Source organism: Mchenga conophoros, linkage group LG16 (genome assembly GCF_057382185.1).
Source record: "Mchenga conophoros isolate Kocher_MC1m ecotype Shallow Benthic linkage group LG16, M_conophoros_male_GT1.1, whole genome shotgun sequence".
NCBI classification, from domain to species: Eukaryota; Metazoa; Chordata; class Actinopteri; order Cichliformes; family Cichlidae; genus Mchenga; species Mchenga conophoros.
Window position 1 is genome coordinate 21,140,364 of NC_140541.1, and position 132,400 is coordinate 21,272,763.

The 132,400-nt window shown below is 40.2% G+C and overlaps 5 protein-coding genes and 1 long non-coding RNA gene across 18 annotated transcripts in view; 3 read left to right on the forward strand and 3 right to left on the reverse strand.

Annotated features, from left to right (window-relative positions):
- Positions 1 to 4,770, reverse strand: part of LOC146556705 (immunoglobulin superfamily member 3-like) — an 8,535-nt gene extending 3,765 nt beyond the window's left edge. Inside the window, exons 1-6 of one of the 2 annotated variants that reach the window (XM_085249426.1) lie at positions 4,596 to 4,767; positions 3,586 to 3,960; positions 3,052 to 3,468; positions 2,518 to 2,925; positions 1,195 to 1,560; positions 16 to 381 (exon numbers count right to left, since the gene is read on the reverse strand). In XM_085249426.1, the coding sequence (XP_085105552.1) occupies positions 16 to 381; positions 1,195 to 1,560; positions 2,518 to 2,925; positions 3,052 to 3,468; positions 3,586 to 3,960; positions 4,596 to 4,662 (1,999 nt within the window). In that variant the 5' untranslated portion in view covers positions 4,663 to 4,767. Of the gene's footprint in view, positions 1 to 15; positions 382 to 1,194; positions 1,561 to 2,517; positions 2,926 to 3,051; positions 3,469 to 3,585; positions 3,961 to 4,595 lie in introns of both variants that reach the window. The other variant, XM_085249427.1, reaches the window with a different exon arrangement.
- Positions 4,771 to 9,578: 4,808 nt separating this feature from the next.
- Positions 9,579 to 16,809, reverse strand: LOC146556706 (immunoglobulin superfamily member 3-like). 3 transcript variants are annotated; one of them, XM_085249428.1, is made up of 11 exons: positions 16,547 to 16,809; positions 16,091 to 16,293; positions 14,549 to 14,923; positions 14,015 to 14,431; positions 13,470 to 13,877; positions 12,914 to 13,279; positions 12,051 to 12,422; positions 11,566 to 11,949; positions 11,027 to 11,440; positions 9,868 to 10,260; positions 9,579 to 9,778 (listed from the first exon to the last, which is right to left on the reverse strand). In XM_085249428.1, the coding sequence occupies exons 2-11, from the start codon at positions 16,161 to 16,163 to the stop codon at positions 9,579 to 9,581; spliced, it is 3,402 nt and encodes a 1,133-aa protein (XP_085105554.1). In that variant the 5' UTR covers positions 16,164 to 16,293; positions 16,547 to 16,809. The 3 variants fall into 3 exon arrangements, with proteins under 3 accessions (XP_085105554.1, XP_085105556.1, XP_085105555.1); XM_085249430.1 differs by lacking the exon at positions 16,091 to 16,293; XM_085249429.1 differs by lacking the exon at positions 16,547 to 16,809 and having other exon boundaries at positions 16,091 to 16,523.
- A 3,047-nt stretch (positions 16,810 to 19,856) lies between these two features.
- On the forward strand, positions 19,857 to 26,329 carry klhl6 (kelch-like family member 6). Its single transcript, XM_085250005.1, has 7 exons — positions 19,857 to 20,385; positions 20,466 to 20,631; positions 22,085 to 22,534; positions 22,629 to 22,866; positions 23,279 to 23,481; positions 25,085 to 25,298; positions 25,517 to 26,329. The coding sequence occupies exons 1-7, from the start codon at positions 20,129 to 20,131 to the stop codon at positions 25,813 to 25,815; spliced, it is 1,827 nt and encodes a 608-aa protein (XP_085106131.1). The 5' UTR covers positions 19,857 to 20,128; the 3' UTR covers positions 25,816 to 26,329.
- A 337-nt stretch (positions 26,330 to 26,666) lies between these two features.
- LOC146556708 (uncharacterized) lies at positions 26,667 to 51,237 on the forward strand. 10 transcript variants are annotated; one of them, XM_085249462.1, is made up of 19 exons: positions 26,667 to 26,852; positions 28,487 to 28,777; positions 29,789 to 30,052; positions 30,549 to 30,647; positions 31,009 to 31,059; positions 31,658 to 31,795; positions 33,468 to 33,626; positions 34,287 to 34,499; positions 40,194 to 40,409; positions 40,653 to 40,766; positions 42,588 to 42,629; positions 42,754 to 42,795; positions 42,920 to 42,961; positions 43,086 to 43,127; positions 43,534 to 43,689; positions 45,305 to 45,511; positions 45,764 to 45,877; positions 47,700 to 47,741; positions 49,316 to 51,237. In XM_085249462.1, the coding sequence occupies exons 1-19, from the start codon at positions 26,804 to 26,806 to the stop codon at positions 49,342 to 49,344; spliced, it is 2,310 nt and encodes a 769-aa protein (XP_085105588.1). In that variant the 5' UTR covers positions 26,667 to 26,803; the 3' UTR covers positions 49,345 to 51,237. The 10 variants fall into 10 exon arrangements, with proteins under 10 accessions (XP_085105588.1, XP_085105589.1, XP_085105594.1 ...); XM_085249463.1 differs by having other exon boundaries at positions 40,194 to 40,400; positions 45,305 to 45,520; XM_085249461.1 differs by having other exon boundaries at positions 26,668 to 26,852; positions 45,305 to 45,520.
- A 6,768-nt stretch (positions 51,238 to 58,005) lies between these two features.
- LOC146556709 (uncharacterized) lies at positions 58,006 to 77,059 on the forward strand. Its single transcript, XR_014888945.1, has 3 exons — positions 58,006 to 58,143; positions 70,996 to 71,058; positions 73,433 to 77,059. It is a non-coding gene; the product is annotated as an uncharacterized LOC146556709 (long non-coding RNA).
- Positions 77,060 to 80,700: 3,641 nt separating this feature from the next.
- anos1 (anosmin 1) lies at positions 80,701 to 121,600 on the reverse strand. Its single transcript, XM_085249383.1, has 14 exons — positions 121,298 to 121,600; positions 115,733 to 115,780; positions 100,406 to 100,468; positions 99,884 to 100,106; positions 94,278 to 94,462; positions 93,836 to 93,965; positions 91,601 to 91,806; positions 90,087 to 90,231; positions 88,103 to 88,249; positions 85,594 to 85,682; positions 84,308 to 84,479; positions 83,815 to 84,035; positions 83,044 to 83,185; positions 80,701 to 81,913 (listed from the first exon to the last, which is right to left on the reverse strand). Exons 1-14 carry the CDS (start codon positions 121,487 to 121,489, stop codon positions 81,855 to 81,857), a joined length of 2,022 nt encoding a protein of 673 aa, XP_085105509.1. The 5' UTR covers positions 121,490 to 121,600; the 3' UTR covers positions 80,701 to 81,854.
- Positions 121,601 to 132,400: the final 10,800 nt, after the last annotated feature.

Below are 132,400 nucleotides of genomic sequence, written 5' to 3' on the forward strand. Positions count from 1 at the left end.
ACAGACACATCTTACCTATAGAAATCACTGTCACAGTGGTAGTTTGTGTCTGGTTGTGAGTGTTGCCATTAGGTTTGCGCTCAGACACAGCACACTGGTACACTCCTGAATCAGACAGTGTGACCTCATCAAGCGCTAGGGTGAAGTTGTCAGTAGATGGACGCATCACCTTCACTTTGCGACTCATGAACTCCTCTGCTATCTCTGTAACACCCTCCTCATTTATACTGATGATGTCGGTGAACGAGACCGTTGGTGTTGATTTGAGTTGCCAGGTGACAGAGAGCTGACCTTGAACCCCATCCACTTTACAGGAGAGATGCAGCCCGCCCCCTTCGGCCACATTTACAGCCTGCTGCATTTTGACTGTCAGCCTGTTTTCTGTGAGGAGATGAGGCAACAGACAGATAGTACTGCTGTGTTTGAGAAGACAAAATAATTTCCCTAACAGTAAAAAAAAAAAAACAGAAACAAAAATATGCAACCTAACACTTTGTTTAAGCCTTAATACCAACAGATTCAAATCAACAATGTAAAAAGGAAAGTGAAATAAACCCTGAATAACTGAGTGTGTGTGTTCACTATGACAAACCCTGAGGCTGAAATGCTACAACAAATAATATTCAGTCAAACATTCTGAAGACAGTTTTGTTTTCTGAAAGTCGCACTCACAATTCAGCTAAGAAACACACAAAACAAAACAACTTTTGCTTTTTGTTAATAACTGTGCAATCTGATTGTTGAGTGTTGAGATGTGGAAACCTAAAATTTTGACTCATGACAATGCAAAGAGTAAATCCACTAAACAACATGATTTTGCTTTGCAGATGTATTCCATCTAGATTTCCTGTGGGGAAATGTAACGTTTGATTTAATGTTGTTCAGTAAACAAAAGAAGGGTTCCCAAAGGATTACATTAAGACTCTCAATATCAGTATGTTTTGGATATTTGTCTGCCATTTTCTTGTAATATGTCACTACGGATTAAAGTGTTTAATGAATATATCTGCAAGTAAACAGCTAATTACTCAAACTGACCAAAATCCATATATTTACTTTGTTATTCCTTCTGTAATATTTGAAGTGTAGTTTAACAAAGAAGTGTTAGAATTTATGATAGAAACACCTGTTACAATGAAGGTAATATCATATCTTACATAGTTTGTACTACACAAACACACAGACACATCTTACCTATAGAAATCACTGTCACAGTGGTAGTTTGTGCCTGGTTGTGAGTCTTGCCGTTAGGTTTGCGCTCAGACACAGCACACCGGTACACTCCTGAATCAGACAGTGTGACCTCATCAAGCTCTAAGGTGAAGTTGTGAGTAGCTGGACGCATCACCCTCACTTTGCGACTCATGAACTCCTCTGCTATCTCTGTAACACCCTCCTGACTTATACTGATGATCTCGGTGAACGAGGCCATTCGTGCTGATTTGAGTTGCCAGGTGACAGACAGTTGACCTTGAACCCCATCCACTTTACAGGAGAGATGCAGCCCGCCCCCTTCGGTGACATTTCCTGCCTGCTGCATTTTGATTGACAGCCTGTTTTCTGTGAGGAGATGAGGCAACAGAAAGAGTTAATAACGTTCGATAAAATTAACCTAGTGTATGGGAACTTACAGGTTCCTGGTGCTGAGGTAACAAAAGGCTGTGCACCAGGTGTGGTAGGCCTTTGTCTTGTTCAGTGAACGGGGTTGATTAAATACCGGCCTTATCTTTGTGCAGTAAATGTACTATCAGCTAGATGAGTCACTTTAGCCGATTAATTACTAACCTGGGGCTGGATGTTTCTTTTAGAGCTATGTCATAAACTTAAAAAACAAACAAAAAACAGTGTGTTAGTGAAGTACCTCTTGACCCATTTTGTTATTTTATTGATGCAAATTTATGTTAAAGCCCTTCCTCAGAACCTTAACCTGTAGCTGTGGGGATTTACATGTTTAATTATTGAGCATATTTGTAGCAATGCAGTCGTGTATGATGTGTTAATGCTATGCGTGATTCTAATTATTCCTTGCTTCTGTTTCGAATTCCAGTCATGTGCCAATTATTATCCACTGGAGTTTTTAAATGGTTCCTATTTAAAAAAATTTGTTTTAGATATTGTGTTAGTGATTTTAACCCTGGTCCTGCTGCTATATTTAAGGTTTCCTGGTAGCAGCCGGTGTATTCACTGGAAGTGGTCGGGTGTTAGGTCGGACCTGGTGAGGTGATGGAATTGAGTGTAGTGGGTTTTGGAGTGTGATAACTGAGTTAATAAGTAATAATTTTAATAGTGCTTCACACTGTGCCACAACCTCTGTGTGTGCCCGTGTCCAGTGAATTTTAGTAGGACCAGTGGATGTAGTCAATGAAGCTACTTATAACAACAGCTGAAGTGGATATTTTGACTGCAGTGTTTGTCACAACTTCTTCACTCCTCTCTTTGGGAGCAGACAAACAATGTAAAGGTACAGTGACTTAAACCCCTGAATAACTGAGTGTATATGTGTTCACTTTGACACACCTGTGGCTGAGACGCTGACCCGCTGTGGGCTGGAGTCTTTGGGTTCTCCCTCAATAAAAGTATCATCTTGGCCTCTCTCTTGAGGCCAGACTGTACAGATATACTCTCCCTGGTCCTCAGTTCTCACAGGCTTTAAGATGAGACGGTAATTTCTGTTCCCAGTTCGGGCGGCTCTGAGCTCTCCATTTTTCTGTCGAACACTGTACTCCGGTGCCACAGTGAGAACGCCTGTGGGACCAATGCGGGCCAGCTCCACACTTCCCTTGAGCCATGCTACAGAGAAGAATCTTTTCTCCACGTCCTGTGTGTTTATATTACAGGACAGCATCAGCTCCTGCCCCTCCTGCAGCGCTGCCGGCTGTGCTGAGATTTCCACTGCCAGAGACGGAGACGATGGCTCCACCACCTCTACTCAAGACAAAAAATGAAAACAGTGAGACATTCACACAGGTGTCTATAGGATAAGTAAACATTAATGTGCTGACCAATATCAAGATGTGTTATAAATGTAGCACGACTGAGTAAAATTCCAACCTGTGGCTTTAACTGTCAGGGTCATTTCTTCTGCATTCTTCTGTATGATGATGTACCAGGAGCCATCAGGATCTTGGATCCACTCCTGAGCCTGGCAGTAGATCCTACCTTGGTCTGATGGCTCAACCTCAGCCATCTTTAGGCTGTACGAGGCTTCTCCCCATTTATCTAAGCGTATGAGACCTGCTTGGTAACGCCTTTCAAACCCCTGGCCTGGGCTCAGTGTAAAATCTCTATTCAGAGAAATGATAGGCTGAGCGTCCTCCTGTCCATCTTTATGGAGATACCAGGCAACAGACAGATGGGTGTGCTGGCTGGTGCTGCTAGAGGCCAGGCATGTTAAAGTCAGAGCTTCACCCTCGTTTAAGCTCAGTGGTGTGGAAGCAGATGATGAGACACTCAGGGAGTCTTCAATCACTATGAAACCACATCAGAGAAATCAAAAGTCATGAATGCTCTGACATCATCTGTACCATACCTACATGAAGACACATTCAAGCGTTATGACTGAAAATCAGGATGGTGATTGATTACCTTTAACGACTGTCTTATCAGAATACTCTCCATCATAAGCACCTTCTAAGTTGACTGCAGTACATTCATATTCCCCTTCATCAGTTTTCTGCAGGCTTTTTATCTCGAAGCGGACTGAGTTTGGTGAGAGACGTTTCAAAGCAATTTCATTTTTTCTCACACGGGTTAGGTGAGAAGAATATCCAAAAGTATCTTCATGTGAACTGATGATTTGGATCTCAAAGTCTGGGTTTGAAGGCTTCGTCATACGGAATTCAAAATGTTTGTCAGTGTTTTCATTTCTGAAGCCACTCACACTGCAGGTGATGTAGAGGGGAGAGCCTAACACACGATACAGAGGCCCAGCTTGTACTTCAGTTTTCACTCTGGCCTCTCCTGAGTAAAGCAGAGACAAAACACAAATGAAGTCATCTGAATCCTGCAACTTCAAAGTGCCACTTGTGTATTTACAAGTATATTTATAAGTATCTAACATATACTGTAGGTTATGGCACACTGCATGAATTGTGCATAGAACATCCATTGATATACAGGTGCACACAATGTTTTCAGAAAGATTTTGACATTTTTTATTTTTTGAGGTCTTATTTCCCTGTGGAAATATGTTTGTATGACATTTATGATTAAAAGAAAATGTTTGCAAGTTTTGTCAGATATCACCTGTAACGGTGTGTGCTGTTGGCTCGATTGGCTTTATTTATTTCATGCAGGAATATATATTTTTCCCCACAGAAAGCAAACATTACTACTTTGTCATAAAAGTGATTCGTGAAAAGTGAAAATAATTTGGAGGAGCTAATTTTCTGTAGCAACTAAACTGATATTAAACTATGGAGACCAAAAAAGAATTAACATTTATCAATCAGTGAGTTTACTCTGAGGTTTCTGCTAAATATAATTTCATAAAATGTGAAAAAAAACATTTACAGACAACACAAACAACATCTTGGGTTTATCTGAGACATTAAAATTAATATTATGGAACTACAGGAATTCACTGTACTACTTACCACAATATAAAAGTTGACCCAAGCAGAGAATCACACCCGCCCTCCAAAGAGAGAGCACGAAACTCATCGTGTGCCTTCAACTTCAGGCTCAACACTGTACGTCCTCGGCTGCGATCAAGCCCTTGGTTAATGTGTACTGTGTGATCTCTCTGTGCCTTTTCATGCCTTGATTTGCCTGCGCTTCAGGTACGTTACGAACCTCTTTGAAACCTTTCACGCCGTAAATGGGAACATAATGACGTGCAATTTCTTGGAAATGTTATTGCGCGTCCCGCTGAGGGAGACGGCTACTATTGTGATTGGCCTGTTCAGACTGCTCCTGTGCATTTCCGGTGTTCTGACAAAACGTCCTACTTTGGCAAAACGTCCTACCGCAAGTAGTTTATGCACATTTCTGCTGTCACAGATTCATTCCAGCACAAATGTAAGTAGGTATAACGGTTTGCCACTTAACTTTGCCCATCAGAGTATGCTTGTAGCTCATAATTATAAAGCCAGGACGGTTTGCCACTTCATTTTAGCCGTTAAAGTATGCTTGTAGGTCACATTCACAAAGGTAGCATGATTTGACACGTAATTTACCTGTCAGAGTATGTGTCTAGCTGTTATTAACAAAGGTAAGATGATTTTCCACTGAATTCTAGCTGTAAAATGATGCTTCTAGCTCATATTCACAAAGGTAGGATTGTTCGCCACTTAATTTTAGCTGTTAAAGTATGCTTGTACGTCACATTTACAAAGGTAGGACGGTTTAGCACTTAATTTTACCCATCAGAGTATGTTCGTAGCTTATATTCACATAGGTAGGATTGTCCGCCACTGAAATTCGTGTTGTGCGCATGCGTAGAAACAACGGGTAGGATGGATTCCCAGAACACCTGGCCTCGTACATGTCAGTGAATTCCTGTCGGGAAATTGCCAAACAGTGTACGAAGAAGTGGAAAAACTGGAACGACAACTGGGCTTCTTTTTTTTTTCTTGCTTCCCCAAAACAAGTGGGGAGAGAGAAGGGCAAAACTGACCACCGCTAGACATTACAAATACATGTCTTAAAAATAAAACCTGCTAGACAGCAAGTCGCTTCCACCTCTGAATTCGTGCAAACGAAACTCATGTCTTTGCGCGTTCCCAGCAGGTAATGCACGTTTTTGACATTGACATTTACATCCTTGATCAGATTCTTGCATAGGCAGCTTGAGAGAAAGTAGTTAATTATGCTGCTTAGGACCACCCCATCTAAATTCGGCCACTTACTGCAAACTTTGCAAGCTTGAATGTGGTTGTTTGAATGATGCTGTATATTAATGAGGCAATAGTACCACCTAGTGGAGAACATAAAGACGTACAGTTTATCCAGTCATATTCAAATCGGCATTTTAATTTGCAGACTACTTAAAAATAGTGGGGGACTTTATTTTTAAATGTTCATAAAATTAACAAAATAACGTTTTATGTGTTTGTCATTCTCTACCCTGATGCCATAAAAAATATTCTTAGGTATGTTCAAAAAAGGCATAAAGAGCTTCACAGCAGCAGTTTCTACTCTTAAAAACCTTGGCACTGTTGCAGACTGGTGGCCTGTCCAGGGTACACCTCGCCCTGTGGTGGCTGGGAAAGGCTCCAGCCCCTCCAGGACCCTGAATTGGGCATGCAGATGAGAATGAATGGATGTATTCAACAGAAATGCTAAGAAAGTATTTTAGGTAGGAGACTGTATTAGTCCTTTGTGAGACAAATACAGAAAGTAGTATGGGGAAAAAACATTTTATGAAGTGAGTATCAATCAGAAAACATCCATCTATCCTTATTACCGTATTCACCATATTAAATTCTGGTTAAGAGAAAAGAGACTTGAAATGATGAAAGAAAATGTATTCTAGTGTAAACTGTTCAGGACATGTGTTTAAGAATAAAAATATTAGAAATTCACTCTGAATGAGACAGAATAGAAACTGCAAACAAACCAGAAATGCTCTGTAGGCTAAACCGTGAAGCTTCTACAGGCCACATGCCAATCAGTGATGTTTTTAATTAGCAGCAAAAAAAGAAAACCAGCTAGAGATGCAAAGTGTTTTTACCTTTCCCTGCACTGCCATGCTTCGTCCCTGTTTGAATCAGCATGGATTATAATCATAACAGAAACTAGGGATCTATAGAAGTAATATATGGCACAGATTCCCAATTTATTCACACCTCCTATGGAACAATACATAAATAACACCAGGAGTTTTTTTCCAGTTCAAGTTGGCACATAATTAAGCAGAAGCCTGCTAATAATGGGTGAATTGCATGTAGTATCATGTATCACGAAACGTTTTCTTAGCTTCATTAGGACTTTGAGTCTTCTTTTGAGCTATAGACTGAACAATATGATATTCCTACATCTCAATTAGATCATGTCTTTGTCCTAAAGTCCTATTTTGAGACTTACAGTGTTTCACAGACCTGCATGTTTCATTGTCACATCAAGCTGCTGCTCAAAATGCAGGTGAAAGACACACTTACAGAAACATTGAAAGAAATAAGGGTTAAGTTTTCCAGAATTATAGATTTGATTAACCTCTTAAGCCCCAACGCCCCCTGATACGGGGGCAAAAGGCAGGAGATCAGGTAGGCTTGGGGTTTAAGAGGTTAAAGAAAATTGGGGGGGATGGAGATCTTGGCTGTGAACCAGAGGCTATGGAATCAGTTTGGAGCCACCCATAAGGACCAGCGGGTTTCCCCGGACATCTTCTGTTCCTTCAGGAAACTGCAGTCACCTTCTATGAGTGCTCACACGCTGTTGTTTTAGCAGACTTAATGTTTAACATGTTTGCAGTCTAAATGTTGGGGAATATTGCTGACATTTATATTTTGGACTAATTGGAATTTCTTTTCTTGCAGTTTTAGGATCTTGAACACTGGAATTTTGAGCTGATGATGGTTCTGGACTCAATATCGAAGGACCACAAAACTCAGTAGCTGTACTGAAGTTAACAACCATCAGATCGTCTTTATTATTATTGCCAACACGATGGAAAAGAAATATTGCATCCTGTTGTTGGAGCTAGATGGAAACCTAGGGGTTCGTCAACGTTATCTAGACATTTCACCCAAAAAATGTCCTCATGGTGGTGCTAGAGGTGAGGCCACGGGATCCACAACATTACAAGTGGCACTAATATTCTTCCTGGCACTTTGCCATTTAAGTGTGCTAAACAACCAGACAGGCAGCATGCACAACTGACATATGAAATTACTCATTGTTTGTGTATGCAGGTACGGACAAACAGAGTCATTGTTTTTGTAAAAGCAGTGTTCTTTCAGTGTCATTTCCCACGAAAAGAAGGGGAAATGTGTAAGCCTACTGCTTTAATATCACTGACCTCTATCATATAAAATTATATAAAATCATATCCGTCAATGCAACATTTGTGCAGTGATTTGCCTCCCAAATTTTTTGGGGTTTTTTGTTTACCCCGACAGTCATTGCCATGGCAACACAAGCAAGTGAAATTACAGTAACGTTTAGGGGGAGGCTGTACCAAGGAGCCGAGTCCACCACTTTGTAAAATTCAACAAATTCAAAACAGCACATCTCTCTGAGGCCGAGAGAACTACAGTCTGCCATAAAGTGCTCTTTTAGTCTCTCACATCTTTCAGAGCGACACTGCAAGTTTTACCTCAACTTGTATACAAACACCACACAAAAGCCTTCCTTTTCTTTCAGCTGTTCACTGAAAAGGAAAGGCAACAAGTTGATTCAATTCTAGTCTTTTGCACAGATGGACTTTTAAAGATTCATAGAGGGTGATGCAGGAAACATTGAGTGAAATAGAGAAAGAATGACAGAGTGTGAGACAGCACACATATATAGTACATTGCATCCTATGAGCCCCTACATAGCCACACACTATTATTATTTATGTCTTTTTATATATTTTTTATTTTGACACATTGACACGTCAAAGTGCTGACTTTATTTTTCACTTTGAAAGCACTCACATCAACATAAAAGCAGTCCTTCAGGGGCAGTAGACCTGCCCAAGCCTATAACTTTTGAAAAAATAAAATTTATAGAGAAATACAATCCATAAAAAGTAACACTCAACTTAACAGCCAGTGGGACAAATGCAAGATGAATAACCATGAATTAAAATGCTTTAAATGGCTGACCAATACCTATGTCCACCATATGTGTGCAGTTCATTTTTACAATCCATTGATATTCAGTATCTTATCTAATGATGAACTGTCAAGGTCTATTCTTTAGATGCCTTTTATCTTCAGTTAAAAAATTAAATCAGAATTATTGTTTCAAGCCACAGCAATGAAAAAAATGTAATACTAGATTGCATGTGACAAACATAAAATAAATGAAACACACACACATATATAACACTGTGCATCATGGCTCAGATGCAAATGAGAAATACTGTCATCACCAAACAATTTTTGTAAGCTTTAGCAAAACAATTTTGTAACAATAGCAAAAAAGGGAAAAGTTTCATTAGTAAGTATCTCGTGAAAATTCTTAAGAACATTGTGGCAATCAGTATCTAACATTTAAATGTCTGCCACATAGACAACTCAGCAGGATTTCAAGACCACACAGTCATTCTGAGCATTACCACAGCACTTCCCGGTTGAGTAATTGCTGAACTAGTTAGACATTCACCACAATTTATGCTTATAACTGCATGGAAACATGCTACATTGCAACGTCTTCGCAGATGTGAAGCCACAGACTCACCACAGTTCAGCTGCTTGTGCATTCGGGCCTTAAAAATGAGCAGAAGTATCTATAAAATGAGAATTGCCTTTCTAAATGTAGTTTCATTAACTCCTAAAGAAAAAAAATCTTCCTACCTGTACTAAAAGTAAATCAGCAGAGCTACTTCATGGAATGTTATAAACAAATGAATGGACACAATTATTTAAATGGAAAATTTTACATATTTTTGCATCATATCTAAAAGACACCAAAAAAAATGTCTTTGCTGTTCAATCGTCTCCACTGGGTTTGTTGTTCATAGGTACTGATTCAGCCCAGAGAGATGAAGATGAGTTTTTTCCTTGTGAGCCTTTACTTCTGCACACCTTGAACATCAGTAATAATATAACCACCACCACCATAATGATGAGAACTGCAATAACGATTGTATAGGTTGTTGTATTGCATTCAGATACGGCATTAGCATCACCTGCAAAGAAGAAGACAAAGAAAGGTATTTTCAGATGATCTTGTGATATTTACTGAGAGAAATGACTAAGTGTGTTAAGACATGCCTACCTTCTGTGAGAACACTGACATTGAAATGCCCTGACTTTTCCACTGCAACTTTTCTCCACCCATGAGACAGAGAAGGCAGCCACTCCTCTACCTCACAGAAATACAGGCCACTATTATCAGGACCAGGGTTCAAGAAGGTGAGGCTGAATTGGCTGGGGTCAGGGTGGTCGTATCTCAGGCGAACATTCTCCCCAAACCTGTGTTGCAGAATGGAGTTTCTGTAGACTGTAAATATGGGACGCTGTTTCGTTTCTATTTCTTTCTGCCAAAACCATGTGACCTGGAACTTGGATTCATTGCTGGATTGTTTGTTGATGTTACAGGGGAAAGTAAAATCCTGGTTTCTGCTTATATTCATCGCTGTATCTTTCTTTGAAACAGAGAGATTGTTTTCTGTGAAAAAGGACAAGAGCAAACCTTTAGTTTATTAAGGTAACCAGTGAGACCTAATGAAATTCAGTTATACTGACACACAAGGGAGAGCTTGAAGAGATGAAACAATCAACAGCAAAACAAGAGAGGTGCCCAGAAGACAACTGAGAAGAGTGGAACATTTTGTCAAGGTTTTGGGAATTACATTTGATTCCTTTTTTATAGAGTTAAATTAGATGATAACACTAAATTATATATGGCTGATACAAAGTTACAGCAAGAAGATTAAAGATAGTCTCTTGTTCATTTCTAGCTCCATCTTCATTCAGTGAGGGGACTAGAAAAACCTTTGCATGCTTCACAGTGCAAACACATCTTGATTTGAGTCATATTTGGCTGCCCACTGAAGTTCATCTAGTTCCATTAAAGGTCTCCAGTCACAAGTGTGGATGGTTGGGGCTGCTTTACTCACATCCAAAGCTGTGTGCTCTCATATGGCTGTTCTGGGGATGTCAACTCTCTATGACTTTGTACAGACCCAGAATTAGAAAAGGCCTGAAGCACGAGCTTTTGACTTGAATTTAAGATTGAAACTTAAGTCTTGTTTGATGTCATCCACCACTATTAGGGTCAGATGGATTGACACAGAACTTGTAACTAAGGGAAACACATCACCCGCTTCTTAATTGGTTTAAAATGTGCTTACAAGTATCCTTAATTCATACACCTCACAAAATAGCTAGACTATTAGGAGCCCAACAGAACACTTCTAAAACTGTGATCATACCTGTTACTTTTACACTGACTTTGATAGCACCACCACTGTCTGAGGCCTTCAGCTGCCAGTGAGCTTCATTATCCAGCTGGTATTGATCCACTTGGCACCAGTAGGTTCCACTATCCTCTTCATGGGCTTTCTGAATACTTAGGTAAAAGCTTTTCTCAGTGGGTCTGGACAGGCGTAGTCGCTCCTGCAGGCCTCTGATGTCTTTGTTCTCTGGGTAACTCACCAGGCCGGTGTGATCAAGCTCCACCAGGGAGGCTTTCTTCAAAGAAGAACTGTGTGCAGCATAATGCCAAATGACTCGATAGAAAACCGAAGAACCAGAAGCTCCTGAGGTGATGCTACAGTTGAGCTTGACTTCCTCTCCTTCTTTGGCAGTCAGCTGCTGCTCTTTCTTATCTAAACGAAGGTCGTTGGCTAGAGAATGGAAAAAAATTAATATGAAGTTATATATTTTTAAATGGTCTGTTTAATTTATTTTTGTGCCAACTGTATATGGCATGTGAACATGTTTCTGAAGTATGAAAAATAAATGTATTCACCAGGCTCAGTAATTGTTAGCACTGTGCTTTTGGACACTGTTGAGAGCAGATACCATTCACCACGAGGATCTTGAAGCCACTCGCCCACTTTGCATGTATATAAACCTTTATCTGAGATTCGAGCTTGCCGAATAATCAGTTCAAAAGTGGGTCCTTTGCTGCGCCTCATGCTGATTCGCTGACGCAGGTCCACCTGGGATTCCGTTACTATGGAATTCCGGTCCAAGCTTACAATGGTCTTATTTCCTGCATTTTCCTCATGCAGCCAGGTGATAGAATAGAGTGATGATTCAGACGTTTTTTTGACGATGGAGCATGTTATTGTTATGTCAGTGTTCATGTTTGTTGTCAACGCAGGAATAGGTGACACATCAAGCCTGCTTACTAGAAAAGGAGACAACATTTTCATTATTTTCTGAGGAAACAGGGACAAAAATGACTCTTTCTATTTAATGATGCCCCAAAATGGCTGCAGCTGGCAGTACCTGGGTTGTTTACTATCACAGAAAGCTGATTGGATGCTTTCAACTCCTTGTGCACATTCTTCAGTAAGACAGACACATTACACTGGTAGCTTCCTCCTTCTCTGTGGCTGGTACCAATGACCAGCAGATAGTACATGACTTCAGTTTTTCTGCTTTCTACTCGTAGCTGGTAGTGGTTCTGATCTGCAGACCAACTGATGGTGCCATCAGGGGAAAGTGTCAGGATGGTGTCTGGTGTTTTAGCCTCACGTTGCACGCTCCAAGTCACTGTTACCGGCATGTGTGGACCTTTGACCCGGCACATCAACTCCAATTTTTCTCCAACAGTCACCCGAGTCTTGCGACTGCTTAGAGACACTCCCATCAGCGTGTCTAACACAAAAATCCAAAATAGTCAGTGACAGCAAGTAAGAAAGGAGAAGCTGGTGATCAAGCAATCATTAGTGTTGAAAGCATGAAAGGAGATGTGAATACATGGCTACAAAACCACAACTGGCTTCTCGGTCTACACAATATGGCTATTGTTATGTCACTCTTCATTTCTTACGTAAAAGCAAAGAACATTGCTTGTAAATGTAAAGTTTGGTTTAATTGCAGGGGTACAGTAAACAAAGGAAGGATTCCCAATGGTGACAAGATCTCAATATCAGGTTTTGGATATTTGTCTAGCATTTTCTTGTGATATATCACTATGAGCTAAAGTGTTCAATGGACATATCTGCAAATAAACAGATCAATAGCCAAGCAGATCAAAATCCACATATTTACTTTGCTAATTTATTATTAAACAAATCAAAACACTCAATAAGAAGAAAAACCTGTTGTAATGTAGGTAACTACACAAACACACAGACACACCTTACCTATAGAAATCACTGTCACAGTGGTAGTTTGTGTCTGGGTGTGAGTCTTGCCATTAGTTATGCGCTCAGACACAGCACACCGGTACACTCCTGAATCAGACAGTGTGACCTCATCAAGCACTAAGGTGAAGTTGTCAGTAGATGGACGCATCACCCTCACTTTGCGACTCACAAACTCCTCTGCTATCTCTGTAACACCCTCCTGACTTATACTGATGATCTCAGTGAACAGGGCCGTTGGTGTTGATTTGAGTTGCCAGGTGACAGAGAGCTGACCTTGAACCCCATCCACTTTACAGAAGAGATGCAGCCCGCCCCCTTCGGCCACATTTACAGCCTGCTGCATTTTGACTGTCAGCCTGTTTTCTGTGAGGAGATGAGGCAACAGACAAATAGTACTGCTGTGTTTGAGACGTTAATAATAAAATAATTAAATTTCACTAACAGTAAAAACAAATAAGAAAAATCACCTTGTGTAATCCTTAATAACTACAGATAAAATGAACAATGAAAAAGGGAAAAGAGTTAAACCCGGAATGTGTTCACTTTGACACACCTGTGGCTGAGACGCTGACCCGCTGTGGGCTGGAGTCTTTGGGTTCTCCTTCAATAAAAGCATCATCTTGGCCTCTCTCTTGAGGCCAGACTGTACAGATATACTCTCCCTGGTCCTCAGTTCTCACAGGCTTTAAGATGAGACGGTAATCTCTGTTCCCGCTTCGGGCGGCTCTGAGCTCTCCATTTTTCTGTCGAACACTGTACTCCGGTGCCACAGTGAGAACGCCTGTGGGACCAATGCGGGCCAGCTCCACACTTCCCTTGAGCCATGCTACAGAGAAGAATCTTTTCTCCACGTCCTGTGTGTTTATATTACAGGACAGCATCAGCTCCTGCCCCTCCTGCAGCGCTGCCGGCTGTGCTGAGATTTCCACTGCCAGAGACGGAGACGATGGCTCTACCACCTCTAATCAAGATAAAAAATTAAAACGGTGAGACATCCACACATTAAATCATGAAGGCAGTTGTCTAACATTAATGTGCTGATCAATACATGTAATTTAATATAGCATGGCTAAGCAAAATCAATGAAATGCTTCCAACCTGTGGCTTTAACTGTCAGGGTCATTTCTTCTGCATTCTTCTGTATGATGATGTACCAGGAGCCATCAGGATCTTGGATCCACTCCTGAGCCTGGCAGTAGATCCTACCTTGGTCTGATGGCTCAACCTCAGCCATCTTTAGGCTGTACGAGGCTTCTCCCCATTTATCTAAGCGTATGAGACCTGCTTGGTAACGCCTTTCAAACCCCTGGCCTGGGCTCAGTGTAAAATCTCTATTCAGAGAAATGATAGGCTGAGCGTCCTCCTGTCCATCTTTATGGAGATACCAGGCAACAGACAGATGGGTGTGCTGGCTGGTGCTGCTAGAGGCCAGGCATGTTAAAGTCAGAGCTTCACCCTCGTTTAAGCTCAGTGGTGTGGAAGCAGATGATGAGACACTCAGGGAGTCTTCAATCACTATGAAACCACATCAGAGAAATCAAAAGTCATGAATGCTTTGACATCATCTGTACCATACCTACATGAAGACACATTCAAGCGTTATGACTGAAAATCAGGATGGTGATTGATTACCTTTAACGACTGTCTTATCAGAATACTCTCCATCATAAGCACCTTCTAAGTTGACTGCAGTACATTCATATTCCCCTTCATCAGTTTTCTGCAGGCTTTTTATCTCGAAGCGGACTGAGTTTGGTGAGAGACGTTTCAAAGCAATTTCATTTTTTCTCACACGGGTTAGGTGAGAAGAATATCCAAAAGTATCTTCATGTGAACTGATGATTTGGATCTCAAAGTCTGGGTTTGAAGGCTTCGTCATACGGAATTCAAAATGTTTGTCAGTGTTTTCATTTCTGAAGCCACTCACACTGCAGGTGATGTAGAGGGGAGAGCCTAACACACGATACAGAGGCCCAGCTTGTACTTCAGTTTTCACTCTGGCCTCTCCTGAGTAAAGCAGAGACAAAACGCAAATGAAGTCATCTGAATCCTGCAACTTCAAAGTGCCACTTGTGTATTTATAAGTATTAAAGTATCTAACATATATGTTGCAGGCATGTTACAAATGAATGATAGAATGAATACACAATATTTTCAGAAAGATTTATGTATTTTTTTATTTGTTAAGTTATTTTCTGCAAAAATATGGTTTTTATGACATTTCGGATAAAAAAAGAAAAAATGTTTGCAAGTTTTGAAAAAAGATATATTCACCCTCCAGGTGATGGCCACAATCAGCCATGTGACTGTGTTTTTTGTTAGTTCCTTTTTAAGGAAACTGTGGGTTCCTGTCACAAACTGTCTGAGGTAGTCTTACAAGTCTAGACGAAGATTACGAGGATAGGAGTGCTATTCAGACCGTGATAGAAATCTAATTAAATCAAATAATGTGTACAATCGTCTTCTTTTCATCCAAGTAAAAACTGCTTGTTTTCTTGAGTCACTTTATTTTCCTTCATGTAGGAAATATTTTTTCCCCAGAGAAAGCAAACATTTTGTCAAGATCTGCAGCCTGCAGATGATGTGAAACTGAATGAGGACCCCAATGCAGGAGACACTGACAGGCAGGAACAAGTTAATATAAAGTGAGCTTTCTATTAACACTGATCGTAAAGGTATAAAATAAGAGAAACCAAAATTGAACAAATTAAACTGGGAAATACGAGGAAACATGGAATCTAAACGACAGGAGGGCAGCTGAGGAAACACTCAGACTACAAGGGGGATAATATATAATAATATAGCCTATACACAAGGGGAATATTGAACACTTTAAATTCCACACTTTAAAAACAAAACACTGGGTCAAAATCCAGATCCATGAAACATTTATTGCTACCTATTTCATGATGCAAATGATGCATGAAAATAATTCGGAGCTAATTTGCTTTCGCAAACAACACAGACAATATTTTAGCTTTACCAAAGACAATGAGCTTAACATGCAAATGTACTGATGGTAATTCTATATTTTTATTCTATTCAAAATGGACATACAGTGTGTTCTTACCAACAGCTTACTTTAACACAGTTAATATTCTGACATCTCCAGTGAATCCTCGAGGTCACTGACTAGAATCCACTCCAGCTAAAGGAAGCCAGTGTACCACTTACCACAACGCAAAAGCTGACCCAGGCAGAGAATCAAACTGGACCTCCAAACCGAGAGCAGGAAACAACTCATCATGAACCTTCAGCTTCAGTCTCAGCACTTTACGTCCTCGGCATAGCCTCTGTCATCAAGTTCTTAGTCTGTGTGAAAATCTGCCTGTGTCTTTTCACACTTGTTAAAGTGGTTTATGTTTCCTGTCGGTGACCTAGAGCAAGAGGAAGTCTGAGATATTTCCTGCATACTGCACATTATTCATGACTTTTGTGTATGTGTAGAGGTGGATTGGTGGAGATCAGTAACATCGCTCGTTTTTTTTCCGTCCTCGATCGAAACATTGGATAGTTACACGCGTGGTTAGACAACCATAAGCCGAGCGGGCTCATAAGTGGGTCACCAACCCGTTCATTCTGTTCATTTCTATGTAGCGTTTTCAGAGGGAGAAACGTTTTGTCACTCACCCAAGCGATTTCTTCAGTCTCAACTTTTGCATAATGACTGAAACTTGGTGCTAGTTTCAGTCATTGTGCAGAGCTATACTGTTTACAAGGTTGGGGGGAAACCTGCAGTCAGCTGCGACTGAGATGAGACTTCCAGATGGACGGAATGAACTTTTTGGGAAAACATATGTAACTTTTCGATTATTCATCGACTTCCTTTAAAATATATTTTCATAGCATGATCATATTGTTGCATAGGCGACTTGTGAGATAACGTGGTTGCGGTCAAGTTGCGTTGCTTAGAAACGACCCTTTAACGGTCCCCATCTGAGTTTGACCCAGTTTTTGCAAACAGTGAATGCGTCTGTTTGAACATTCCTGTAGATTAATGACGCAATATTGCCATCTGGTGGAGACCAGAAAGACGTACAGTTCTACACAGTCAAATCAGCGTTTCAACATTTAGACCGTTTAAACATGGTGGAAAACTTTTGATATAATAGAGACAAGCTAAGAAAGAGAAGGGGTAAACATTTTATCAAGTTCATACAAACAAGAAAATTTAATGATGTATGCAGAAGAAATACAGGATTTAAGAAGCCCATAAGTGATATTTCAATCCAGAATGACTATTGTGAATTCAAAAACAGTGGGGGAAAATGATGCCATGATGTAGCTTATTAATAACTAATAAAGTATTTTGTTATAATCTACACTCATCCATCACTTTGTTAGGTGCATTACTGTGCATACGTTTTAAAACACCCCTCATTTCTTTAACAACATCCCAAAGTGGCCAATATTATGCTGATGGTTGTTGTGGTATATACTGGAAAATGACAGATAGGTGCAGGAAGGTATTCATGTGCAAAGATAAATGGTAATATTGTATTTAAGGTCATAAATAGAGTTCTGCCTTTTTCTCCATTCTGTATCAAGATGATCCCTGCTTTAGTAATGTACAGGTCTGGGCTTTGGGGAGGCCAGTCCATGACTTTTACTGCATTGACAGTGAACTTTTTGTTCATAATTCCATCAATTTTAACAATTTTAGATTCCCAACACCACTGGCTGAAATTCAGCCCCAAAACCTCCACAGTGTTTTACAGATGTGTGTAATGACACATGTATAACACTTACTGTTTTACAGCTTTTAACCAAAAATTTCAAATTTGGAGTCATCACTCTATATGACATGTTGCAACTGATTTTCAGTTCAGTTCTTGTGTAATTTGAAATATCTCAGCCTTTTCTCCCTGTTTCCTTTCCTTAAGAATGGCTTCTTGACATCCACCCTTCAAAGATACCATTTCTGATGGTGTTTCAATGAACAGTAGATGACTAGGTGAAGGGCCAGATGCATTTTTCAGGTTTTGTGGCAGGTCCTCCAGGTCCTCACCCCTGGACTTTTTTCTTGTTAAGATATGATCTTCAAATAAGGTTCATTTGTGTCGCAAGTTTTAGTCTTGTCCTGTTTTCCCTAAAGGTTTTAAAGACATACTACACAATATGGTGAGATATGGAATATGGTATATGATATGGTATATGATATCTCTTTTAGAATCACTTTGTTGGTGCAAAAACAAAATTTTATGCCTGTTAAAAGATGTTGTCTTCAACTAAAGCAAATGGGGACAAATAAAGCATTGTTGTGTAGACACAACACTGATTGAAGTTCCTTTTTTTAATGCTTCAGTGATTCATTGAAGTCAAGTGGCTCAACAAACTTGTCAGAAATGCTCTGAAAATGGTCAGATACAAAGACTGGGCTAAAAATGAGTGGAAAAACATCAACATGTCGAAAAAAAAAAGGAGAAAAAAACTTTTAAAGAGCTGAAGAAGGACTATATAACCATTGCTTAAAAATACTTGAACAAACAAACAAACTATGAACAAACCAAACAAATCAGAATGAGAAAAAATATTATCTGAGTAACTTTGAACATGGTTATAGTGTTTCAGAAACTGCTAATCTGTTGGGATTTTGTCACAAAATCATCTCTAGCATTTACAAAGAATGGTCAGAAAACGAGAAGAGATCCAGTGAGACATCAACCACACATTTTTTGTATGTGAAAATGTATTTTTTGATGGCAGGGGTCAGAGGAGAATGTCAGACCTGCTTTGAAATGACAGGAACAATTCGTTACAACCAAAATAGGCATAAGAGCAACTTGAACGCATAACATATCAAACGTGTCAAGGTTCCACTTCTGTCAGTGAAGAACAGGAAACTGAGTCTAGAGTTTACAAAGACTGAAGATGGGGAAAAAAATGCTGTCTGGTCTGATGAGTCTGCTGGTAGGGTTAGAATCTGGCATAAACAACATGAAAAGATGGGTTTATCCTACCTTGTATCAACGGTTTACACTGCTGGAGGTGTGATGATGCAGGAGAGATTTTCTTGGGACAGTTTGGCCCCTTTACTACCAAATGAAAATCATTTAAATGTTGTAGCCTACCTGAGTATTGCTGCTGAACATGTCCATACCTTCATGACCACAATGTGACCATCTTGTGATAGCTGCTTCTAACAGGATAGTGCCATCATGTCAGTATGAACCAAAATTTCTGATGAATGTTTCCAACACCTTGTTGAATCTACAGGAAGAATCAAGGCAGTTATGAAGGCAGAGAGGAGGTCCAACCCAGAATGAGCAAAATGCATCTTACTCAGTTACCAGTGAGTTTATCTTACTACTTTGCATTTGAATGACTGCACAATACCAATACATAAAATGTATATTGGAGGGCAGAGTGCTGCCTTTTTGTTGTCAATAGTAATTAAGGACAAAAACATAAAACAATGTGGAGTTTTTTGTTTTGTTTTTCGGCTTTTTGCTGTGTTTACCAAGACACTTTTACCGTCTCAGGCTTCTAAATCTGGTAAAATGTCACAATCTAAGGCTCCTCTTCTGATGAATCACAAACTTACGCAACCACGGAGTTCTTTAGACTGGCATACGTCAAAATGGTCGTGAATGAATGCCTCTAGGGGTTTGAGGGACTTTCTCACGTATGGGAAGACAAGCACGTCATCTTTCATGTTTCCCAGCATGATACAACCTGCTGGTTTAGACATAAAAAGGTAGCCTTCTAGTTAAACTTGGACTTATGGCGCCAGTGTGATGGCGTGATGCAAGAAAACTCAAGATGAGGAGTTCACAGGAGCGTTCCGCTTATGTTTGAGATGAAATACTTTTATCCCACCTAAGTTAAGCTGCTGAGCAGACTTCTTTCTCTTTTTTCTTTTTTTTTTTTTGCACTCATCTTTTTCATAGAAGAGACCTGCCATCATTGTCTGTGAAAAAAACAAAACAAAGAAAGGCAAAAAAAACTGTCTAGCTTAGAGAGAAATTTACTCAGCTGAAGACGAAGGGGAAGTGTTATGCATACGCATGTCCCTTACAGAACAGGAATAGGAAGTATGAAGAAGACAGGAAAAAACACAAATCCACTTCTCAAAGCAAAAGAACTGCTGCAAGCGTAAACCACACATGTTTGTTCACTTTCTATTTAGGCTGCGTGTGCAGGTGTTTCTGAAGGTGGCTGCATGCTGCTCTTCTGCAGAAAGGGAGTTTTGAAGCTCTGCTGGTTTGAAAGATGAGTGACACACTGGAGAGGACTACAGACTGTCCTTTGCCGCTTCTCGCTGAGGAGTCCAACGTGAACGAGGAGAAAGGGAATGTAACAGGACCAAGTGAGTTACGTTGGGAAGATGGAGGTCTGCCCATGGAGCTCCAGAAAGGGATGGAAACCCTACGAGTGAACAGAGAATTGACTGATGTGACACTGCGCGTTCAGGGTCATGACTTCGCTTGCCATAGAGCGATTCTGGCGGCTGCAAGTCACTACTTCAGGTAAATCATCATCTGGTCTTAACTGTGTCGTGATCTCGGGCCTACTTGTTTTACTCACAAATTATGGCCGGTCTCTACAGGGCAATGTTTTGCAGCGGTCTCAAGGAGAGTCATGAGGAACGTGTGGAAATGAAAGGTTTGGACAGCGGGACGATGCACTGTCTCTTGGAGTATACCTACACCAGCCGAGCTCTCCTCACACACTCGAATGTCCAGAGAATACTCGAGGCTGCCAGTCAGTTTCAGGTAAAGCAGCTTAACTGATCTTTGTTGCTCAATCAGGGTTTTTGTTTTGCAAAATCATTGTCTGATGCCAGGTCATTGACATTTTTAACACCAATGTAAAGATGTAGTGAAATCAAACAGCGGAGGCAAAAAAGTTCTACAAATCGAGGTGTGAATTTAGACTTTAAAGACCAAGTGAACCATTTTTTACAAAGACATTTGACCTTAACATGTTTTTCACATAAAGGCAGCACAGCTTGAATTTAAGTCCATAAAATAAATCAACCATAAAATTTATAATTAATCTGACTGAAAGTTGTTTTAGTCGAGTTTAACTTGAAAAAGGCTTTTGGCAGCAAACGATCTCTTTCAATGAATTTTTAAACCATCAACACCATCGGTTCATACAAACTTTTTTATATCTCTTACATTTTAACCACCTGCATGTAAAGTCAGTTGGAACAAATAGGCCATCAAAGGAATGAAGACGCCTCGTGCTGAGTTAGCAGCAGAAAGCAAACCATTTATTTCTAATCGGGATGATGGATTTGGTGTTGTGATGTGGAACTGTAATTAAATTTTTGAAACTGCTATCAGCTTCTTACTTCAGTTTTTTCCTTGCGTAAAGGGAACAAACACATGATTGAATGAGAAATTGGTTTTGCTAAGAGGGAAGTGAAAGTTGGTCAGTTGTTTACACTCAGGATCATTTTTCCATAAGGGCTTAAATTAACTACACAGCTGTGCCACACTGCAGAGGAGGCAGGTGTTTGTGTTTGTGTGCTTCTATTTTTGCAAAAACGCTTTGGGTGTTAAATTTTGATGATAATTTCTTCAGGCACTCTTGCTGGATTGTCAGCGTAACTAAGAAGCAAGGTTAAGATCACGTTAAGAGTTAGGGTTAAGATTATCGTATGAGGCTAAATTTTATTTTATTTTATATCCTTAAAAAAACTAATCAGGTATCTCATTTTATACTGGCTTTGTGAAAGAGCTTTGTGAATGCTTTTGCTGCAAGTGATAGATAAAAATATCCACAGCGAATCTGTTGAATTTCAAACGCAGGTTTTCAAAAGCTTATATAAATTCAGGCTATGGCAATTAGATAAGCAAAGTGGGCACTGGGGAAAACTGTGGGCCTCTTTAGTCCAAAATTCTATTACTGTCCACTGTTGGATTGTTTTCTTGCTGCAAATAAGAAAACAGTTGTTTGGTCTGACGCTGACAGACGTCTGAGGACTCACTGCATACAAATGTTTGACTGTGTTATACTTTAGAAGGCATTTTTTTGCAGAAAAAGTCCCCCATCGCTTACAAAGGAAGTGCACTGGGACAGAATTGATTTACAGCCAGTTTACCAACAAGAAAATTCTAAGCCCTTAAAATCCAACTATAGCTGTAATTGCCAATTTGGAGCAGCTTAATCAGCTACAAATAGCTTTAACCGATGCCTTTGTTCTTTTTGTCTCTTTAGTTCCTTCGTGTGGTAGATGCATGCTCTAGCTTTCTCAGCAAGTCTATGCAGCTAGACACCTGTATTGGCATCTTAAATCTGGCTGACAGACATGCCCTGTCAGCCCTGCGCGCCAGAGCTCAGGACTATATTACTACTCAATTCTCTCAAGTGGTCCAGCAGCAGGACTTCCTGGAGCTGCCAGTGGAATCTCTGGAGACTATCCTGCAGAGGGATGACCTGGATGTGAAATGTGAGGAGTGTGTTTTTGAAGCACTCATGCACTGGGTGAGAGCCCGGCAGGATGAACGCTATCCCTCACTGGCCAGGTTGCTTACGCACGTACGGTTGCCGCTGCTGGAGCCGGCATACTTTGTTGAGAAAGTGGAGTCAGATGAGCTGATACGACGGTGCAGCGAAGCTTTTCCTTTGTTGCAAGAGTCCCGCATTTATCATCTCTCTGGCAGGGAGGTCAGTATAAACCGCTGGGCATATTGTGTTTTATTGTTGTTAATCACTGTTTGTCTCATGTCCAAGTTTCATATATGTTTGACCTTTTTAACAGGTGGTCTCAGAACGAACCAAACCACGTGTGCAGCACTTTCTGTCAGAAGTATTCTTGATCATTGGAGGCTGCACCAAAGACGAACGCTTCATTTCCACTGTCACATGTTTGGACCCTCTCAGACGCAGCCGCCTGGAGGTCGCCAGGATGCCAATGACAGAGTTAGAGGACGAGTCCCAAAATAGAAAATGGGTGGAATTTGCTTGTGTCACTTTCCACAATGAAGTATACATATCTGGTGAGTGAACATATTCTTTTTTTCATAGAAAGGCTTCACTTGTGAAATTGTGACGATTGCTCCTTGTTGTTATTACCCGTGAAGTGTGCACTTCACTGGTATTCAAATGTAATGAGAATTTAGGAATTTATAGTATGAACAAAACAAAACAACAGGAAGTCGTGACATTATTTCTGCTCTAACAGTTGCTGTGGTTTTAGGTGTTTCCCAACGCAGGAACTGACAGTTCTAGTTAAGTGGAACACGCAGACTGTAAATGCTATGACTAGCACGCAGGATTTCTCCATCTTTAAACAGCATGATAACTTATGCAGAGTTATTACTAAAGACTTGGTGATATGTCAGTATTTTGGAATGAATGCAATATTTGTACAGATAATCACAGTTGTCTCTAATGGTCTTGTTGCTGTAGGAGGTAAGGAGACACAGCATGATGTCTGGAAATACAATGGTGCCCTGGACAAGTGGATCCAAATCGAGCCCCTGTCGACTGGGCGCTGGAGACACAAGATGGCAGTTCATTGTGGGAAAGTGTACGCACTGGGAGGGTTTGATGGAGTTCAGAGGCTTTCTAGTGTTGAGGCCTATGATCCCTTTCATAATCGCTGGATGCAGGTAAACACAATATATGTACTGTATATATGTGAAGGGTATAGTTTGTAGTTCCTAATAAAAAGTAAGCAAAAAGGAATTACCAACAACTTCAACCTGCGCAGCATTTTAATGCATTTTAAAAGCATTTTAATTCATGTTTTCAAATCTGTTTTATTTGGACAGTCTTGTTTTTATCATGTACTCTGGGTGTTGCTCCCAGTTTTCTGCACCACCATCTTCGATGAGCGATTTCTCATCTAATATATTCTTCTTTAACCTAGTGCAGTATATACAACTCCAGTTCCCCTCAAAAGTTGGGAAGGTGTGGAAAACATACATAAAAACAGAATTTGATTTTTTGCAACTCTCATAATAACACGTTTTATTCACAATAGAACACATAAAACATATTGCATGTTTAAACTTATGACATGTAAGATCTTGAGATAAAAATAAAATTATTTGGAATTTCACAAAAGCAACATATTTGATGAAAGCAACGTGTTTTTAAAAAGTTGGGGCAAGGAGATTTGTGATTGTGTAGCATCTCCTCTTCTCTTTACATCAGTCTGTAAATGTCTGGGAACTGAGGACACCAGTGTTGGGATGTTAAGGAAAAAATTTTCCTCCACGCTTCTCTGATAGAGGGTTAAAGCTGCTAAACAGTGTAGGGTCTTCTTTGTCGTAATTTTCATTTCATAATCTGACAAATGTTTGCAGTTGCTAAAAGGTCTGGACTGCATTCAGGCCAGTTCAGCACACTGACTCTTCTACTGTGAAGCCATGCTGCTGTAGGCTGCAGTTTAGCATTGTCTTGCTGAAATATGCAATAATTTCTGTGAAAAAAGGCTATCTGGAAGAGACACTTTGCTCTAAAACATGTGTCAATCTGTGTAAGCTGCCATTTCCATAGCCACTATTGCCCCCAGCATACCATCAGAGATGAAGGCTTTTGAACAGAGTGCTGATAAGTCAGAGGTCACAGCGCCCATATGTTCTAAAAAGAATTTCAAATTGGAATTTGTCTCTTCTATTTTCCATTTTGTTGCAAAATCTTCTTTCAGATTTACATTTTACAGCATTTGTGGACTTTTTAGATAACTGTTGCTCAAACTTAAAATAAACAAATATTTTTTGACAAAATAGTAAAATCTCTCAGTTTAAACATTAAAATATGGGTTTGTGCTATTTGTAAATCATTGCAATGCGTTTTTTTATTTACAATTTACATAGTGGCCCAGTTTTTTTAGAACTTAGGTTTTACTATACCTCACGTGTCACATAAGTTACTTATGTTACTTTCGAGAGTTCGGCTTTTCTGCTATTATCTGCATTTGTATTCTATGTGTTTTCTTTTCCTGTTCAGAAATTCCATCCCATTTAACTTTTGATCCTATGCCTGTTTCTTTCCTATTTTATTTACCTCAATAACTGACTTATGTGTGATCTCCAGCCTGAAAGTAAAGTTTTCAGTTTTGGACTTTCACCTGCCTGTGGTGTTCTATCATCAGTTGCAGCTAACATAATTTTTAAGTTAGCGTCTTTTGTTTAGATCTTTTAGCTTTTTAAATTGCCTTACTGTTTTGATTCAGACATACTTATATACGCCTCTTATTTACTGCAGGTGACACCTCTTGCAGTAGGTGTGAGCTCATTTGCTGCTGCAAGCTTTGACAGATGGATCTATGTGATTGGTGGTGGGCCGAATGGAAAGCTGGCCACCGATAGGGTCCAATGCTGGGAGCCAGGGACAGGCGGCTGGGAACTGAAAGCACCCATACCCATTGAAACTAAATGCACTAATGCTGTTACATTCAAGAACTGCATCTATGTAGTTGGTAAGCTGTCAAATCCCACTAAGTACATTTACTTACTTAATGTTAATGGTATTTATATGTAACTTTTAGAATATTGCAGTAACATTGACATGAGCCTTTTCCATCACGACTGCTTTTGGTTTTGATATATTTAATGTATTTTCAGACTTTTATTATGATTCTGCGTACTGATATAGTATATTAATTTGATATCTGTCCAATTCTCTTTGTGGTCTCAGGCGGTGCCATGCATGCCATGTACTGCTACTCTCCTCTATCTGATTCCTGGACCCTTGTGACTCGTCTGGGGGAGAGGGCAAGCTGTGCTATCGCTGCCTGTAACAACAAACTTTTCATCACTGGAGGAAGAGATAACAAAAACCAAGTCATCTCCACAGTGATGTGCTGGGATGTCGCCCGAGGGGTTTTGACAGAGGAGTGCGTTTTACCAATGGGAGTCTCGCACCATGGCAGTGTGACCCTCATGAAGTCCTACACACATATACACAGAATAACACCTGCCTCAGAGAGCCAATGACACAGGCGTCTGTGAACAGGACTTATTTTGGTGCTAAGAGTGGTTGTAGGATTATGCATGAAGAGTAAAAACATGTTCAAAGATAAGAAATATGTTTGGGGTTTTTTGCATGCATTACAATGTTTACTTTATCTTTGTTACCGTTTTGTAATATATTAATGACTATGATGTTTTGAAAACATTGCGTTTGTAGTTAAGCTTTCTCAGAAAAGTGTGGATTACAACGTCACAACAGGTCAAAATAAGTCTACAAACACAAAAACGAAAATTAAACATTTGCTAAATCATTATCTTATAAGTTTCTTATTAACTGCCAGAGAAATTTAAAGTTGCAAATGAAGGAAAGAGCAATGCAAAAGCAATTAAATTAACTTTTGGATTTTCCTTTTATGTTTTCAATTAGCAAACTAACTCTGAACTCTACACTTTAATGCTGATTTATTAAATGCAATGGTATTTGAACGGAACACAGGTTACCTGCGTATTAACAAATAAACTGACATGTCAAACAGAACCTGTAATCCATTTCCTTGTGAGTGCTGCCATCAAGTGGTGAAAAGTACTCATGTCGTTATTAAGAGTTTCACACTTTTTGTGAAAGTCAAAACAATGCGACTGTTAAGACACGAAAACAGTCAAAGACATATATTTTTAAGGACGAACCATTGGCCGTATTTATTTCCTGGTTCTTCTGAAAACCACCTGCGTTTCATTGTCACCGTTGTCGCGCCAAGGTACCGGAAACATTTAGATGGGGTGGAGCTTGTCCTACCTGTACTCTGCACCTGCGTGTTGTTTTTATGGGACTTGGCAGCCAGTCCAACTGCAGGTTTCGGTTTAGATGCAGGTGCTGTGAAGAGATTGGTAGGCTGTGGGCCAACACAGACTTGTTCGGTGAGAAGAGACTGATTTAGCTTGGAGAAGAAAGTGAAAGTATCCCTAAATAAGGGACGGAGGCGACATTACTGCCTTTTCAGACGGTTTAGAAATGATTTATTGTTATTTCCTCGCCGTTTGGATCCTTACCTCCTCGGCAGGTGAGTTTGAATAGCCGGAACTTGATAGGTTCGATACTTTTCTGTGTGAATGTGTAGTGCACAAGGTCACACAGGTCCGACTGAGGACACCAGGCAGAGATTAAGGTGTGCCACAACGACTCAGTATTTTCTCACCAACTTGTAAACTGTAAGTTATTGTAATTCACAGTTTAACATAGTTTATATCGTGGAAAAAAAAGCTTCACAGGAATGTTGCTTACATTAATGTGTAGTTAAACACATTAACACAAAGGCCAGCTGCTTGCAAGCTGTAAAAGCAGCCTGGCACTAAAGCAGAGCAGTTAAACGCGAAGAAAATGTTTAACGTTTAGTATGCGCACACTGATTTGTTCATACTTTATGTGTTCAACGCCCATGACCCAAACTTATTGAGAAAGGCGAGACTCGGGTATGACTGCTATTTCCTACTGATTTTTTGAATGTTTAATTCCTGCCCAGGTAATTTTTTTAAAGCTTGGCTAGTCTGCAGGTATGAAACATTTTGTGCATAGAGATAACAGACCTGGGATAGGCTCCAGCGCCCCCCGCGACCCTGAAAAGGATAAGCGGAAGCGAATGGATGGATGGATGGATGGAGATAACAGACGTCTGTGGAGTGACTGTGATTTGTGTACCGTAGCTATAATTTGCCCCCCCCTGTTTCTGACCTTCTTAAGTGGAAAATACACCAATACATTCATCACTGTGGAAATAGAAAGGGATTCTTCTTAGTATTTATTATGTTTATTACAGTACATTGATTGATGGATTGAGAATACTCAGAGAGCTCCTTACAAACCTGTACTTCTGTGTTAAGCTTAACAACCTCTCCTACCCCAATGAATGCTTCACTGCTATTTCAATTTGGATGTCATCACATTTCCTGCATCTCAATTCTGAAAAAAACTGAGGTTTTTGTGTTTGGCCCTGACAGCTTCTCTGTGAAGCTCAGTCTTTAAATCAGTCCTTGGTATTGTTTTTGACCAGGATTTTAATTTTCAGTCTCACATATGAAAGCTCATTCAGCCTAATTTTTTTCATTTAAGAAACATTAGACTTTATTAGACATTAAGCATTCCAGTGTTAGTCTTTTTAATATTCCTGATTTCTGAGGTAAAATATTTTTGGTCTTCCATTATTTTCTCATGTGGTAGGTTTTTCTGGTTTCATTTACATTTGTAGCGCAATCCTCATGGCACATAACATGTCCTTACATCTGATTTTTAGATATGTCCATTTCAGTTAGCTACCTTTCACTGTAAAATGTTTAGAAGTCAGCATGTAAACTTTGTAAAGTTTACATGCTGACTTGTCTTTAATCATATTTTAAAAAAAATCTTGTTAACTCTTTTAACAATTTATCTTTTGAACTTCAGCATTGACAGATATTTCTAGTAAGTACTATTTAAAAACTTTCATTGAAAGTATTAAATAAAATATTTCAACTAATAAAATGAGATTCAATTATATATGGATCATATAAAATCATATAAAATTGTATTACACTGTACTAGCATCTTGGTGTTTATTGCTGAAGTCTTGACACTGAGCTGTCACCATGCCTGTACTGGTCATACTAGTCTAAATTATTTGTATTTTGCATCTTTCTTCACTTTTCTGTTTTCTGTTTCTAGTTTCTGGGCAATCAACACAATATGTACTCCTGGGTGAGACAGTCACCTTCAGGACAAATTTCACAGACCCCCCTGATGACATTCTGTGGAAACACAATGGGAATAAAGTGGTACAATTTGATGGCAATGAGCAAACTGAATACAACCCATTTCAAAAGAGGATCACTCTCGACTGGCACTCTGCAGACCTGGAAATCAACCAACTGACACACAGTGATAGTGGACAATATCAACTGGATGCAGCAAAGAAAGATGGTTTGAATCGTCTTAACTTTGAATTGAAGGTCTTAGGTAAGTTCATTTTATATTACCTTTTTAACAACTAACAGTGGCATCCAAGGTCAGTGCAGTTTTTTGATTTGTTGAACAGAAGAAACAGATCACTGATGAATATATATTTTATTATTGTATGTAATATTTAAAATTTTAACTTCAAAAGTTTTTTATAAAAGTAATTTCAACAGTAATTTATAAAAGTAATTTATAAAAGAAAAAAACTTGAGTCAATTTATAAAACAAAGCATCAGTGGTGTGGAGTTTCTAGACTGTACTGATTGTACATCACTGATTTCAAATTAAACTATTTAGCTGTTTTTCTTTTACCTATTCTGGCAATTTATTCGTTCTATTTATAACTACATTACATTTCCAGCTGAACACCAATTTGTTAACTCTGCTTCTGACTTTCATAACTGTAAAAAATACGACACATATGCTTTTATTCTGAAGGATTATGAATGCAAAGCTTGTATTTGGTGAATGTTTTTTGTACTGTTGCACTGTACCTTAAGCATAAAAGCTCTTGGTGCTTCCACCAAAACGTCCCACAACTCATCATGATAACAACAGCTTATCTCTTAATTAGTCACTTATCATGCATTTTATTATCCTCATATTTGGTTCAGAGAGACTCTGCCCTTTAGAAAGCTTTAGTTATTTGCTAAACAGCCTAACACAGTATATACTTGATTTACATTGGATTATAAGTCCAACTATTAATGTTGAGGTAGTGTCGTATACAAGCTGCTATTATGCATTTTCAAACCAGTCCAGCCTTAACTTCCTCAGCCTCAAACCAAATACTGATAGATGAGTTTACATTTCAAACTCAGCGCCATTATTAAACAAACATCAGCTTGAAATGACTTAGCCCTTTTCACACTTGGATAATTGACAGTAACACGATGATTGTATTAATTCATGAATGCAATATAGTTAATGCAATATATATATTGTTGGATGATTTGTTTTTAATATATTTTAATTTCAGATTTGCTTTTTTGTATTTATGTATGTATATAGATAGAGTAACCAAGCCCACCATAACCTGTAACATGAGCGATGGCAGCAGCTCTGACAAATCTAGAAGTGAAGCCACACTGAAGTGCTCTGCAAAAACATCACAATCCTTAAACTACGAGTGGAGCCAACCTGGAAAAATTCAGCCTGGCCAGATATTAATGATATCACTAGGGACAGAACATGATGATAAAGTATACAGCTGTACTGCGAGCAACCAATTGTCCAAAGAAATAGCTACATTCACTGCAAAGGATTGCTACCCTGGTAAGGTTTTACTAATTAGCTCCACTATATGTTTATAATTAATGTGATGGAATAGGGCATTTAACCGGATTATTTTCTGAAACTATTTTATACAAACTGCTTTAATCAGTGTGTTACGACCCTTGGTCGGGTTTATCCCACCAAAGGCCACTGGTTTGAAACAACACCTACACTACTGCACTGATAATAGCAGTAACTTTAATTTCAAAGAATGCAGTTTTCTGTTAACTTTACTGTAATATAAATAACAATAAAACTGGACAATGATGTGCACAGGGCACATCCTACTGTGTTATCAATTTTATTAATGGAAAAATACATATTTTATTAATTGCATTTTAAAAAATTTATATACATATCCATTTGGTCATTGATAAGGGAGACTGTAGAGTTCATGTTGTCTAAAATCTCTGGTTTTATGGAAATATAACTGCATTGGAACTGTGTATGGCTGTTAGAGAAGTTCTTCTATTTGGATTTCTGTGTTTCTGTGCAGTTGGAGCCTCAGCTGGACTCATTACTGGACTGGTTATTGGCGGGATAGTAATACTCTTGTGTGTTTTGGGCGCAGTGTTCTGTGCAGTAAAGCATAAAGGTAAAATAAAGCAACAACAAGCAATGAAAACTTATTGAGAGAATGGGTCCAAAAATATTAACTTATCATGACATGGAGAAAACCAAGTGATACACAGGATATATGTTAGATTCAGAGAATATACTGTGTATTCTGTGTTTAACCTAAGGTTAACAGACTTGACTTGATAGTGTAATACATTCTCTGGGACCGATGTTATTTTTTTATTTGGAGATCAAAATACTAATTGGATGTTTAAAAATATATTTATATGGAGTACTGTTGAAAAGCTCCACATTTTAGTGACTTAAACCTTCATAGTTCACCATAAGAAATAAATCATTCCTTGTTTATTATTATTTCTCTTCTTTCTTGATTCCAGCATGCTTTGCAAAAAAGGAGAAAACAGACGTGGAACAACAGCCACATAGTAGTAAGGACAAATGTCTAATCTTGAGTGTGTGTGTGATTTTTTTTTTTTTTTTTTTTTTTTTTTAGCTCTGCATATTTTTGACATCATGAATTTAATGATTACTTCTACAATTCATTGACATGGGACAGTTAAGCAGTGTGCAGCATGCTGTGGTGTTCTGAGCAACAAACAGACCTAAAACCTGTTATCACTTCAATATCACCTATTATCTTTGATTTTAGAGGAATTTATTAATAACATACATTTTACTTGAACTAACCCAGAAAAAAAGTAAAAAAAAAAAAAAAAATTCTTTTTATAAATAAATATAAATTTATAAAGGAAATTAGGAAATGATAAATTAAACTTTCTATCACTAGACTAATGGGGATACTCACCTGATTATTTCAGTATTGTTGAGATAAAATTAAAGAAGTTACCTGGAAGAAAATTATTATTTTTCCTTTTTAATTTTGGTTTTGTGTTAACTGTTAATTAACATTATACACAAAAGGTCTTTATTCTGGGATGCATTTCTTTCTTATCAGTAAGTTACTTTTTAAAAAATGTTCATCTATTTCAAATTATACATCTAATCATGCATCTGATCAACCATCAGAGCCTCTTCTTCAAAGAGAAGAAACAATACCCTCTTCCCAACCGCTTCGCCGTTTGGCAGAAATTGTAAAGAATCACAATTTTGATCACAATGATGAAAAACAAAACGAGCTGGACCTGGGCACGACAGAAAGTAAAGGTAAAGGTTCGTCACTGTTGTTCCAGTTCTCTGATTTTGAATGTTTTATACACCTATTTTGGGCTGTAAGCAGACTTGTCTACTAGTTTTTTTTACTGTTGCTATTAGATTTAGAAAGTGTTCTTAAATGCTGTAACAAAGGCAAAATCTTATATAGGTACACTCAACAAAAATATAAACGCAACACCTTTGTTACTGCTCCCATTCCCCATGGGATGGACGTAGAGACCTAAAATTCATTCCAGATACACAATATAACCATCCCTCCCAAACAGTGGTCACAAATCAGTCCAAATGTGTGGTAGTGGGCACATCTGCCATATTGAGATAATCCATCCCACCTCACAGGTGTGCCACATCAGGATGCTGATCTGACATCATGAGTAGTGCACAGGTGTACCTCAGACTGCCCACAACAAAAGGCCACCCTGGAATGTGCAGTTTTTTGCGCTATTGGGGGTCTGGGGACCCAGAACCGGTCAGTATCTGGTGTGACCACCATTTGCCTCATGCAGTGCAACACATCGTCGCATGGAGTCTATCAGATTGTCAATTGTGGCCTGTGGAATGTTGGTCCACTCCACTTCAATGGCTGTGCGAGGTTGTTGGATATTCGTGGGAACTGGTACACGCTGTCGTATACACCGGTCAAGCACATCCCGAACATGCTCAATGGGTGACATGTCCGGTGAGTATGCTGGCCATGCAAGAACTGGGACATTCTCAGCTGCCATCTGCCCTGAACAATGTGAACCATGATTCATCCGTGAAGCGCACACCTCTCCAACGTGCCAGACGCCATCGAATGTGAGCATTTGCCCACACAAGTCTGTTACGGCGACGAGCTGGAGTCAGGTCAAGACCCCGATGAGGACGACGGGCATGCAGTTGAGCGTCCCTGAGACGGTTTCTGACAGTTTGTGCAGAAATTGTTTGGTTGTGCAAACCAATTGTTCCAGCAGCTGTCTGGGTGGCTGGTCTCAGACGATCTTGGAGGTGAACCTGCTGGATGTGGAGGTCCTGGGCTGGTGTGGTTACACGAGGTCTGCGGTTGTGAGGCCGGTTGGATGTGCTGCCATATTCTCTGAAACGCCTGTGGAGACGGCTTATGGTTGAGAAATGAACATTCAATGCACGGGCGACAGATCTGGTTGACATTCCTGCTGTCAGCATGCCAGTTGCACGCTCCCTCATTGCTTGTGGCATCTGTGGCATTTTGCTGTGAGACAAAACTGCACATTCCAGGGTGGCCTTTTGTTGTGGGCAGTCTGAGGTACACCTGTGCACTACTCATGATGTCAGATCAGCATCCTGATGTGGCACACCTGTGAGGTGGGATGGATTATCTCAATATGGCAGATGTGCCCACTACCACACATTTGGACTGATTTGTGACCACTGTTTGGGAGGGATGGTTATATTGTGTATCTGGAATGAATTTTAGGTCTCTACGTCCATCCCATGGGGAATGGGAGCAGTAACAAAGGTGTTGCGTTTATATTTTTGTTCAGTGTAATAAACAACTTTTTTGGAAAAACAACTTGTTTTACTCTCTCTCACTCTCTCTCTGGTTTAGAATAACCCACGTTTCCCTCCAAACTATTTAATCCTACGACCATCTTTTAACAGACTAGTACATTTTTTTAAAACTTTTTTTCCCCATTTGTTTCAGTGTCAGAGGGACAAGAATATGAGGAAGCAAAGAATTTTATTAATTATGGTGATGGTGCTTCTGCAGCCCAGCCAAGTTCTCCTTTGATCAACAAGGAAGCTGTTGTTGGGAAAGATGTCAACTCTGGAAAAAAGAAAGAAAATGAATCAAGTGGCTCAGGTGAAAAAAAAGTGTTGTCCACCATTTCTAAACAGATAACTTCAGAAAATAGTAGTAATAACGTGTATTTCTCCCTGCTATATGAAGAATCACTTCTTAAAAAAGATACCCGAAAAGTTATGAGCAAATTTTAAAGTTTCTAAAAATAACAGTAGATAAGATAATGAGATTTGTCACAGGAAAAAAAAGTTTTAATTACACTAAGAATTTAATGCTTCAGAAATTCCTTTGTGTATTTTCAGTTATTATATCGAAAACGTTGATATTATCGCTGTATCATATTTTTGTCAGTTTATATATTTGTCTCGGTAAAATAGCTTGTATATTGTTTGGCTGACACTGGAGATCTTTTTGTTATCAAAAAATTTGAAATACCTACCAGCATTGAAAAGAGTTTGTTACTCTTTGAACCAGTCATTATCCTTTGATGATTACAATAGCGTTTCCAAGTTTAGATGGGAAAAGGTTTACTTGGTTTATTTTAATATATTTATTTGGAAATGGCTTCATTGTTTTCTTGACCCATTTTTAGACCTTATTGGATAAAGACTGGTTTAGAATAAACCAAGTTACCTTCCAAATTTAATTTATTTAATCCTATTGCCATCTTTTAACAGACCAATCCAGTTTTTAAACTTTTTTTTTTTTCATTTGTTTCAGAGTCGGAGGAAGATACATTTGTAACTGCACCGGAGTATCCTAATAATGCGGATGGTGCTTCTACTAACCAGCCAAGTTTACCTTTGCGCAACAAGACAGTTGTTGTTGGGGAAGATCTCAACTCAGATCAGGTCACTGGAGAAAAAAAAGAAGAAAATGAATCAGATGACACGATAAAAAAGAAAGAACCACCGACCATTCCTGAAAAAACAGGTGCAGAAACCACACTAATAACCTACTTTTTGGTTTTTCCTATTACAGAAAGTGTCACAGTTTGAAAATGACTTCTTGAAAATAATCAGCCACCATGTATCTAAAGATAACAGTGAATAGGATGGTGTATATGTCCAGGAAGACACAGAAAAGGGAAACTGCCTTTATATAGTTGTCTGTAGCCTTGGAGCGCCATAATGTCAAAACCTTTCAATACTCTTCTGAAACTATACATACAGTCCCTCATACAAAAGATGAGGACAGAATAGGCAAATCGCCAGACAGACAGACAGACAGCAGCATAGAAGAGGCAGACGAACATGAATTTCTTGACATTAAATCCAGTGAAGCATAGACAATATAAAATGAGGTCTTTAATAGGATTAAACAGGATTTAATAGGATTGAACAGAGTAAATAAACTGTACATTTTAGAAAATGACATCAGACAGTATTTGTATTAAATCATCAACAAATCTGTCACAATTTCTAGACCACCTAAAGACAGCGCTGCTTTTATCAAGGAATTCTCAGAATTTTTAACAAACATACACTCAAAATATAATATGATAATTTTAACCGGTGATTTTAACCTGCACATAGATAATCCTTCTGACCCTGCATCAAAAGAATTCTTAAACATTCTTCACTGTTTGGATTTTACCCAGCACGTCACGCAGCCAACTCACAACAGAGGACACACTCTGGACCTGGTCATCACCCATGGGCTGTCCACCAGTGTGTCCTCTGTTGTTGACTTGGCTGTCTCTGACCACTACTGTGTGTTTTTTAACATCACCGGTTTTATTCAGCGGGAGACCTCGGTGCGAACTGTGAGGAGGCGCTATCTAACCTCTGAAGTGGCTGCAAATTTTACCAGGGTTTTAGATGAATGCCCCCCTGTGATTCTATTTTTAATCATTTTAACAGCAAACTGAAGAAAACCCTTAACTCCGTTGCTCCACTCACCACCAAAAAGATTAACGTAAAACATGCATCACCCTGGAGAAACGAAGAAGTCAAAAAACTCAAAAGAAATTGCAAGGCAGCAGAAAGGAGATGGAGGAAAAATAAAAATACTATCAACCATCAAATATTTTGCAAGCAACTTAAAATCTACAATAATACATTAAGGAACTCAAGAAATTCATACTTCGCCAAAATAATCAGTAATAACAAAAATAATCCCAAGGTCCTCTTTTCCACCATAGATCATTTATTTAACCCTGATTTGAACAGCAAAGAACCCCCACAGACTCACTCTGTGAGCAGTTTGCAGACCACTTCAGGGGAAAAATCAGCGCCATTAGATCTGATATTTTATCTAATCGCGATATGTTTGTAAACACATCTGAGGGCTCGATTGTATCTGAGGAGACACTGGACAGCTTTGTCCTGGTTAATGCTGAGAACCTTAAGAAAGTTTTCTCCACAGTGAGACCCACCACATGTCTTTTAGATCCAATCCCCTCTTTACTTTTTAAAACATTGTATGGATTTTTTGAAGCTGAGCTTTTATACATGATGAATTGCTCTCTTCAGTTGGGTGTCTTCCCTGCTGCCTTTAAAACGGCGGTGGTGAGGCCCCTTCTGAAGAAGAGCAATTTGGATTGTAATGATTTTAATAACTACAGACGTGTATCCAACTTACCATTTTTAAGTAAAATCTTAGAAAAACTTGTTTTTACTCAGATTAATGACTTTTTGAATGATAGACAGATCCTGGAGATATTCCAGTCTGGATTTAGGGGGAAACCACAGCACAGAGACGGCTCTCCTAAAGGTTTTAAATGATCTTAGATGTAACTGGGACTCCCAAAAGCTCTCAGTCCTGGTGCTACTGGATCTAAGCGCAGCCTTTGATACAGTAGACCACGCTATTCTTTTAAACAGACTGAAACATATGGTGGGCCTCACTGGTGCTGTACACAACTGGTTCACTTCCTATCTCTCAGACAGAACTTTTATGGTGAGTATGGATACATGCTCCTCTAAGATCCATAAAATGACATGTGGTGTGCCTCAAGGGTCGATTTTAGGCCCTAACTTTTTAATTTGTATATGCTCCCTCTTGGCTGTGTCATCAGGAGGCATGGAATGAACTTCCACAGTTACACCGGTTCTGACATAAACGGTAGTAACCAGACCGAAAAGCAGCGCACATTTTGGTGCTTTATTTCGGTGCTTTTTTTTCCTGAGCTGTGATACACTTTAGATTCTAGCCAATCATTTTACGTTTCCGAGGATAGTAGGCGGACCCACGTACGTATGTTCTGTTAGAGCAGAGCTACAGATTAAAAATGTCCAAGGTGAAGCGGTCAAAAGTCTGGCTGTACTTCACAGCAAAATATGCAAACTCAGCAGCCTGCAACAAGTACTTAAAGCTGATACTGTGATACTGTCAAAGGAGGTAACACCTCAAATCCGATGAAACACCTGGCGACGCATAGCGTTTTTTTAAAAGCCGAGAAATGCACCGTATTTGATAGCTTGCTGCGAGACCTCACACCGAGCACATCTACTGCGGGTGTGGTGCCTGTTATCTGACCCGGAGTTAGCAACATCCCCCAAAAACCCGAAGAGGAGAGTCCTGGCCCCTAGCCCTGCCAGTGTAGCAGAAATGATGACGGATGATGATGCAGCAGCAGCAGCCGTTCTTCTCTGCGTGAGTAGCTTAATGTTGTTCGTGTGTAATTTACGTTGAGTAGGCTAACCACGTTATTACATTAATGCATAATAAGGTGAACTATCAAACACCGTCGTAGTTACATGCAGTTGTCTTCTTGTTTGATGGCAGATACTCCCTTCACCCTGGCCAAAAAGGCTAAAATGACCAAAGAAAAAGTGGAAAACAGCTAAACATGAGAGGTTTTTGGACAAAGTAATGTGTTTTTTCCATTGTTTAATCAGAATCAGAATCAGAATCAGAAACTTTATTGTCATTGTCACGAGAACAACGAAACAATGACAATAAAGTTTCTGATTCTGATCTAAGCACTGCTTCCAGCCAAGAGTCATACCATATATGCCCTATAGCTGCAGAAAAGGCTAACATTGTTATCTTTTTACAAAAAAAACAGCTGAACATGAGAGGTTTTTGGACCAATTTTGTGTTCTCCATTCTTTAAGCACCGGCACCGTTTCAAAAGTACCGGTTTGGCACCGGTATCGGATAAAAGCTAAATGATACCCATCCCTACTCAGCTGTACATCTCTGTGTCTCCTGATGACACCAGACCAATGGATGCCCTTTTTAACTGTATTTTAGATATAAGATCTTGGATGGCAGAAAACTTTTTACAGCTTAACCAGGACAAAACTGAAGTTTTAATCATCGGTCCCGATCGAGGCTCAGAGAGAGAAACTCTTGTCTAAATTAGAGGCATTTTCACTATGTCCTTTGCTACAAGTGAAAAACCTGGGTGTTATTTTTGACTCTGAGCTTGGTTTTATCCCACATATTAAACATGTAACCAAAATTGGATTTTATCATCTAAAAAATATAGCCAGAGTTCGCCCTATTCTCTCTCGGGCCAACACGGAGATGCTGATGCATGCTTTTATTACCAGTCGCATTGATTACTGTAATGCCCTGCTCTCTGGTCTCCCCAAAAATAATATTTCACCTTTACAACTTTTACAAACCTCGGCAGCTCGTGTGCTGACGAAGACCAGAGGGCAGGCCCACATTACACCGGTTTTAGAATCGCTGCATTGGCTCCCCGTGTGTTTCAGGATCGATTTTAAAGTTCTTTTATTGGTTTTTAAATGTCTTAATGGTCTTGGGCCTTCTTATCTCTCAGATCTGCTTTTACCATATGAACCCTCAAGGACCCTGAGGTCCTCTGGTACTGGCCTTTTAATTGTCCCTAAAGTCAGGACACATACTCACGGAGAGGCAGCTTTTCAGTGGTATGGTCCTCGTCTGTGGAACAGCCTGCCGGAGGAGCTCAGGGCCGCAGAGAACGTACACGTTTTTAATTTAGCTTTTACTTAACGTTTATTTATTTTATGCTTATTTATTCTATCCTGTTATTCTATTTATTAATTTAGGTTTTACCTAATATTTATTGATTTTACTCTTATTCGTTTTTTATCTTCTTACTCTATTTATATTTATATTTATATTGTATCCCGTTCTTATTTATTTTATCTTTTTACCCTGTATATATCCTATTGTGTCATATCTCCAGTGTTTCCTCGGAGGGCGCTCTCTGCACCGGGGCTGTGATCGACCGTGGCTGCTGGGGCTCTGGGGGTCCTCTCAGCCTGGCTGGGGGGCTTCTTTGACTCCCTCCTGCTGTGAGCCCAGCCCGGAGGCTGCGGTGTGTGACCGGCTCCCGGTGCAGACGGCTCCCCGTGATATTGTTTCCTCATTTGGATCATGCGTACCCAGCCCAATTTTACGCTTTAGGTGTGCGTGTCTGTGTGTGTGTGTGTGTGTGAGGGGGGGATGTGTGTATTCATGATCGTTTATGTTAATGAGAGTGTGGGGAGTGAGTTGGAGGGCGGGGTGGAGTGGGCTGCTTTTAACCATGTAAAGCACTTTGTGCTACATTTTTTGTATGAAAAATGCTTGTTTAGTACACATGGTATTTTAGCTTAATTGTGGCCTCTATCACTTGCATCATCATCATCATCATCATCATCATCATCTCTTTAAGCCTCATATTGAGAGTTTCAATGAAACGAAACCAAATACAAATTCAAGGCTTAGAATTCCAGAGCTTGTATCTGTGTCATGCAATAGCAAGCTGACCTCACCTGGCCATGAAACTGCTTGTCAGTAAGTTTTCCAGGTACTTTGAGCCTCTGAAAAATCAGGGACTTGTGGACCTGGCTGTTATTGATCAGACTAGTGAAAGACAGTAATCCTCAGATGTTTGGGATAACTATGGCAAATGGGTGGTTTCCTTAATTAATCTTCTTCTTTCAGCTACTCTATTTAGGAGTCGCCTTCATGTATGATCTGTTCACTTACTACAAATTCCTATTTTCATAACTTTTTTTAGAGTACAACATTTTGCTTTTAGTTTGAATCTTTTTCTTTTTCTTTTCCAAAAGTGAATTTAAATAATAATCAGTTCATTAAATTAATTGAAGTATTTTTATACATAAACTAAGCCGCTAACCAAACAAACTTAACAATACTACTAGCTACTAACGTCCAACCTCCAAGGTAGCTTCCATATGGTCTAATTTTGTAAAGAATTTTTTTTTTTGTTTTTGTGTCAGATTTAGAAAACGACAAAGATAAGCCCAAGAAAATTTAGCCCTCCATTCTGTTTTTCTGATGCAAAAAGTGCAACAGCAACATTTTTATTTCACAATAAAAAAAAGCAATTTTTGAACCAGTGGTCTTGCTTTAATAACAAAATTTACATTGTTTAGTTTCAATAGTCAGAACTAAAATTACAAGCACATGTCACATTTGAAAAAGTGCTTTTCTTTCAGTTACATTTATTTCTTATTCTAATACTGTCCATCCTTTCTTGGCGAATGCTTTCTTGACACATTTTTAAACATTAGTAGAGTAAGACAGGTTCAGTTTAAACCAGTACACTCGCCAAATCATTCGATTTTCTGCTATTTTTAAACAGACTCATGCACTTTTATGAATGTATTTATATTCTCTTTAAATGTATTTTTTGAACCAGTGGTACTCTTTTTTCTTTTTTCTTTTACGTTTTTTCAGAGTCAGAGAAAATGGAGAATGAAGAAGCAAAGTTTGCTGATGAAAGTTCGACCCAGATCATACCGCACAAGCCACCTGCTGAAGAACAAAAGCAAGATGTAATCTCAGATCAGGACACTGAAAAAACTATAGAGGAAACTGAAAAGGAAAAAGAAGCAAAGAAATCAGATGGCATGAGAGAAAAAGGAGAGCTACCAACAAGTTCTGGTCAGACAGGTGCAGAAACACCATCAATGAACTAAATTGCACTTCTTTTTTCTTACATGAAAATATCAGGAATTTTAAATGTGTAGTTGAACTTCTTTACACTGACAGAACTTGGAGTTTCACTGGTCTGGCACACTTAAGATCAAAGTGGCCTGCATATGGCCCATGATGTAAAATGAGTTTGACATCCCTAAAAACATCCAAAGCAGACCAGACTAGTGTAGTTTTTAAACTTTTTACTGTTTGTTTCAGGCTCAGAGCAAGAGACAAATGAGGAAGCACATCCTGACACTAAAACTAGTATTTTTCCTTCCCCTGATGACGTGAGAGAAGAGGACGAGTCTCCCACCACTCCTGCACAGACAGGTATAGAAGAAAAAAACAATAACCTTTTCCCCTCCAGGCACAGAAAGACTACAATTTGGAAAAGACACCATAAAAATAATGAGCAACTTTTTTCCAAAAACAAAAATGATTGAGATGGCGTAGGTGACCTTACATATTTATATATTTAAAGATTCAATAATTTCTTTCATAGGCATGTTAGCAATGCCTTTTTAAGCATTTCAATACAATAAATCAGAGTATTTATATTTAAAAAAGCTTTTGAAAAGCAGCAAAGGTATGCCTAATACAAATAAGCCTGCTGTGCCTCAAAAGCCATCTAAAAAGACAACTGATGTAAATCCACTAGGAGAAGACAAAGTCTCTGAATGTGGTCATTTGAAAGAACACAGTGGGGCTACAGAGTCGAATCTTCAATCATCCCCTGCTTCTGAAAAGCCAGGTTTGAAATTATACCATGTCAGCTAGATTTAGAATAGTCACAGGAATAAACAGTAAGCAAGACAAAGCCAGATGAGCTTTTGAACTTCATCTTTTGAAACATGAGCATATATATTCGTACATGTACATTTTTACTGTCATATGTTTGCTAATTAGTCCTAAATAAAAAATAAGCATAATCACCTCCTTCTTACTTAAAGCAGCCACATATGCATTATTCATTAACTTATAAAAGTTTAAGCTAATTGTTGTAAAGATTCAGACTGTTTAGTTCTGGTGCAAAGGTCAGCATTTTAATATCAGTGTGTGTGGGGACTGACTTGTATTTGAAGTCACCCTCAACTGGCAGTTTAAGGAACTGCAGTTTTTGGCACCTGGTTTCAATTATTTAATACTGGTAGTTTCCTTCTACTAACTGGGGAATGGAAGAAGGAAACTTCTAAAGGGCTTTTCTGCTCTATCTGAGCACTCAAAGCACATTACACATCTTAGCTTATTAACAAATTTACACAAGCACTTTTTAGTCTGCTGTTTCTATGTAAGTGCTTTTATCTAACATTCACACACAGAAGCAGCATTTGGTGACAGTTAAAATGAACTTTGTATAAACTTGTAAAAGCTGCATTTTCAGCTCCTTGTCTGGGTGCTGTGTCTTCCCTTCCCCATGTTGGTTCCTGTGGTTCAGTGCGAGGTGCAGATCTGTGAGGTCTCTCCTTCCCCCTTTCGTCCTCTCTTTTATGCCCTGGCTAGCTGGCCTCCATGGTTCAGGACAGGGGTCCTCCCTGCATCCCTGCGTCTGGCTCTCTGAGGCCCATGCTGCCTGGGTGGGACTGGGATGTGCTCACTGCCTTCATTTTGGGTCTCTGTTGTGTTCCTTAGCAAACTGGTATTCACTGTGGCTTGGTCTTCACTTTTGGTTGTGGCCTTTAAAGGTTTTTGAGTCATGTAGATTCTCACCACTGCTCTCATCACTGTCTTCTTTCATGTAGGTAAAAAAAGCGAAAAAACAAAAAAACTCTCACGTCTATACTGCAGTTTAAAATGAAAAAAATAACCCTATGACTATCAACCTAAGCTTTTGTTTGGTTCTCATTAGCAATGAAAAGTTATGATAGCAAACATGTAAAGGATTACACATTAAAAACAAACACATGTTAGCAATGCCTCTGTACACCACCACAGTGAATTTCAAATCTAATATATGACTGAAGTGCAGACGTTTGATTTAAATTGAGTGGATTCGATAAAGTATTCTGTTAACTATAAGTATTAATAATTATTCTATCAACTGTCTATTAACTTACAGCCATTTTTATACATAGTGATGCTATTTATAATCACTGATGGATGGTTTAATGTTGCTACAAGTGTATTTTTCTCTTTCCAATTCATTTCTTACAGTGGGTGTTAAGGAGCATGTTAAAAACATTCAGCAACAAGCAGGTAATCTTTGTTTTTTTCCTCTTACACTAATTAAAAACCACTGAAATAAAATCATCCTCAAATACTTTAAACAGATAAACTTTTAGCAAAGTGTATTTTTCTCTTTGCAATTCATTTCTTACAGTTAAGGATAAAGTTAAGAATTTTGAGGAAAAGCAACAAGCAGGTAATCTTTGTTTTTTTCCTCTTACACTAATTAAAAACCACTGAAATAAAATCATCCTCAAATACTTTAAACAGATAAACTTTTAGCAAAGTGTATTTTTCTCTTTGCAATTCATTTCTTACAGTTAAGGATAAAGTTAAGAATTTTGAGGAAAAGCAACAAGCAGGTAATCTTTGTTTTTTTCCTCTTACACTAATTAAAAACCACTGAAATAAAATCATCCTCAAATACTTTAAACAGATAAACTTTTAGCAAAGTGTATTTTTCTCTTTGCAATTCATTTCTTACAGTTAAGGATAAAGTTAAGAATTTTGAGGAAAAGCAACAAGCAGGTAATCTTTGTTTTTTTCCTCTTACACTAATTAAAAACCACTGAAATAAAATCATCCTCAAATACTTTAAACAGATAAACTTTTAGCAAATGCATTGTTTATTTAATTAACACCTGTGACATTAACACATTTTCATTAATGGCTGTTGCTTTTACTTGAAACTATCATTAATTTTAATTTGTTGGTACGTCACAGCTTTTTTTTTCTTCAAAGTTATATTAAATAGTAACCAATTTATAACATGAAAACAAGCATTTACATGAATAAAATAAGTTAAAAACCAAACTAAGTTTTCAGCAGTCCTTGTTAAAAATTTGTTTCTGAATCCCAATCCAGGTTTTTATGTTGTTTAATCTCCAGAAAGAAATTCTTATCTTTGTTTCATTCTTTTGTTTTTCCACTTTAGAAAAAAACAAAGATGGACCTCATGTGGTCACAAGAAATCCTTCTTTTTTAAACAATAAAGGACAACTGGATAAGAAAGTCAAGAGTGGTCAATTGGAAGAACATACTGAGGCCACACAGTCTGATCTGCAAACACAGATTCCTTCTAAAGGACCAGGTTTGAAAATTAAACTATGCCAGTTAGATTCAGAATAACTTTGCACATGAATTTTTCCGACTCATTTCTGAATGTGCAATAACATAATTCAGTTTAGGGATTATTTGCCAAATGAATGTCTTTTTCTTTTACCTTATTATATTACATTACATTGCCTGAGTTATTACTTGTATATATATATATTTTGATTTTGTGTATTTTTAATAATCTTAAAAGAAATTTTATGTAAATTCTATCATCCAGGTATCATATTTGTTATCAGTTTATGTATTTAACTTGTTAAAATAGTGTTGCATATTGCTCGGGCTTGGAAAAACTACTTTTACTCTCAAAATAAGAATTTACACCAAATTGAGCAACACCAGGTGCTCAGTTGAGTACAGTGCCAGGAAGAATCACTTGAACTCTTACAAATGTTTAGGTGTTGGTGAGCTCACCAGCGCATGTCTACATTTTAAGGTCGTTGATTTGATGATTCCTAAAAATGTTTGTTGACTTTCTGATAGATTTGCTTTGGTATTTTAGCTTAATTGTGGCCTCTATCACTTGCATCATCATCATCATCATCATCATCATCTCTTTAAGCCTCATATTGAGAGTTTCAATGAAACGAAACCAAATACAAATTCAAGGCTTAGAATTCCAGAGCTTGTATCTGTGTCATGCAATAGCAAGCTGACCTCACCTGGCCATGAAACTGCTTGTCAGTAAGTTTTCCAGGTACTTTGAGCCTCTGAAAAATCAGGGACTTGTGGACCTGGCTGTTATTGGTCAGACTAGTGAAAGACAGTAATCCTCAGATGTTTGGGATAACTATGGCAAATGGGTGGTTTCCTTAATTAATCTTCTTCTTTCAGCTACTCTATTTAGGAGTCGCCTTCATGTATGATCTGTTCACTTACTACAAATTCCTATTTTCATTAATAACTTTTTGTAGAGTACAACATTTTGCTTTTAGTTTGAATCTTTTTCTTTTCCAAAAGTGAATTTAAATAATAATCAGTTCATTAAATTAATTGAAGTATTTTTATACATAAACTAAGCCGTTAACCAAACGAACTTAACAATACTACTAGCTACTAACGTCCAACCTCCAAGGTAGCTTCCATATGGTCTAATTTTGTAAAGAAATTTTTTTTTTGTTTTTGTGTCAGATTTAGAAAACGACAAAGATAAGCCCAAGAAAATTTAGCCCTCCATTCTGTTTTTCTGATGCAAAAAGTGCAACAGCAACATTTTTATTTCACAATAAAAAAAAAGCAATTTTTGAACCAGTGGTCTTGCTTTAATAACAAAATTTACATTGTTTAGTTTCAATAGTCAGAACTAAAATTACAAGCACATGTCACATTTGAAAAAGTGCTTTTCTTTCAGTTACATTTATTTCTTATTCTAATACTGTCCATCCTTTCTTGGCGAATGCTTTCTTGACACATTTTTAAACATTAGTAGAGTAAGACAGGTTCAGTTTAAACCAGTACACTCGCCAAATCATTCGATTTTCTGCTATTTTTAAACAGACTCATGCACTTTTATGAATGTATTTATATTCTCTTTAAATGTATTTTTTGAACCAGTGGTACTCTTTTTTCTTTTTTCTTTTACGTTTTTTCAGAGTCAGAGAAAATGGAGACTGAAGAAGCAAAGTTTGCTGATGAAAGTTCGACCCAGATCATACCGCACAAGCCACCTGCTGAAGAGCAAAAGCAAGATGTAATCTCAGATCAGGACACTGAAAAAACTATAGAGGAAACTGAAAAGGAAAAAGAAGCAAAGAAATCAGATGGCATGAGAGAAAAAGGAGAGCTACCAACAAGTTCTGGTCAGACAGGTGCAGAAACACCATCAATGAACTAAATTGCACTTCTTTTTTCTTACATGAAAATATCAGGAATTTTAAATGTGTAGTTGAACTTCTTTACACTGACAGAACTTGGAGTTTCACTGGTCTGGCACACTTAAGATCAAAGTGGCCTGCATATGGCCCATGATGTAAAATGAGTTTGACATCCCTAAAAACATCCAAAGCAGACCAGACTAGTGTAGTTTTTAAACTTTTTACTGTTTGTTTCAGGCTCAGAGCAAGAGACAAATGAGGAAGCACATCCTGACACTAAAACTAGTATTTTTCCTTCCCCTGATGACGTGAGAGAAGAGGACGAGTCTCCCACCACTCCTGCACAGACAGGTATAGAAGAAAAAAACAATAACCTTTTCCCCTCCAGGCACAGAAAGACTACAATTTGGAAAAGACACCATAAAAATAATGAGCAACTTTTTTCCAAAAACAAAAATGATTGAGATGGCGTAGGTGACCTTACATATTTATATATTTAAAGATTCAATAATTTCTTTCATAGGCATGTTAGCAATGCCTTTGTAAGCATTTCAATACAATAAATCAGAGTATTTATATTTAAAAAAGCTTTTGAAAAGCAGCAAAGGTATGCCTAATACAAATAAGCCTGCTGTGCCTCAAAAGCCATCTAAAAAGACAACTGATGTAAAATCCACTAGGAGAAGACAAAGTCTCTGAATGTGGTCATTTGAAAGAACACAGTGGGGCTACAGAGTCGAATCTTCAATCATCCCCTGCTTCTGAAAAGCCAGGTTTGAAATTATACCATGTCAGCTAGATTTAGAATAGTCACAGGAATAAACAGTAAGCAAGACAAAGCCAGATGAGCTTTTGAACTTCATCTTTTGAAACATGAGCATATATATTCGTACATGTACATTTTTACTGTCATATGTTTGCTAATTAGTCCTAAATAAAAAATAAGCATAATCACCTCCTTCTTACTTAAAGCAGCCACATATGCATTATTCATTAACTTATAAAAGTTTAAGCTAATTGTTGTAAAGATTCAGACTGTTTAGTTCTGGTGCAAAGGTCAGCATTTTAATATCAGTGTGTGTGGGGACTGACTTGTATTTGAAGTCACCCTCAACTGGAAGTTTAAGGAACTGCAGTTTTTGGCACCTGGTTTCAATTATTTAATACTGGTAGTTTCCTTCTACTAACTGGGGAATGGAAGAAGGAAACTTCTAAAGGGCTTTTCTGCTCTATCTGAGCACTCAAAGCACATTACACATCTTAGCTTATTAACAAATTTACACAAGCACTTTTTAGTCTGCTGTTTCTATGTAAGTGCTTTTATCTAACATTCACACACAGAAGCAGCATTTGGTGACAGTTAAAATGAACTTTGTATAAACTTGTAAAAGCTGCATTTTCAGCTCCTTGTCTGGGTGCTGTGTCTTCCCTTCCCCATGTTGGTTCCTGTGGTTCAGTGCGAGGTGCAGATCTGTGAGGTCTCTCCTTCCCCCTTTCGTCCTCTCTTTTATGCCCTGGCTAGCTGGCCTCCATGGTTCAGGACAGGGGTCCTCCCTGCATCCCTGCGTCTGGCTCTCTGAGGCCCATGCTGCCTGGGTGGGACTGGGATGTGCTCACTGCCTTCATTTTGGGTCTCTGTTGTGTTCCTTAGCAAACTGGTATTCACTGTGGCTTGGTCTTCACTTTTGGTTGTGGCCTTTAAAGGTTTTTGAGTCATGTAGATTCTCACCACTGCTCTCATCACTCTCTTCTTTCATGTAGGTAAAAAAAGCGAAAAAACAAAAAAACTCTCACGTCTATACTGCAGTTTAAAATGAAAAAAATAACCCTATGACTATCAACCTAAGCTTTTGTTTGGTTCTCATTAGCAATGAAAAGTTATGATAGCAAACATGTAAAGGATTACACATTAAAAACAAACACATGTTAGCAATGCCTCTGTACACCACCACAGTGAATTTCAAATCTAATATATGACTGAAGTGCAGACGTTTGATTTAAATTGAGTGGATTCGATAAAGTATTCTGTTAACTATAAGTATTAATAATTATTCTATCAACTGCCTATTAACCTACAGCCATTTTTATACATAGTGATGCTATTTATAATCACTGATGGATGGTTTAATGTTGCTACAAGTGTATTTTTCTCTTTGCAATTCATTTCTTACAGTTAAGGATAAAGTTAAGAATTTTGAGGAAAAGCAACAAGCAGGTAATCTTTGTTTTTTTCCTCTTACACTAATCAAATATTCCTCAAATACTTTAGACAGATAAGCTTTTAGGAAATGGATTGCTTATTTAATTAACGCCTGTGACATTAACACATTTTCATTAACGACTGTTGCTTTGACTTGCAACCATCATTAATTTTAATTTCTACATAGTGATGCTATTTATAATCATTGATGGATGGTATAATGTTGCTACAAGTGTATTTTTCTCTTTGCCATTCATTCAGGTATTATGTTTGTTGTCATCTTATGTATTTAATCTGTTAAAATAGTTGGCCTGGATATTGCTCGGCCCTGGAAAATTTATGACTCATTGCAGTTAGATTGTAAGTAATAAATGTGTAAAATAACAGGAAAATTTCTGGAAGCTCATTGCCCAGACTGTCCAGTTTTTTGTTGTTGTTTTGTTCTTTTTAACTGTAGTAATAAAAAAAAAAAAAACAGACATTTATTTATAGTAGAAAGTTACAAAGCCATTTGTAGCACAACGTAGGCTTTCTTGCCAGAGGTCATTTTTGGGAACAACAACAAATAAAACAACTGACCTATTTCAAGATTTATCATGTCTAATGTTTTTTATGTGCTTCTGAGTATGGCTGATCACGGTAGTATAATAACTTGCACAAAAATGAACAAGCTTAAAAACAAACAAAGAAACAAACAAAAACAGGGCTGTCAGTATTAAGGCTGCAAAATTAATGTCAGCTGTCAGATTTATGCTGAGGTTCTTTCAGGCTTTCTCTGTGAATTCTTGTACTGTTAAACACTTATTTTAAACACTTTCACTTCATTAGAGCAACACCATACAAAGTGAATCAATGCAAGTAACTAATGGGAGGAGCATTTATAGTTAACCTGTAAAATATATCCTGACCTGTAGAGTTTGTCTGTTTATGGTTTAGTGTAGGGAGAGTGTAACACCATTAGATGAAACACTCAAATTTGTATTATGTGTGCTTAGCGTTGTGATGCAAAGTACAAAGTGTGTGGCAGTAGGGCTGTCCTTTATTGTTTGTACTTAACCCTCAGGTATTTCCTCATAATTGCAGTAGAGAAACACTAGCATAGACCCAAGCAATTGGTTATATATTTTACATATAATAATATTTTCTAGTTTTATAACTGGATTAATACACAAGTTAAAAATTGGAAGAGAGCAAAATTTTGTTGACTTTTATTTTGATTATCCATTTTAATGCAGTCTGAGGCTTTCTTGAAAACATTTTTTTTTTTTTTTGGCTGTGACCATTTTGATTAAATGTCTACTTAGTAGGACTAGTTTATTTTAACTGCAAAATATTCTTCCCCTGTTAAAGATTTATTTTTATGACAGGACAGTAGATCAGAGAGGAAAGGAGGGTCAGAGTGCTGAGAGACTGACAAATGTCCCAGGTCAGAATCAAAGCCAGGCCCCTGCAGTAGCTTTTTGGCATATGGGTCACCTGCTCAACAAACTGAGCTATACTGGTGTCTTTGACTACAAGTTATTAACAGACTAGTGCACTTTCATTGCTAATTGTTTTTTCCTCTTTCTACTGGTTTTTTTTTTTTTCAGACTTGGACGAAAAAAGAGAAAAAAATTAGTGTCTGCTCCTGAAAATGGGCCTCTCCATTTGCTGCAGAGCCGCTTTCAACTTTTGACCCCAGCCAAGGAGGGCATCTAACAATGATGCTGGGGAACATGTGGATGACTCCAACTCAAAAAAGGCTATGGGACAACCTAATGAGGAAAATGTTGGGAAATCATCAGGCTCAGGGGAAGGAAATTAATTGAATGTCATAAACGAGAAAAAATAGTAATCTATCATTCCTGAACAGAAAACTGCAGAAACATGAGGACAAAAAGAAATAGAAGACAATCAGCAAGAAAAGGACGAACACGTTTCTGATCCTATCAGGTGGTAGAGGTGATGAAAGCAAAGAATCCTGCCTCGGGACAAGGCAATAGTAACTGTAACCCTGTAGCAACAGAGCCCGATCCTCAAAAAAAGGCTAAACTAACGAACGCCTTTCTAAAGCTTCTGATGCAGCACGTGCAGTCCTAGTAGCATTGTGTCATTTACATACCATTTTCTCAAAGAACTGTCTTTTCACAAACTTTAGCCTTTCTCTCTCTCAGTTCAGTTGACCTTTCAGACAGACTGAACTTGCAATGCTACATTCACCCCACATACATGTAAAAAGAGCAAAAAATTATTTTACTCATTCAAGTGAGTGCTTCCATTTGCTTATAAGAGATCCCTTTACAGTGATTGAGTGTGTACCCACTAAATGTTATTAGTTTGGTGCTTGATTCAAATCATTCATCCACAGGGTACACGCACATGTAATCCAGGCATAAAACACACAGGTGAGGCAGATAAAGGTGAAACTACAAAGGATAATAGTAAAGTCCACCGTGAGGCGTAGAAGAAGAAAAAACCAGGGCGGAAAAGCCTTAGTGGAGATAAAGGCTTTCAAAAGAAAAGTGAACCTGTTGATTGCAATCCAGAAGGAAACAGATCTCAAAACTGAAATTGTAAGATATTTATAAAGATCTAGTCTACAGTTGAAAAGAGTGTAGAAGTCCTTCAGTCTGAGTCAGAACAAAGGCAAACAATTATTTGCTCAGAGAGGCCAGAAAAACAGACAGATTAACGGTAGGAGACACTGAAAACAAAAACAGACAATTATATCAGAGACTTTAGATCGGAGGTCACCATTCATTTTATTCTTTCAAAGTAGATAAGATATCAAAGACCTCCTATGAATCAGCAAATACTATTATGCTAACAAAACAGCTTCTAAAAATACCACAGAGTTAGTCATCTTACAGACCACTGCAGAGGGCTGGTCTGAAATTATGCAACAGAAATTACATGAAATAATGTATTCTTGTGTATCTTGGCACTTCTAGTTGGTGAATGTGTTTGTTTGACAACTACATGTAAATATATTCTTTTGTAAATGATGATAAAAATGATGATGATGATGATGATGATACAGTATGTTCAATAGTATTTTAAAAGCTCTAGTTTTATGTATATGTGTTAGGGGAAAATTTCATTCAATAAAAAGATGCACTATCACAATCTTATACAGTACAGTTTTACTGTGACAAGATTAAAATAAATTAATGAAAGAAAAAGGGTATTTGTTATGCATATCTGTAAGAAAATAAAGTCATAATGGCAATTTGTCTGCATATCTACGTTTAAAAGGTTCTTTAGAGTATTTTTATGCAATTTTTTAAAACACTTTTGCAATAACAACTGAAATTTCTATTAACTTATGATATAATTGCTATCGTTCATTAATTAATTGTAAATTAAGTTAGAATGGTGCTGTGGCATTTTGGTTTTCTTGTTCTGCTCTTTTTGTATTAACTTTGTTACGTTTCTTTCAGTTTTTCACAAAAAGATACTACAGCAGTATCTGACTTTGATGTAAATGTGCTGTACACACCTACTTGAGTGAAGTAAACTTAAAAAAAACAAATCCTTCCGTGTTTGTCGAGTTAAGACTGCAGATATATAATCTACCCTCATGTATTGCATCAGTTGATATAAATTGTAAAACTATTGTTCTGTCAATAGGTGGCAGTGTTTATCAGCTGTTACATTAAGCCATCAGCTGATTTTTTCTGAGAAATTATTCTTTTTTAGACTTCAGTATTGAGATGGTTGAAGGACATTTGTTTCTCTAAAGGCAGGAAAACATAAACTGAGAAACATACAACGATGAAATATTGATTTTCAGAAATGTATTTAATGTCATTTTTTAAACATTCAAACATTCAGATGTGTGGTTGAGTTCAGGGTAGTGTACCTGTGAAGTGTTGCATAAATGCATTGTGAAGATCTGCATGAATCCAGACTGATGTTGAAAGGATGTCTTTCACAGCTTATCAGTGAAATAGACAGTTTCATCACTCCATGGAAATAAAGGACTGCATAGCTAACGGTGAATTCAGCGAGGAGCAGGTCAGTGACACGAGAAGCATAACCATCAGGCCATCTAAACCGCTCAGTGATGCAAATACATGAAAGGCAGGTTCGACCCACCGCTGGATGACAAGCTGGTGTAGATTTCTAAGGGCACTGCGTGGGCCATGTGAGAAAGTCATTCATGATTAGTTTAACCTCTGAGTCACACAGAAGTCTGTGATCTGCTACCATGTGACCCGTGGGTTCATGGCACAAGCGGAGAATGAACGCTATCATATTTCTACGGCTATAACAAAAAGCAGGGGAATATTAGAGGTTTGAATTATTTGTTGGCGCTGGTCTCTGCCTCTCCGAACGAGTTCAACTGAGATGCTGTGTCGATGGCAGCAGAAACACGGACTCTCGCATCCTACCTTATAATCTTCTAGAGGAGTTGCTTTGTTTTTTTTCACATTAACAGTCTTTGTTTGTAGGAATTGATTCTCAGTATTGATTGTTACAGCAGAAGGGCATTTTAAGGTTTTCCTGTATTTTGAAAAATGGTTTGTCAACCTATTATATTGTACAACTGGCCGAGGCATGCCCTTTATTGTAAGAAGAAGTCGTTCTCTGTGTCACTTCATATAGCGAGATTACGCTGGAGTGTGATAGTGCCTGTATAGACACTGGCCCAATTACACTTTCCCCTTGGATTGTTTATGTCCTTTTGGCCTTGTTGCAGTAAGAGAGAGTGAGAAAAAAAGAAGAATGGGCTACCCTCCAGAACTGCTTTTTATACCAGGTTGATTAGCATGCTGGGTTGTTTAAATTGCCTCCTGGAGGGCTGACGTGAAATCGAACAATATCCTCTGGCTTTAGAGACTAGCCCCAGAGCTTCTCATTTATTTTTATGCAGAGTTAGGACAGAGCCTTGGCACTGCTCCACTGAGGAGGCTGAGCCCAGGGAGGCCAGGCCTGGGTAGATCAGGACAAATCAATTAATATCAGCTCAGTAAAAGTTCTTGGCTCTCTCTCTGGGCCATACTTTACTGTGACACTGCAACCTGGGCGCCACTGTAATGATGTGGCTAAATTGTTAAGTGAAGCTGAGACATAATAATGAAATAATATCCTGTTCTTGCCTATCTCTATAAAAGGCCTCTGTTAAGGCTTGATTTGTCTTCAGACCCTCCGCTGTTCCAGCATTAATACCAAAGCCAAAGCATTGTTTTTCACTGTTATTATTATACTTCATCATACAGGCTTTTCCTCTTGGGTGAGGATGTTTATGACTATACTTGGCAGAATTCAGCCTCTATGCTTTACTAACATTTGGTCATCATGTAAAATTCAAGCGTGCCCAAGGCAAAAGGATTATTATACCCACGGTAGTAAGCACACAGTGGAAACACTCATTAATATCCTACTTACATACCTATAAGGGCTACAAATGGGATAGATAAAATAAGTGCAAGGTAGAAGAATGAAACTTGTTTGGTTGTCCTCCCTGAACCAAAAATGATCTCAGTAGTAAGGAATAATTCCCATAGCTTTATCTTGGTGTCTCTTAATGAATGAGGCCTTGCTGTGTGATTGGGTGTGGGTGTGTGTGTGTGTGGGGGGGGGGGGGGGATTGGACATACAGATCATAGAGATTTGTGAAGGTTTAACGTTGTCATTATGCCGCTAATAAAGAATTTAATTTAACAGTGCTATCTACTGTTTGCTTTTCTCTGAACAGCACAAACAGATTATTGATGTATTACTGTTGACTTTAATAATCAAAATAAATTGCTGTTAGACCTGCAGGGTCAGTGAAGGTGTGCATGGTAGCAGCGTCACGGTGGATTCCTTCACACATCTGTTACACTTAAAAATAAGAAAAAAAATTCTTAGAGCAAGTCCTTATGGTCTGGCTAGACTTTGAAGCATTTTTTGTACATGCACACTTTCACTGTCATAGATCTTCCCAATTATTTGCCTTCTGATGCATCCATCCATCTGTTTTCTTCTTTGCTTATCCAGTTCAGGGGTGTGGGAAGCTGGAACCGAGTTCCAAATCTATAGTGAAATCAGATAGTATTTTCTTCAATGCTTTTTTTATGGTTCCTTTGGATAATTTGCTTTAGAAACATGTCTCATTTATATGGTATGAAGAGTATGTCTTTTGTCAACCATTTCAAAGCATTAATTTAAATAGCAGTTTTGGTTTGGGTGAAGAAATCACAAACTGCATGTGACAGTTTGACTGAACCATCGTGACTTTTCATCTGTTACACAGGTACCCAAAAATTAGACCTAAATGAAGATCAAAATATTAGCACACACACAAAAACTGGAGCACAGACTTCCTGGATGGTCTGTTTGTGTAGTTATCACACAGCAGGTCTTATTACTTGCAAGAAAATTACATTAAAAATGCTCCAACGACACAAACAAGGTCAAAGGGTGAGTTGTGGCAGACAGCTGGAAGCAAAGTTAGCACCTACCTGTCACATAAAGCAGGAAAACATAAAATAATGCATAACTTCAAGCCTTATTAAAATGTAAAACTATAGCTACAAAGGACAGTAGCTTTTGGCTAGGTCAGTATTTTAGCATCAGCGTTTATGAGGACTGGCTTGTTCTGAAGTCACCATCAAGTGGTAGATTAAAGAAATCGGCACACACTGATTTGATTTAGTATAAACTTTCAGCTGCACTTCTATACTATTGTTTAAAAGTTCCTTAAAAAACATATTACCACCAGCCTAAGCTTCGCGTTTGGTCCTGATCACCAGATGAATATTTATAGTGGTGAAGATGGGAAACATGAGGCGTTCAAAACAAAGGCGTGTTAGCATTGTCGTTGTGAGCATGTAAGCATTTCAAAGTGACAAATGCGCTGCAAAGCATTAACAGCCCTTGAAAGAGAAAAATAAAATTGATGACTATCACATTTGCACTTTGATTTACATGCTGTACGCATCAGATTTCACACAGTTTCAAACAATCACCACTGTTTGTCAAACATAAGGTCCATCCAAGCTTACTTTGCAAAGCAAAAACCATTTTTCAAACTCTCCAGCAGCCATTGCTAATTAACTGAGGAGGGAAACAGCAATTAGAAATGTATAAAAGCATGAATTCAGCACCATGGACAGACAGTTTCTGAGAAGCAGCAAAGGGAATCGCTTTAATTTTGTTTCTCAACAGCAGAGGTGCTAAGCTCCAGTTCTTTATTTGAACAAGCTGCCTGTCAGAGTGCCACGCTGACGTATCTTTGCTTGTGCACTTGCAAAACCTGACACAATTCTCTCGTGGCAAAATGGAAAACACTTGCAGCACAATGCCTGCTTCATATCGTCTGATGGGAAGATTAAAGCCAAGCCAAACAAAATTCGCTGTCTTCGGCTTGGAGTCGGTCGATGGCGAGACCACCAGAGGGGAACGACTCACTCAACTGCATATGTCATCAGATCACATTATCATTGATCTTTGTTTCCCAATCTCGTCCTCTGTCTGTCTTTACCTTCTCCAGTCTGCCCTGTGTGTTTTCCGTAACATTTCCCATGGCTCAGTGGTGCCTCTTGTCTCAGTGTGTGCGATAGTGTGATAAGAAACTGCAATGACTTCACCAGAAGAACATCCGGATTGAAGTGTGTAGAGATGCACTTCTTACATCAGTCCATTTTCTAACATTTTCTCAGCTGCTTATCCAATTCAGGGTTTGATAAGCAGTTGTGATTGGACAAAACAGGGCTGAGATACACTATTGCTAGAAAATAATGATACATATGTTTGGCTTTATACGACTGTTATTATACAGTAATACTAATAGTCATATACTGTACTCTTGCTGATAACCTCTCTTATTAGAAATAATGTGCTAGGGGCTATAGCGCTGGGTAAGCACTGCTAGTCTGATGTTGTACTTTTCTACTTTAATACTGTTTTAGCTTTCATTTCATACCATGCTGTTTGCTACAATACCAGAGCCCCTCTAATGAAGTCCTCACATAAAGGAGCATCGTTCGGAGCAATCATTCAACAAATTCAGTGCTACAGTAAACAAAAATGTAACAGATGCTTTGACTGTAGCATCATGTGAAGTAAAGCTGTAGGTCTGATCTATCAGTTAACTTCAAACAAAGGACAGCGAAAGCAAATAATGAAATAAATATTTTGCCTGTTTGCCCTTTGCCTTTAATACACCACCGGTTCTCCATGATGCACTTTGCTTTAAAATTACTTGGCAGGTAAGTTGTTCCAAGAACTTGCCTCAGTTCTCCTGTGGATTCAGGCTGTCTCGCTTGCTTTTCTCTCTTCGTGTAATCCCAGACTGACTTAATGAAGCTGAGATCAGGCCTCTGCGGAATCCATACTATTTGATGCTGAACTCCTTGTCCTTTATATCACTGATAATAGATATTTATGACTCTCTCTGTGTATTTTTCATGCTACAAGGGTGAATTTAGGGCCAAAAAACGTCTCCCATGCTGTATTACATGATGGATAAGAATCTAAACATCTAAAGGTCTTGAAAATCAAGATTTTTACAGTACAGCAGATAAAAAGCTAAAGAGATGACTGGCATATAAACCCTGTATTGGGCAATTGATTTTTTTTCTTTCTCCCTCACAGAAAAAAGGAGCTTTACTGAAAAACCCAGCTCTGATTCAAATTGCTGTCATTATGAATGCTAAAGGCAATCATCAATGATACGCCTTTCAGTCAAAATTCGTGTATATGTCAAGTCAAAACTGATTTTAAACTTAAAAAAAAAATTGAAAACAGTAAATTAATCATAAGCTTCTTTTGGTTAAAAGAATTTTGGGAACAATTGCGGCCATTTAAGTTTTTGAAATTAGTTGTTACGAAAACAAGATGTACAACACTCTTCCTGTCTCTGCTGTGGTCGCCAGGGAATCTGAATATCTCCAAATGCTCTCCATATGTCTGGCAACTTCAGTGATCCCTTTTATTTTGGTGTGCCAGGGTAGATGAGTTACATTCTCATCCGATGTGTAGCAAAGATGTTTTACTCAAGCAAATTACTGCACTAAAAATTCCAGGAAAAACCGAACAAAGAGGTAGATCTACGACTGTAGCGTGTCTAAATTTGGATTAGAAGAAGCTTGCCACTCGTTCAATCATTACCGCCAGCAGAGGAGCTTTAAAGTAAGCTATAATGATGCATAGGTGTGCAGAACAAAAAAAAAACAACAACCTCCTGTTGTTGAAAATCACTCTCTGATACAGGGTGTTGCTGTATGTGAAAGTGAGCGCTACATGTTATAATTGTTTATTTGTCTCTGTTCAGCTTGATGGCAGCGTGTCACGTCTATTTCCTGGATCTGTCTGTGAGGGAGTGATTCATGTGGACAGCAGCACAGATTGCGCTGGTGGCTGGTGATTACTCAAAATAGCTCTGCCACATTGTGCAAGTTCCCGTAGGCGTGCACGCGTAGAAGAGCGCTTGCATGAATGCCCTTAAATGTTTGTCCCCGTGTCTGTGCGCTAACAAAAAATGTCTGCTTGTATGTGTACATTCCTACCTTCATGTGCATACAGTCTGGGATCTGGCGAGTTTCTCTCCACCCACCCATGGTGGGCCTCTCTCAGCCAGATGGATGGTCTCAGCCAGTGTCAGCGAGGTGACAGCTGGCTGGCCTGGCCTCTCCTGGCCAAGGATCTGGATTCTATCCTCTGACAGCTCCTGATGGGTGACACGTTCCCCCCCCCCCCCCCCCCCCCCACACACACCCCAAACCCACCCATGTGCTTGCTTCATGGAAACTCACGGTTTACTGGAGAAATCGGTGACGTCTCGCAGCATGCTTTAATGAAATGTAAATGATATGAACCACACCCCGGTGAGACGACGCCTGAACTCTTAAGTGCTCTTAAGGAAGTAGCCACCCTACTGATGATTGACTAATTAGGGCTTTTTCAGCGGCAGTAAAACAAGTTTTACACAGGAAAAGAGTAATAGCTGTTCCACTCCAAACTGAAGTTAAGACAACAGGTCAGACTTCAGACTGCAAAGCAATAAGAACTTATGTACCGTGTCAAAAACCTCATTAGGTAAGCTGCGCACATCATCGCAAAATCTCATGAAAGTCATAATTTAGACTAATCCAGTGCTACTCTTTTTACTTCACACAACACCCGGCTCTCCCTCCTGCCTCTTCTGTTCTCTCACTCTCAGCCTTAAGTGGCCTCAGTATCACAGTCCTCTCGTTTGAGAGGCTGGCAGTGTAAGCTGCAACGACCGGAGGAGTGCTGCTGTAACCGGGGAGGGTGTGCAGGATCTTTATAATGTGAGTGTGTGTGTCTGTGTGTGAGTCATTACATTCAGCTTCCATTCGGCAGGCTGCAGGCTTCAGCAGGACAGAGATGGCTACGCTAAACCAAGCCTGTGTTAATGAGACAGCTCTGCAGGGATGAGAAGAACACACACAGAGCAAGTTTGAAGACGTCTTCTGGCCTCCCAAAGGTAATTCCCTTAAATGAAAAGCAGACTGCATGCGAGTCATTGTTGCACCGAGGGGGTGAGGATGAATGGTGACAGGGTTGTATTTCAACACACCTCCCCACGGTCTTATGTCGGGCCTGAGATGAGTGGAGGCAGAGGTACCTTGTTCAGACACACCCTGCCGATGCTCTCCTTACCCAATTATCCTTGACTAGAATGACTTGTGTAACACTGGCTGTGTCACGCAGCTTTAGAATGGATTCTTTATCCTATCAAGGCCTTTTCATTTTTCAGATTAGGAGGCGCTCTTGCTTCCAACCAAGGACGCCAACAGGACTGAAGTACTCCACATCTGGGAGACATTAGGAACACATGGAAGAGGCTCATTTAAGGCTCTTGTTAGCTCACCTGGTGCTTTAAGTAGGACCATTAATATTGAGCTACTTAAAATATGAACAACCCTCTCTTCTCATGTCTGTTCGATGAGAAATTCTCAGTGTCCCTCAGTGTGCACCAGCATGTCCATTCCAGGCTTGCATCTCACTATCAAAGTGGCTGAAGCTGTGATTTGGAGCTAATGGGCTTTCCAGATGTTCTCCCTTGTATTTCATTGAATCCAACACCTCTACAGGCCACTGTCCAGCCATAAATCACAGGGTGCATGCTGCATGAGAAGAATGAGAGGATGTGGCTTGATGCATAAGTTACATGCTCGATTCATGAGCTCATTGCGAATATCTTCAGAACCCGAGCAGAACAATTAGCTGTTACCTTAACCCCAGAGGCCACAAAGTCTCTTAAAGGGCTTTGCTATCCCCTTTATAAGCTCTGAAGGCCCAGCTCAAAGCCGCAGGGACAGCAGAGCTTTATATGAATGATTTGGTTTTATGTGGTATTCTTGGATGACAGTCCACCACGAGTCACTGTTCAGTGTTAGCAACAATTCACGGCTTTATTTGGTTCTGCGAGGGAGCTTCAGGTCCAAGTGTCTCCGATTGGTTGGGTTGAACAGATGTCTGATAAAATGTTCTTCTCCCATCTATCCAGTGTAAATGTGCGGTGGTGGTTGTTATTAATCTCTGTAAAGCATCAGGCAATGTTTTCATTCCAACCACTGAGCCAGAGCGAGGTTCCAGCAAGAATTACATCCATATCAATATTCAAAATGCTGGCTGAATTGAGCATTTAATCGCAAACACTCATGCATCCATTGTCCAGGTAATTAAATTATCTAATGGGCTATTTTTTTTGTCCTCCGTAGCCAACATTATCCAATGAGAATCTCAACCCTGAGCTACGCTGAGGTTTTATTGCACAGACCCCTCGCTGATCCGAACTTTTCTGAATCCATACACAGAACAAATCACACAAATCTATGATGGTTATATTTCACTCCGAGTTTTCTCTCCAAGTGAGATTTGGTTACTGAGGCCTTTGGGAAATCATGCCATTTTAAATCTTTCTCCTTCCTGAAAGAATGTCACCTCCAACCCACTTTTTAAGCTTTTATAAATGACCACTGGCACGTCTAAAGTCTTTTAATATGCAATCCATCTGTTTTTTGCCTCATATACGGGAAATGAGCCGATCCATAATCTGTACCTGCGCTGGCGAGGTCATCCGACGCGGTGACGAGAATGACTGATCTGGTGTTAAGGTTTATCTTTCTATGAGATTTTCGCTTGGCTTTGATAGCCGAGAGGAATGATTCAATCAATGGAAAAAAAAGGTGGGGGAGGAAAGAGATGTTTGTTTCCACTGATCCACTTCTCACATGGTATTAGACATTTCCCAAATAGCTCCCCACCCATCATATGTAATGGTGTGTGAATGTCAAGTCTTGTTTAACTGAGTGAGCATTTTCACACGTATGTTTTAACCTCTGTACGGTAAAAGAACCTCTAAATCATATTGGGTTTTTTTTACTATCAACTCTTATTAATAACAATTCTGTATATAAATTTCTTTTTGGCAAAACCTGCGATGATATAGTGATGTGTGAGCTCCATCCACTAAGCACTTAAGCTGTAATGAGTATCAAAAGCAGCTCCAGGTCTCCATAGTGACACCTCGAAGCTTGGCACTGTTGTCCCCAGAGAGCTGTGTGCCAATAATAAAGCCCAGAGCGGCTGCGCTGACTGTCAAAAGATCATCCTGTTATTTATTCTGTACAAATTACTTGCATATGTTCACCACCGCCTTGCCCTCAAGGTTAAAGCTCTCATCCGAGCCCAAGGAGGGATGAGAGAGCACAGTTGGCAGAGTGATAGATCTACTCTCAGCTGCAGCCGCTAAATGTTATTTCTCGTTTCCCATCCACACCTCGAAGCAAAGTCCAGGCACCGGCATAAATGAGTTCCACAGATATCCCTGTGAAATTTTGGCTCATTCTCGGCCTGTTTGCGATCACACCTTTAGATTCCGATTAAAGTCAGATCAGAAGTAACTCGAGAGAACACCTTCACACGGCAAATAATTACCGTCAATGTCATTTGCCTCAGTGTGATAGGAAGTGGGGGAAGTGACGAACTCTGGTTTTTCAATATCAAAGGAGAGGTTTTGGTTATGGGGATCACTGTGTGTGATGAGGGAGGGGGTGGCTGATAAATTAGGAAACTAAGTGGAGGAAGTAGTCCTGTGGTTCTACAAGGCAGCTGGAGATGGAAATCTGGATGCCATGTCCCCAGGTTTGCACAGGTCAGGCTGCTTTGTGGTTGGTACAGACACTAGACAGACTAACATTAGGCCCTTCTCAGCAGAAGACAAAAGTTGCAACAGCCATTCACATTCATCACAGGCCTCATAAATGTCAGCAAAGGAACTGCTGCAGACATGGCATGCAAAGGTGAATATAAACAAAAATAGGTCATAACCTGGATTCCATTACAGTACATAGTGTGGCGTCCTGCCCCAGCTTCCATTCGGGCTCTGCTGTTGCTCCACTTGCGTAACGTTGGCTAAAATGGAAGATCTATTTGTAACAGCCCTTTAATATATTATGCAAAGGTCATATGTAGGAAATAAATCAAAATCTTAGCTTTGCTTTGGCACCAGTTCAGGTAACGAAGTCAAAGACACCTTTGAACAACAGCACAGACTCTGAATCAGCAATAGCAAACACAGTTTTATTTCACTTCCGAGTTGTGTTCCAGGAAATTTTATGGCATTTCAGGTCACTGGCACTGTTTGTTAGAGAACTTTTCATATTTAATAAAAATATATTGATAGCAAAAGCCATTAATAAAAAAAATGGAGCACATTCGTCTCTTAAAGTCTGGGCGGTTCCACTGGGAATAGTATATCCACGTGTTCCTTTCCTTGACATTCTCCCTCACTTTTTAACAAGCTGGCAGCAGCACGTAAAGCCCTCCTCGTCTAGAACAAGGTTAATGCAACTCTTCTGATCAAATTCTCAGAGGAATTCTCCTGATCCAAACGTAAATCCGACTGCAAGAAAAGTAAATTAAAAAGTAATCTTCATATCATGTATGGAGGCTTCAATTCCTAAAACCAGTCTGGATACAGACTAATCAGTTATACTTGTTTTTATATGAGCCAGTTATCCTCTAAATGGATCCTAATTCATATTCCACTGTATCAGGTGTCAGAAAATCCTTACTTTTCTTTTGTTCTTTCATGTTTCAAAACTCATTTCCTCATTGTAACACGATTGCTTTCCTGACTAGGACGTACCGATTAAAATAAACACTTTGATGGGTTGCTTTTGTTTTGAAATATGGATCTATTACAAATGGGCTCCTGACAAATAAACACATGCCTGGCTTCCCTAGAGGCTGAGAGGGGCTCAGATGGAAAACAATGCCATAGCGATCATAAAAGAGAATAGAAAATCCTCTGCATGTCATGCGCTCTTACCATATCCATCAGCTTGAACGAGCTGTTTTAGAAAGGGTGGACAAAATATACACATCCCTGGATTTGACAAGGAATTATTCTAACCTCCACTGGAGAATAAATCCACCCTCTCCTAATCCTGTGGTAACTGCTGCTCACATGACATACCTCATACCCGCTGAAGTATTTTACAGATTCTTTCTTGTTTTGCAACATGTCATGCTTTGAAAATCTGTGTCCATATAATTTCATTGTAAAGTCAACAGATTGTGGTTTTAATCCCAACATTCCACAGCATTGTGGTGCTGTCTCCCTCTCTGTTTTAAGCGATGAAGGAGGAGATGGCACGGTAGTTGTTTTATTAGTATCATGGATGGATGACCAAACAGGCATACGTCTGTTTGAAGTGGCACTTGAAGCTTCTTGTTGGAAAGTCAATCAAATGAAGACAAACAAGGGAAAAACATGGAAAATGACCAAAAAAGAGAATGGAACAAAGACATGAAAAATTGCCACAATAGCAGCAAAACAATAATGCTGCTATTTATAAAATATAGTTCAGCATTGCCAAGAACTGGGGCTTACAATTTAAATTTTCCTACCCTTTTGCTAATTTTACAAATATACTCTTTTCTAGAACCTTGCTTCAGTCTGGGGACCCTGATTGAAAATGTTCTACCTGTCACTGGTCTCCTTTAGAAAAACATGTGTTTGGTGCTGTTTTAAGCGGTGATTGCATGCAGCTTGATGTCCAGAATCCATGACCCTGAGCAAAGCTCTAGTCATTTGAATCAGAGCTTTCACTGGAATCTGCTGCAGTCACAGAGGAGCTGGACTCAACTCACCTCTTCTTTTCCTTGGACTTAACAATAAGTATGTGCCAAGGGACAAATATGTTTTTTTTTCTTTTACTGCAAATCTTGGATATGATTTTTTTGTGCAAATTTAAAGTTGTTTTCATTAACTCATCACAGGGATGGATGTCATGATAATTTTGAAGCTATTAGTGATTCCATTAGACTTTTTTCTTCTCCCAGGGTGGAATACTTGTACAGCATAGATCTTCAGTGACTTAAAATCTTCTCTAATCCAGACAGGGTTCAAACACATCCACTAATAGCAGGTAAAATGTCCCTTAGCAAGTTGCACCTCAACCAGATGCTTTTAGTAGCCGTGAACAAACTTCTGAATATTTGATCACTCTTTGATATTAGCCTGTTTTATACATTCCAAAACCTGTTTTGAGTTTTGAGTGTTTGGCATCACTGTCCTGTTGGAACACCCAACTCTGTTCAAGTTTCAGCTTTTTAGCTGTTGAAGAATTTGGAGATAGCCCCACTTCTTCATTATTCCATCCACTTTGCGTACCAGTCCCACAGGTAGGGAATCAGACCCGGGGCATGATGGTACCACCACCATGTTTTACAGCATTCTCAGGTGTGAAAGTCTCACTTTTACTCATCCAGCAAACCTTTTGTCATTGTAGCCATATAGCTCAATATTTGTTTCATTTATGGCCTCATCTATTTCATCTATGTGGGCAGCAGGGGATTCTTTCTTGGTCAGCACCGTCTTAGTCCACAGCAATGTCACTGGTGACAGCGATGCTGGTGTTCCAGCAGTTTCCAGTTCATGGCAGGCTTGAGCTTTGGGGTTTCTGGGTTTTTCCTGAACATCCGATTTCCTCTTAGTTTGTGGCTTCTTGGAAAAGTGGTACCTTGGAAAAGTGGTGACCTATCTAAATAACCTTCCTGAGTTCCTTCCTTTCCTATTGTTCTGATTATTGGTCAATTCAATGAATGCTACAAAATAAATTAGTTTTGTATTAAAGAAAGAAACTACCAGTTGTAGTCAATCATGATCAATAATGAGAAGTTAATAGGCCTTGGCCTTGCCAAATTGAACATTTTTGTAGATCTTTCAGCATCACTTATTAAAACATTTATATGAGGGTATGTATATATTTGAGTCTGTATGTATACTTTTGATCCAGTGTGGATCAGAGAAAATTCCCTCAAAAAATTCAAACCTGTGCACCCAGTTTGTGTTTTTAATGCCATTAAAGGTGTGTGCTGTACAATCATCCCACACTGGAAAGACAGCAGTTCAAAGAAATCAGTAAAAGCCCCAAATTACCATGAGATGTTTGCCCACGATAAGCAGATGTAAACTCTGGCCACTACTATACCTGCTTCCTTCATTTCTCGCTCTCTCTCTCTTTGTATTTGTACTAAAAAAATGTGGACACCTACTGTTACAAAGCTATAGCTGTAAAGTGAAACAGTGCATGGTGCTTTTGGTTTATTCACACACTGGCTCACTGTAATTATTTTGCCTTCACCCTTTAGTAGACTGTAAATGCATTCATCTCTGTGACATAACACAGAAATCATGTCTGTCAAAAACAACAGCACAGTGTCACTTCAGGCATGCCCTTTTGCAGGAGTCCAAGGCTCAGATCAGCTGCATTGCATGCTTCTTCTTCAGTATATTGTACAGGCGTCATAGCACAGGCCCCTCTGCCCTCATAAACACATCCAGAAGGGAGTGATTATTTCTCAAGATGTGGAGATCGAGGACTTGCCAGTTCATGCCTCTTTATGAGTGTTTTGCCATGAAGGCTTATTCCGTCTCCCAACGCTTTTGTTCCTCTTGTTAGAAGAGATGCTTATCCCATTTACTCTGTGGGCCATGTGTCTCTTTCACCTTGAGCTACAGCAACTGAACCGACAGAAATGACACTGTGGGTTTCAGAGCTTGTGTCTCCCTCTAATGAAACGCACCATATCAAGTGTCCGCTAATTAGTAACAGTATTGCAGGTCGTAAAACATGCCATCTCCTCTAATCAGCAGTGACACCATCGTGCCCGCATTCTCTCATGTTGCAACATCGGGAATGCATTTTCATCTCATGTGGTGCTTCTCAGCCATGTTCATGCATTTTTGAGGAGACCAATTTGTCCTCAGATTGTGAAATTCGAAGATGTAATAAATCAGAACATTTTAGCTGTGATATAATAAGTGGCTGAAGCGTGGGCTTTGGAGAATGATTAAAAAATGTGCTCAGTCACAAGAACGATTTTTCTTCTTTTTTCTTTTCTTGGAGGAGAACTCCAAACTCTAAATTCCAAGAAGCAAGTTTGTCATTATCAAGCTAAGATAAGGCTTGATGAAATGTCTTACTTCATTTTCTCCTTTTCATATCTAGATTTAATGATAAAATCGAATTGTTCTGATGCTTTCTACCCAGCTCAAATAAAATGTATTATGTTTTATGATGCATTTTTTCCTCCATGCGCACACCTCTGATTTAAATTGTATTCTAGTGGGGAAAACGAGAATTTGCACAGCTGCAATTCCACGACAACTCTGCTGATGAAGATCTTGTATGATTTACATCTCCAGAACAGTTCCAAAAAAGACCTTGTGGTGATTATTTTCTGGGGGGAAAAGGAGGAAATATGTTGTGAAAATAATAGAATGATTTCATAAACAGGAGGCAAAAAAATGTAAAAGAAGTCCAATTCATTATGTCTCTTTATTTTATTTTGTTCGACAGCATGACTTGCTTTACTGTAATATAGTCTCTGTGGTGTGTGCAATGCAATCTGTGCTCTCCGGAGTCAGTGAGACTGAATAATGAAATCATCCCTACTCCTCAAAGACCTACTCATCTCCCTGAATACCTGTCATTTTAATTATAATACTACTGACTCTTTTGCCAGACCTATATGAGCAGAATCAGTCACACACAATTGGACTTGGCAAATGTTTATTGTGCCAAATACTAAATGGGACCCTGGGGATATTATGTTTCATATCACTTTGTCTCTAACTTCAAAGCTGCAGCTGGTAGTCAAGTGACATTTTTCACTGATCTTACTTGTCATGCTAGGCTAAGGCACAGGCACAGTGAGAGAAAAAAAGACCATTAAAAAATAAAATATCTACAGAAGTCATCAGTTAAAATCTGCAGACAAACTATACATAATGGCGAAAAAAGGAAAAGTTAGATGACAGAAATGTGAGAAGTTTATTTAGCAGCATGCTGTTTGACTCTTGGCCGTACGACAGAGCTTTTATTATTCTGCTGCGTCCCAGTACTCCTCAAACGAACCCACTTAATTAAATCCTCGAATGAAAATGTGTTTGTGAAAAGAAAAGAGATATTCCATGCAGAAAACACTTCTGCAGACAATTCATGGCCCCTTGTTTTCCCAACGAGGGCTTCTTTCACTCCAACCCAGATTGTGTCTGTGTTTGTTGGCTTATAAATCGGTGGATTTATTTCCAACTGACTTTTATTTTTTTTTCCTTCTACTTTTCAGAATCTCGCTAGACTGTGGTGTATTTTTATATCGCTGCAAGCTGACAGTCATAGACCCAATTTAATACGAGCGATTAAAATATGCAAGACACCCAGTATTCTGCACGTGACAATGTGCTGGGATTTTACTGGACTAATAAGGCATCTTTTTTTTAGGTCAGGAGATGTTTTCTTGGAAAGACAGTCTTGATTTGTTGGCAGCTCATATTTTGAGGATGGTTGGTTAATGGTTTGAGTGCTGTGATACTGAAATTTGTAATTTTACCTCTGATAATGTTTTTCTGAGATTGCTTGGGATGAAATGATAAACAGTGTTTGATCGTTATCCGTTTTAACACCAATATTTTGCAGGACACCTGCTGAATAATAATATATCTGATTTCTTTTGAACATTATTTTATCTGTTTCAGTTTGAAATTAGATTACACAAGTATGCTTAGGAGACAGCTCGCAAATTCCAGTTTTTATTTTTGTCTGGTGTAAGTTCTAAAAATACAGTGTTGTGTAAAAGTCTTGAGCAACCCCTCATTTAAAAAAAATATTTTGCTAGAAAATGGGAAGCAAGTGCAGTGTTTCACTGAAATGTGGCCAAACATACATGGAAATACGGTATTTAAGGCAAAAGTTTGCACAATTCTAAAGAGCTTGAAAGTCAATATTTGGTATGACCAGCTTTATTCTTCAACACAGCCTGAAAGCTTAGCCTCTTAGGTAAGCTTTCTTGTCATTTCTTTAAATAGCCTTCAGAAATAGTTCTCTCGGGTCTTTGAAGGGCATTTCAAAGCTTTACTTTGAATGCTGGCTGCCTTGACCCCACACTACTTCAACAATAATAATAATAATAGTGTTTGGTCCAGGCTCTGATAGTGTTATATTGTGTGTTTTTTGATCCAGGTATGCTTTTCCTGCATTTGAAGTGTGTTTGGGATCATTGTCATGCTGAAAAATGAAGTTATTGCCAATGAGACCCTTTCCAGGTGGTATTGCAGGGTGGATCAAAATGCCGAATGACGAATTAGCGCTTCCAGTCAGAGACTGAGGCTACGTCCACACGTACACGGGTATTTTTGAAAACAGAGATTTTCCGTTTTCGTTTTAAAAAATAATCCCGTCCACACATAAAGGCAGAAATGAAGGAAAACGCTGCTATGAACATGCCAAAGCAGCAGGTGGCGCTAGATTCCTAACCGTGCAGAAATGTTGGCCAATCAGAAGTCTAGAAGCCTCGGTGGGAAAAAGTAAACAAAGCTGGGGCATAGAAGCAGAACCGAGTCGTATGTGTGGAGGGACAGTAACTGTGTGTATATGTAAGCATTTAAACACTGCAGAGAGTAGAATTAACAGTATTGTAGAAATTAATTTCACCGAAACAATAACGTGGCGCACAGTGTGACGCATGCACCAGTTTATTGTATTTCCAGACTTGTTTTCGGCACAATTTACAGTGCACGCTACTCTGTTTTTTGTCAGACTTGAAATAGCCGAAATACCTTCACACTACGGAACTTCTATGGCTCTTCCGTTCGACAATCTCTCCAGCATTGGAACCATCATCTGTTTTCTCTTCGGTCACACTCGGTTGATTTTTCTAGTCGGCACACTCATTTCCTCCATTACCCGCTGGCTGCTTCCCAAACAAACACACGTGCGGCTTGGCACTTGTGCTGTACGTAACAAGTCACGCGACGTGACGCTGCGGCTGTGATTGGTTCAGCTCTGCGCTACTTAATTTGGATTGGCTGACCTTTTTTTTTTTTTTAAGAGGACAAGAGCGGCAAGGTCTATCACGATAGCTTAATTCCTCTATCGAGTAAAAGTTATATCGCGATACATATCGTTATCGTTCTATCGCCCAGCTCTAACCTCTTTCCTGACCTCCAAACATCTCCCCTCCAAAAGAACTGTTGTGACTGATTTTCTGTCCAGTTCTTGTGTAATTTGGCATACCTCAGCATCCCCTCTACTGAGATCATGTCTAATGAGTCCTCAGCAAACAGTAGATGGATGGGCTGAAGAACTTAAATAGTCCAGGTCCTGTATGACTACTTTGATATAGATGTTTTATTTTTAGGAATACAAATTTTCTTGTTTAGCTTCCTCTGATTTTTTGAGGACACATTGCACAACATGTTGAGATATGCAAAGTTTTTAGCTAATAGCTCTTTGGGACTCATGATACTGGTGCAAAAGTACTATCCTGCTCAAACTGTGTAATCTATGGCATTTTTAGAAGCAAAATATAAAGAAATTCGGGGTGGCTCAAGACTTTTGCACAGTAATGTACACCCACCAAGAAAAGAAAGTGTGGTGCTAAAATGACATCTAACCTCAGGGGGATACCATTAAATGTTACATCCTGTCACGCTGTCATTAGCACAGGCGTCTTGTCATGGGTATATGTGCTTCCTTCTGCACTGTGCTATGGTTGGCTGGTGTAGTTTGATAGCCTACATTAAACCACCAGCAACAAGGTTTGTGGATTACTTTTATTTGTTTGGTTGTTTTCTTTTGCTGGTTTATGCATGTAAATCTTGATCAAATCTTCCACAGCTTAATAACTGAGAAACTCACACCACATTCATCCGTAGATGTATAAATAGCACCACAGGCAAGAAGAAAAATATGTATCTTTTGGATGCCATCAAATGCTAATACAGGTTGTTACAATTTGTTAAAGCTATTCCTCCTGTGTTATAACAGTGGAGATTTGTTCCAAACCACAGATTGAATCATAAATAATGCGGCTTTTTTTTGTGTGCGGATGGTTCATGGTAAGAGATATTTTTGGCGCAGGGAGTCCATGGCAGTTTGTGCTGTGGAGGGAACATGCATGATCTGATTGACTTGACTGGGAATCAGAGACCAAGAGTGCATTAGCAGTAGAGACATGGCGCCAAAGGAAACACCTTTAACATGAATTGCATGTTTCAGCCGTTGCAGCATTATGGTCACTTTTAATCTAAGCTCTGCTAGAAAAAAAAACCAAAGCATTGTGTCTTGTGAAATTCAGTAAATTGAATGATACATGTTTTTCTGGGGATATTTATGTGGTGAAATAATAAGATGATGGGTAATTTGTCTTTTAAAAAAAAAATGTATCCTGCACATTTAGATTTGCCTTCAGAGGCCAAATACCTTCTGTTAGGTGGAGCCCACTGGAGCGGAGAGCAGGAATGTGGAGAGGGATGGTAGCTCTAAAGTGTGTTTACTGTAATGAGAAGCAGACAGAAGGAACTCTGAGCTGCTATTGTTGTGCACAGGTTTGCTTTGGATTCCCGTCTCACCCTTAGGCTACAAAGCCATGAATATTTAAATAGGAAAGGGACTTCCTCTAAGCATCAATCAAAACCCCATCTATTCAATTACTGGCTTCAGATCTGAGATGCTCAACCAGCAGCTTCTGATGAGAAGAAATTTTGCCCGTGGCAATGCCCGTGAATATTCCAACCATGTGGACGATCAGTCAATTAAAAACAGCCCCTCAATGGCTGGCAGACTTTCAAGAGTGAAAAGTTGCTGGATAGTTATTCAGTGACACTGAGCTTGGAAGAAAGTTTAAGTCCATTGAATAAGGATCAGAATACAGAGGAATAATCCCAATAAGGAAATATAACCCCCGTTGTCTTGCGAAAAAAAAACTGTAGGCGGTATGAAACATCTAATTCAATATTTTTTCATGAAGTATGTTGAATAGGCTCAAATTCAAAGGCACTTTGTCTCCAAGCACATTTCAGCCATGATAAATACTGAGGGCTAGCAGTGTTTCTTTTTTATTCGAAAAGTTCAATTGAAACTGTTTTCGTGCGTGGGTGTGTGTGGATACAGAGAAAGGAGATGAAATCAGATACACAAATAACAATGTAAAAAAAAATGATGATGATAGTGATGAGAAAGGAAAACAACAGCTTTGGACACCTGTTCAAAGGCATTCTGTCAGGCCTCCACCATGAGAAAAAGATGAGTCACGCTGGCAGAGGATCAGTTGGTCGGAGGTGTGTCATTTATAGCGGCCCGACATCTCTGTCAGTGAGCGATTGCACAATGCTCCCACAATCTTTTTTAACCACAACAACAACTGGCTCTGCCTGCTGAGAAGCTGTGCTTGACACAAACCTATCCTCTGTTAACAAGAGCCAGGCACATCAGCCAGAGTGCTGTTCTTGGCAGTCAGCGCCGGTCGTCTATGAAAGACAGATCGTGCAGCGAGAGGCCAGAGGACTGGGATTTTTACAGCAACCACGGCAGTGCTTGGTTAACATCATGTTTACGTTGTGTATTATCTTTAGAAATTGTTACTTCCTCATCTTTATTCATGCTAATTGGGTTAATCAAAGATCACAGCGTTGTATCCTGTAACAAATGGCTGTTTTGGTTTTATAGGAATGAGAACGCCAGACTTTGCCAACACAGCAGTGGGACCAATGACCAGAGGAACATTGCACTAAACACACTGATCAAAGCCATAGTTAAACATCTTGGGAATACACCTGCCCGCTTTGTTGTCAAGAGCTAAATAGAAGGATCAATGCAACTATATGTAAAGCAAAAGAAAGGAGATATTAATCCTAACATAGCATAAAAAGTGATAGCGAGGTTAAAAGCTAGCCAAGGTAGCTAGCAACAGAGCTAATATATCAATGCTAAGCTCATTAATCATCATATCTTTTCTTATTGTTTCTTACTATTTCCAGGCTTTCAGTCGGTTTCTTCTAAGCAAGAAGGCAAATACTGAAGAGCTTCTGATGTTTTGCAAAGTAAGTAAATACATTTACAGTATAATCGGCTACACTTTGCTTTGAAATTCTGCAGTTTCTTCACTGGTTATTTTCCCACGAATGGGAATGAGCGTATTCATTATCAGACATTACACTGACTTCGTTGCAGGGTAATATTTTCACTTTCATGTGATATTAATTGAAATGTTATGCAGAAACCCACTAAAAAGATGATGGTAAAAGATTGTCAGAGTTGAAAAGAATCTGCAACGCATTAAGAGCCTCGCTCCGAGGAGCAGATGAAAGGCACTGCCCTTATATTAAAAGAACTTCTGGGGAGGTGAAGGATTCTCCTCAGGAGAAATCAGAAACACTCTTTTCCCACTGGCTCACTGACAGTAACTCACCAGGCTGTCAATCCATTTTAATCAAATTACTGTGATGTTTCAAACGGTCTATTTGAAAAGTGGAATGACATAAGGAGATTGCTAAACTCACATTATGGAGGCTGTTTCCAATCAGATCTGCACAATATTTCATTGTCTTTGGAGCTTTGCTTTTAAGGGCTAAGAGTATGAGAAGAGATGAGCGCAGAGACGAACTGTGCTCAGCGAGATCTTTGGCAATATCATCCAATCCCAGATGTGAGAGGAGGGAGTGATGGTAAACATGGCACAAATTATATGGAGCAGTAAATTATTTATGAATTGAAAGAAGGAACATGTTTGTTTTCTTTAGCACGCATGAATGACAACCGCAGCGTGTTCATGTGTGAACTGCGGGTCAAACTCCAGGGACGATCCATGTGGTTTTGCAAGAGTCGTATCTTTGAGGTGTTTCGCCAGATGATTCGGCTTGAGTTATGTTGAGTAGGATAATATGGAATCAAAAAAATCGAGCTCTAAAATAACACGTGAGTGTGTTCCAGGCAGCACACATTAATATAAGAGTCCTGGAGTAAAGTGAGCTTGGAAAACATGCCGTAGGGTTTCGTTATAAGCGATGAAAAGCAGATCGTCCCAAAAAGTATCAGCTAAGTAGCTGATAATGTCATTTATCCCAAAGGTGGGACGTGGTTAACAGGCACTTACCATCAAAGCGTGGAAAAAGAGAGATCATCTCTTGTTAAGCTATGCGGTGAAAACCTTCCTAACATGTACCCCATATGTTTTTTTGCCCCTCTTGAGCATCATAAACGTGTTGCAGGCTGCGCAGGCACAGCGTCCTGACAGTGAATCACAGAACTCCCTCAGCTCACCTAAATCTTGGCTCCACTCAACACCTCAGCACAAACGGAACTGTTTATGTTGCAAACAGGCTTGAAAAAGCACACGTGTAATGGTGCATTTAGACAAGGGATTTACGACCAGGACGTCAGCAATATTCCAGATCCGCCCAGCGCAGGTTGAAGACAGTCTGTGCCAGATATTTCCATCGAAGTCACCAACAAAGGCTTCTTTGCTATGACAATGAAGCTTTTGTAGATATATCAGCCTGAGCTGCTCACCACTGTCCTCGCCCTCTGAGGCAAACAAGACCGGCCTGTGCCTCCAAAGCTTGCTGAGGTGCAGGAAATGGTCAGTCTTAACTGGGGTTGTAAACTGAAGAAATGAAAGCGCTGGGTGTTGCTTGCATGCCTTGTTAATGAGTTTATGAAGGTTTCACAAGTTTTAGCTAACAGTGTAATTCATCATTCATATCTTCACTTGTTTAGGGAAAATAAGGCCAATGTTTGGGCAAACTTGATAGTTTATTGGAAAGTTTAGTGACATGACTTGTAAACAATTACACATGTAGAGTTTATGGATTAAGAGAGGGTAAGCAACTAATAAAAAATGTTTTATCTAATCAACAAAAAATTTCTATTACATTTAAGCTGCTCCCTTATACACAGTAGGTTGCCACAGCAGGTAGCTCAGTATGTTTAAACTGGGAGGTTTTTATGCCGGATGCCCTTCCTGACACAACCCCCACAGGGATTTGAGTCTCCTTCCAGAGACAAACTGGTGATCTTTTGCCTGCTAGGCAACTGTGCAAACCACAACACTATGGTCTATTATAAGTAAAGAGATTAAAATAAAGTAGGCCTTTTGCTAAAAGGACTATAAAACTTAAGAGACCTTTGATAAAAGATTCTATGCTGAAACGTGTTTATTGTTTATTCATTAAGTATTAAAATGTTTATGAAGCAATTAGTCAAGCATGTTTTATAAATGTCTCATAAAGAGTGAAAGAAAATTACAAAATTAAAAATACATGACCTATTAGGTTGAGGAGAACATAAATTACTATTTTGTATATTGAGACATGCTGACTTTTAGCTTTATACTTTAGACTGTAAATTTTTAACAGCCTTATTCTTTTTTTTCTGGTCTGTATGTAAAAGTTTACTGACCAGTGTTGACGTGTTAAGTTCACCAGGTGGAGTATCTGTCTGTCTGTCTGTCTTTGGGATATGCCAAAAGATGACAACGACGATGGAGCAGAAGAGCGTTTGACTTTCACCAGCGAGCCCCTCTGTTTGACATCATGTTTTCTTAATGAGAGCCAGCTGCCCCCAACATCAGCATTCTCCTTCATACCAGCATGAAAAAACATGAAAGTTAGAACTTTAAACATGTCCAGATTCCTTTGTACGCCACGGGCAGTATTAGCCTGCTCGTCAGCATTACAATCAATGGTGCCTGTGATCATCAAGGGTGGAAATGAGCGCTTAGCCTTGGAGCACACGCACAGGATGAAATACTGCACATTCATTATGTAAACAATCTGGTTTGCTGAGCCATGTGCAAGGTTTTTTCCCGGTGTACTGACACCGACATCTTCATAGACAATAAAAATGAAATAAAATAACTAAATAAATAAATAAATTTCCAGGTGCTAATTAATATGCTGTTCTCAGAGGTTTAAAAGCTTTTGCTTCTATGACCAGTCACTGCAGATATAATTTGTTCTATTAAAATCTGTTTCATGCTCCCTTTTCAGTCTCATGCTGCTTTTATGACTTAATCAGGGGAGAAAAAATTAATAGAATTGGTGACAAATATGTCAGTGCTACTATCACAAAGAGTTGGCCACTGATAGCTGCTAACTCCTTGTGGCATCAGCAAGGTGCTGTAAACTTTCCTGTCTTCCATGTCCAATGTTGGTAAGCCTGTGCAAATTCTAGAGATAATGTACTGTTCTCAGCTAACAGGGGTGGCACCTGGTGTGGTCTTCAGGCGCTGAAGCCCATCGGCCTCAATGTTAGACACGTTGTGCATTCAGAGATGCTTTTCTGTGTACCTTGCTTTCAATGAGTGGTTATTTGACTTACTGTTGCCTTTCTATACACTCAAAGCAGTCTGGACATTCTTCTTTGACCTCTGTCACCAACAAGGTCTTTTCACCTGCAGCTTACTGGACATTTTCTGTAAACCCTAAAGATGGTTTTGTGGGAAAATCCCACCAGATCAGCAGTTTCTGAAATACTCCAGTAAGCCCATCTGGCACCAACAACCATAACATGTTCAAAGTCCCTTAAATCACCTTTCTTCCCCATTCTGATATTTGCTTTGAACTTCAGCAGGTCATCTTGACCATGTCTACATGCCAACATTGATGGAATTGCTGGCATGCGACTGGCTGATTAGATAGTTGCATTAACAAGCAGTTGAACAGGTGTCCCTAATCAAGTGGCCAGTGAATCTATCTTGATGTATATTGAATGAGATTTTCGAAGAAGAAATATTTCCTTAGCTGGAATAAATGCAGCTTTCCTTGAAGAAGATGTCTGCTTGGCATATGTTGCTCCTAACCTGTATCAATGGTGGTTCACAGATGTGCAAGTTACTCATGCTGTGTTCACTAATGCACCCCGTACCATCACAAATTCTAGCTTTTGAAATGTGTGCTGATAACAACCTGGGTGGTGTCTTTTGTCATTTGCTTTAAAAACATGGTGTCCATGATTTCTTAAAGAAAAAGAAAGAAAGAAAGAAAGAAAGAAAGAAAGAAAGAAAGAAAGAACAAACAGAGGATATTTTTTGCATAGAAAGGTTCTGACTTCCATTTGTGGATGTGGTGAAAACGATGTTCACATGACAGATGTGTTTCTGAGGTCATGTAGTGATTTACAGTGATAGAACTGGGTTTCTTTTTATACTAAAGCACCATCTGCGGGTTTAAAGACTATTGCTGTTCAGATTTGTTTCTTGCACTTAGGGAATTCTTGATTCTCGGAATCTTTTAACCATACCGTGCACCTCAAACGAGAAATCTTCACTTTTCCATTGGCAATCATTACTTTTAATAGGCTTGGACCTCATCTTTGCTTCTGAAAACCTCTTGCTCCCTGGGACTCTTTTTTTATATATATATCAGGTTGTTTTGCTAATTAACCGTATTAGCTGTGAGATGTTCCACCAGGTTTTTGTTTTGTGTCTTTTTTTGCTATTTTGAAATGCGTTTCATTAAAAACTTAACACTTAAACTAAAAATCATGACCTTAAGAAAGAAGTAAATAGATTTATAAATACCTGTTTCAACAGTTTATATATTGTCTTTGCGTTATTTTCATTTCATTCACCTTTTCTTTACATTTTACTTAGCTTTTCAATATTTTGGTTTTATTTTTTCTAAAAAGAGGCAAATGAAATGTGTTGATTTTAATGTGTGAACCACCCCCTCAAAACATATTTTCACTGCTCTTTTGTTCTGTCACCCGAGTTTATTTTGAGACATTGAAGACACAGAGGCACTGAAGCGCCGTGTTTAGACTACAAGTGATGTCTGTCATAATTTCTTCTTTTACTGTAACGCACTTTGAAGAGCACATGTGCTCTATCATTAACACCTTTGGATCGTTTGTATGTGTGTCTCTCTGTGCCCGCCTTGTCTTTGTGGCAACCCAGTGGGAAAAGTGGAGGAAGCTCTGCCCCCCAACAATATCTGTTTCAACATCCTCTGTGTGGATTCCCTCTGAACTCAACCCCTGACCCTTTCCTTGTCCTCGAGCCTGGGTCCTGCCCTCACACTGCCGTCCATCCTCCTGGGTACGGCTGACCTGTGAACTGCGCTTCGCCTCTGGGGCGACCCTACACAAAGGCTTCATAGGAGAAAAGAAGACAAGACAGAAAGTTTCCCCTCTTTGCCAGTCATGCCTGGGGGTGTATTATATGGTGAAAAGCTGACACCAGCCATTGATCCCAATTTAAAATGTCAGCTGTTGTAATTTGAGTTATTACCTTTAAATATATCATCATATAGCAAAGTTAGCTTTAGTGCGAGCTCCCTTAGCGCAGGATTGGCCACAGTGTATTGATGATTGCATAGCAAACTTCCTAACTTCATTAATTAGGAATGGGTCACTTGGGTCAGTATGTGTTTATTCTCAGGAAGGCGCATCAAGGGGATTAGCACTAATCAGGGGGGATTTTAAACAGCTCTTACCCAGATGGATGATACTCTTGCTTGATCTCTTCACTTTGTACGCCTGCAGAGAATGATGTTTGGTTTGGAAATAAGCATCTAGATAACGATTCTTCTGGTTTTCTTTGTAAACACAAACATATCGGACCTCTCGCTTACCTTTGACCCAAACTGCAAAGAACCAGATTTTTTGAGTGTCCATAATTTTATGCCCACAGATGATAGAGATGATAGACATGTGATTTATGCGGCGTGTTAATTTATTGTCAGGATCATCGGTTCACACTTCAGATTTATATTTCATATTTTAATATCTCTATATTGTAGTCTTGTGTTACCTCAATCAGTAGTATAATCAGATTGTAAAATACATTGTGATGTACTGCTATACTTTGATGGCCCCTGATGGCTGCTGTCTTTATCATATATTACGTCATCATGTTGCCTAGCAACCTCCTAGCAACGGGCTAAAATGACCAACATGTAACATTTATGCACCTATAACATCTTATAAAAACGTTGTATAATTTTTGTTTCAGTATATCTATCTCATATTGTGCAGTAGTATTTGTAACATGTAGTGTCTCTGTGTGTGTGTATGTGTCACAATGTCCACACTTACATGTATGTGGACATATTGTGATTTAGTAAATGTATCAGGGTTAAGAAAGAGTGTGCGGGGGTTATACTTAAATTGTTGTGGATCACTTTTACTACCTCCAGAAGAATACATTAAATTATGTAGTTACTACCATAATTAAAATAACAGGTCAGTGATAGTGATGTCATTTAATCTGTTCACAAATCTTTTTCTAGCAGTCCAACATACTGTATCTCTGCTGCAAATACCACCAAATGACCCTAAATCAACATCTTTCTGCCAAAGTGTCGACAAATATGAACATTACACTGTTGAGGCTGTTGGAGAGCTTTTGCATTGTTTCACAACTGATAGCACAGAAGTACCTCACAATAAAAACAGTTCTGCACCTTTGTACAACCCCAGCTCAACAAATTGAATCCAAAATATACTGTGAAGAAGCATTTTCCAGGCACTGAATCCAGGAAATCAAGTTCCCTGTAGAGTCGCAGAGGAAAAGAAAAAAAGGGAGGGAGAAAAATATTGTCTGTCTGTCTTTGGATGTGGCAGTTTTGCTTCAGTGTCCTGCTGCCTTTTAATCACAGAACAGACATGCTTTTCACTTTGTCCACCTTTAGAGAACAGGGAAAGAAGACCGTGGCTGTCAACAGTGTTGTAGCCCTGGTGTTTGTATAGTGTGTGGCATGCATGTTCTCCGATCTGGATATGTGTTCTGGTCTTCATTAGACTCAGACTGAACATCTTTGCGGCCTGACAGAGAGATCCTTTCATGTGTCCCCTGCCTGGTCCCACTCACCAGAGCCTAACCAGAAACATGCCACTGCCCAGGGCAAGGTCAGATTTCTCACCATACCACAGCATTAAAGCAACATTGCTTTTCCTAATAGAGGGGGAAAACACTCTGGTTATTTTTCATCAGTCTCACAGACAATATATTCCATCTCATCATATTGATGGAGTAGCAGCACAAAAGTCCAGGTGGAAGTAATCTGGAGGGAGCGCTTGTCTCTGCTCGATGATCTCACTGACCCGAAACTCGCATGAGAGCGAAATTTGGAGCTTTCAAATTGTTCAGGTTACGATCGGTGTGATCTCAAAAGGGAAAGTGAAGTCCATCAATTTTATTTTTTTTGCCTCATACTTCAAAGTCACGCTAGGATTGTACCTATCATCTAAAACTAAATTCCATCCATCCTTTAGGGAGTAGTGTTACAGTCGCTCTGTCAAGTATCGTGGAATGACCCATAAAAGCTGCTTAGATCGATAAATAGCGATGCATGGCTCATTGCAATGTTAATCTGCAGAACGGGTGCCGAGAGGTCAGAGGAAATGTGTGGGAGAAACAGCCTATCTTTGTGCTCGTCTGAAAGGACTCACTGTGATATTCTCAATCCTATTTAAAAAAAAGTCCCTAATGTCAACCAGAAGATGGGCAAATATTTAACTCCGTGGGATTATCCACAGAGGCAAATAAATATAATTGCGCGTTTACATTTGAAAGCAATATTTCCCAAATGTTCCCTGCCTGATTTTTACAATAAAGATGCAATGTCATGCAAAGTGTATGAGCCCTCGTTGGCCTTTTACCATCAGAGACAAAGCTTTGGTACTAACGACCGGCCTATTATTTAGTTGTTGCATTTTTTTCCCCATTTCTTTTATGTCCTCTGAGACTTGGACATCTTGCAACATGCCTCAAAGGAGGCTGGAGGCCCTATTGTTTTGAGGTTTTCACACTTGAAGGCCATGGTATTTTGTGTGTGTAGAGAGAGACTGTGACAGGCTGAAAGAGAGAGAGGCTGGGCTGGCTCGCACAGAAAGGAGCCTTCGCTAAACACTGGCCCGGCTCCTAGAAAAGAGAGAGGGATTAGTGTGCACAGACCAAGAAACTAATCTCCTTCGACATAATAGAACTGTACATAAACAACATCCCTGAGAAGTGAGCGGTGAAGCACTGACTGACTGAAGAGGCCGAACGTGTGAACACAAGGGCTCGGAATAAATTGCTGTTTGCTGTGGAAAATGATGATGAGAATCGACTTCCATCCAGAGATTTGAACATCTGGACGGCATCATCCCTTTACAAACCCACACTTAGAAAAACAAGCACAAGCAAACACAAATATGCAAACACCGCAACCCCTTTATACAGACACAAGCTCTCCAGTGTATAATAGCCACATTTGCATTAATAAGCTCGCGTTTGCGATAACAATTAATCACACTGATTAATTGCAACAGCAAATTTGGGAATCTAAGCTGCCAGTAGCAGCCTTGAAAGAAGACACTAACTGTCCATTTATCACATTCAAACGTGCAGCCTGAAGGCGTGCACAACTCATAAGGTTGTGTTTTACCAGTCGACACTGAGTATATATAAAAGATGAATGAAGCCGCAATACGTTTTTTAAAATAAGGCACTTTTTTATTGTTTTTTCAAGGAGAGAGTCCTAAAGAACAGGGCACATACTTCCTTAAAGGACTATTTATATATTAATAGAAAATTGTGTTTAAAATGCTTTGAATTGTCGAGTACTGTCACCTCAAAGGGAGAAGATCCTGGGTTTGAATCCAGGGTTGAGCCTTTCTGAGGTGCTAAGCAGGTATTCCAGTTTCCTCTCAAAGACACACATCGTTTAGGTTGATTGGTGTTTCTGGATTGGCTGTAGCTGTAAATGTCTGTCTGTCTCTTTCTGTTAGCTCTGTAACTGTCTAGCATGCACCCTGTCTCTGCCCCTCCAACAGATTGTATGAGTTTCAGAAATATAATAACAGAACATGATACAGAGTCCAATTAGCCTGCATTTAATTTTTTGTACACATTTCTGGGGGTTGGTTTTTTTTAGTCTCTGATTTTTATAATGGGAACAACATAACTGATAAGAAGTTGCTCTTTTCCAAACCATCACATTTTACATGTCAAACAAATCCTGTGGTTTGAATGTTTTGAGTCTCTGTGAAAAGGACATTAAGGAGACCGAACCACCATCTAGTGAAGATGCACTTAATGCAATAATGGTTCATTGTAAGTTTAAAAAGTGAGAAATCACTGAGACTAATTTGAGTAGAATACAATGCATGCCTCCAGGCCTGGAAAGATATGATAAAATGCATTTTTTTAAAAACTTAAAGTACTTCTACACACTTTAACTATTAAACACCGTTTAGCATTTAGGATTATCGAAAATTCATTCACAAGGCTTTCATCCAACATACACAAATAACTCAGCATGAGGTTTTCACACGCACAGAAATCACACCCTCCATGCGTGTACAGTACATTAGGCTCAACTGTGTCGCACGCTTTCATTTCTTGTAAACATTCCCACTTCTCATTTTATGATGGTGGAAAGGCTGCTGAGCAGAAGAGGCGTTTAACGCTTTTCAAACACACAAGAGCTCAGAGAAGCAGCGTATTATGTTGACCAACCTCGGCAATGGCAAATTCACTCAGGCTGAGCTGCTGAGCTAGATGACCTGTTTATTTAGACTTAGAGAGCACGTGTCTCAGGCTCCTGGACCGATCAGTGAATATGTTGTACACAGAGCCTGCCACGATGGAGTTTACAGCCAAAATAAGCAACAGTAATTGCCAAATACTCGAGTATTGGAAGGGGAAGCAGGTCTATTTACTTCTCTTAGCAGCTTCAATTAAAGCAAACAGCAAAGAGGGCACAGGTTAAGGATTATTTTATTACTTAGCAGTTTGTACAGTTTCTACCATGGAAAAATAACATGTAACATAAGACCGTATTTACATTTCCATTTTTACAAAATGTCTTTACAAGATTTTTCTTTTTTTTGCCAGTTCCCAAAAAAAAAAAGAAAAAAGAAAAGAAAAAAAAATGAGGCTAAAACACACAAAACATACACATTCACACACATCCAAACCAAACTTTGTAATACACACATAAATAAATATAGACATTCACTGACTGTCACGACAAATATTTCTACAGCCAAGAACATGTACAATTCATCATTTCCACACAAGTTATAATTTCATTGATAAACATTACATATTACTTCCAATATAATTCTTTGTTAATCTGTTAATGAAATATTGCTAACATATTGAAAAGAGGTAACACAGACATTTCATGCCAACAGAATGCTAACGGCTGTCATGCAAAACCATTACAAGCTTTCAATTTGAAGCAAGTAAATCATTTACAGTTCTAAAATCAAATGTACTACATGCAACGTACTACGCGAAATATTCTGGGTTAGACAACGATGACTTTAGTTACATTGACCATCAGTACTGACTGTGTGCCAAAGAGCCTCTTTAACTGATAACACAAAATAAATACTTTAATTTCTACTTTTCTTTCTTCATTAATTGTTTTACATTTATTGCATTTCCTATCGAATATTCCATCATCTTCAAACATGTTCCCAAATTATTTTGTTTATTTCAACCGTGTAATAGCCAAATCTAAATCAGTCATTGTTGTCTACAATGACTGCTTCATCACCAATTCTGGGGTTCCTGGATCTAGTTTTACTTATTACATGAACTCCTTATGGGATAAGTTGGGGAGCTGTGTACTAACCAACGCGGAATATGAGACCTCAAAATATAAATTTCACTCTATAGATAAACCCCTTCCGGTTACTTGGAAGTCAAGAGAGAGGGGTTATGAAGGAATAGCTGACGTGTTGTGGAGCCTGGAGGAGATAGACCCATATTTCACAAGAAGGGGGGGTCAGTTCATGGTCTGGTGCGCTGCGTTTCTGTTTGGTTCCACACATTCCTTCTTTGACAGACAGGAGCAGAGAGCCACTGGTACTTCTTCCTACTGGGTTTGCCTCGACTTCAAACTCAGTGTCTCTCTACCGACGGCTTCTGGTGATGAGAGTGGTGCTGCCGCAGCCTTGGTCCTTCAAAAAACACACAGATTCAAAGAACTGTCAGATACGACTTCAGATTGAATCACTTTGAATTGGTTTTTCAGGGAGTAGCAATGCGCTTCTTTTTGCCACTTATATGAAACCTGGTGTTTAACTACAGCTTCCCCTATTGCAACATATGTAATGTAATTACTGTTCAGTAATATTACAGTTGCTAATCACCTATAGTTTCAAATTTTTTTTATGTTTAGGCAGGTCAGCCTTTAGCCACCTTGATTTTCCTAGATGAGCACTGAGGCTTGGTGCCTCTCTGAATTACTTTGACGGTTGTAACTCTGCTGGCTGCTTGGTGGTTTATTGAAGGCGCATAAAAGGCTGATCTTGCACATGCCCTAAGAAAGATAGGGATTTGTGCTGGCACGTCCCTATATGTACAGTTTAACATTGTGTTGTTTACTTAATTTTCTTTTTATTTGTTTGCTTTTTTTTCGGTAAATGCTCTTTTTTATATAATTGATTTGACTGATTGATAATTTTGTTCTGATATTGAAGCCGATTATTGAGAATCATGTAGTTTTACTTATATTGGTACTGACTACTACATTTCTGATATAGTGGCATTCCTACAATAAAAAATAAAAGTTGAAGATTAATGTGACTTTTCAATAATACTATTATCTTAAACTCTTGTGGCCATAGCATTTATGATGGGAAAACCTGATATTGTAACAGCCCTAATAATGAGATGTGTATATGTGTATATTACACCTACATTGCTTTTCATGTAGCTATGACAACGCCACTGTTGACACAACACCTTAACATTTACATTTTACTTTCAGTAACAGCAAAAACATGCTGATTTACACAATCAGCAGAGGAAAATAGGTAGATTCATTACTTCACATTATATTAGGCATTAATACCATATATAGTCATATATTTACTGCAAAGACAAAACATAACTGTTTAGCGCCATGGTTTAAGCAGCTACAAATAGAAGATCTACAGTATGCTATTAGGACTGAACAGTAACAGACACCAAACAAAAGAGTCTCAATATGAATTTCAAATGTTGAATCGCTGGCATTATCATTTCAACTGAGCAAATTGAGGTGCAGCTCATAAATTATGGAAGCTGACAGTGACTTGCTACTTACGATGTTGTATGACAGGCAGTATGCTCGGGGTCTGAAAGGTCTTAACCGTGGCAGGACCTTCTCCTCCAGTTGTTATAACCTGCACCTCCAGTCTGTAGTAGGTGGACGGCCGCAGGTTGGACACTACAAGCAAGTTATGATCCTGCAAAACGAAGGAGGGGAGCAGGAGACGACATGCAATCAGATGAAATGCAACAGAACACACCTTTGATTCTGACAGGACTTTAATGTGAATGGGCCGCAAAAGAGGGGAGTGTAGCCGTCTTTGCACAAGTCACAGACAAAAACAAAGACTTTGTTTTCATAAGGCTGTCTGTATCTCTTTTCACTGCCAGGTTGATAAAGTGTGCGGTGGGTGGTTTTATTTATAGACAAGCTCTAGAGGCTGGGAGGTGCAGATAGGCGGAACGTGTTGTTGATGGAACAGATTATGTCAAAGAGCAGCTTTTTCAGAGCTTTCACGGAGGATGAAAGAGGCAGACGTGAAGGGAGATGAATGCGCAGAGGAGGAGAACTTCCAGCAGGACAAAAAACTTCCCCAGATCTATCCCCGTGTCTGTCTACATACTACCGCTTATCAAACGATTCATGCAAAGAAGCCACAACAGCGTTATCCTCAAATCACGGTCACATCTGACAGATACATTTCTTTTCCTGTTGCACACACTAATAGTCTTGTCACAACACGATCTCCTGTGGTTTCATAAAAACCATATTAACATTCAAAACTTTAGCTAAACTCCAATTCTGCTTCAGTAAAAACAGACTTACTGGTGGCAGGATCTGGGACTGGGAGATGATGCTGTTGGGCAGGCTGTTTTGCCGGCTTTCAGTTGTGATTTCAGCCCAGGTGACCTGGAAGCCCGTGATTCGCTGATGGGGAGCCAACCTAGAGACGCGCCAGTGGAAATTGCCGGTGATGTTTCCCTCATTGGTCGTGAAGGAAGCCGTCAGGTTCTCAGGTTTAGCAAGAACTTTCGGAAGCCCTGAAGCTGTTAGGACAAAGTTGGTGTCATTATTATAGAAACATTTTTGGGAAACATCCGTGAAGACTGACAAATTAACAAAGAAATACAGCTACTCTGGTTTTGTAAGAAAGGTTATGTGAGAAACTATTTATCCTGAACGTGTTAAACCTATATTTTAAGTCTATAGAGATTTTTCTCATCATCATGATAATAATAATGATATTCTAACAAATGTTTTTGTATTGTCTCCACTAATGCGGTCGGTTTTAAAATCCCCCAAACAGCAGACTACTCACCTCCCTCTCCTGGGCAGGGGATGTGTTTGTGAGTCTTGCTCCGGATGGTAGCGCAGGATGGGGTGAGGAAAGTGGTGCTCTCGTCCTTCGAGCGCCTCTTGGACTTCAGCATGTGAACAGTGACTTTGTACTTGCAGGAGAACAGCAGGCCTGGGAGGTTGATGTAGTTCTCCTGTGCAAAGAAACACATTACTCAGTTCTGATGACTTTGACATGTCACCCAGGTCAGGTCCCATGGAGCTTGGGAGATAATTAAATACACAGCGCAGATCACGTTCCCACTCAGGCCCCAGGAACACGTACCGTACTGGAGGACTACTTTGAACTCTCACATGGTAGGGGTTAGGCTACTATTCTCCTATTCAAACTGTAATAGAAATGATTTTTTCATAGCTTCCAAATGTGGCACAGCATAAACACAAGAACCTCAACAAGAAGCAGCGATCAAAGCGAATTCATGCCTAATTTGAGATGCCTGTAAATCCACGTTAATGGGCTCTTTGGAGCCATGTAACACTGACACTAATTTCTAAGTTTAATCATCTATTGATCTGAATGAGAAAAGCTTTTCTCAGCTCTCTGTGAAACAAAAACCCCCGGTGAGTAGTGGATTTAGACTTTCAGTAATAGAACAGGGCCTCCATTAATAGACAGCCCTTAGGGAAAGGGTGTGTGTATATATATAATATATATTCTCACTGATATGTAACAGCTTTGATTAAAAGTGAATGAGGCACTGTGCTCACATAAAAGCACAAGGCTGCAACCCTTCCTGGTGATCTATAGAAAATGGAAATGTATTTCCTAGCAACCACGGTGCTGGTTTCTAAAGAATGCGTTGATTACCAGGCCTCTGCCATCACGTATCAGCCTGAGCACAAACAGTTAACCCTCTCTGTGTCAAGCTCTCCAACACAGACAACACTGCATCCTAAAACAAAGCCCCACACAGCCGCACGGCTGGGGCTGCTGAATTCTGGGAAACATTGTTTAAGTAAATAAAAGTTACTGGCCAACACACCGCATGCGTGACCACACGACTGACTCATAATATTCAAAACAACAGCCACTGGTTTGCCTGGTGCAAATCTAACACAACAGGGCTCCTGATTCACTCGGCGCAGTTGTTTTCCTTAGTGGAGCTATTCTTCCTGAGCATCAGACAAAGGCTTAGGCACATGCTTTGCTTAGCACAAAGCTTCTGACCACGCCACTTCTCTAATGCGCTGCCCTACGAGAAAGGACCCCCAGCTGGAAGTGGTGCGTAACAGCTTCTGGGGACTGACCTGCGTGACGGACTTCTGTGGTCCTTGGGTCTCGTTGTGGCTACAGTACTCTGGCATCCACTGGACATGGTAGCGACTCACAGAGGAGTCTGAAACAAAGAAAGGAGGAGAATAGAGAATGTAACAGAGAAATTACTCAGTAGTCAGTTATTTTTTTTTAATATAATTTAATTATGATGTGTATATAAAAGAAAGGGAAGTTGTGCATTAAAAAAAACATTACAAAAAACTATGGGTGTATTATTACAGCACGTATGGACTGCCATTTATTTAGCACTTTTCTGGCTTAATGACCACTCAAAGTGCTTCAGAGCATAAGCCACATTTAAGCAGATATTCATCCGGTGTGTCATTCTGCCCACTTTGAGCACTTCATCTACCTCATAACCACGGCCAATTTAAAAATCACCAATTACCTAACATGCACGTCTTTAAACTGTGAGAGGAAGCCAGGGTACCCAAAGGAAACCCACACAAGCACAGTAAGAGCATGAGTAACTAAGTGGCTGTAGCTCAGATGCAACCATGGCTGATTTTGATGTTTTTTCAGTTCTTGAACTTTTTGCCACATGCTTGAGAAACACTCGATTTACTCCCAGTGGTGGATATGACATATTCCAGTGGATTAAAAATTAGTATTTAAGCAACTGTACTTAGGATTGCATTGCAGCCATCAAACATTTATCTGACATCAGAAGCAAATCTGACAGGCTGAAATCACTGATTTCCTTGTTTGGGATCAGATACTATTGGTATCTCTTTCCTAACATGAAAAAGAGTGAACTCCATTTGTTGTCTTTGCAATTATCAATTACAACTTTTCAGCTTCCTAAATCTGCCCTTTTGTCTGCTGAAAAGCTCATCGTGGTCCAAATCCTGCTTCTGCGAAACAGCATTCACTTCATTACTGTACAGTAGCCCCGCACAACCTCGTCAGCAATATTTATCTACCTCATCTTATGTTACTGGATTTATTATTCATTCAGCTGTGTCCCTTGAATATATGAAATACATCTCTGATTAATAATTGAGTTGTGCTATGTTCACCCCTCAGTAGGGGCCTGGGTTGTAGTTTGCAGATAAAAGGGGTCCTTTGAAGGCTTAGACACAGATCTGGCACTTAAAGCCCCAGAGCTCTTTGGAAGCAGAAGAGAGGAATTACAGGGAACCGGGAAATCGGGGAAAGAACATAAACAAGATATGCCTAGCCCGGTCTGACTGAAGGAGGGCAGTGGTATGTAAAACAAGAAATAGGACATGGAAATCAGGTAGAGAACGGAACCGCAGCAGCGTTCGATAAATCATGACTGGAAGCCAGCCTCTGAAGTCCCGCCACAGCTGATCTGCCGTCTATTGTCTGGGTGTTAGGCAGACAGATATATTATCTGAGCTCGTGTACAACATGGTTCTCTTTCGTCTGCTGGACACAACCCAGAGGCTAGGCTGTTTTGAATCACAGAGACAATGAATGAGAGTTTAATCATGGTTCAGTTAACCTGTCGCTTTCTCTGTCACACAAGCCAGATGTCCAGAGACTCTTCAGCCCTCCTGAGGCCATCCGTATGTCTGTGTGTTTACGGTAGTGGAGCGCACGTTGTCAGAGTCCAAGCCAGGGTCATCACTCAGACTAATGAGTGGCAGTGATGCACACGCTGCGGACGGGGACCCACGAAACAAGACACAGAAAGAGAAGCTGGACTGGGATTAGCTCTGCTCTGCAACACCGTGATTCCCCAGGCATGCTTGATCCCGTCAGCATCACTCAGCTCTCTGAGACCAGGCCAACCTTGCTAACAGCTCTGGGCCAACTCCATAACCTCCCCCCCTCATTCTGATTCAGCAGTTGGTGTCTCACCAGGCCTCTCCTTCAGCCAGGGTTTGCATTCTTGACTCCAAGATGTGGAGTTTGGCTTGGGCGATGACATATATTAGTAACATAACATAGACCAGTGAATGGGACTTGACAGGTTACCCTGAGAGCATCGCTTTCAAGGTTTCCATATTTTCATTCTGGTATTAACAGAAAGTTTTTGGGAGTGAATGCCGCAGAGACAGCCATTCCTATAGGTTTTTTTTAACCCGTTACAGTGCTTCAATCCACCACCAAGCCCGCTTTCTATGACATCAAGTCTCGTAAAAAGAAAATCGACCGCTTCAACGCTAATGCGAAGGCAAGAATCTATTAAATACAGCTGTCAATAAATCCCATTGCACAGCTCTGACTCTGTGTGTTTATTGTTCTTTACTAAACGGTGGCTCTGCTTTACCCGTCCGTGTGCGGTTTTTGCCCAGCACTCACATTACACAGCTCTCACAAAGACAGATTGTTTCATTTACACCATCTGATACCACATTCATAAAAAAAAGAAGCAAATTTCGATTGTTTGAGTAAGTGGGAATCAGTCATAACATTTTATTATGGTACACATGAGTCATAGTGATTGATGGGCATGATGGGGTGCTAATTAGATTCTAACGAAGCCATAAATCACTACAGTAGGGAGCTCACCTCCTCTCTTCTTCCAGTAGACACGGACCTGCAGCTGGCCGTCCTGGTAAAAGGGCGTGCCTACTTCTAGAGGGCCAGAAGGGCGTTTGGCCAGGGTCGAACCAAGAGGGGATATCTCCTCCTTCTTTGACTTGAGCACAGATTTTGCTGGGATGAGAAATGAGAAATGTTTCTTAGCTAAGACATGAAAGTGACTATGTTGCAGAAAACAGTCCAGCATGGTAACAGAAACACTATTATTTATTTGTAAGATTACGCCAGTGAACAACATGTTCTTCATGCACAAATGTGCTGTAACTTGCTGTAACACACACACACACACACACACACACACACACACACACACACACACACACACACACACACACACACACACACACACACACACCTTTGAGGCTTGGCCTACGCTTCCCAAGAGTTCAAGAACTCCAAATGATTGCAGATGTGCTGTCAGTGTATCTTAGCTTTTCCAGCTTTTTTTCGTTGCAAATCTCATGATGATTGTTTACCTCAAATTAGGAAAATTCAGCTATCATGAAAAGCAAACAAACAAAAAAGAAAACTGGATTCAGCTAAAATGGTTTTCTCAAATCCCATATGGCTCAGCAATTAGACAGCTGCAGCTTCATCCAAGTTTCTTTTGATTTCAGGTAGCGGTGGCCCTGTTTGTGCATCAACAGTGAGTGCCTAACCTCAGTTGTGTCAGTTTCAAAGGAGCTTTGGCTAAACATAAAGATTATGATTAAAATAAAAGTTCCAGTTCTGTAACTTCTGGTTAATATTGGACTCTCAGGAGTTTAATTCCAAAAATGCAACTTTCATGTTTTGTTTTTCCAGTTTTCATTGTTTTCAACAGAAGGCATCAGAATAATATCCTTCCACCCTTCCATCCATCCATCCTCTTCTGCTTATCCAATTCAGGGTTGCAGGGAGGCTTAAGTTTATCCCAACTAGCATAAGGTGAGAGGCAGGGTACACTCTGGACAGGTCGCCAGCTTAGAGACAGAAAACCATTCAAGCTCACCTTCATACCTATGGGCAACTAAGAATCACCAGTTAACCCAACCCCACTAATTACATGTCTCTGGACTGTGGGAGAAAACCCAGACAAAAATGGGTAGAGCATACAAACTCCCCACAGAAAGGTCCCCATCCAGATGGTGGATTCAAACCCAGGAATTTCTTGCTGAGAAGCAACAGTGCTCACTGTCTGTGCTGACCCCCAAATAATGTAAGATTCTTTTTTCTTTTCAGTGTAAATTTATTACAAAAGTTATGGGGAAAAAATTTTTTATGCAAGCAATTATGATGCCATGCACCACAAGCCAATTACTACACATTTGATTTCATGCATCATATGAGCCATCTGATATCTACCACCACACCAACTGCTTCTTATGCACACGTGCAAATTTCCATATTGATAACTATACTTCTATCATGGGTTGTAGTTTTTGGGTGCAATCTTGGAAAAATGTGCATTAGCAGAATTCTGTTGTTTCAATTCTATAATTGTGAATCTGTTACAATTTTTTTTTTTTAATATATACAGCAGGTTTTTAATTTAGCCATTTTTCTCTGTTAGCTGCTCTTCCTTTAGGACCATCTCATAAACGTGCTTTAAATGAATTCATGATTTATGCCAACCATGCTAGCAGATCTGCGGGGCTACACTCAGGCACACTGGTAGTTTGAGTTAAATGTTAACGCCCCTTTACGCGCTAAAATGTGCAAAAATAATGTGCTGTTTAGCATTTAAAAATCAGTTGGGTGCAGATTAAATGCTTGATAACATTTGACAGGGATTCAGGCACCAAAATTAATCAGGCTCACAGAGTCACGAGAATCAAGGCAGAATCAGTTATTTGGATTTTCACGATGTGACTTATGTCTGTTCAGAATTTCATCAACCGACTGACATTCTGTCTGTCATTCCCGAAGCCACGCGTCTAGCAAGGGTAAAGAATAGGATAATAATGTTTACCTGAGTCATTATTCTGACTGGTACTGAAGTGAAGGGAGGCCTTGGAGCTCTTCAGACGCACCTGCCCCCAGTATGTGACAGCCTGCAGCTCCACAGTGTAACTGCTGTTTTGTTCCAGTCCCTCCAGATCTACCCAGTTTTGAGCCTGTAAAAACAACAAAAAAAAAAACCCACTTGGCTTTTGCCATTTGTATGTAACCACACTGTCACATGAGCTTATATTTAAAGTCACTGTACCAGCCACAGCTCCAGCCCAGCTCAATGCCAGACAACACAGGCCTGTGGGAAAGCCCTACTTATTAAGAACACATGTGGAGCTGAAAAAGGGGATGGTGGTGAGGAGATAGCCTTTAGGGCCTTAAGACAGAGCCATGTTATCAGAGCCTCCCAGGGCTTCTTCACTGTGTTTGGCTTCTAGCATTCCTCCATCAGCATGAACTTGATGAGTTCTTGTTATTGACTGTGGGTGTTTTGACATTCCTCTGCCAGCAGGCTGCTTTCAAAGCCCTGAGGTGCCAAAGTGGAAACCAGTAGTACATGTGTCAATAGGTGTCCGGTGTCTACCACCTCTATCTCCTTTGTGGCACATCTGGTATGCATTTCAAAAATTAATTCAGGAGAAGACTCTATGAAGGCAGGTCTGGACTATCCGAGCTTTTGGCCGAGTCTCTTAATGACATCCTCCTGAGCCACATCTATACCATATCAGGTCAGATGCTAATGGATATATTGTGTAAAAGCTCAAACAAGTACTCCATTTTTGAGAGCAGCCAGTGATCTTGGTCATGTGATTTATGTGTAATGTCTACGCTTAAAAAGATGCCAAAGAAACTCTTGTTTCTGGCTGCTACAAACAGCTGAGAGCAAAATGTTCTAGCATGCAAAATAAACTGCTCCAAAGAATAACAAAGGCATTAATAAAGAGGATCAGCACAATTCGTTCTAAATATGCTATTCATGTCATTATTAAAGAATGTCTTAAATATACTTTGCAATGATTGAAAAGAAAGTAATAAGTTAAGAATTTTGAATGCAGCTGGATTTAACAGCTAAAACGTGTAAGAAAACAGATTTTTAAAATAACTACATTACACAATCAAATAATGAGCAGCAGAAAATGAAATGTACAAACATCGATATAAGAAGCACATACACACACCTTGAAATTGTGATTTATTGCTTTAAACAAGGCTATCCATCACACTAAATGTGCTTTCTCTCAAATCTTAAATCTGTGTTTAAGGGTTCTTTCATCAGCGTAAGGAATTAAAACAATCAAGAACTTATTGTATCACTCTGAGGATAAGTGATCTTCCCTACACATATAAATAAATATCATTCCGATTCCATGTTTATCTTTTCCCCCACTGCGGGCCCAAGCATATTTACAGAGTTGTACCGAAACTGGGAGAAAAGATGCTGAAATAATCTTGGAAGAGCCCTCGTAGTCTTAGAGACCGGATAAAGGAAAGAAAGAAAAAGAACACATCACTCAGACAGAGTGAGGAGATTACCCCATTGGTGGTCTTTCTCCTTTTCTTCTTGGATGGCACCATGGACTTGGTGGGCACGGTCCAGCTCCAGAACACTTTGTAGTGATGTATGGGGATATCGGGCTCCTCTGGCAATGTCCAGTTGAGACGAACTGTCACCAGGCCTTCCTCGCCCAGAGTCACGTTGGTGACACACAGACTGCTCGGGCTGGGAGGGGCAGATGGATCTGAAGACATAGCAACAACGCAGACACAGAAACAAAACTGTGAGTTGGTGTTGATTCTAAATACATCTGTTAACACTTAGAGATGGAAACAAACTGGACCTCTAGTTCTTGGATATGGCAAATCTTGGTCCAAGGCACTTTTCAGGTAAAAAGTATTACAACCCAAGATACCTTTCACCTCCACAGCTGAGGAGGGGAACACGCATGGCACTGTGCAAAGTAATTAGTCCCCTATTAACAATCTGTCGTGAGGTGTTATGACAGGTGTTGTGTCATTTCTATGACAGCGTTCGGCAGGACTGAGAGTACAGGTCAAGGGTTAACAAACACATGCTGCTCACTCTGGCTGCACGGTCCACACTTAGAATGCCAGTACTCCTACTAATATGCATGTGTCCAGCGTAAAGCTGGATCTGAACCTATCCGTATGTGCAGCGACCCAGCCTACTGCTGTCGGCCGATGTCAGCCTGGTGCAGGAGGACAGGCAGGGCTACATGCCAGATGACAGACCAGAAGGGGAACGGTCTTTCTGTAATGAGAAAATGATTCATGCCACAACCCAGTTGGCTTTCCTCTCTCCTGCCCTCTCCCACCTGAAACACATTTAATCCACTCTAAAAAACACAATCGGACACATCGGTTCTCCAAACCAGCTGATGCTGGCCATGAAATATAAATAAGCAGTCAGCTTTTACAAATTGCCCTAACAAAGTATAGTAGTGTGAAATTGCATTCAGATGATATGACCGAACTATATAAATAACAGCGGCATGACAGAATGGTCGGGACTTCATCAAAGCCGTGGCAGCTCTCATCAATCTATCAACATTCTCGCAGTGATTGGCCTGATTGGAGGTCAGCTTCCATTCCTGCAGCAGAATCCCACCTGGTCTGAAAGCCTTTCAAAATGCCTCGGGGAGCTACGGCATGACAAAGGATTGACAGGACAGGTCAACACACCAGGAAACACACTAATACGTTTTGTACTTTGTACCATTTCTAGGATTTGGCAGAACATGGCGAGCACTCCAGTAGAGAACAGTTTATGCCTTGTATATGTTTCACGATATACATCTAAAGACACTTAGCTCAAGGCCAATGAAGGCATAACCGTAAAACCTGCTGCCTTGCCAACAAACAATATCTGATATAAATCAGATGCACTGTAGACACAGTGTTACACTCACAATCCTGTAATCCCTGAAGAACCACAAAACAACTGTCCGTGACTTTAACAAATGCCATCTGCAATACAACACGGCTATTTAAAATGTCCCAGTAGTAACACGGGATGCCATCAGAGTTCACTAATCTGTGGCAAAGATCTGAAATGTGGCTGGGTTACATCACTTTGTCTGGAAGCAAGACAACACTTGCATTCATTTGAAACCTGCTGCATCCTGACTAATTCAGACTTATTACATTTTATATGACTGTAAAAAGGGGAAAGCCCTGCTTTGAAGATGTAAGTAAAGATCTCATTGCAATACAGAAAATGAATGCTCTGTGCACCCAAGCACTCCTCATTACTCAAATTCCACTTGGCATCAGCGTGAATTTCGTTTAGCTCGCTGGGTAAACGTGTGGAAACTTTGGACGGGAGACATTTATTTACAATTCAGGTTTAACGCAGTATATGAAAGAATTCAGCGGTTTTAAATCCCAAATTTAGTTTTAAATAAACATATTTAAACAGTCTAAAGCTATAATTCAAATTTAATAAATGTGTGTTTGGCTTAACCAGTCGTGTTTCAGTCATAATCAATTTGCTGTTGCCTAATGGAGCTGCGGGAACTGAAGTGTTTAGGACACACAATACACGAAACCGAAAATGTCTCAGTCGGTAATACAGAAGGCTTGTAAGCTGACATTCAGAGGGAATATTTACCAAATAGACCTGCTTAAAACACTTCCCCGAGGCTTCACCTGTTCCAAGGTCTCAAACATAACAAATAGAGGGAAGGAACCGACACACAAGGCAAGGCCACACACACACAGACACTTGGATATGCAGATAAACACACAGACCTCTGGAGGAGCGGAAGTGTTTGCTGGGTGCAGTAAAGCCGCGGGTCCCGTGGACATTGACGGCTGCAACTCTGAACTGGTACCATCTGCTAGCTCTGATGTCAGCCAGTTGGATGCGTTCCTCTGCAGTCTGAGGGACAGATGGGGGTGGGGGGAGCAAACCACAGGGGTCAGGGTTTACACAGGGTCACAGCCCCATGTGAGTGTGCTGCCACATCATTCATCTGTGTTTCTCATTGCCAAACTATCAAAGACACCGTGAGGAACGTGCAACCGCATGCTGCAGTGCAGAGCAGCAGTTTCGCAGCTGTGGCATGCTGGGACACGTGAAACTGTAAATTCATTCGGATACAAATGTGACGAGAAGGAGTCCTCGCACGACAGACTTCATGCATTTATGGGATTCTCCAGTATTTTATCTGTGTGGTGTATCGGTTTCTACCTGTGCGACTGTCTGCCACTCCGTGGCATCATCCTCACTGGGATGAATACCGTAGTTCCAGCGGCGTTGCACCACATACAGCACAGGCTCCACGGATATGTTGAACTTGGAGGACCAGCGGATCTCCAGCTGACCGGACGGGTGCTCCAAGAACACCAGCTCTTTCCTCGGCTTCAGAGGGACTCCTAAAAGTACAAGAAAGGATGTTGAAACACTGACAAGGATTAATATCACCACTTGTGTGGAACATTGTTGGAGAAGTTATACGTGATATGTCTTGTTTTCCTCTCCTGACTAATGTAGGTTGGAAATATGAATGACTCTGAATTGGACAGATACAGATTTCAAAATGAGACATGATCTCATCGCAAAAGATTAAATACATGCTGCGGGTCAACAACGTCATCTTTCTACTGTGGCAGATTGGGAGATTTCCTGTGTTTTAGTAGCTGCGTTTCTTAGTGATGATACACGCAGTTTGCATTTAGGTATGCTCTCTTTCTCTCGCTCGCAGACGCAAAATAATCCAGTACAAGCATCCGCGCACATGCATGCAGCGTTAATTTGCATCACTGAACTTCACATTCAGCCTTTCAGTCAAAGTCAGTGCGGCCATGTGCAATAAATTAGAGATTTATTAAGTGCGGGACCGGCCAAACATTCTGCCAAGTCAGACTGACTCTCTCAAGTAAATTTATTGCACTGGACACGTAGTGAGTTGTTGATTGAGCGTCGGGCACGGTGATAATGAGATGGAGATTGGAAAAGCAAGTTTGGAACTACAGGAGAAGACCCAACACGTCCAACAGTTCTCCATAAATCACCTAGCACTTCAGAACATTATGTTGGACCTCTGTCGCTGCCGAACGGCTTACTGCTGCTTCGCATTTATGATCGGCATCACTCCACGCTCAAGGCTAATATGTCGGTAAACAACATAAGAGTGCAATTTGCATTCAGAGCATCTGATAAGCTTATATGTCTATTCAGCCCCCTTGCAGAGCATGAAAAAGTGACGGATGCGCAAGAATCATGGAAGGAGGACCCCTTGAGTCATATGCATAAGGACTCAGTACTTTGTTTTGTCCCATTGATAACAGCTTTCTTCATACTAACAGCTGGGGGTCATTGTGCTGTGGTTTCACAGCTCCACAGCAGAGCGTGCGCGAACAAACGTGTCATATTTCCTGCGCAATAATCAACACCGAGGTAACCGCAGCATTCCTCTTCCCCTTCTGTCTTCGCTCATCTTCCCACAAAGTCACACAAGTGCTCGCAAAGCTACACACGAAAATACAAAGACGCACACACGTCTCTTTGACAATACGTAGGAGGACAATTAATGCTTTTCCGTGAGATAACCTTCGAGACAGGTTTGGTCCAAAAAAATAAATAAATAAATAGAAAAATCACGCTTCATTCTTTTTCTTCTCCTTGCCACACACTTACTCCAAATCATGATGCAACTGTTGCTGAAGCACGATCAAGGGTACAGCGTTCATTCATGTCTTAATCATGCCAACAATTACACTCCAGGAATATAATTCTCAATACTCACGCACATACTGTCATAATGACTGCTCTAATTACAGGGGGTGAGGAAAACAGTGTAAATACTCCGTGTAGCACAATGATTTACAGTAATGCGAGGGGGGCTTGTGGACTGACTGACTTGTTGTGACAGCGTGACTATGGCTACATTTAATTAAATTCTGACATTCTCTCTCTCTTCTTTTTTTTCGTCTCAGAAATAGAAAACATGCAAAACGTGCAGGCTTGTGTCGCATGTCGAGCCAATTCTTCCCAGGAATGAGAAAAACTAGAGAGAACAATATGAAAATGAAAGAAGTATAAAAGGAGAGACTGTCTAATAAGCTAGTTATTTCTATTTCTATACGCACTGCATATTTTATATGAGGAACTTCTCCACAAATAAAACTAAGGCAACGCTGGAGAGCAGTGGATGATGTGGAACTTATTGGTGCAAAAAAATAAAAAATGGAAGAAGAAGAAGAAAGTTTGTTAAACATCAAAAACTCAGGGGGTTCAGTGTCTTCAAGACTTAAGTTTTTTCTTTTCTTTTTCTTTTTTTTTTGGGGTGGGGGGGGGGGGGTGTCTATCTCAGGGACTTTGACATTAACTGGGGACCCTAGCCTGAACACAAACACACACACAAACACACACATCTGAGAGTGATCTCAGTGGGGGGAAACGCTCCATTTCTCCCCGCTTATGTTTGCTAATGGCTTCCAGCATCAAGGCTCATCATGGTGAAGACTGCATGCACACTTGCACACACACAGAAACAATTACACTCTTGAAGGCATGAGCATCTAATTAGACCTTTAACACTGAGGACCGGGACAGGAATTCCATCCAGACTTTCACCAGAATACTTGGTGTAATTCAGTGTAAATGCAGCGCTGAAGGCGACCCATCATGAGCTCAGTGTTTGGGCTAAATCAGCGGGAAGGCTGCTCGATATGAAGGTCTCGCCGTGCCGTGAATGGTTTTCATTGACTCGGTCAGTGTACAGAAATTCTCAAGGTCACGCCAGCTTTCATCTTTCCCAGATTAGGGTGCTGTACACCTTTTAGTGCATGACATCCACCATGACGTCCCTCAAGATCAAATCAAATATAAATGCTTCCATGTTCTACTGTGTGCACAAGCTCAAACTGACATATCACATGCTCCTGCCATGCAATAGTAAGTGTGCTACACAGTAAACCATGCTTAAAGTGTGATTCAAAGCATGCACTACGGTCTATCAGTGGAGCGGTTCAGCTTAATTTAGACTCTCCTACCACCGCTTCATCTCCTGAACTTTGTTATGGCCTCAGGGTGCCAGCAATTGTGTGCTGACAGCGTATATAATGCAGTTCCAGCTCCAATCTTCTGAGTTCAAGGGCCCTGGGTTCTCTCACATAACGACTCAGCACCCGCGGTACATCAAGTCGCCTTGGGCAGCACTATTAAACCATTTTACTGGAGCAAAGATTCTTGGGTACATCTGTGTCTATGAAACCCTCAAGCTTATCCTGCAAATTCAATGCTGAATATCCATTCCCATTTACAGCTGAAATGGCATGAGGGATGTGTGGGTGAAGCACAATGCAAAGAGATGAAATAAAGATTTTCAGATTCTTACTGCAATTGTCAAAAACCCTGCAAGATTATCTGTGTTTGCGTCACTGAGATTTACAATAATGTTTAACAGGCAGGGATTAATTGGTTCAACGGTATTTATGAAAATTATGCAACCTGAAGCAGTTAATCATATTAAAAAACACGACGGCTGCATTGAACCGGTACCAGATACGAGACTCCACATAACGAACAGGAAAAGTCGAAAAGCAGCGTATGCAAGATTAGGCTGACGAACCGTGTTATGTAATCTAGTCCTTCTTATAAGCCATACTCAGCAATTCTTATAAATAATTAAATAAATAAAGACGGCACTGTGCAAAAGTTTTGAGCCACTTCTCATTTCTTTATATTTTGCTTCCAAGGAGACTTTCTTGCAATACTTCTTGCAAAGTTTTTCTCCATTCCATATTTACAGTTTGTTTGTGGCTATGAATGATTCCATTATTTAAAAAGGCCCCTAACTCAAGGGAAGAACTAGTGTTGTGTCTTTGTTACTAGCAGACTGTCACAAAAACACTTTTTTTCCTTCTTTAGTCGAATCTACAAAAATCACAATTTGACAGACACAAAAAGGTGATTCTCCCATCATGGTGTGGAGTGTGTCCTTGAAACAAACAGGACACATGGAGGTGCAAATAGGCCTAAAAAAATCGATTAATAATAATAATGATAATAACAAACGCTATCTAAAGCAGGTGAATAATATCTGAAACTTTTTAAAAATCGGGACCTGAGAGATGTCAAGAAGCCATTCTTAAGGAAGAGAAACAGGGAGAAGAGGCTGAGGTATGCCAGATTATACAAGAACTGAGCTGGAAACTCCATAAAACCTGTTGCTACAGGTTTTATGGAGTTTTGAATCCAAATTTGAATTTTTTCATATATGCACCTTCAACCTTGTTAGAATTAAACAAAATTTGCTTTTGCCTAATATATTCTAATTCCATTCAAGTTTGCAAGTTTCAAGAAATCGTTGCATTTATTTCACATTTTTGTAGCAAAATAGAAAGAAATGAGGGATAGCTCGAGCATTTCCATAGTACTGTGTGCCAAGTGACTGACAGTTAGCTAATCTGTGCTTACAACCTGATGTTTAGACACTGTCCCTTAAGGTCTGTCAACCTTGCTGACTATTACCCTGTCAATAATTAAGTATTAAATAAAGAACGATGTTTATTAAATAACTATTTTTAGAGCTTTCTCATTTGTCACAGAGCATTTTAACTGAGCATTTTATCTAAACGTTTCCCTCTCTCTGTTCATTGATCTCAAATGTTCTGCCGGCAACTAATTAAACCAATGCTGCGCAATCAAACAGCTTTCAAATTCACTGGATTTTACAGAGATATTTATAAAAATGTACACAAGACATCTGGAAAAGAATTAATCAGTTGAAATGGAACAGAAAAACATTAAGTCTTAGGTGCGATGTTTAATTCAATGTGAGCATGACATGGCTTCAACGAGCAGCTGGAACAAGCTGATACAAAATACCACTTAAAAGGAAACTAAATTGGGGACTTGGATGTCTAGAGTTTAATGTGTGTAGTCAGAACCGCAGTTAATTGCAAGCCTGAAACAAGCAAATAAAGGTGCTGATATATAAGGAAATCACAGACAGAGTTGTTTACAATACACAGTATGTAACCTTTTAATACTTATGTTCTGACTTATTATAAACTGCTATTAATGCGGCAATTTAGGAATGTGGAAGTTACGATCCTTAAGACTGCCATTTCTGACAAACCTTGTTTATATCTGTGGACAACATTTGTCAGCATTAGGCTGTCAGTTTATTTACATTCAGGAATGATTTCTCTGATGCAGTCGCTTTGATTGTTGGTGGGAGGTCTAGTTATTCCAGCGATGCTCTACATTTAATCAGGCTTGACTGATTTGGTTTTGTCTGAACGATAACAGCGTCTTTGATTACACTTTACTCTCCCACCAGTGGTGCTTCACATTTGAAGCATGGGAAAACACAGCAGGCTTTAAACGTGAAGCCGTCACAGGAAACGCAGTGCATTTGTCACCTGTATTAGTTACCAAAAATATACAAAGACACGTCTTCTCCTTGGTAAATCTTGTTAAATATTTCGGTAATGGAACAGGAAGCAGCGGCACTTAGAAGCAACACGCTGTGCCGCCCCGGCTCCTCGGAAAGGTAAAAAACGTTTAATGTGCCTTGCTGTGGTTGGAAAACTGCTTGTGTCGTGGCCGGGACGAAGCCAGGTCAAACAAAATGACTTGTTTCGAAATGGCTGCTTTTACTGTAAACCGACACCCCGGTTAGAGGTTTAACAAAGCAGCAGCTCAAGGAGTGTTTGCTGTTGTATTCATTAAACAACCAGGGGCTGCCAAATGAACCATATATGACTTCTTAAGGATTTACACGGCGATGTACTGTTGCAGAATACGATAAAATAATGTTTGATTTTATCTGCCTTCAGCATTACCTTTGTAGAGATTCTTTGGCAGCTGGCAGGTGTGGCCACAGCCATTGGAGCAGCACTTTTTGACAGCTGAACACTCTCCATCCTCCTCGCAGCTCTCCACACAGGCAGCTGCGAAGCCGCTGGCCTTCTCCGGGGCAGGGCAGTCACCCTGCTTCACTCCCTCCACAGACTTTAGGAACTCGCAGCTAGTGAGACACTCGTAGTGTTTCTTGGGAAAGAGGGGCTGAGGAAGAAGAGGGAAGGAGAAGGGGAGAAAAAAAAAATATAAGTCAGACTACTTTTTTAAGGCAGGGCTGTGAGCTAACAGTGATTCTCCTGTTTACATTTCTGCTCATGACTCACTGGAGCGGCGAGTACATTAAACAGCTTAGGCTCACAGAGGGTGTCATTACAGTGCAAAACCAGTTGCTTCACACCCCTTTTCAAACTTTCCTCTTACTAAATCTTCCCACTGGGCCTGAAAAAAAACCCCTCAAAAGCTCAAAATCTGATGCAACCGCAGCATTTGTGGCAGTGACATACCTCACATAAATCTTGGCACTGGTTTTCCTTCAGGTCCCAGGATTCCTTGCAGGGCTCCAGGCACTGTGAAAAGGAGAAGGGTGTCAGTTCTTCAAAGAACCAGCCACATCAAAGTGTTAGTGCTGTGGAGATGGTGCCTACTTGTGGTGGGCTGACAGGCACCTCGCTTAGGCACTTCCCCTACCACCTTTGCAGCAACCAAACACACCACTTTTTGCTACGGATAATGGCCAAACCATCAAAGGGCGCAAACAGTCCTCTACAAAAGCAGATATGGGAGAAAGTTTGTCTGTCAGGTGCAGGCTGTCTCTTAAAAACTCTGCTCTTGCTTGGGTTTTGCTTGGTGTAGGCCTTGACAGATTCTCTCTTCACGCCTTAACACTAGTAGCCTCCCATGCTGTCTACGCCTCCTTCTCGTCCTGCCACTTCCCCTGTACATGTCTGGGCTTGATACACTTTGGCACTGGCACTAAGCTCCCTACTTGTTACCATGCTGAACAGAGAGCATTTAATAAATGATACACTTGGTTTAATGTTCCTGGGATTCCCTTTTTTAACATGCGGAACAAATTTACTGAATGCTCGAAATCGGCGCGGGATAAAAGAAAAACTTCAGCGTAAAGTGTAGCTCTAAGTCGTTTTGCCAAACATAATTTGGGAAGATAACGTTTAAAATTAAAGTTCAGGATTCCAGTCCATACTCCTTTTTTCTTTTATACTCAGCTGCTCACCCCGAACGAATCAAATTCAATAAAGGTGAATGTAATATAACAAAAAGGTCCATGTGTGTCCGATAGAATCAGGCAGATCCCGCTGCAGAAAAAGGAATGTGTTCGGATTGGGTTTGAGAAAAGCTAGGGTCTTATGTGCTCTTGCTCCTGGCCGCTGAGAGCTGGTGTGAAAAAGAAGAGCGAGCTCAGTCAAACCGCTGCCAGGCTGCTTCTGTACTGCACTGGGAGCAGCCCAAACCGCACCAACGACCTGCCAAAGCCACTCATTCAACCCTGTTTAATTTAGACTCCTTCACCAGCTACAGTGCAGCTAAAGTAGGCACAACAGTACATTTTCAACGCTTTCTCCTACATTCATCATCCAGGACAGTTCAATATGCCGGCAAGTAATAGAGGCAAATATAACATGGATACCTGCCATTAGCAAAAGTCCACTTTCTGTTAGAAAAGGAGACCCCTGGATACAGATTATGAGAAGAACACAAAGAGTAAGGCACATAGAATGATTAAATCAGGGCACCTACTGTAGTGACTGCATTAAACACTGGAGCTGAGGTAAGAATTTTTTCATCTCAGGCTGGGAGCCAGAGTTTTAGTTATTACTCTTTAATTCACTCATTAGCCGGCTCTGTCATTATTATGCCATTGCCAGAGAACAGTTTATTTGCTTTTTATGGAGTGTGGTGGACGGGCGCATGATGAAACATAAACCTTGCTTCTGGAGGAGCAAGCTGCAATCAGGACCGTGCGCACGTCTGCCAGCACTCTGCTTCTCTGCCGGGTCTCTCCTTTACCCAACCCTGTCTCAAGCAGCTGACAACCTCTGTGTGGACAGTGTGTTGAGTGCTAAACAGGCCATTTCCCAGGGGAGGAGAAGGCTGGGAGGGAAGGTATTTTCTTAATTACTTCATAGCAATATAGATATCACTCCAGCAATATAAAATATAAAGTGCCAAGAGGAAAAAATTGGACACCCTGTCGGGTTATGACAGCAGAGAGCTCCAAGAGAAACTAATGTGGTTTCTACAGAGCTGATCAGGTGAAACCGCTGTAACACCTCGGAGACTTAAGATGACATACGAGCTTAGCTGCGCTGTCCAAGTCATGCCTCATTCTATGCCGTTTTAAAATCATCTGCTATTCATAATATGGTGACCTTATATCATTAATTCTGTTCTCAATTGTGTCCTGCGGGAGCAGAGGCTGTGGCGCAGCAGCAGCAAACCTCAGCATCCCAGGCTCATATACGAGCCCCACGCTGCACCAATGAGGTGTTGAGGCAATAACTGTGTGCTTCACCGGTGTCTAAAGGATATTCTGCCAGTAGACGCACATGTTAAAGCCCCCAAAATCCCTTCTACAAATCACTGAACATACACACATAAGCCTGGGGATCAAGCTCATTTTACTCACTGAACGATCTTGTGTGCATGGCCAGAATGCATTCCATTGACTTTTCTTGAGGATGAAACCCTCTCTGGTTCACCACAATCACAACTGCACTGAGTGAAAATAGAATCATCGTTACCCCGAGATGCTCAGAGCAGCATGCCAAGCAGCATGAATTAACACAGCACATTGTGTACCGTGGATATTGCAACACAGATCAGAATGCTGGCTGTGGGTTTAGTGTTGTCTCACCCACAGTCTTTTTTCTTTCCTTTTTTTTTTTAAATGTAACTCTTCGGGGCAAAAGTTCTTAACTAGCAAAAAGCTGCACAGTTCTATCGGGAACTTGTTTTTGCTGTACAAGTGGCTGCATCATAAACGACACAAAGATAAGCATCTGTGTTGAGGCAGGGCTCCCTGCAGGTGTGCTGAAAACTGACAGTCTGTCAGCATTTCTCCACAGCCACACCTCCCAACCTGACATTTAAGGAGGGAAGATGAGGACCGACGACAGATGTCTTGCCAAAGCAAATAGGATGCCTGGATATAATTACAAAGGTGCGCTCATCAATCAAAGACCTGATTCCTATTTACACAGTTTGGTGCTCAATCTAAACCATGTTACTGATGATGCCAGACTAATCCTTTGGATGGGCCAAGACTTATTTTCTATAAACTCTTGTGTAATTTCTTAAGGGTGTGCCACCTCCACCCCATCCCAGGCTGGTACACACACACTCACCTTATTGAAACAGTTCTTCTGTTTTTCTACATTCGACTAACAAGCACCAGAGCCCCAGTTAAAAGCCCAGAAGGAGACACAATTGCTTTTAGGGTTGCTTCAGAAAGGGTGTCCAGTGTAAAAGTCTGCCAAATCAATCCTCTAGAGCTACTGGCTATGGTGACCTTTTGTGAATAAGAAAAATGAAAGTAGCTTCATTTTTAAATGCATTGATTTTTAAAAATGTTGTTTTGCTGACCTTTAGTCAATGGGCATTCTTAAACTAAATATTAAATACAGCAAACAAAAAATCCCAACTCAACTAACAAATGGAAATGTCTAGGGCTGGAAAATGACGCCAATGTTAAAAAAATAAAAATAAAAATAAAAAAAAAAAAAAAAAAAAGCAATCAGTTGCAGCTTCCAGGTTAGAAATGCAAACTTGGATGCAGGAATAAACATGTTCACCGCCTGATACAAAAAAATTATGTGGTCTTACTTCCCCCTGTGTGAAAACTGTATTGGATCCTGAAAAGTATGCATTATTAGGTGCAAAGACACTTTTTGCTAAACTAAAACCGTGCAAACTGCACACTCATTTGCCAGTGAGTTGTGATTCAAACATTACCTTCATTTTGAAAAATAATATGACTAAAACTTACAAAATAAATTACATTTTCTATTCATTATGACCCCAAAATGAGTAACTACACCGATAAATTTAGCAGGAAAGCACGTACAGAAGTAAAGGCAGAAAGCCATATTTCTATAGACTTCTATAGGATTGAGAGTCTTTATGCAACCATTGCTATCGCCATCTGGTGGCCTTCTGATAGAATGCTTTATGGCTTTAATTTTCTATCCTGGAAGCAAAGTCCATGTGCAATGCTTCAAAACACTAGGTCACATTAGTGTGTGTGTGTGTGTGTGTGTGTGTGTGTGTGTGTGTGTGTGTGTGTGTGTGTGTCGGGGGGGGGGGGGTCATCCAACACATTTTTTTCTATTTGTATGTTACTCACCCCTCATTAGCTGGTATCTGTGTCTTTGAGATGCACTTGTACAGTTTATGAATGCTAACTGATGCAGAAATAGCCGCTTATGACTCCAAACACCAAAGCGGTGCCAAGCAAATATTAAAATCGGGGACATCATAAATGAGTGGGTGCCATCACAGTGGTTTGTGGTTTGTAGGGACAGTCTATCTATATCTAGAACTTGTGTAAAAGTTCCTAAATGAATAGCACCACGGCATGATCTTCCGGTGAGTATCAGTGGATCCTCTGGAGATTTGAAGTACTCAAACATTTACATTTCTTGCACCACCAGCAGCTCATGTTTAACTTCCGAAACATAAACTGGAAAAGCTACACCACTGAACTAGAGTGGAGAACATAATTGACCTGGGCGTAGTGTATGTGCTGGTTCTGGGTGCCAGCATCGGGGCTCCCTCGAGCAAATTTCTCAGGCTGGCATCGGAGCTACCATCTGTTTTAGCATCACAAAAATTGCATGTAATTATTCTATGGAAGGTTAACATATTTCAGGACAAATTTCACCCCCCAAAAAACACAAATGCTTTCCTTTTCTCAGAGATGTAAACAAGAGCATGGGGTTGTTTCTATGGACTTGAGCTGTTAGCCTTAACAAAAGCATTTGGGCGGCTGATTTCCCCTTTGTCCTCTTATCTTCCTGCCCAATGGTGACACATTCTGCATGGTTAAGTAGGAACATCCAGAGCGCTCTTTCACTCCCCATTTCACGCTGTAATAAAACGCAGCAGTTGTTACTCTGGGGGACCCTGAAAGGCATTCTGTGGGGCCGATGAGAGAGTCGGGCTGAATGGCAGCCAATGCCACAGCCCATCTTCACTTTTTCATGCCTGAGACGAGGCTGGGAGGGGGGGCGACACAGGGACTGAGGAGGGAAGGGAGAGAGCGAGGGAGGGGGGTCTGCTGTGCATGGAACTGCCTTTCTTAGTCATCGTATGGTTATCTCCACCCATTGTAAAATGCTTATTGCCCCAAGTGAGTGACTGGAATAACATAAACTATGAAAAGTGCATACGGAAAATGTCACACAAGTGTATTGTTTTAGTTAATGAAGCATGAACTGCTACCAGTCAAGGTAGCCCCAGGCTTAACAATACACAGTGTACACAAAACAGGAGCCATAATTCAAACTGATGCGGATGACATTTTCCCATATTGCTCGAACATATTTGTACAGTCACGTGGAGCTGTGTGAGACAGCTATGACTGATTCTGTCATTTTGTAAATGAAAATTCAGCAGACACAAATTTATGTGGGTACCTGTGCTTTCCCTCCAATCAACCTGCTATTACACGGGTCCCTGTAGATTTTTTTCCCACCGCTATCCCAAAAGCTTAGAGATGACATCTGGGAGATGAAGGTATTGATCCAGGCACTGATGGTGAGTGTCATAGCTTGAGTGCTGCCAACAAATATTTACAAGGTGCCTTTGCTGCTCCTTGGGATGAAGCCACAGCTTTTTTTTTACCTGCTCTGGTTGACTCAGATATGGTGGAATCTTTGTTGTTGATAACACACACACATTGTAAATCTCACCTCCAATCTCATTGAGTTATGGCTATTTTTTGCTGCCCTGGTGCTTTTCACACTCCCAATGACTGTATTCAATTATTCCAGCAGCTCCCGGCTCATATCTATCGACCCATCCAGGAGTAAGTTGCTGGGTTTGCTCTCTCCTCTAGCGAAACAGGCACGTACTCCATCTCTTCACTCACTCTATTTCACTTTTATTCAGCTGTCACCCCCCCCCCCAACTTGCTCAGATTCTCCTAAATTGTTATATCTCCTCTCAATTCTCTTTCTCAGCTTTTCATTCTCTCCCTCTCACTCTAAGGGCCAGGTAAGACCTGATAAATTCGAAAACTCATTTTTGGCCATCCATCTGAACTAAGCCACAATGTTCACATCAGTGTTTTCCAAAAATCTCTCCAAAGTAGAAACATGAGGAAAACATGACACTCGCACTGCAGTGTTGACAAAGAATTAGCTTTTTTTTTAAATTATGTAAGATATCTTATGCAAACATGGCCACTGAACTTTTACTTGCCTCCAGCTTTTGTCTGGGTTCATCTTTGTGTGTTTTCCTAGCAGTGTTTGTAACCAAGCACAGTGTAACTGACACTTTTTGTGCCAGCTCTAAGGCAACTGCACCGATACGGAAAAAAAAGTCATTAAACAAATGTCAATCAAGAGACAAAAAGAGCAGGCCTCAAGTGACATTATGCAGCTTGGATCACATTCTTACTTTTTATACAATCTTGGTATACGGCTGAAAATTCTTCTCTAGATCTATAAAAAAAACTATTTTAATCAAGTTGGAGGAAGGGCGAAGCTGAGTGGCAGCCTCCAGCGCTAAAAAATACAGACAACACAAAAGTGCTGAAGCCTGCAGTTCTTCAAACGGCCACTTGAAGCTGGCTTCAAAAGTGAGTCAATCCTCACCGACTCCCATTTTAACATGATCAGCTTTAAAGGAGAAATAAAAAGCATTAGAGCCTGGTACAACAATAACAACAACAAAATAATCTCTGTTGCAGATTTCCCCCTACATAACTATGTGATTTTTTCATCCATTTAAATATATTTCTAAGTCTCACATTTAAGGAAGTGGCCACTCTGAGTGACAGCTCTATGTTGACACAGATAGTTACAGACGTTAGCTCTCTGCTAGGCTTCACCTGAGCTAAGGTCCCAGTCACACAGGCCTAGAGACTGGTCAGCAACCAACCTGAAACTAGCACTCACTAGGGAAACATGTATTCCCAGACTGGTTGGCAACTGGTTGCCAGAGGCTGCTGGCACTGACTAGGTGTAAAGAGGTGTGTGGTGCTGCACTGAGAAGCTCCTTGGAATTGCTTTGGTGAGGGAGAGATTGCAATGGCTACTCGCAGTTTGCATGAAAGACGACAACATGACTGCAAACTACTTGCTGAGCAGAAGTGAAACCTTAAAAAGTTCGACACAACCTGGAAACAGAATCGTGCCTTTTAAACATGCAATTTGCAGGAAAAGATCCTCCATTTACAGTTTGTGTCACCACATCAGGAGATATACACAGCATATTGGCCAGTATTTGCAGACAAGTTAGCATTTTCCATGCAAACTACAGGTGTTGGTTGCAATCTGCTAGTGACAAAACCGATAAATAGGAGGTTTTTGGTGCAGCTAGATCTTGGCAACTGATTTCATCTAGTGTCAGCCAGAAGCCTCCAGCACTCGCCAACCAGTCGGGGAATGCACATTTAACTTTAGCAACTGAAGTTTGTTACTGAACGTAAGTTACTGAACTAGACTGTGTTTGTGGTGTCATAATATTTCTGCATAGTTAACTGTATTTGGTGTTCTAGTCCAAACCTTCTAAACCAAAAAGATTTTTAGTTTGCTCAAAATTACAAAATAGTGCTTCAAAATGTTCACATGTGGCCTGCTGAAGCTAACAAACCTCAAAACCTCTTTCCAAGAAGAAAAATCTTAACATATAAATATTTTCAAATGTCTCTACATGACAGCAAGCATGACTTGGCATACTCTGAGCATCACTATTTCTCACAGTAAAGACCATTACTCTTAAGGGTTTTCCTGTTTTCTCTAACATTGACCCTCCGTTAAACTGCTTTAAAAATGAGCTTCAGTCTAATCCAAAATCTATAAAAATTAAAATTAAAAAAATAACAGTAAGCGAGACAGAGAGAGAGCAACAGCGAGATTCACATTACACGTTAACCAGGTTAAAACATATTTCATCAAGCGCACGAGCTGTGATCTGATGGACTGTAAAATAATACACTAGTAAAGCCTTCCAATATATCTCTGACGTGCCATTATGTTTCAAAGCGACTGTAAAAATACAGCGAGTAAATCAGGAAGAAGATATCCTCGTCCTGAGCTGTTATGAAGTCTAGACACGCCATTTCCTCAACCTAATGTGACCTTATAGTCCATGAGATATCGCGTATTTAATTTCTGCACCGCCGTAAATTAGCACAGGTGTGTGCTGCGCAGACAGTGGGTGGATCGTGTAGATCAAAAAGATTCAGTGTGCTGACTTGAGATGTGAGATTGCAACTCTATACAGCCTCACAATTTTCTTTTTCCCCCATAAGCAGGAGCTTGCTTACGTAAATGCCACTAATTCTATTTAGGGCTGTAAGATTTATGTTGGTTTTATTGTTTCAGAGGCAACAGAAAAGCTATTTGCTGGGATGGAAGTGCATTTTTTATTCATATGAAGTTTTGGCCTGTTATTTTTGGGGAAAGAAAGAAAGAAAGAAAACTATGCTGTAGCAGTTACTGTGAGGTGTTTTGTTCCACGATTACATAAACCTCTGCAAACTAACAGGAAACCCACAGGGCTAGCAGTGTCCTTGGAGAATTACTATAGTCAGGAAAGACAAAAATGATGGCATGTTTAGTGCTTCTGCACTTCATTTGTTCCAAACCAGGTAATCTATGATTCCAACAAACTGGTAGCTGTCTGCCCTCCTCCATCTATCTTCAGGCGCATCCATACCACATGGAAATGTGGTATTTTCCACTATCACAACAAACCATCAGTCATAAGTATACGATGTGACAACTCTATTAAGTGATTGAGACTAGGATTTGCAAAGGCTTCTTCAAATTTCTCTTAAACAAATAATGACATATTTTCCAACTGTCCGTGTGTTTTTCAGCCTTGTGCGGGACATATTCTGCGAGCATTTAAAGTGTCATAATTCCCTCTTCAATACAACCAACTAAAACAATGTTGTTTTCCAGGTCCAGTGGGGTGAAACTGAATTTGTGCGATTTGAGACTTTCTATTTTGTTTGTCAAACCAGGCTCAGAGACGTTGAGTGAGCTAGCAGGTGGTGTCACAGACATTCTTTGAGGATCACTTTAATTATTAATTTAAATGCAGTTGAGGGCGCAGACAACAAAGAGCTGAATAGCAATAGCTTGGCAGAAAGTGAGAAGGAAAAGAGGAGGAGTTGGGAAGGGGGGGCAATGCATGAATTATACATTTACCCCACAATCAGAGGTGCCTGCCTTATTTATGAGCAAAAAAAGCCCGCACAGCTTTGCCAGAATTGTGCTTTGTCTACTGTGGAATGCAATAGGAGTTCACTTAATACTTAATGACTCTGAAGTTTCACCCAGACACACAAACACACCAATGCCCCACTGCCCTTTAAAGGGCTCCTTTTCTTACGGGTCCACGGGCGTCTCACGTTATGTTCTGCAGTGACAGGAGTCAAAATTACAGTGGCTGTAACCAGACCTTCAGTTATCACCTACTTCTGAGCTCAGTTTACATTTCATGACAATTAGACTCAACAGGATGTATCCATCATGTGGGGTCAGATTGGTGATAAAGAGGCCGCCATGAGCTTTTGCTGTGACATGGCATGGGAAAGCCAAACCCTCTCCACGGTTTTCTGAAAAGCATGTCAGATCTGCCCAATGCATGATATACTGTACTTACACCCAAACAATCATGCATAATGTGTTGATGACAGACGTATAGAAGCAGAGTTGAAAGCGGGATCGCACGATAAAAACACTTCCTCATCGGCAAAGCCATTTATTCAGACTGTTCACACGGTTGATTTATGGCGGCAACAGTGAACTCCTGCTTACCATGCATGGGATGAAAAATGAATTTCTGCCATTGTAGACCGAGGACATGGTAAACAAGTCAAAAGGCATTAGCTCTGCTGGGTTGTTTCATAAAATGACCACTCAAGCAGTCTTAATCCCTTCCTGCTTCATCTCAAATCAAATGAGACCAGACCTGGAGATTCTGTGCCAATGTAGGCCAACAACATGTAAAACACAACATGCCATAGAGGGGAGGAAAGCCGTCTTAATCCCATGCTCCAGTCACATTCCACCACTATCTCCAGTTGTTTATTTGAGTTTCAGACACACTTTAAATTCACTAATCCTACTTGCCCTCTCTAGTGTTCACTAAACAGCCCCTCAGCATTATCGGCATCTTTGAATTGCAACACATCCAGATTGAGAAATAACATGCAGACAAAAAAAAAAAAAAAAAAAAAAAGTAGTGATATAATGCATTCTCTTTGCTTGATGTGATGACTGAATTTTCTTTTACATGCAATTCAAAAAGCAGTGCAAAGACTTCACAAACAGAGGGCAAACCTGGGCATGTTGAGTACGTAAGATAAAGTATACAGCTGTGGAGAGCAAACAAAAGACAAAAAAAAAAAATTGACTTTCTCTTCATCTCTGATGCAAGTTCAGACTGGAAAAGCTGAAGTATAATCTACTTTGCTGAAGTAGTCATCTCCAAGTCAGAAGGTTAAGAGATACATCGGTCATCGAGGCCCTGCTTTTCAATCGTTCTGAAACCATCACACACAGCACTCAGTGTGGGGTTTATCTGCGGGATGTAGCAGCTTTGAGTGCAGCTGGAATAAATTGATAAGCCCCCATCTACTAAGTACATCAGCTTAAAGATTCTTAAATTCTAATCTTTCTTTCACCAAGGCGACTGTTGGCACGATCGGTCTGGAAACGAAAATACAAACAACAACCACCGAATTAATTCTTGCTACAGCACCTCTTAACACGTGATCTTAGGAAAGGAAATGATGGCAAAGTTAATGTGATAAGTACGCTGTAATCTGTGATGTTCAGCCAATACGTCCTCAGATTGAAAATACACACTTGGATGATGGCAGATTGTCTCAGTGTGACTGGTCATTATTGCTAAAAGAGGATTTCACTGCAGCTTTGATTACATTAATCCTTCAAGAGAATTAAATCCTTTCTGACAGGGAGAACATGGGAAATCAGGCTATCTGTGAAACTTTGATTATCTTTAGGAAAAATAAATAAAAAGGCCCCTTATGCTCTGCGGGATCAATAAAAATAGACAGGCATAAGATAGCGAGCATATTTTTTTCCTGAAGTATTTCCTGGCGCACTCATCACTCAGATGCTGAGCAGACAGGATTGCAAAGACGAGCTCTGGATTGAGCTTTCACTGCTGAAAAAGTCTCAACTGCAAGCCTCGCAGCCTCTTTGCCTCCTCTCCTGTGGCCACGTCTTTGGTGTTTCTTTTTTTTTTTTTTCTGTGGGGGTTTTCATTCCCTGCCACCCACCATGTGAATAATGAGCTCCACAGATAGCAGCCAATGAAGCGACCCCCCCGTTAACCAATGAAACTTAACAACCATGTCCAGATCAGGTCCTTCCTGCTGGGACTGACCAGCCTTGCTTCACACTCCTCTACCACCCACACACAGACACTCACACTGCCTCAAACTACATAAAATACAAGGGGGGGGGAAAAAGGCAAAATACATGGCTGTCTTTTTACATGATCTCTCAAAATTGAACACTCGGGTCACATATATGACTACGTGAAATGGGAAAGTGAATTAAGTCAGACTGGCTAGGGCTGTTTCGGGAAAAAAACTTACACTCTGCTTACACGTACGCTGGCGGGCAATCCAGACACAGTCTACTTGACAGATTGATTTCTAGCCTGGCTTGCTTTGAGGTGTCGGTGCTGGTAATGTGACTAACACGGGGAAGTGCGATGAATGTCTGGCCTCAACATGACCAAAAGGTGCTTTGAAGTCTGTTTAAGCACCTAACAATCCCAGCCATGCCCAGCTGTAAAACTGCTAACCCTTACCCATTGTATCACATCATTTCAGTGCACCTCAAAATGTCCTAACCACCAAGAAAAGCTTCAAGTGAAAGTGACACTTTTCTGATGAATATGCATTTAGTGCTTCAATTAAGATGAACTGGAACCAGGAAACAATAATAAGGTGAGACTTTGGGATCTATTTTATAGGTTCATTTCACTCTGGAAAAAAAAAAAAAGAACAAGTGATGAGGAAGTGTGATCGTTTTATTTTGGCGTGAGAAAATGTGTGGGTTGGTAGAAGGGGGGTTGTGGTTGATAGTGTCTTTGAAAGACACTTTTGAATGTGACATAGTAGCATTCCAGCGATTGTTATTCAGGAAAACCGCTCCAAAGCTTCCAACATGTGAAGACGAAGGCGCGTGTAATCCAAAAGAGTAAACACTTCTTATTCTTGCTCTGGAATTTGAAGCTTAGGGTGTGAGTGATAGGAAAGATCACTCAAAGGAGCCACCTGGTACACGCAAGGCATCTATGAAAGACATGCACGACTCATTGGCGTCGAATGGCAGCCAGACAATGCTGCTCTCTAAAGATTTTTCTCCCTGCAAATGCTTGATAAGTAAATATGGGGCTATGATTGGCTCACAGAAAAATGCAGGACTGAGTCAACATCTCCCCGATAAAGGATGGAATTTTTAAAGATGGAATTTAAATATCATCCTAAATGGAGGGAAAAGGGAAAAATAGCCCACTTTCCTCCTGAGGAGTTATTCTGATTGGCGCCTTTCAGTGAATTACTGCAGGCCAACCTATCTAGGCATATAGAGTATGCCCTTTCTTCTCATCCTTCCCTGATAGGAGTAATGAAGCGCACAGCTTTCTTGCAGACATTTAGTTGCCTTAAGTCTATCCTAGCATTTGATGTGGAGCCTGGATCACACCCACAGGGAAGCACACCCTGCAAATATCAGCTACGCTCTGAACATGGAAAGCTTCTTGGCTTCTTCTGCATGCTCTCCCATGCTGTGGGCACACAAAATATATTTTCTTTGCCCCACCAGAAGAAGAAAAAAAAGAGAGAACACCCTGGAGTGTTTTTTTTTCTTTTTTTTAAAACTTTTAGGGAATACAGCCAAACTTCTCAAGAGGTGAGCTCTAACAGTAGGGAAACAAAATGACAATAGCTCCTACAACTGCTTGCCGTCTACTTCCCTGGCATTCCCCTGCTGAATAGACTTTGTCTGCTGGCCCACTGTTGTGGCATGATAATGACTCCCCAGCTCTTCAAATGCCACCTCGCTCGGCTCTGAAGAGAGGGCAAGCAGGTTAATTACCATTACAATGGGGGAAACTGAGAGCAGGGCCAACTCTGGACACCGCATACGAGATGACCGGGATGACTTTCTCATCACAAATGGAAACAGGAGGCTTTGATTTCCTAAAACGCAGACAGATGGACAGGGTCACAGCATCTTTGTCTAAACTATTAGGCAGCCCTTCCTTGCATTTCCTTCACAGGCAGGGAGCTCTCAGTGGCTCTTTAACCGTTCTCCAGGGTGGACAGGCCTTCTGCCCTAACGCACTCCCCCCGAAGCTGTTGCCTTTGTCTTCTCTGTTTGACTGTGAGCTGTTCATGAAGTGAAGAGGCTAATCAGCGGCTGTAGAGCTATTCACGGGGAACCACTGTACAGCATGGGCCCATTTGGTGCAATTGTCAGAGTGGCCACAATAGCTCTCTGTTTTGACACGCTAAACACAGGCCCTGAGAGCACACTCGAGCCATTGATGTGGATGTGAAGTGTGGTGATGTTTGCTACCAAAATATTGACTTCTTGGTGCAAATTAAACTTAAGCACCATGCCCTGGCCCGCACCCTGAACGGCTGAAGCCTAGAATTAAATTAATTCGATTTGGAGAGCCCTTGAAACTGAAAGTAGCAGAGCATCACAGCTGTAGAACAGCAACACAAACATATCATTATTTTTAAGGGCTTACATCAAATCCAGCCTCGTGTATTTACAGTCTACAAGTAGGATAAAGAAGTGCTAACTGGCATGTTTGTTACAGCGGGGAGACCAAGAAGTTCATTACAGAGTTTTTTGGGATATTTGCAGAGTTTCAGCAATGTTGGCTGGTTGATTATGAAAACAGTATGCTGTCTTAGACTTGCAGCCAGCAAAAGCTTTTTTATTTCTTTTCTTTTCTTTTTTTCAAACATAAAACTCTGAATTACTGAGGGATGGCTGGTGCCAAGAGCTGTTGTTGGCTATCGCAGTGGAAAGGAGAGGAACAAGTTTCACAGCATTATGGTGAAAACAAAGAAGATTCGCCTGCTGGACTAAAGCAAAATGTCACCAAAGTTTTAAAATAAAATAAATGACATATTTTCTTAATCACACATTACATTTTAGAATGAACTTGGATCACACACAAGCTTCAGACTGTACTCACTAATATAACTAATGTAATTTGACTACTTTATTCAAAGAGGATGTGCGACTTTTTGCAGGAAAGGACAGTCAGAGCAGCATTAACCTGGTGTGTTTTCGATGGCAGGAGAAACCTGAGCTCTCGGGAGACCATGCAAACTCCAAACAGAAAGGCCGTGCCCGTGTTGGAACTGGGGGAGCACTATACAATGACATTTCACCCCCAAATTAGTACAGATTTAGTGGTGTTAACAGTGAAGAAGAATATGCTTTAAGTGCGTGATAAATAGGACAAGTGAAACAACCCGTACAGAACACATGACAAAGCACTGTTGCAATAGCTCGGCTTTATCCAAGACAAATTCAAATTGCTCGAGAAACGATTTGAAATTCAAAAAAGGGAATTTCACTTTGCAAGGCTGTTGATACTAGACACTGATTGGGATTAATAAGTACTCCACATGAAGCCACATTAAGTAAGCACAAATAACCGCCGCCGCTCTGTATTATAATGAGTTTTCAATTAATCACAGTCATTGTAATAATGCGTTTTACACAAATTCTCAGCATGCATTCCTCTTTAACTGCAGGCTGATAAAGGCATGCGAGGAAAAGTTATCGAATTTGTCCTCACCAAGCTACCTTGACATATAAGGCGGACATATAAGTGAAGAAAAAGAGAAAAAAAAGAAACATCTGATGCTTCATGAAAGGAAAACCTGTCGTCTTGCAAATATGCGTGTTGTGTATGCCCTATTTTGATTCAAAGAGGTCTAACATTGCTGGATCTTGGTTTCAATGCCTGCGCGCGGGAAATGAGAGCATTTGACAGATACCAAAAGCATTTCCAAGCATTTCTACTTGGACCTCCGCTAGCACATCCTCCTTAGTTCAGCCCCATCATGTTCTCTGTCCACAGTCTATACAGCGCATCTCTGAGGACCTTGTCAACATCTCCAGGAGAGTCTGATAGAATATGTCAGCACCATCTTTTCAGAGGAGCTGTCAACACAGGCTTTGTATCAACCTTCTTTGGGACAGGGCACAGAACTCAAACAAGCCCTGCGGGAGACATACTTTAATGCATCCGAGTGAAACTCCAAATGACAGCAGAAAGAAAAAAACAATCACGCTCTGCTTTCATAAATTGACACACCTTTAATCTCTTCAGATCTTCTTTAATTGTATTCCAATTACAAGAGCAAATGGGTATCTATGAAAGCAGGAGCAATCAACTATGGTTTTTATCTCATGACAGTCTATGTCAACAGCTTGTGAATCCCGCAGGCATGACAAAACTAGTCCTGTCGTGACTCGCACACTTTATGTTGTATTATTCTTTGATAACGAGGCATGTATGTAGCATGCGTCTCACTCATGGAAGAAATGAAACGGTGTTACCTTGGAGCACTGCTTGTGATTCTGGCACCACACCAAGGATCCATTATTCTGTTGAAAAGAAGGAAAAACATCATCAGTCATCAGACATACTGCTGAAAGAACATTTATAATAACCAATTCATCAAGTCAATGTGCAACTTTGACCCTTTCTTCTCCCTCTCACAATATACGTCCGCGGTGGCCAAGGCCTTTTTGATTAACAATAATGTTAACAGCACAGAAATCTGAAAGGCTGACTGCGAGTCAGCTTTGTGTGCTGAGTGCATGCAGCCCAAGCAGGAAAGCAGGGTCACCACACTAAGGTGAGGGCAAACCTCTGGTCAGTTTCAGCAGAGCATGGTGACCCCAGCTTTTCTGTGAATTTGTTTGATCTCTCAACAGACATCTCAGAGGTCACGGAAGGAGGAACTAATGTCAGCACTCCTGCACAGACCGCAGATATAGCCAATTTGCTCTAATTGCGGTCGAAGTGCCACCTTCGGCACTCCGACAAGGTAAACATTTGGTCCTAATAGAGCCGTGTTTTTGTAAAGCTTCGATGTGTGAATGCAGAGGACTATCAAGTGGAGGACTAGTGGAGGTAAATGACTTTTTCAAGCCATTTCCCTTATTCCACAAGGACTGGGAATTATGCTGTTTTTCTCTGCGAACATTATTTTGGTTGGATACCAAGAGGAAGGCTCGAGCTTTAGCATAAATGACCTGGTGATTATGGCGAAAGACAGATCAGCAACAGCTGATTTTCTGCACACTTGCAAAGCAACATTGACATGTCCTCGCCTTATAAACTGACATGACAATGTTTCATACATTTCCACATTCAGCAGATGCAAATGACGTATTCATCTGGATTTACGTTTTTGGTTGGTTCGTAACCGTAACTCCCTTACAGCTCAACTCGAAGAAGCTGTAAAGTTGTGTAGCACACACGGGAACTGCAACATCAGTTGGCTTAATCACCTGTGACATTATAAATAATCATCTGACCATTGATTATTTCCTAGACTTAAGATCAATGACAGATTATCGTGAGAGTATTCTCAGTGGAGACTCTGTTTATAGAGTTACATTTCTGGAATGTGTAGTCACTGACTTAAATCTGGCCTTGAGTTTTGGATGTTCCCTTTGCATCCCTGTGGAAGAAATGAAGCGGTTAGATAAAGCCAAACTTTAGGGGTCTGCAGGCAAAAGGTCTGCTTAAGTTCAATGTCAAGTTCAAAGCATTTTCTCACAATGTAATCCAGAAGAAATTTCCCATGAGACATTGAGAACTTATCATTAAAGGCTTTAATTTGACATCCAGTACCAGTAGGTGCTTTGCTTTTTGTGTCAAGGATAATGGTTGAAAAGGCTTCAAAGGAGGCCATGATTGGACAGTCATGTCTTCAGAGAATCTCTTGAAAAAAACTATTCAGATAAGGATGAAAAAGTACTAAGGACACTTGGAATAGTTTAATTTTGTTACCATGTGAAGTAAAAAAAAAAAAAGGGAGTTAATTGGCTCAAATTTAGTGTGCACCAGCAGGTTTTCTGAAGACTTTGACGTGGTTTTTAAACATCAATCCCAGCAAACAAACCCCGTCAGTGTCACCACATCAATAAAACTTTTGACATTTACACTGGCAGGCAATGCCTCCAGATAATTTATACAGTTTGTCACAACTCAAGGCCATGTCCTAAATCATCAATCCTGTTTTTGACACCTTTCTTTACCCATCCATCAATGGAGACAGAGCCAGATCCACATAGGAGCTAATTTTGCTTTGTGACAGCATCCCCGTAGCAGAGAGGCTCAGCAGGATGTTGCCCCAGCTGTCCAGGCCTGACCCCACCATTTCAGGGACCAACGGGGGAATAATTATAGGTCAGGACTTCATCCCTCTGACTCACCATGACATTCCTCTGCAGTCTGAACATTATGCAGTCCTGAGGACTGTCAAGGACTCAAGTGAATGAATTCTTTCCAGATATTCTCCTGTGTGAGAAGACCAGACAGTGGCGCACAAACGCACGAAGGTGAACCATGCTTTGTTGATGACAGCGGAGTGACTAGATGAGGCATGTAAACAGGGTATTTATCACAAAGATACACTATGGGCATTGTCAGTTGAGAATTAAAGCAGGTGGGCAAGGGCGTGTTGCATTGTCTAGACAAACTGAGACGAACATGTACAAAGGCCTTTTGATCTTTGATAAGTCCAATCCAGCTTTTGAAACTGGAAATCTTTGTCTCCTATGGGCGTCTGATTTGGATTAAAAGCATTGCGGTTCCCACTAATCACATTTTCAAATTGCATTTAATCCAGCTGGTCTACAGGTCCCCGTACTTTTCAAGCCATCTCAACTGGAGACTGGACTTCAAAGGACAGACCACGATCTCTCTCTGTGTCCTTTGACATCTCAGGAGTCGTCAAGCATCACCAAAATAACTTCTCCTTAAGGGAACATACGCAGCAGCAAAATGTAGGAGCCTGAGATTTAGGCTTCGACTCGAGTGGGTGTGAGGGCTGTGGTCATTCTGCCCATTAATTATTCACATTATATGAATAATTTGTCAGACACTCTGAAAGTGAGCTAATGCGTTCAGTGTGTGTTCAGTGTTAACATTAAAGGGTGTTTCAGAAAGGTAAAGCAACACTAGTGTAAAGTTGTCTCCACTTAGGAATGAGGCTTATTTGTCAAATGAGGTAGCTCAGGGTGTAGCAGCACTCTGGGCTGAGATTTACAGACATGACTGTCATGGTTTAAAAGCATTTATGGAGAGAGGTGAGGCCAAGCTACATAGACCCCTTATTCATCCGCTGTCTTCACTAATGAAAAACTCCACACATGAGACGAGCACTGGCTGAGGTTTGATTCCACCGCAGGTTATTTAATATCAAAGGCGAAAACAAGGGGACATGGAAAAACCACTCACCAATGTTTTTTCTTGCCTTCACTTAAAACACAAACCTCTCAGGCAAGATGCTTAGACTTTACTATGCAGCACACAAGCGATGAATGACTGAATTTAAGATGTTAGATTTTTATTGCTCCGAATGTAATAACAAGACCTCATGGACACACCTTGTTTTTGGCTTCACAGGTCCCCACATAAATAATCCACTACAAGGCTGATGCTTTCAGAATACATTATTGCACGGGGCTCCCAGCTCGCTCTTAATATTTTAAAGTGTCCGAGGCTAATATTTATGGTTGGGTGTTCCCCTCTGTCTATTGTACTAGGGTGACAAGTTCCCCAAAAGTGGAGTAAAATGCCGATAAATCTCTATTTGGAAATACTATTGCATCAATAAATCTAGTGATGCTATAAATCTGACAACCCATGGGTTTCCTAACTCAGCAACTCTATGCTTGTTTCCATTTCACACTAATTCAGAACTGGGGCAATTAAAACAAAGTCTCTGATTTGCATTCTGATTCAGCCACATAAAGAAAGGAAAGACGCGTGGGTGTTCATAACATCTGTAATAACATCTAAATTCTCCAAGTATCATTCCAGTCTTAAATTCCAGCTGCAAAATGTGTTAAGAGGAAAATTTGTATCTTGTACCTTAACCAAAATAAGCAGCCCATATAGATTACCAGATATTGAGAAGACACAGTAAAATATTAAGAAACAGGAGGCAAACGTTTGACATGCAGCCAAGGTCTTTCATTTCCATTAAAATGGAAAGGCTTGCATGTCTTGGTTTTCCCCACTGAGTATTAAATGACCCCTGAAGGATGTCCGAGATGAATTAATAGGTCTGTCGTGTCGATCCTTGGAGTGGAGCTCCAAGCTGCCGTTACTGTAATAAGATCTGGCAGAGGAAGCAGATCCACCTGTGGGTTGTGCTGACTGAGCATGCCCCACTGTTGTGGCAACATTACATTAGAGCTTATCACATTTAGCACAATTGGGCACCAGCATTTAGCAGGAAGGTGACCTCCTTGGAGCAGCACTTGGTAGCCCGATGTATATATCCTCTGCATGCCTATGAGGTGTGATGCTGGCATTTATTGGCAGGGCCAGGAGGGTAGAGGTTGGGGGTGGGGGATGGGGATTGGCAGGGCATGTTTTTGCAGCTGACCAGACCCCCCATCCTCACATAAAAGGACTGTTGAGAAAACAGTGCATAAGACAGTTCGTGCAAATTATCAACAATTGCCGTCTATTCTTAGACCCACAAGCTTGCTCCAGCACCCTTGCTTATCACCAACCACAAAACGGCCCTCTCTTTAGACAAACACCTTCCTCTCATCTTCCCCTCACTGAAGAGCGCCCCAGACTCTGAGGCTCTGCAGTCAATTATACTGACTGTTAGCTGTTCATTAGAGGTGAGACTCCATCAGTTATTTGGCCTCCTGGCTGGTCACTAATTTAATCCCCCCAACTTTGCAACCTAGGGCTGCAACACACTGTATATTCTCTAAATTAATCCCTGACACTATTTGCCAAGTTGCACTTTAAGAAATACAAACTGGGTCTCCTACTTTCCATCCGCGTGGGATTTTTCATTGGAATAAAGACACTTCATCCATCAGCCTTGTTATCCCTTAATACAATTCCTTTGAATTAACTGCAGAAGGTCTGTGTCCCACGGACCTGCATTACTACACCAAATCAATAAGTGCTTTCAGTGTAAAAGTAATTGGTACCAAAGAAATAAAGCAATGGGCTTTGCTGAGTCATTAGACCTAATTACAAATTTACCTCGCCCCAGAATGTTTCCTGACAATCAGGGATTCATTAATGCACCTTGAGAAAGACATGCCTTGCAAATGCAAATGAAGTGAATATAAAGGCCGTCAGCAGACAGATAGCTGGTGAAAGGGAGCAGAGGGGAGAGGGATCAGTGACCAGCTCTTTTCTCTGGAGTCCTGGGAGAGAACAGTGTGTCCGGTGGAGGGTGAAAAACAACTTCTGACACCACATGCCAAATCATCCAAAGCATACATCTATTTTATATAGGAGCTTCAAACGCTCTCGGGGTCACAGCACGCTTGCTGGTGGGACAATCAATGTCAAAAGTCTCCAAACGCAAGGTAAGAGAAAAGTTACCCACTACATAAAGAAACAGCAGCAAGTACATTTCAAATGAGTGAGAGGTATCTCATTTTCCAGTAATTAGCAAGTAATGAATGGAAGCTGGCTCAACTGAGAGGCATTCATAATGTCTCTGTCTCAAAACACTGAGATGGGTTAATTAGGCTTGATATAGCTTAAAGCCTCCCACTCCACACGTTCACACACATACACACAGACAGCCACACTCTGTATATAGCAACTTTGTAAGGAAGCAAAGCTGTCATAATTAATGTGAAGCTCAATCTCCAAATTTGTGACAGGGTTGTTTGGTGACAGTGATTGTTCCTAACAGAGCACCAAACTAATGAACTACACGGGCTTCATTAGTGACCTGCTCCAGCCTTCTCACAATGGGCTCAGGATAAACAGGTTTGACTTAGGCTGTGTGGAAATCATCGACCGGCACATCTTCCCATTCATGCAGCGGCACGGCATCGCATTCGCTTCTGATTCCCCGCATATTGTCAGGAGTTCCCGTGAACACATGCTCATACCTGGGAGTGCTTGAAAAACGCAGAGATGCGAGTGATGTGCAGACTGAGGCATCTCGAGGCGCATCTTGCTCGATAAATACTGGCAGTGAAGAAAGAGTCGTCCTGCTTCCTCGCAGACACACTCCCCGGGCTCGTTAGCGCCGTAATCCACAAACACAGGGTCACACACACGTTCAGGCTCCTGGAAAACATTGTCCCTGCTGCTCTGCATTTAATCCCCTCCGCGGATCGGACAACACTGCGTGCAGGCTCCGGCGAAGAAACTAAGGAAACTTCAATTATACACTGGGGAGGAGTCAACGGCTCACGAGCCCTGCTATTGGAGGATCCCGCGGTGACTGACAGGCACGAGGAGCGTTAAAACAGGTAGACTGCTGCATAGTCCTTCACTCTGTCCAAAGCAAAGGCTGTTTGTTTTAGGGAGCAGGCCTGCAAAGGAGGAGGAAGGGCTTGAGTAGAAGTCATACTCTGCAATCAAAACTTGGAATGGGCAGAGCAATCAATAAATAAACAACAGACAAGAGATGTTATGGAAACTGTTGTCTATTTAATCAGCATAATCCACCGCCTTCCATCTACCTAAGTATTTTTGTACTGGACATAGCTTTGGATTCCTAGTCTATGACAGATCTATATTCTATCTGTAGTTCTGACCAGTAGTCGAAGTGTACGACAGCTGATCTGATTATATTTTTTGTATAATAAGAACAAATCTACAAGTTTTAAAGCCAAACACAATTAATTAAAGTATTTAAGCGGTTTTAGATCTATCGCTACACTGGATAAGAGACATATTAAAAGGAAAATGATCAAGACTCAAGCTTGAGGCCAGGATATCTTGACTTAATCTCCCAGAATCATTGAATGTTCATTAGACATCCAAGTCTTTAAAGCTCCAGTTTGAAATGCAGGGTTTCTGTTTTAATTTAGCAGTCTTAGAGATAACCTCATTTGACATCAACTTTAAAAAGGCTACAAGATATACTCTGTCTTCTTCTTTTGGCTGCTCCTTTTAGGGGTCGCCACAGCGGATCATCTGCCTCCATCTCAACCTGTCCCTCGCGTCCTCCTCCGTTGCACTAAACCCTCTGCAAATCCTTCTTTACCACATCAATGAATCTTCTCTGTGGTCTTTTCCTCTTGCCTGGAAGCTCTCGGTGACAAGTAAACAATCTGTCCATCCATCCATACAAACAATCCATCCATTCATCCATCCAACCCCAGGTCTGGATTGCCATTATAAATTCATTTATGAAATCCTTTTTGGCAGCATATCAGCTCGTGTGCACATATAAATCTGTTTACGCTACATTATGTAGAAGAGTTAAACTTACTGATGATACAACTCATCTGACTGTTTCATAGATGGTCTTCTGTATTAAACCACCACATATGGGCTTGGACACGCTTGCCAACATCCCAGGGAAGCCCATACCCCTCCAGCTCTCACCTACATGCTTCACAGTAGCTTGGAAAAACAATTCTACATGGAAAACTATTAAAACCATCCTGACTAAATTCCTCAATATGGACTCCCGACTTCTGGCATCATTTCTTCGCCCCAGGTATGGAGAAAGTATGACATGTAGGAAAAGCTTGAAATCTTTGCTATTTATTGAAGTTAAGGAGTGAGTATTTAATTAGAAAGTTCCCTCAAGGGTTTACAAGACACTCCAGCTTTTGTCAGCTCCTGGAGTACTTTCCTGAACCCCATTACAGCAACAGCATAATGAACTTTTATAGCTGTTGCTCTTAAACTGTATGCAGAGTGGGAGTGAACACGCACTCGCACACCATCATTAGTTTTGGCTTAAATCACTGTCTTGCTTTGGGCCAGTTATACATGCCAAATAGTTTGACCCGTTTCGCCACTGAAAAAGTAATATGCCCATATTTACACATCTTAAATAGCAGGCACTGCACATAGAGCAGTGATGGGGATCATGAAAACACAGTAAAGAAAAAAATATCTCTTCCCATTCAAAAAAAGGTCCCTTGACAATGATAAAAAGTCAACAATCTGTTCAGTGAGAGTAAGCAGGCTGCAGCATCGAGTGCTCTGGCCTGTCATGCTAAAAATATGTCTTTGTAATCATAAAAATCATCCCACAGTTCTCTAATGATAAGATGGATGTGCATTCATTTCCCTGGTGGTCTCAGACATACAATGGAACTTGGGGTGAGATATCCCTTGCTACTCTTAAAACATTTAAACGCGGATGTCTGTGTACCTTAAAAACAGTATAATGGCTTAATTTGTTGGCTTATTACAGCCATGTGTGATGAATTGGGGGGGGGAGTTTATAGTGAGCGGTGAAGGAAACACACTGTCTGTGTGCGGTCCTGATGTCTCCTGCAGCCTGTGGGACACATCTTCCTCCAACTCACTGCTTTCATTGACTGGGAAAAGCCTCTTCTAATTGCATACTAAGACCATAAAGCTATCTAAAAGAGGCCATGGTTGTCTGACTGGATTTTATCTCTGACACATATCACACAATTGTTTTACACACCCATGTTTACAATGGGTCTCCACTAGCAACATGTGCTTACCTCCGCAAATAGACTTCAAGGTATATAATTGTTCATGAGTCATATACAACATAACACTCAGGGCTCATAGTCTTAATGAGGTCATGCTTGGCTTAGAGGATAAAACTTAAAGTAAATAGCATTTCATCAACCCTAACACTGCCTTTAATAAAAGAGTCCTCTCATCTTTGTACTCTACCCTCAAGGGTCATTGTGTCCTTTCTCTCAATAACATCAACATTATGTGCTGAACAGCCAATCAATAACCTCACCTTCACATAGAATTATTATATAAAATGACTTCTCTCTTTACAGTGGGGCCTTTTGTTCAAGAACACCCTTGGTAACAATGTAGCCTTTTTGCTCTCTTTTTAAGTCATTGTTCTGAGAGATGACTGGATATGCCGGTGTGGCGAGGGACCGGGTGCAGTCTCGAAGCAAAGAGGGGGAAAAAAAGGGTTTCTGTAACATGAGCTCACAAAAACATCTCAGAAGACAACACACCAGTGTCAGTTTTCAGCCTGCAAACTCACTGACAAAGAAGGTGCACGGCGATCAAACACTTGCCTATCTTTGATGAGTAAAGGGGCAGGTGGACTCAGGGTTCACGCTTTTGATGGTGGTGGTGGGGAGGCACTCGGATCAGAGGGGACCACCGGCTTTTGTTGTGATCACTAGCAAACAAAAGAGATGGAGATTAGTTAAGCTTAAGGGAGCATGTGAACATGGAAGTGGAGTAATGCTGTAGATGTCGGCAGGCATTTGAATCAGTGTTGCCTGGGTACTTGTGATTAAACAGTAAATTGTCCTTGATCATCTAAAAGCATTGTTAATCAGGGGAATGCTCAATGTATTGCAATGTATGTTAAAAAGGGCACATGGAATAAATGAGCGTATGAGACATAATAGATAGAATAATAGAGGAGTTTGATTATGTAATATTAGCTGATACTGAGTCTGCATTTGTTCCCCAATTAATATGATTTCTGATTAATCTGCTTTAAATGAATATAAATCAAATTTCTAACTGATAGCGAGTCTCCAGGGAAACCAGCTGCTACATTTCATCAAAAAGACATTGGCTATCTGTAAGAGCAAGCTACAACAATGACATCAGTGCAAGAGCTATTATCTGTAAGACTCACCCAGCCTTTGATTAAAAAAGATCTTTCATTACAAAGTTAGGCAAAGAAATCATAAATCTAGAAGCAGCAGAGGAGAGAAAAACATTCACCTTTCTAATTTAATTGTAACAAGCCAAATAAGATGTTAGCACAGCACAATATCACTATCACACTGTATATTAATTCAGGATCTGTCATATTACTTGTGATAACTGCAGCTGGTTACCCAGCATTAAAGGAATGTGAATTATTCAATTTCTTATTCACCAAATACTGATATGACATGCAAAAGAGGTCATGTCATGTTTTCTTCTTGCAGATTAAAAAAAGGGGGCGAATATTGATTCACAATTTGGACGTGAAATCTATGCATTGTCTCTGGCCCCGAGTATCTCCCCATGATACACATGCACAAAGACATTCTTTCTGGTGAATCACGAGTAAATGGTTATGTTTTTAAAGTAATAAATATAGTCCGTCTCATTGATAAAAACAAATACACCCATTGGCCTTACAGCCACCCTTTTGTCTGTTCATAATATCGAGTCTATTCATTGGTGCGTTCACAAGACTTTCTAACATTCCCAGTGAAAATATTTGTCTTGTATATGAGGTTGGAAAAACCAGCTTGGCGTGCAGGACTTCTGAACACAAGTCCACATGATATATTTTCCTTCTTTCGCCACATCCCAAAACAATGCAGCATTGTGCAATCACTAGGGGGTGATAGTCCAGCAAAAACTGTTATTCACATATAAACCACCCACTCAGAGCTGAAGTTACATTTTGGTCTCAGTTTAGACGGTGATGGTTGACTGACAGCTGACCATCCCTCTGCGGCTGTTAGCAGGTTGGATGATAATAACCACATAGGGTGGTGTTTATTTTCAGACTGGATACAATAAATAGACTAAGAGGACATAAGGAGGACACATTCAGGAAACCTGTGTGTTTAACCCATGTTAACCAAACAGGGACATCTCAATATCTGTAATTTGTGGGAGGGTTTTTTTGGTACCACTAGATGGCAATGTTACCACAGGCAAGTTTTGAGGTCTAGACAAGCCTTTGAGACCTCTCTCTCTTACCCACTCCCCCGCCCAACCTCTTTCTCTCTCTATCTATCTTTTTCTCACAATATTTTCCAGGAGATGATCCTGCCTTAATATCCAACAATGGAGAATTTATCAGGGGGGATTTTGTTCTCTTGTCTGAGGCAAACAATTATCAGATATGATGAAAAATAGAACACATTTTCAAAACTCAATGTAATCTTTCTGTGTCTGTGTCACACATGCATGTATGCACACGCGCTAAAATGTTGAAATGCTTTTTTTTTATGTACCTAACTATCGCAAAATGCTACAGGATTTATCAAAGTTTTATAACCTAATTTGGTAGAGAGGTGCTAGGGATGCACTCAGTTATGATTTTGCATATCAGCTTCACATGAATGACTTTTATTGTGACGGGTGAAACCCTTTCCTGTCTGAAATACAATTCAATCACTCTTTAAATTGCTCTTCGTCTCGCGCAGATCATCACAAGAGGCGACAGCAACTGCAGAGACAACTGCAACAGCCATCATCTCTGAAATCCGTGGGTCAGAAGAGTAATTATGTAGCATGACAAGTCACAATGCTGTATTGGGTGTCTAAGCGAGTGGTAGCTCATTACACGCCATTATGTTGCCATGACAAAGCAAGAGGCTGAAACCAGCAAAACACTACACATCAGACATCCCCATCCACAAGCTTCTAAGCTAACAATACAGTGAATAGATAGACACAGCTCATCTGAGAACCTCCTGGCAAGAGTTCAGATATATGCTGGGCTTTCTAGCCTGGTTTCCATAGATTTTATTTAGACTAACTTAAATAGTAATGATAAAAAGCAGGAGGGGATAAATAAAACAAGAAAAAGCATGGCTAATCAAATAACATAACATTATATTTTAGCTATTGACATTTTTAGTCGGTTAACATAACAAACACAAAAAAGTAGTACAGCTCATTGGTTCTCAAATGGAGGTCTCAGGACCCCAAAGGGTCCATGACCAATAGCCAGTGCCCCCCATAAAATTGCTATAAATTATTAAGCTGTGTTTTGATATCAAACTGTGTATATTGGGGACATATTTACAAGAATATTTATACCTTAAGGATGCTGTGTTCATTATGTCTGGTCATCTCATCAGTGGCCTTAAAGAAGGTAAGGAGGCTGGTATATCCTGTGAACATAGAACGCACAAATTGCTGCAATGGCAGTTAAGAGAACAAATGGTTCTCTTAATTCTAAGTCTTAGACTTAAGACTGTAGTTGAGTCTTGTGTCTGTGACTGTATAATTGTTATGTAATGTAAAATATATATTTTTAATTTGTACGAGTTTTATTAAAATGTAGACTTTAATATGTCTAAAATGTAAAACTAGATTGAAACTAAGGTACAACATAACCATTATGGTCTGAGGAGCTTAAGGGGGAATTTCTTTTAAAAAGGCTTAAATGCCACTGTAAGAACAAAACGTTGTAAAGCCATTGACTGCTATTGTGCTAGAGGGGGAGGAAAGGCAAGGCAAGTCTGTTGGTCGCAGGTCAGCAACCCTTGACCTTTGTCCTCGATCCATGAATCTCTGATATCTGTCTGCTTTCCCGCCTTCTCTGCCTCCCCCCTCCCTGAATTCATTTTTGAGGAGTGTAGGAATGTGGCTTCCCAAAGTAACACAAATATTTTTCTTTTTTAAACAGTCAGTTTTTCTTGTGAAAATGATGACGGCTGAGTGAGCAAGTGGCATATTTAAGCAGCGTGTTTGGAGCAGATCTCAAACGGAATGGCTGATCGGAGCGCCGCTCTGTCAACTGTTACATCTGTTTTTCTTAAGGGAAACCAAAGTGTTTCAGCTGCAAATAGAGATGTTTGTTCCCGCAGTCTGTTTTGCTTTGTCTGAAAAATAGGTCTGTAGGTTATGACATAACAGTGCACCACAAAAAGCCTTCTCTCTAGCTGGTGTGGATGGTTGGGGGAGGGGAGGGAGACAGTGGAGGAGGTGTATTACAGTGTATTCACATACACAAGGTTTTTTGTTGTTGTTTGTTTTCTTTTGTTTTGCCACTATTGAATTTCCCAAGCTTGTACGTTTGTCTATTCATCAACATATAGACACAAAAATCATAAATAAGGGAGCCCTTTCTTCCAGACTGGGTCCAATGCTCGTGTTCCTTTTATAGTGTGAATAAAGCAGGAGGGTTTAGGGAACTAAATCCAGTATGTAAATAGACACCAGAGCACGATGAGAAATAGATACTCGACTGGATATTCCCCTGCAACTGACTAGGCTTTCCCCACACTTCTCCAGCCTAATAACAACACAAGACTGGTGTGACTAGCTGCTCCCTTCCCCCACCCTTACATATTACCATTGCTCCTCAGTGCTGTCTAGAAAGGTCATGTGACCCTCATCAGCTTCCTGCGTTGGGGGAGGGGAGGCAGATTGAACCTGTTCTTTGTTAGGAGGTCAGCCCCAGCTCTATGGCAGGAAACGCTCCTACCGTAAACCATGTAAAAGAGGTGCAAGGGGCAAAAGGCAGCGAAGCTACTGAGAAGCGTGTTTGACCATTTGTGCAGAGGAGAACACGTACACAAGGCAACAGTTTTAAGTACTAAGATGCGCTTGTCAAAAGCAGCTCCAGTGGTTTAAAAATTTAATAGACTGAACTTTTTTTATGACAGGAGTCTTATATTTTTAATAGTATTTTTGTATAAGAAATAAACAATGAAATCACATACGTTGGAAGAGATAGACAACTAAACAATTAGAGAGGGTAAGGGAGGATTTGGCTACATAAGTAAGATGCAAAAAAAATAAATAAATATGGAGGCATTGTATCCCTTCATGCTACAATATGCACAGAAATTCATCCGAATTTCTACACAATTTACAGAGAAAATTGCCCTTCTAGCTTCATCAGACTGTAGCTTCAGGCAGTTTGCAGCAGAGTGTGACAAGATTGGTTTAAGGATCGGCACAAAATCCCAAGGGATAGTTGTTTGTGGGGGGGGGGGAGGGAAAGAGGAATGTTCCACAGGGTCGAGGTGGAGTAGATGTATTAAGTGAAGGAATGTAAGAATAAGGTCTCATTCTTGAATGATGGCAAATTCAGGTGGTGGGATCAGATGCAGTAAAACAGAATCTGTAGTGCAATGTTTAACCGAAAAGTTATCTACAAAGCAAAGCTTTTAGTTTACTGCTTAGCGTGCATCTTTCAAACTCCATAGAGCTACACCACATTACGCTGAAACACTGTACTGTCAAATACTAAAGCCCAGTCACAAGTGCTGTTTTCGGAAAGTTGTCTGAGGTGATTCACCTCGATGTCAGCTTGTATGTTATAAAGTTGAATTGATTTGCTTGTAGAGTTTCATGATTCATTTGGCAAACAATAAGACTTCCCTGAAAGCAGGCCTACAACTGTTTAACCGTTATTTACTCATTTTGTATATCTGACTTTCAATCTGACAATAGCCATGACTTCAAGAATTACTAGGTGCAAACACTGCAGAACTGCTTATGAGACATAAATTCAAAGCATCCTTATAGGGTCAGATAAACACTTGAAATTGCATTGTGCCTCACCACTTTAAAGTAGAAATGCTGAATTTAAACATGTAAGTTCCAGTCTTTCACTTCACTTCTATAATAAAATATTGTTCAGTCAGTGTGAGACTTTTGTACCTTGCAAATCACCCATAGCGAAACTGCAACTCCCACAGCGTACCACATCACAGAAAATAATTTTCAGTGCCCCTTGCAGGGCTTTTCAGAGAGCAATAATATCAGTACTTAAAGTAACCACATCATCTCAGGGACCTTTGCTATACAATATACCCAAGCTGAGTGTGTAAATGGGTCAAATTTCAAATTTTTCAGTTTCTGGAAATAACATTCCTCCTTTCCACGCTGAAATCTTACTAAAAACTTACTGGTATTAAAGGCCATGACTTTGTTATTTGGCAGATAGGAGAGCTTTTATCAGATATGTAATGCTCTAAATAACTAATCAGCTAATCAGATGAAGCTGTTGGTACAGCAAGATGCATATCAGATGGACATTTACACGTCCTCCGCAACTGTGTGTGTTTATTATCACTGTCTTTTTTTTTGTAGTGTAACAGCTAGTGAGCATTAATAAATGTAACTGTCTCTGTTTCTTGTGATAATCATGTTCTAAAAGAGTACACAGGAAAAAACACCATGACAACAATCTCTTGTGGTAGTCAAAACCATAAGGTGCACTGACATTTGACAAAAGGTTAAATATTACATGCAGGAAATGGAAAGCTGGCAGAACTCTGCATATGTGTCTCGCTGTTGCCACATTCCATAAAAAAACATCAAAACCATTAATGATTTTGTACCACTGGTGCTGTCTGTGCAGTCAAGCCAAATATAGCCCATTCTAAGCCTCCAGACCTCTATTGTTAGTCAATCAATAGGAAATCAATGAGCCAAACCATTACAGTGGCTGACATGTTCCTTCATTACAATAAACATGGGTTGTGTAGTTTATTTGAGGTCAGTCCCATATAGATCCTCCAGGGACCACAAATACTCACAAGATCGTTTTTAAGGTCCAAAAATAACTTTGTAATCAAATAATAACCAAAACATGCACAGACATACAAACTGTACGGATTTGCATTTAGAGCATGTATTCACAGCTGGAATGAAAAAGGCTTGAGGCACACACAGGATAGAAACACTGAGACAGACTAGTTGTTGGTTTTGGTCTCTTCAGTATAGAAGTAAAGAATTTGTGGATATACCTTTTCATGTGTAGCACACATTGTCTGTAAACAATAAGCAGCCTCAGCCATGACCCTGATTAAATGGATAACTGACGTGCTCATAAGTGGTATCTTATATATTGTGTAAGTTGTGTTGGTATAGCACAGAAAGGTTTACAGCACTAAAGGCGTAGCTGATGCCACACATAGCCTTGTCTTCTCTGGACTGATTGATTGTCCCAGGCTGGGATGTTAGTTTTAGTCATACATCTGTCACAGTAATTACAGCTTTTTTAGACATTGTATATGTAAGTGGTTCCACAGTGCAGTGATCGCCAGTTCGATTCTGGGAGCAGATACAAAGTCCTTTGGAGGGGGAGCCGGTGTAAAAACATCCAAATAAAACATGCGGAGGTACCTGCTGTGGTGACTCCTTGTGAATAATGGAGCAGCCAAAAGTAGCTGCTTCTTCAGACATGGAATATGTAAAAATATGTTGGCTGGATTAATCTGTAGGGACATTGGTAGAAATGAAGTATTACTGGGGGTTGGCCTTTTTCTCCTGCACAAACAACAAAAGTACATGATATGAATGCAGAATCTACTTTGCGAGGAAGCTAAGATCCTTTAACATGTTGGCGTGTTTGATGATGGAAATCTGTGATAGTATGATCATTTACTTTGCTGTTATCTGCTGAGGGCTTGCATTAGTGCCAGAGATGCCAGCAAACTGCTCTCTCCGTCATGGACCACCCACTGCACCCGCTCCATTCTATACTACAGAGGCAGCAGAGCTTATTCTCTCTCAGACTTATTCAACCTCGCTGCCATAAAGGACACTTCAGAATATCATTCCTACTGGCCTATGTGAAACTGTACAACAGCTTCCATCTTCGTGACAGGTGAACACACCTGCCAAAACCCCACACGCATTTCAATATCAGACCTTCTTATTGCTGTTTCTTAGAGTTATAGTGTACATAATATTTATTAGTGATATTTGCACCAAATCTTTGTACACCACCAGTCTTATTTTTATTTTATTTTATTATTTTTCTTTATCACTGTTGTATATGTAAAAGGTTATTTTGCACTACTATTGTGCATTACGAGGCCTTCAAACCTCTCTCTCTAACCTATGTCTCAATATATCAAAGTGCACGTGTATGCTTGCAGGCCAACCAACTAAAAGCTCGTAATACACCACCATTTCGTTTGAGGCTGGAGCAGTTGTAGCGTTTGTATGGAATATGTGATGCGCAAGTATTGATATACATACGGTAACCAAAGGAATGTGTCACACTGATGTCAACTTGTTATTTACTTTCCAAATCTGAATGACTGAGCAAGGCGAAAGGAGAATTAATCAACCGCTGTGTGACCAGGCAGGCGAAAAATAGCGGTGTGTGGGGGGATGGGAAGAGCCCCCGAGAGGCCAGATAGGCAACAACATGCTACACTGTAGTCTCAGCGCACTGTCCTTAAACTGAAACAAGATATCATAGTGCACTTAAGCTCGAGAGCCATGTTTTAATGGTATTAATTATCCCGCCTAATCTATATGGGGGGAGGAGGGGGGGTCAAATTTAATACACGCTCTGCTCAATCCACACGTGCGCAAATATACAAAGTGTACAGTAGTTATGCGTTAATGGCACACAT

Coding starts and splice junctions, on each gene's coding strand:
- LOC146556706 (XM_085249428.1), bottom strand. CDS start 16,163: ATGATGAGTTGTTTCCTGCTCTCGGTTTGGAGGTCCAGTTTGATTCTC. Junction 14,924..16,090: donor GGGTCAGCTTTTGCGTTGTG/GTAAGTGGTACA, acceptor TGCTTTACTCAG/GAGAGGCCAGAGTGAAAACT. Junction 11,441..11,565: donor GCTAACAATTACTGAGCCTG/GTGAATACATTT, acceptor TCCATTCTCTAG/CCAACGACCTTCGTTTAGAT.
- LOC146556708 (XM_085249461.1), top strand. CDS start 26,804: ATGATTTATTGTTATTTCCTCGCCGTTTGGATCCTTACCTCCTCGGCA. Junction 33,627..34,286: donor AAATGAATCAAGTGGCTCAG/GTGAAAAAAAAG, acceptor CATTTGTTTCAG/AGTCGGAGGAAGATACATTT. Junction 43,128..43,533: donor TGAGGAAAAGCAACAAGCAG/GTAATCTTTGTT, acceptor TTTCCACTTTAG/AAAAAAACAAAGATGGACCT.
- klhl6 (XM_085250005.1), top strand. CDS start 20,129: ATGAGTGACACACTGGAGAGGACTACAGACTGTCCTTTGCCGCTTCTC. Junction 20,386..20,465: donor GCTGCAAGTCACTACTTCAG/GTAAATCATCAT, acceptor CGGTCTCTACAG/GGCAATGTTTTGCAGCGGTC. Junction 22,535..22,628: donor ATCATCTCTCTGGCAGGGAG/GTCAGTATAAAC, acceptor CCTTTTTAACAG/GTGGTCTCAGAACGAACCAA.
- anos1 (XM_085249383.1), bottom strand. CDS start 121,489: ATGTTTTCCAGGAGCCTGAACGTGTGTGTGACCCTGTGTTTGTGGATT. Junction 115,781..121,297: donor CGTTTTTCAAGCACTCCCAG/GTATGAGCATGT, acceptor TCTTTTCAACAG/AATAATGGATCCTTGGTGTG. Junction 88,250..90,086: donor CAGTCAGAATAATGACTCAG/GTAAACATTATT, acceptor TTCTCATCCCAG/CAAAATCTGTGCTCAAGTCA.